Source organism: Diadema antillarum, unplaced genomic scaffold (genome assembly GCF_040938485.1).
Source record: "Diadema antillarum isolate AM-2024a unplaced genomic scaffold, OU_Dant_1.0 scf00000031, whole genome shotgun sequence".
NCBI classification, from domain to species: Eukaryota; Metazoa; Echinodermata; class Echinoidea; order Diadematoida; family Diadematidae; genus Diadema; species Diadema antillarum.
Window position 1 is genome coordinate 85,220 of NW_027270920.1, and position 144,179 is coordinate 229,398.

Sequence of the window (144,179 nt, forward strand, 5' to 3'; positions counted from 1 at the left end):
CACAGTTAACACCAAACTTGTGGTTTGGCTTAACCCCTGTGAGTGCTGAATTACAACAGGTAACTAAACACCTGCTTGCAAAACTCTTGACAGCATGAAATACAAGTCTGCATGAAGCACACTGCACTTCTGAATTTTACTGCAGCTTCTTGTTACCTAACTACGAGATCTGTCATCAATGATAAAACACCTTGTGAATGTCACACGTAGTCGAAGCTAATTTGCCTATCATTGATGACAGTGTGTACATGGCTACGTTTCATGGCACAGTTGAAATTTTCCACAACAAAAAAGAGTTTGAAAGTGACGTAAACCACAAAGCGAGCCACAAAACCACTACCTATATCAAGTTCACCCATGTATACAGATGCATGTAGTGTAACTATCCAAAGATTTGCCTGCCACCATAGTTGTACAGCATAGTACATTACCTCACCTTTGTCACAGCAAGTAGTAATGTTGTACCTATAGCTGTTTGTCATTTCCATCACTTCATCCATTGTGTGTGTGTGTGTGTGTGTAACCTGAATTTGAACACAACATAACTCTTTTTGCTTCAATACCTACATGAAACATATTGTCACATACTTTGCGATGCAGCACTGTAAGTGCATCTTCATCGGAGCTTGTGGTCATACAAACCCTAACAATGAGGGTGATGAGAGTAGAAAATGGCTAATACATGTATTCAAAATTTTCCTTTGACACTACTTAGCTTCAGACTTGTATCTTTGTCAAAAGATCAAGAACTAATGAGAACACTTGAATTCTAATAACACAACACATGACAATACCCATACAAACAGCAATGACACTATGTGTAATCATGACTATTAAATACATAAGATAAGGTAATGACAAATCTAACTGACATGGCATAGAATATGCACAGAACATTTTTTCTAGCAATTCTTCTGGGGCAATTTAATTCCCAACAAACATGTAGAACTAGAAAGCATAGCTGGATTCTTTGAAAGAATTAATTCAGCTCAGCTCAGCTCATTTACTTTGTTTACAAACTCACCCTGGCCATTGTTGTTGTTGTTTTTTTTTTAATCTTCATTACAGCACCTCTGAGCATCACATTTTACAGATATGGTAACATGTACAGTGCTGTTGCACTGCATCAAATCAAACCCAATTACAAATTCCGGTATTGCTACAACAACTGGTAACAAGCTCATTAACAAAGCTTTGGGAAAATATGGGGTAGGATGAAGATGCTTACACTCGTTTGACATCAGAATGTTGTTAAAACATAGCAAAAATGTTTGACACCATTAAGTGCAGTATGTTAAAAAAACATGGAGAGCTCTGGCTGACGGTGATATCAGTCTGGCGGATATACATATATATTTCAGTCCATTTTGTACATTTGAAACACTTGGGTCCAAATTCATGAAGGTAGTTTAAATTTTTCATGGGCAGCAAAAGGAGGTGGGGGAAAGGGCAAACCCCAACCTTTTAGGTTCTTTAAAAAAAGCAACGTAAAAAAAGTGATCAGAAAAAATCAACTTCTAACGCCTTTCTTGTCCAGAAGGACCCCTCTCCACAGTAAAAATGTTTCCAGATTCTGGTTTTGTCCATGAATTATGCAAATTTAGACCGTCAATGTGCATGACATACATTGTACATGTATGTACTGTGTTGCAGCAACAGACAACCAATAATAAGCACAGGCTGACACATGAATGTGCAAACTGTGCCTTATTTCACACTTATTTCAGTCCATGCACTAATCACAAATCACATATTTGATTTAAACTACCTTTCTGAGATTGGGCCGCAGCGTTTTTATCATGTATGATCTGATTACCACGTATACAAAAGGACAAACAGGTCACTTCCATTACCTACAGATGTTTACAAAGATTAACATATCATGCTAGTGATACAGATGAAAATTAAGACAAAAAATGCACCCTAATACTTTATAAATGTAAGAAAGGAGAAAAAAGGACCAGTTTCTTACTTGTTAACAAAATGCAGCATACATGTTTGCAATTATACAAATATGTCATAAAGTATGTAAGCATACATTGATAGGAGACATGTCAAACATGTATATTAATACTGATATAGTGTTGCCTGTATGGACTCCCATCATTCAGAACAAACAGAACTTTGGGATTAAGTGTGAGCAAGAAAACATACACCGTAAAACAACTGCAAACACAACTATGCTTCAAACGAGGTCTGGCAGAGACTTGCTAATACTGTTCCAATAACACCATGGATGCAGCATTAGAGTTAGGTTGTTGTAGTGTCGCAGCTCTACAGATTTATTCAGAGCAGGAATCTCGGTTCTCGACTGTTGCAAAGTTCTGCAGTGCCTCGCAGCGGCATCACAAAGAGCTCATGTTGCTTCGGACGCACATTAGCACCGTACTTCTGTTCTACAATCTGCGGGCAAGGCTTTCCGTCAAACGGTATAAACACAAACCGATTAAAAACTGACCCCAGATAATTAGTGAACCCAGCCGGATTTATAACATGCAGCAATTTGTATTCGTATTCACACACTTCATCCTATGGTGTCTGGATTTCAATGCTGGCAACCAGTCTGGACATTCACAAACTACAGTTATTAATGGTGAAATATTTATGGCTAGTAATGACATCAGCAAGCTATTAAAGACCATACAAAACAGAAAAACAGCCAGACAGTGTATCATGACAGCAAAGGACATTAATTACTCTGTCAGAGTCTGGCGTACAAGAATACATGTATCATCACATCTGTAGTTCACTTTCACACAAAATGAAAGTTTAGTGCTTGTTCTACAGAGCTTCTACCTTGGGTATTTTGAACAACTTTGAATGGTGTGCACGAGATCCAATGCTGTTTTTACGCTTGATGCTCATAACAATGCTGAGGTAAATGAACAGCTAAAACATGTCACATTCTTTAGTGGGATTTTGTGCTTGTTTCACAAAGCACAAACCACTGTATCCTATGGCTGGGGTTACCGCAGCTATAAACCGAACAACTCCCCGTTTTCGTGAAAACAGCAACTATTACAATCGTAAAAAATTCCAGATTAGTCACAGAAATTGGGACCATTACGATGTCATCATTTCACATTCATGGAATTAATGCTCTTCTAGTTTTGACTGGATATGCATGTAGGGCATATAAAACCAACTCTACAGATTGCAACTTTCAAGTGAAAGTAGTGAGCATTCCTTTCATAACAATATCATTAATTGCATTGATGCTTGCACAACAAAACAACAGCAAGAACACTAGCTCCTTTAGTAACTTTTCCAGATATTTTCAGATTTCTTTGCTGCATAAGACACAAACACAGTGTATTACATGACATTCGAATACAGGTCACATGCCCCTGCTCGCTTCAATTTTTCATCTTCATAGTATGACCTCACAAATGATCAATGGTTTTTAACTGCGTCAACAACGTGACATTAAAAAAAAAAAAAACTCGCATAAAACATTATAAAAGGTCACTTGTATTCCCCTCCCCCTTCCAGATACTTGTAGTATAGATATATGACAATGTTGATCTAAATATGTAAGGAACTTAATCATATAGACATAATAGAACTCTTGCTGGCATGGAAATAATGTGTAATAATGAGTTCCCCTATCCTTTTCTCCTTCAAAACACAGTATGACTTTTCAAAGCAATGTTCACATGAGCTAATCTTTGAACACCCACAAACTCTAGAAACTGTCTCTTATTCTGACATACAGAACAATACAGAATGCTTTCTATCCAGAAGTGTTCTGCAACCGTTCACAAATGTATTGCATTGTTTCGCAGTTTTGAAATCACATCAGTGTTGAACTTAGTACAGTGAAATGAAAGCCGGCAGTGCTAACCTCTCATAGACTTGTATGCATGTTCTTTGTATTGTACCACCTACGACACCCAGCACTGTGACAAAGCCTGATTAACCTGTTGAGGACAGACTAATTTTGCTCTAACACTCATTTACCACAGAGATCTGCCCAAGTATACTTCGGACGAGTTGTCAACAGGTTAACTAAGTAGGCAGGATCTAACTCATACACCTGCTGTATCCTACCCCACAGTGCAGCAAACTACATGTACTAGTATTCATTGCAGACAAATTACACACTTGAACAGTTTTGGGGGTGCAGCACAAATCTAATGCTCACTACAATACTATTCCAGTCCAATAGTCTTCATGGCATGTATGCATGGCTGTCACTGAAAGCATTTTGTAATACACTAAATATATCATACACATTGTGTGTTCCATAGCCTTGTCAAGTGGCAAGTCTTCTTTATGAGAACTGGTTCTTTGAGTCATCAACTGCTGATTGTATGTGAATCTCACATCATGCTGACTTGTCCTGCCATCGAAATCAAATAAAGTGCACAACAGCTAGAATTTTTTTTCAAAACGAGACTATGCATACAATGCTCTTTTCTTCTCGTCATAAATCAGGAATATTGTTACGAAAAAATATACCGGGTAACGTGAAATACATTTGGAAACGTATGCAACAGCTAATCACCCTAGCCTCAAAGGTTACAAAATCTGCATTTTCGATGAGGCAACAACAGAAGACACATGATTCCTAAAAAGTACTGTGCCTTGCAAAATTTGTGAAGAAACAAGACACTCGACAGGAAAAATGCATTGTAACTGCAGCAGTTCACTCCACGTGCATGAGATATTTGATGAGACATCGGTTCTCTTGCATAAAGGAACAATGTTTGCTGGTATGTCAAACTAAAGAACACTTTAAATCAAAATCAATATGAGCAATAGGGACATTTTGATATCTCTGCTCAAGGAGCCTTGGTGATTCACTCGCACTTACATTAACAATTTCAGTTTCTAAGCATAGTTTTACGTCAAAGCCACAATGTACAACACTATAGCCACTTCCTTATGGCATATTGCATTAAAGGGGAAGTCCAGGTGATTTTCATAATTTCACATCATGTAGTACATAAATCAACACCTCAATATTTAGATTTGTGGAATTAATTGTGGTCCTTAAGCAGAGAATCCAATACTCTGAAAACCAAAAGAAATTACACCAAATTGTAATTCCACATTCAGTATTTGGTAACTTATAGAATAAGAAGTCATCACTATTATGTCTTTCGAAATAGAATTGATAGCAGAAATTGAACCAGGACTATGATAGGGGTATAAGATGTACATGTTTAGCCACGGAAAAAAAAAAAATCTACAGGCAATGAATAAAAGGAACAAATTTTCATTTAGAATTCTGTTTTAACCTGTTGAGGATGAGCTGATTTTGCTAAAACACACATTTTCCGTAGACCCCTACCAGAGTGTATTCTAGACTAGGCTTCAGCAGGTTCAATGACCGTTTTTCCCCCCCACTGTGCATCAAACCGGTGGCAGGCAATCTAATAAAGCATACATTGTCATATGGATTAAAGACTACTAACAAAATATTCATCAATCGATCATCATATCATTCATATCCCAAAGGTATAACTAAGCCTGACAATCACATGGATAATTCTCCCTATAGCATATGTGTATTAATGTTAACATTTTGTCGCCACCGGTTGGGTATGTACACTGGCAGTACGCTACGTGCAAATGAATGAGGTGATCTTATGCACCCACGCGCAAAAGGCAAATGTCAAGCCGGGTCACACTTTCCGTGTCGACTTGCCCACTTCTGGTAATGGGGGTACTTGTTCAGCAGGCACGGGCAGAGCGTGTATGTGGTAATCGCATCTAATTTTTCCCTTTATATCACGACTTAAACATGGTAACTGCACAATAGAAATACCTTTTTCTGAGCTTATCACTTCATTTTTTTTCTCTATAACATGTAACAATTGCTGAGAAAATGTGCAAAACTATGGCAATTTGGAGATAGATATAGTGCTCCATGTTTATCGTGTACGATCATATAGAGCTGGCACCGGCAAAGCAGTGTCGACACATCGTTACAGAAACTAAGTAGCACCATCGCTGTTTTGTGTTTCTACAGCTACTGCATATGCGATAGGGAGAATTATACAGGATATTATGTTTCTCGGATACCTGGTCTTAAACTTCCAAATGATAACACAAATTACTGTTTCTTTCACTTCATTTAACAATCATACATGCACACACACAGAACAAATTATATGGAGAAAAACTCTGAGGAAAAATGAACATCAATATGCAGAAGAAATCAAAAGATAAAAGAATACTAATCATGGTGGTGGAAGACAAGTCACAGCAAGCAAATTACATCAAGGAAAAAAGAATCAATTATTCAAATAATTATATAAATTTGCAAACTTTGCATTGATCCAGAGCGATTCTGCTCCTGTTCAGTCTACCTCGTACAAAGCACCTTTCAGTGCATGCATTCTTGTACACGATGCTCTTCCAGCAGAGAACAAAGCCCTGCAAAGAGATGGACAAACTACTGACCTCTCCACACATGGCTTTCTTCTACTGAACAGATATCTCAATCAGAAAAAAAAAGAGAGCAAAACTAAACACAAAACTTACATTTTACCACTTAATACAGTATGGAAACTGACCTCCATGTCTTTTAAAGAGCTGTGCTTGTTTTAACATTGCCAGACTGGGCTAAATGTATTCACGGTAAACATGAATACAGGAGTGATTTTTTTATCATCATTATCATCATTATTTTTGAGTGGATAATCTTGTTCTAATATGATTCCTTGTGGATGAATGATCATGCATCACAATGCATGGAATTGAAGAATTAAAAAAAAAGGTTTTGTCTTCCCGATGTCACTCTACCCACAGCCTGATTGCTAACATTTGGGATTGCAAAGTCTGTCTGTGATGGGAAGAAAACTGCTCTGGTATGACACATCACATGAAAAAAAGAAACGTAACCACATAATAAGAACATTGGCACTGAAATCCAACTGGATGAGAAGTTTGTACAGTGCATGTTCTATGAGTATGGCGTAGCAAAACAGAGTATTGAATGCACTTTTCATCTTTTCAGGGGAATGCACTGCTCCCTCATGGCAAACATTTCACATGCACTGAAGGAATATCCGGAAAGACACTTTACGACAGCAAATCTGAGCAATTTTCAAGCTGATTTACTCTCGGTATGATGGTTTACTAACAGCTTTCTACACAAATTCAAGAGAAAATGTACCATGTAGCCCTTACAAGAACAGTTGACACATATGAACTTCTCTTGTTGCAGCCAATGAACAGGAGTCTATGATCAAATGTTGCACTGGCAAGTGCCATGATTGAAATATACAAAACCCTCACTGAGACGAAGGTCATTACAACCTGGATTAGGAGAATACAAATGTCAGAGAAATTGTTCAAGTAACTTGATGACATTTTCTGTACAAAAATGACTGTAGTCCCATATGTCACTAGTGCAACTTGGTCATTCAATATATTGTGTTGCAATATGCAGCAAATAGATTTGTGAGGAAGATTTCTGTACCACAGAATGAAGGTAACTCAAGATTGCGTCCACGTGTTCCAGGACAAGTTCAATGGCAGTGCCTAGCTTCAAGTATCTATGACAATATATACACATGGACTGGTCACCACAAAAACCAGGTCAAATAGACAGCACTGAAATCCAGGAAGAAGTCAAACTTATGCTTACTCTAACTAGGCAGCTGATTCTAAGTATGACTTTGGCCTCCGTAGTGTGAACCGTCATCCGATACATAGCAAAAATTCTAGAAAAGCCTCTGTAAGATATGACCTGAAACTTCCAAGTGGGCTACTTTTGCGGTAAGAAAGTCTTGGTAGGATACAGTTTGCCCCTCAATAAACTCTCTACTCTGTTGCTACACAAATACTACACTTCAGGATGACTACCCTCTACAATACGTGCACTCAGCCTCCCCCCGCTGGAGGAATGGATTATTCCAACTTGCCTAAATAAGGGTGTACATGTATAGATTGGTGGCAAGGTTGAAATTGCTGATGATATAGTACTGTTGATACCCTTCCACCTTCGCAGGGTGAGATCTGTAAATGGTGAACAGAAAAAAAAGAAGAAATATAGCATAATTGAGCAAGAAGTATGGCAGGCCGAAATCTGTACTTATCACAATAATTACTATTTTCTAGAGTTTAAACTTGATAAAGAAGCCCAAACAATACTGGTACAGTGCACTCCCATTATAACGAACACGGTTATAACAAAATTCCAATTATAATGAAGTAAAAATTCAGGCTGCAACATTACCTGCTCTTTGTTTTTTTATTGTTTCTTCGTTCGGCTATAACAAAATTTCGATATAACAAAGAAAACTGCCTGTTCTGAGAACTTTTTTATTACGGGTGTCCACTGTAGCACGAGACCCAAAATCTCTCAACAAAACAAACAAATTACAAGAAATAGTATGCATTCGATCCAGTTTTTAATTGCATCTTCTTTGCTATAAGTCAGTTCAGTTACAGGAAAGCACTCCTACAACATTGCCAAAGTTTTAACATATTTTGAATTTGCTCTTTTCTATGTCACAAGACCAATTTTGAGAATATCATTTGTTACAAGACCTGGTAGCATGGAGAAAGAAGGCTGGCCCGATTGAATCAATCTTTATTCACTGCCCACCAAGGTACATTAAATAAACCACAAGAAGCACAAGCCTGTTATAACACAATTGCTCGACGGGGAACACATATACAGTTCTGGTCGAGGTGAGGATTTAGCTTTTAACGTTTTGCGAAATATTCAGAAACCACTCTATGAGATGTCAAAGAGCATGCAATTCTAAGGGGTATCAAAAGTTTATTTGATGAAAATGGGTTTTGAAATGGCTGAGATATCCAAAAACAAGGTGAAACAAAGAGATCCTAATAAAAGGCGTGGCCTGTCGCCTTTTATTATCATCCCTTTTTTGGATATCTCAGCCATTTGAAAACCAATTTTCATCAAATAAACGTTGAATTCTTCTTAAAATTACATGCTCTTTCATATTTCATAAGAGGTTTCTCATTATCTCACTTAGGAATGTTTAAAACATGAATCCCCACCTCAACCAGTACTGTACAGTCCCTTCAAAAGCATACAACAATTAGTAACGTTCAGCTCCAGTCTTGATTCCTGCACAATACAAATGTTTTCCCAAATATTCGGGTCTTAAAGTTACACTCTGAGACTCACTCTTGGTTTATCTTGGTGTTCCATACTGCATGAGGTAGCTTGGTCCGTGCCCTGAGTGTGTCACAGGCATGTAGTTTCCAGCACCAGGGATGTATGTTGGCATGCCTAGATCACCCGATGCTTGGTTGACTCCATAGGGAGGCATGACACCATTGATTGCGTAGCCAGAGGGGTGTGAGACGGAGCTTTGGAGGGGTGACATGGTTGGGGGTAAGGAGCGCCCCGTGTGGGTAGGGGGCGTGGTCCTCAAGGATCCATGGCTCTCTGAATGGGCAGAGTCACTGGATGAGGGCGTTCCCCTGGAGCTGGGAGGAGGGGGTGGGGTAGAGAAGGGAGACCGGTAGCTGTCACCAGAGGCCTGCAGGGTTGCATGGGGCTGAGAGCTGCGACTCTGGGAGCGATCTAGGAGTTCCTGGTTTACTCCCTGAGAGTGAATACCAGAGGGAGCTAGGGTGTTGGTGTAGTAGCTGCTGCCGGTGTAACGCTGCGTACCGGCAGAGGTAGTCAGGAGAGGCTGGTGACTGCTGATGGATGCTGCCGTTGGGGGTGGGTTTGGAACCTGTTTCAGGCCAGATGAGCGCAGCTCTATAAATGGACCTAGGTTTGTATCATGCTTAGCATGAGTGTTAGCAGTGCCACCACCACTGAACTTGTTCGCTTGCTGACTATTTGAGGAAGTGTTCCCTTTAGATGTGTAATGGCTGGAATGTTGTTGCTTGATGGCTAGCTTGGGCAGGTCATGTGAGGGTGGTCTCTGCAAGATGACAGTTGGAACTGGAGATTGTCTCTTGGTCTTTTGACTCTCGGCTTCTTTCCTGTGAGGAGATGACCCAGCCTCCGTCTGCTTCTTGCTCTGAGCATCCTGGGTAGCAATGGAGTGCGTTGTTGGCTTGCAGTACTTCCGTCCTTCCTTGCGGGAAAATTTCTTGTGAAACTGGACATCTGCGTAGTTGGTATCTTGTGATGTTGGCACAGAGGGTTGACCGCTGTATTTTGTTGGAGTAGTCATCGACTCTGATAAGGAAGTAGTGCTCACACTAGTGTGCTTAGAATTGGCCAAGGAGCTGGAGGCAGTTTCTTCCAAGTCCTTCCCTGGCGTCTTTGGTGGGACAAGTTCCTCAGTAGATGGCTCCGAGTCTACATGCCTTGCAGGAGGCTTTGGAGAGAGTTTCAAAGGAATGGGCTTCTTGCCTTTTGGGGTGTAATGACCACTTATGAACAGCGGGGGCTCATTGTTCGGCCTCAGATCTGCAGTCTTCTCACTACCACTATTCTTTGAGTGAGCGCTGCCCGTGTCACCAGCATTCTGGGCCTTACTCAAGTGAGCCATTTGCCAGGAGTTGGGGTTGGGCAGTGGGTGGATGGATGTAGCACACGCAAGGCCTGCATTGCACAGTTGGGCTGACAAATCCTGGGAGTCGGTGACAACAGGATGACCTCCCCCCTGAGACTCCGGGACCGTTGGAAGGTAGCACCCTCCTGCAGGCAGGGTCCCCGTCTTGTGGGAGTCCCACGAGCCGTGAACGTCGGGACTTCCCCCCGTACTCTGGCGTCTGATCTGCTTGCTGCGGTCCAGCTGGGAGGAAGCGAAAGCTGCCAGGGCATCGATCTTGCTGCTAATGTTGGCCTGCAATTTCTTTGTGTTTGGGGATTCCCTCACATTAGAAGTTTCTGGTTCAGAAGTGGTGCTTGCCTTGTCACCTACATACAGGAGTAACAGAAAAACAAAAGAAAAGATAAAAAAAGGTATGAATGAAATATTCCTTGATGAAAGGAACAGTGTGCAATTACATTGATATCGAGAAGGTGAAGAGCCTTAATCTCTATCAAAGTGTACTCAAACACATTGACAATCTATGTAAAATCTCCCATATTTCTCACAAGATGCAAATTTTTAAATCCAGATTGCAGCACAAATGTAATGCATTTTACCACTCCAAACAAGGACCATTATTCAGTCTGATACATTCTGCAAGTACCTAACTGCATGTTCATACTCGGGAGGACTATCTCAGGGCAAAAAAAAAAAAAAAAAAATACATATCTCCCCTTTTCCTAAATGGGTAAAGTGCTGACTGCAAACTTTGTTGTGGCACCACCAACCAAATAGAGATTATCCTTGTTACACAAAAATAAAAATCATAATAAGCCTTTACTACACATATGTTGCATTGGTACATTCAAAGCAAATTCCCAAAATTAATCTTCCAATGAAAGAGAGAGAAAAAAAGGAGCAAAGAAGAATGCATTAAAAGGTTAGCTAAGCCAAACATGTGAATTACAATACAACTGAGACTACAAAATCTTTCTGCTGTTAAACAGTGCCACTAACTGTAGTATTACACACGGGTTGCTTATCTATGTCATGTCGTAAACACAGGAAGTTATGGGACACTGAGAGGAGGAGGATTCCTGTGGGAGCTTGCTGTATTAATTCTTACCTGAAATATCTGTCTGTGAGGTGGACAGCCCTTCTCTGCTGGCTAGAGCACCTTCCGGCGATGGTATTGCACTGATTCTTAGCGGTTGGTTGACATTAGTCACCATGGTGATAATATCCTGTGCTTCTGTCAAGGCTCCGCCTCCTTGGCTGGATTTGGCTAATGATGTTGAGACCTTTGGGGGTGTGCCAGTTTCTGGGGATGTTGTGGTTGCTGGTCGCTTGCGACTCCTCTTGGACTTGCTGGACTCTGTCTTCTTACAGCCCCCTGAGGAGCTTGAAGTGTTGGCTGGCATGGAGAGCTTTGTGAGTTCCTCTTTGGATGATGATGCATCTGAGCTGCGTCCACTGTCGCCATCGTGACCATTGCTGGCACTCATCGCCTGAGACAGGGGCACAGAGGATGCTACAGGAATCTCACTTTTGTTAGGATCTCTGATGCTGCTGTGAAGTTCTTGCTTGGAGTCTGATGTCTGAGTGGTTGAAGGGTAGAGGGTGACATTCTGGGGGCTGAGTGGCGGTTCATTGGTGTCCAGTGACGTCTTGAGGACCTTATTGACCTGGGATGCAGGCATGAAGCCGTACAACCCACGGTTAAGCTCCAGAGGACTGATCAAGGGCATACAGGATTGCACAAGGTGATGGACCCCTGAGCTAGAGGCTCGACTGGAGTGGAGACTGCCCTCTGGCAGTCCAAACTTTGTCATGGAAGCCAGCGTGACCGATGGCTCTGGGACACCCATCTCAGAACTTGTGACAACCACGTGGAGTGCTGAAGGAGATACGTGGTCCATCTTGCCAGGCGTGGGTTTCTGGACCTGGCTCACCTGCCTTTGAGCACAGCTCATGAGCTGCCCTACGTCATAGGGATAGTCCCTGGTTTTGTCTTCCTTGACTGTTGCAGCAGAGCTCTCCAGGGTGTTGGACAGTTTCCTCTGCAGAGCTGCCTTGCCTGGGGACAGATGGGGATTCTCTGCAGGTCCAGGTCCTGACATCAGGGGCTGTGGTGGTGTTTTAGTGTCTGTGTTACTCTCTCCATGCCAGGACTTGGACAGTCCAGGACTACTAGACTGGGTCCCTGATAATCTCTCTTGCTTGAGAACATCCTCTTTGACGTTTGGAGGGGACACTGGACCCACGATATCCTTGATCTTGCGGCTCTTCTCTGTGGTCTTGCTGCGGCGCTTTTTCTTTGGTGCTTTTTCAGGCTTTTTGGTTTTTTCTGACATTTTCTCGAGGGCTGTCACTTCGAATTCCAACTTTTGCACCTGAAAAGACAACGGAATACATGACAATTGTACAGATCATTCCTCATAGAGTTTGATGAATTATGACAAAATCAGATCTTTTGCATGAAATGCTAAGAAGGATTAATTAACAACAATATGACCTAACTGCCCATTAAACACCACAAGCCAATGAACAGACAGATAAACTATGATACCATCAATAAAAGCCCCATAGATCACTAATGAACTAAACCATTTTACTTGATGTCAATTAAGAATTAATGCCATTAAAAAGCATAAAGCTTGGTGGAGGCTTGCCTTACCTAGCACCAAATCTAATCAGAAGGAGGAGGTGAATGAAATGATTGATCACTAGGATGTGGGAAAAGAAGCATCCATGAATTGCAATTCATTACAGAAACAGTTCACAGGGTGGTTGTGCCAAAAGAGAGAGAGAGATGAATCTTCATACCTGTCTCTTTAGCTCCTGCTGGTTACTGAATTCCTGGATGATCTGCTCAGTGATGAGGGAGGCGGCCTTGGCATTGCTGGTCCCATCCCTGCCATCCCACTTGCCTTCGTGTCCCAACAGCTGATTGACAACCTCCTGGTTACGAGCAGCGACCTTAGAGAGGGAGTGGAGAACACCACAAAGCTGCCATCAAAGACCCAGTATCATGGGGATTCATGGGTGACCTGATACTATGTTTGTTTTATGCATTCATTGTTTTCAATTTGCAGATACACAAAATCCCAGCTTTAGTACTTTAAAATGTGAGTTAGGGATAGAAACAGCCAAAGCAAAAAACTGAATCAGTATAATCAATGCTAAGTATTGTAACATATACAATATGTGAACAATAGTTATAATGAGAATGTTTCTAGACTAAACCATCTACAGTTATGGTTTATTGAGAGAAAAATAGTGATATCGCCTTATATTTCATGCTTTGTTTCTAATTTTTTTTATATGGTAGGATGTTTTGTGATACAACTGACCTACACATATGTATCAAATGTAATATCTCAAACATTTTTAAAATCACTGCTCCCAATGGTAAACAATATCTTAAAAAAACCATGAATAGCAGCATCAGTGAACATGCTATACGCATTTCATTACAGGGCTTCTCAAATATGTGACCCGCTACAACAAAAGGATCCTAAAGTCGCTGACGGCTGAGCCGAGAAATTCGAGTTTGAAGTCACATCATCAAAATTGGTCAGATCAATCGGATTTCTGTTTTTGGCATAATTTTGTAGTCTCATGTTTTGTCTATCATCTGCCGAAATTTCGAAGCTAAATGATCAAAGGAAAGGCAAGAAATCGGCGTTTTTCTGGGCCATGATTTTCCGACTTTCAATGTAACAGAAACGTGTCCGAAGATTTGGATTTAGCGCCGCAGCTAGACTCCGCCCCTAGCAACGAGGGAGTAATCTTATTGGTCAATGCCTGGCATCCTGATTACTGATTGGTCATGCGTAGACCGGTGGCGCTAAGCTTTAATGAACATCGCAGAGGTCGCTAGAAGCATGCCTTCTATTGTCAAGCGATGAAAACTGTCTCGCCTCCCCTTGATCATGATAGCGTCAGGAGGAAAACTTTGAAGGCGTTTTTTCTCGAAACTCTGATTTCCTCAACCACTTGACATGCGCTAATAAAATCATTGATATCTCCGCAACCGAGTACTTTTATGAGTTGTGCTTTATATGAAATTAAAGTAGAAGAGTAAGGGAATAATGTCATGCCATTTTCAGAAAATTGTCCTCCCCCGACTTTCGGATCCTTTTGTTGTTGCGGGTCACATATATCCAAGCCCAGCCAGCCTCCCCACTCCACATATTTTGAACTGACAAGTGATCCACATACACTCTCTTGCTTATACTGTATAAAATCGCTACTTTCAGATGACTAAATTTTCATGCTGGGTGGCTAAAAATCACATTCTCAGGTTCTTAAAATTGCACTGTGCAATTGTTCACTCATATGTTCGTTAGCCATTCAGAAAAATGACAGAATTTGTTTTGGCATTTCCATGCATGGCAGTGTAAGTCCATGTGGAGACTGCCACAAAGGACGAAAGTAAGTCTGGCCTTACCAGTTTGCGGTTCTCGGCTTCCAGCGAATGCATACTGGAGGCCAGACTCTGGTAACGGTCCTGGAGCTCGCGATGCTTGCCGACGATCTCTCGGGACTTGGCCACCAGCTCGGAGGGAGACTTGGCCTGGATGCCCAGTTTGTCCAGCTGGAGGTTGAGAAGCCGGACACCCTCCTTGGACAGCATGGCGATTTGGTCCTCAAGGAGGCCTCGCTTCAGCTTCAGTTGCTCATTGTACACCTGACAATAGGAGGAACAATGGAGCATATTTTTTCTAATAAACCCACAATGTTCCTGGGGAAATTTTGCTGAGTGCAATGTTTTGGAAATGATAAGAGGATAAAACAAAGTCAAACTCTAGCTTTAGCAATGTTTTATCAACAGTGCCTACCTAATCCTCTCAAGGGCTACTTCTCACTTGCAAAATCTGGCCTTAGTCCAATCTAATCCAATCCCCCCTTCCCCATAACCGACTTTACAAGAGTCAATCCTAGCCTTATACATGTTCTGACCTTTCATATTTTGACTTGCCCATACAGAAAATCTACTTGCCCTGGACTAAATATGAACTAAAAGATAATAATCTCAACAACCAAGGTTTTCTTTTTCTTCGCATTTGAAAAGTCTGTTATCTCGAGTGTGGATGATTATTATGAATTACTATGAATCCAAATAGTTATAAACTTATTGCAATTCTGCACAAGCTATCATCAATGATAGTTGCAATGCAATGGCCTACTGCACACTTAGATATATTAATACATGTTTTAAACAAATCAGAAAGAGTATATTTTGCATAGCGCATGGATTAAAGACACTACATATATATGAAGGAATAACTTTTCCACAGACAAGGATTGGACCACCTGGAAGGCACCGTCTATTGATGAGTAGAAGGTTGGACAGGTGCTTTTTCATGATCAGGATATTGGACTATGTGTAGTGTTGAATTATGTCAGCATCTGTTTTGAAATGCCATTCATTCAGTTAGATTATATTCTATTTGTTTGATTTTTTTTTACCCAAAACCATTATTTTTCTCACCTTTTCTTCTTCCAACTGTCTCCGAACTAGCTCACTATATTCCGGCGTTTTCATGTAGCTTAAAAACTGAAGCAGTTGCATTTTGTAGTCATCTGTTGAAATGAAAGAAATACAAATACGCATTGATACAACTATACATTTTTGTAAATTCTCGACACTAAGCTAAATATATTGATATGTCTGCGAGCGGTGTTGCAAACCTCCAGAGATCACAATTTACACTGATCCTTTACAAAAATATGGGGAAAAAATCTTTGCATATACATTTTTCCTACATAGATTACACTCAGGCTAAAGAAAGGAGCAAATTTCAACTACACAGCGTGCTAAATCACATTTCATTTTTTAAAAAAAACAATTTCAATGGAGCAACATCAAACTAAATATTGTAAAAGCATACACATTGACAGCTCCGGATCTTATATCTTATTAAAAATTTTTCTTTGGTCCTCCTGATGCATGGTAACACTCAACCCACCTGCTAACCACTGAATGGATGCCTCCAGATCCTTCTTCTGCCGATGACTTGGCTTACGCTCCCTGGACTTTGGTCGACTTTTTTCCTTGTGCGGAGTGACCATGCTGGCCAGATTGAAGGACATACCAAGGTCATTCAGCAAGCCTGCAGGAGGGAAGAATAGATTGATGTGTTGCTTAGCAACATGATAGCATCAACTGTGAAAAAAAAGGGACACAGAGCCTGGCCACATGGGAGAAGTTCTCTGGTAAAATGAAGCACATAAATCCACCTGACAATTCACAGATTGTAACAACCTTGATTAAAATCATAAATGAGCATCATTACCAAAATAGATATTGATACTCATTTATGATTTGCAATGATGCGATATAATTCAACAAAATCTAAAACTTACTAATCATACATCCTAGCAAGAACTATAGCCAGTTGTGACAAAAATATGGTGGGTTGGGACACAACATGATACATACATGGTCTTACACCTAGACCATCCAAGGCAAGCCTTGTTCATGTTTGAAGCCTGATATCTACGAAGGAAACAGGCTCAGTGAAGGGATTATGTCAGTATGTCACAACCTAGCACTAGTCTACCACTATTTCAATTAAATTTTCTCCATCCCTACCACCGACACCCGGGTGGGCGTTTACACCCATTTCCTGCATTGACCCACCATTGTTCTTGTCTGGGGGAGACTGGCTGAGAGAGACAGTGTGTTGATGCAGCAGGTCCATCCCTAGAGCTGCAGACTCTTTCTTCTCTCTCGAGGCGCTGCTCACCGCCCCCTCTCTCTTCTTGGGACGGCCACGCCCTCTTAACTTACTCTCCTGAGAAAAGAAACAAAGTATGTATAGTGTTATATAAGCTCCTCTATTTTACTTTAAAGGGGATGGCTAGTAGCTGATCAGTGGTAATCAGTGGGAATGCTGAGGGATGATTGTTCCAATCCTTGTGGGATTCATTTAAGAGTACATTATATATCTACTGTTGTGTGAAAATAATTTGCTTCAGAACGGTCTCATATCCAAGTAATGTGCAGATTAATGCCCCGTCACTGACCAAGCACGCTAACCTGGACACATTAAACTGCACATTACTTGAAATGAGACCATTCTGAAGCAAATAATTTTCACACAACAACAGATATATAATGTACTCTTAAATGAATCCCACAAGGATTGGAAGAACCATCTTCCAGCATTCCCACTGATTCCCACTGATCAGTTACTAGCCATCCCCTTTAATAGCTTCCACAGTTTAAAAGTTTAAAACTGTTCTTAAGACATTTCTGTTCAAAAAGTATTGTGAATAAGTTTTGGTTTGCATCTACGGTACATACATTGTACAGTACATTCCCCCCCCCCCCCCCCCATTTTCATCCCTCTCCCTTAGAGCGCATAGAGGCAGTACGGTAGTGATATGTGCTATATAAGCACTGTATTATTATTATTATTATCACAGGCTTACACAGTAATATGACTGAAAAGATCACAGACATGTTCAAAAAAGGTAACTCTGTTAGCAGTATTGTAGTACTTCCTAATTTTGTAATAGTTATGCAGTAATTGATTTCTTTGTAATATGTTGACTCCATGAACTGTCCATTATATCCCCTGGCAGTTTATCACCTTGCATTTATGATTGAGACATTAACAGTGTAGTCTGTTTTCAGTGAAATTGCTTGAACATTACTGCATCACACCCCAGTAGCTGTCAATCCTGTCTAGCAGTAACAAAATCCTGTCTTTCTAATAATTTGTAAGGCTGTATCAAGTAAATCACTCTTCAAATCTACACGAGTCCTCACAACGGACATGTTTTGTCTGTGTGTGTGTGTGTGTGTGTGTGTGTGTGTGTGTGTGTGTGTGTGTGTGTTTCTTCTTTACTGTTTGACTCCTGATCATAGAGGGAGTCAGAAATGTATGCACTCTCCACAATGGAACATACATTTGTACAAACTTAAAGTGAATGCACTAAAAATCCAAAATGGATGTATTATCAGCTCTGCTTAAGTTTTGTGAAGTGACCTACAACAGTACTTTCATTGCACAGAAAACTCAATATCATCTAAACAGAAAATATTCCTTAAAATATCAGGTCAAAGGTAAATCTTATTTAAATCAAGTTTATCCCAATATTAAAGGTACTGTTTACCATTGGGAGCAGTGATTTCAGAAATGTGCAGGTTGTCACATTTGATGCATATGTGTAGGTCAGTTGTATCACAAAATATCCTACCATATAAAATTTTGCAATAAAGCCTAAAATATAAGGAGATTAGAGTGTGCCACATCCGGGGGGTGGGGTGCAGATATCACTATTTTTCTACAAAATAGAAAAAACCTTAACATAACTGTAGATGGTTTCTTCTAGAAACAACTTTATTATAACTTTTGTTCATATGTTGTGTAGTTAACAACACTTACCATCGACTATACTGATTAATATTTTTACATTGGTTGTTTCTATCCCTAACTCACATTATAGAACTATTTTGAAGAACTAAATATGGGTTTTTGTTTCATCTGCAAATGGTAAATTACGCCTTTAATGAGGTATCAAATAGCACAGATAAATGGTTTCCAAAAAGGTGAGCCTTATGGATGTAGAAAATGATATCACTAAAAACTATATTTTTTGGGTTAGGGTAACAATTTCATTAATATGAGAGATTATATGTAACAGCACAATAAACTGGAGATAACCAAAACATCAAACAACACAGAAACAACTTTAACCCATTGAGGACGGACTGATTTTGAAACAACATACATTTCCCATAGACACCTGCCTGAGTACACTCGGGACTCGTCCTCAATGGGTTAATAAATAATAACTTACATTTTGACAAAAATGAAATCTTGTTAATGTCTCAATGGCAAAGACTGCAAAATTTCAGTGGCTACTTTGGCCCACAGAGTTTTATCACACACACAAAGAAGAAAAACATGGAACTCTATGGCCCGCATTCACGAAGGTGGTACAAATTTAAACCATCATGATGGTTTACGCAAATTTCTTCTGCGTAAATCTGATTGACAGATTGCCTACGCCAAAAGACATCCAGTAATAAATGTGCATTGATATGAGCAAGTCAAAGGTACGCCTATTTCACACTTATTTTAGACCATGGTCTAAATTTGTACCATACGGTGTAGGTTTAAGCCAGGTTTAAACCACCTTCGTGAATTTGGGCCTATGAGTAAATTCACTTCAAACAGGGTAAGAGATGAAGATTAGTACCGGCATGTGTCAGACTTATTGAAGTTAACATGTCTCAAGAATGTTCGAGATATAGAAAGGAAATAATTAGTATGAAAAGTTAGACTGGATTTTTCACCGTCATTTACTGACAGATTAGATTCCACAAAACAACCACAAAGTCACAAACACATATCTCTGAAATTTTACCTGATGCGATTTTGCAATAATTCTATCACTTATATCATGGAACACAAGACCATGTTTATTGGAAAAAGAGATCTTATGTATAACAATAACTGTACGCATATGATCAAAACTGTAAAAGGAGAATTAATCCCTGGAGTTTTTCTAAGTGGCTGACCGAGACCCCAAGGCCCACTTTGAAGATGTTCGTGTACTCCTGTTTGTCAACTCTCTGACATTTGATGGTCATAATGCTCTCTATGCATGACTCTGCACGAGCATTTATCACAGTTACATGTATGCTATTTTCAATGCTTTCAGCAATTTTCCAAATGTTCCTTTTTTAATGCATATTCCTTCGGCTCGTTACTGACATAGACATGTTGAAGCTAATATCATTCCCCTTGCCTTTTGACAGAGGTAAGCAAAGTGCTCTTTGATTATCCTGGTAAAATGAAACAACAAATGTACGTTGAATTCTCTTCACAGTTTTTTTTTTTTTAAATATCCATCTCAAACTGTGACATCACATATTGCTGTACCAGCGATGGCAGCACCAAAACCTTTACTTCTGAAAGGATCATGCAATTTTCCTCCAAGTGCACTTATGTGATCTACTTGCCCAATCAACACAGACATTTGGGTTTCATTCCCCTTTAAATAAAACAACTCCTTGTAATCAACAGAAAAAGAGAATGGAGGAGAAATTACACTGTGAAAAAAAGGACACAAGAAATTCAAACTCACAACCAGGTGTTAGGTGAACTGAATGAGGGTAGTGTTTGGAACAATGGAAATTAAGTTTCTCATCTAGTGTGCAGAAAGAGCAGCTAACCTTCGTTGCTACAGCCCTAGTTTTCTTAATTGGCTTTTCTTTGGTGGATTTCACAGGTTTGACCCGTTTTTGTCTTTCCTAAGTGAGGGCAAAATGAAAGAGATAACAAACATGAACAAACTGTCTTCAAAAGGTGGTATAGTAGAGTGGGTCTTTTACTTCCACCCAGGTTCTCTACACTCCCTGTTAAACACAGCCTATCTAGCTGTCTTAGAGTACAATTCCAAAGATACAGCATCCCTGCAGAATAGGTTTGGCATAGACTGTGAGACACAAAGGGCACTTTTATTGTAAAGTAAAATAAACCGCCACAGATAGAATTCTCACAAGATATCAAAATGAAAACAATTATGACTGACTTTAATCCAGTTACAGCACTAGTTATAAATGATAAGGAGCTGTCATAAGCCACAATTCTTTTTCCCTTTCACTGATATGAATAACAGTGCTTGTGCTTAGGGACAGTAACCTGTTACTGAGAAATAAGCCTTCATGCTAAATAACGTACCAATGTTCCAATCTCAGTAAAGAACATCTCATGAATGATGTACATGGTAGAAACTTGTGGTGAAAACCCAAAAGCCAAGGTCACTGTCCTCAATGATTTCAGATGATCTCACATAAAGCATCTAACTCTAGCTAAATACGAGAGAACTGGTCATAGGATGGCTTTCTTCCATCAATCATGCGTAACTTTTTTTTTCAATATTTTGACACCACTGATAAAAGATAATCAAACCAGATTGATTGTGTTTGCAAGCATGCATGCATTCTATTAATATGCAATGACACTTTTAATGACAGTATATGGGAACTTTGAAGGTATAGCACATCAGGGCTTCTTCATTCAAAGAAATAAGCCATGATAAAAGGAGGCACAGTCCATATGAATATCTAGCACATAACCTTTCATCAGAACATCAATGTTTTCTGTACTTTTTCATAGAGATTTCATTTATAAAATGAAAACATTACATGAAAACTAACAACTTGGTGACTAGTACTAACTTTTCTTGTTGAGTCCTTGTTCCGATGTCGTCTACGTCTGGATGGCTGGGAGGAGACATCCGAGTCCTACACCAAAGCAAACAAAAAATATTAATCAATCTCATACACTGCCTGTAAGGAATCACTACAGGGTTTTACACTAACATTGACAATTTGTACAATGTCCTATTAGGATATCCATATTCCTTACACCAATATACACACTTTTAACACCCTCCAGTAGATTAATACCCATGCTTTACACAAATATCTACCTCTGCCAAAGAGGTTATGTTTCTGCCAGTGTTGACTTGCCTGTCTGCTTATAAAATAACTTTAAAATTTGTTCACAGATTTGAATGTCACTTACAGGATAAGTTGATAATGACATAGGAACAGATGCTTAAAGTTTGGTCAAGATCTGGAAAATTTTATGAATTTTTGATTGAGGGATTTTTAAAAATCTTTTGGCAAAAAGGGTCATGGAACTTGGGAGATCAAGCTGTGCATATTTGAGGTTTGCATACCTGCACTAAAGCACATACATGCTCTGCTCAAGGTGTCTTGCAGCAGGAAGCTAAACACGTACACAAGGCTTCTCTATCATTGAGAAATAGGGCGATTTTCAGCAAGCATGTACAAGTAGAAATGAACTGCTTGGAGGAGGTCTGCGCTCTCAGAGCGCTTTTCTACTCATACCCTTACACCTTCTAACTAAGGGATCCTAATGTTTGTTCTTTGTTTGTTGTAAATCAAAATTCATAACCCACCTCCCAGCAGAAGAATCTCTTTTTCCTGCAATAACTGGGATCATCCAAAACCCACAAAAGTTGCAAACTTTGATGAAGAGACTTGAAGGATTTGAAATTGTGAATGATGATTACCTCCTTGTGTGGAACATTTACTTCCTGTCCATAGGTATGTTTGTGAAATCTAAGAACATTTAACTCATTGGCATAGACAGGGTTTCACATCAATATTTTACATCTAATTTATAGTTTAACCCTAACTAGGCTGGGGGGGGGGGGGGGGGGGGGGGGAGGGGCCTCCGAGGCCCCCCCTCGACGTTCCGCGCGATTTATCGTTTTCGCGAAAAGCTATCACCGCGATGTTACATGACTTTTTTCTTTCGAGTCTCCCACATCTTTTGACACCGAATTTGCGATACCCGGGCGCGCGTTTCCGGAGTTGCGCATAAATATGTACGTGCATGTCAGACCAAGAATTGCTCAAAAACGTGAATTCGTGTGCTATTTCAATGCAAACTGTGCTTACAGGCAAATTTCATAAAAGCACGATTATTTTGGGGTTTTATTGATTAAAATCAATCAATAACATATTTTCTTGTTCGGAACAATGTCGCGGACAAATTTTATCGAAAAAACAACGAAAAGCATAAAGTCGCAAAAGCAAAGAAATACATAAGAAATAAAAAAAACGATAAAATACTTAAGAAATTTTTCTGATGAGACAATTTTTTTCCTCTTACATTTGCTAAGGACATTAAAAAGAATATTTACACAAAAAATGTGCCTGTTTTGAGCTTTATTTAGTGATTTATACCAAATTGTCTGATTTCATGCATCATTATGCATAAATTAGCATTATTTAGCATAAATGATAATTTTTTGAAAAATTAACTTCAAGGTACTTTAGATTACGTCATAGGCAATGTGTGTGCCAATTTTTGTGGCGTTCGAGCGGTTGACGGCCGAGATCTGGGGGGGGGGGGGGAGCCTGGGAGGTCCCCCGGCTCTATCATCTACCTAAATAGCCCGGCCTAGGTTAGGGATAAGCTGCTATTCAACAAAACATGTACAGTTGAATACTGTGATAATTTTTGGCATAAGTTTGGTAAAAATTCCTGGTTGCCTGGTTTTAAAACAACTGTTGAACTTGTACTTGAAAATGTGCTTAACCCTAAAAAGACTGTCGACATTTCGCGCGATTACTCTGCAACACGCAACGCTCTCGCCGCGATGCTCTATGACTTTTTTCTTTTGAGTTTCCCGCACATTTTGACACCAAATTTGTGACGCCCAGGGGTACGGTTCTGAAGTTACGTAACTTTTTGTACATGCACGTGAGGCCGAAAATGGCTCAAAAATTTGATTTTGTGTACAAAGTCAATGCAAATTGAGTTTTTTCACATGGTTCATATAAATATGCTTATTTTTACTCTCAATGGCTAAAATTAATTTGTTTTAGGAGTTACACCAAAAATGAGCACTTTTGGAGCTTTATTTACTGACTTAGATCAAAGAGTCTGATGTCTCGCATAAATTAGCATAATTAATCAAAATAAAATTTAAAAAGGCTATTTTGGAAAATTTGAATATACCATCTTGTAGATTACATCGCACACTACCAATGTGCAAATTTCCGCGGCGATCGCGCGATCCACGGCCGAGATCTTACGGGGGGGCCCTTTAGGCCCCCCCGTCTTTCGAGCTACCAAGATAGCCCAGTCTTTTCAGGGTTAAGACTGCATGAAAACCATGAGTGTTTTAACATTTACAAAATAACTAATTCGTAATCATGTTTTGGCAAAGCATTTCTGACAATGCTGAGGATTACAGGGTAAAGTCACTGAATGAATCAGATCTCCTCACCAACCATACTGCATTCCATTCAAGAGCTGTCATAAACTCCATTGCCATGTTGTTCAAACACCAAATTTGCACTATGCTTACTGCAAGAGTGTGTAGTTTGTTTATAGACACACAGTTGGCAGATGTTCCTATGAGGTCAAGCTGAATTCTCTCTTTCTACGATTAAAAAGTAGAGCTCAAACTGTGCAAACTTGAAATGCATACCAGCCAAACTTGGTTGAAAAGGACCTCAACACTGATTGGGCATATGTGTTTTGACAAACGCATTTGGGGGGGGGGGGGGCGGGGAATGGCCCGTTTGCTTTCAGACCTACCGATATCATTTGATAAGAATGAAATCTGCTTCTAACCAGCCTTTAAAAAAAAAAAAAAAAAAAAAACTTCTTTTTAAAAGTCTAAGATCTGTCTACATCACACAGGGCTCCACACTAACTATTTTCTCCATCAGCCAGTTCAGGCCACTAAAATCTGTAAATCTCAAATTCTGGTGGCCCGAAAAAAGAAATGTAGAGGCCTGAAATACATGGCAACATAGCAAACCCTTTGGGACCTTAAGTGCCTGATCGGATCACCAAAAGGTAATGTGTTTTGAAATTTGGTGGCCCGACATCAATCTTTACTGGCCCTGGGCCATCACTAATGTTGAACCCAGTCACATGAGAGTTGTAGAGTCGACACCTGCCCTTACCAGATCCATCCTTTCACTATCATCCAGAGTGTCCTCTCCATTATCGTCCATGTTCTCCTTCATGCCATCACGGTTCGCAATCCACTCAGACCACTGGCGTCGGGTCGTGGGGCCGTACACCGTGGAGTCACTGTCGCTCGACGTCTTGCCGAAGTCAAGCGATCTGGTTGCGAGGTAGTCAACGTTGCTGCGCCGTGGGCGCTTGGTTCTGCAGCAGTTTTTGTAGTATTCTTCCTACACAGAAGAAAGAAGGAACAACCAACCCACGACTGTCATCGCATCACCATTACCAAACTTCTTCCATGACCCGCCTTTTCAAGATTACATTCCACATTTTTAACTTTTCTCTCAAAATCTACAGAAGACGGCGCATGCCCGACGTTACCTACTCAAAATTTTGACTGGAGTGGACTCCTTTAGGATATTTCATTGTATAGTTGCGAATAAATTTTTCTCTCCCTACTCTGGATATGCAAGCTACTCTACTTCATGATACAGAATTTTGCTCTTTGTTATTCACAAGCAATATGAAGAATAACTAAATAATTATAGAAAGCTTGCATCGTAATGCTTGGAAGAGACATATCAAGCATAATTAATTTCCTCTCTCATGACCAAACTGTTGAACTGCCCGGCAAGGAGGTAGAAAGAATGAGCATTTCTCTCTAAGGACAAAGCACAAACAGGGTCTTTCTCTGAGTGTATGTGTCAGCTGTGCACAGCATTTATGTGAACCACATCAATCTGTGCTGAGACTTGCCAGATAATCTTTAACATGACATTCTTCATCAATCCCTCATCTTAATCAAGCAGCCAGGAATATTTTCCTTGCACAGCAATGTCAAAGTAGCACGAAATACTACAGTTGAATTAAATGCAAATTGCATGTGAAATGGAATCAGATTCTCACATATATCAATATTCTAGAGAAAGTAACAAAAAGCAGAAAGGACAGATAACAGGACAGATAAGCTTCTTTTTTTTTCAGCCAAATTAACTTCAACTTTCAAATGAAATCAAAGCATTATCTACAATTAACTAAAAAATGATCCACAGCCCACTTAGACAAGCATTGTACATATACTGAAATACTTATTGATAATTTATTCATTCACCAATTTGAATACATGCTTCACTGAGCAACCTAAGCTCGAAAAGCTGAAATACAGTTGTACTGTGGACTTTTAAGGTACACATACAATGCATTATGCCAGAATGAAAAATGCTACTTACTTACTTGGTTCTTCTCCTTTCTGGTTTGGGCAAACCATCTCTCTACTAGGATTTTACAGTCTGTCTAGTTTTATATCTATATTTATGTTTACCTGTCTAGAATGGCACAACTGCTTCTTTTTTTTTTCTATTCCTGATTACAAAGCTCTCAACTAAAATTTAATTGGGTTGAGGGATGTTTAATGCAACTCATTAAATTAGTCATCTACATTACAAATTGAAGTCTGAAATGAAATATTTATTAGAGGAATAATTACCCTGAGTTTTGGATCCTTGAGAGACTGAAAGTATTTTTCCAGCTGTATAACACATGAAAAAAAGAAAAACAAAGAAATAAATAAAAGGCTTTTGGCTTCCTTCTTGGAGGGAGTACCGAAAGAAAAAAACAAATCATAAAATTAGCCAAACACAGAAAACACAGCATAACAGGTAATTGATTCACACTTTATTCAAGGCAGGTAACAGGACTTTTATAATATCTGTGTTATAATGTTAGTTTGAATCCATTGTTAGTGCAATATGATGAATTTGAAAACAGGACAGAACATGAAAATTCATCCATATTTAAGGTTCTGGGAATTTAAAATTTAAGCTGCTTGTCTTTTGTGACAATTATGAGAATTTGTGAAAATTAATTAAAATCTATCATTTACTTGAGCTTACTGCTTAATGGAGTAACTAGAATTGAACTGTGGTTAGTACACACATTATAGAACCACCTTCAAAATTGAAGGTTGTCTTATCCAAGCAAGAACAAGAGTCTATATGTTGGACATGATAATTGTCAAACACAACTTTGGTAATTCAAATTGTTAAGACGTTAGTTTTATTCCCGAGGTATATGTAATTTTCTCTATACAAAGATTTAAAATGGTTTTAACAGAGTTGTCCTAAGCCACAATATCCATGAAGTTTAGCTCCTTCATATTACATGTACAATAGTAAGCCAACAATACAGTAATGTGTAGGTTGTTATCACCACCAAGGTCAAAGGCAAATAACACAGGGTGCATACATCTATATCACTTGGCTTTGGTGTCCCTTCATAATCTCATAATGCAAGGTAGTAACAATGACTAATGTGTGTGAATACTCAATGACATACTTTAAAAAAAGATGGCAACCACCGTGGTAATGAGCTTGGGATTAGTAAATTGGAAGAGTCATGAACAATGCCGATATTTTCCTCTCTATAACAGAGTATGCCAATCCTACTTTTTGTAATGGAGTAGGTATTACATTGCCCAGCAAAATAAATAAAATAACAAAATTTCTAAGATGACCGAGTCAACAGAAGAAACATGTTACCACCACCACTACAGACATGTTAAACAATATATGATACATTCTTTTGTATTTATAAAAAAAAATAAAGAAGTTGATTGCCAACACTGTGATCTTCTCTTATTAAAATCTAACCTGTTACCCAACACTTTTTTATTTTAAACCAATGTGGATTATCAAAGCAAAGCTCCCTATCCCCCCCCCCCCCAAAAAAAAGGAAGAAATTATGGTACTTTCCAAATTGTACTGGTTGTATGAATGTCCACGCAGATATTCACATCGAACATTGCACACCAGTACTCTGGGCTCCAGCTGCACATTATTAACTTTTAGCAATCAGCTTCAATCATCTCATAGTACTTACATCCTGGTTTTGAGATCTGTATACTTTATATTGTTTTCTGATTATATGACTTGCAGTAAAATGTTTGATTTGACAGTTCACTGCTTTGACATTTAGTATTATCCACAAGCCATCCTATTAATAAACATGATAAATGCCAAACCCGTTACCTTTGCCCACAAAGTAAAACAAAGCAATACAAAACAAAACAACAAAACACGGGCATTTGCAAGAGTTAGAAAGAATCGTTCATAAAGAATGAATGGCATTGCTGATGCCTTACTTTGTTTTAATAAACAAAATAAAAAGGAAGAAAGAAAAGAGAAACCACTTTGTGAAGTGAATAAAAATTTTGGAATGTAAACACTGCATGACAACACAAAAGATACTGTGTGTTTGAGGGAAACAATCTAAATGATTTATAAAGAGTTGTTACACAATGGTAGTGTGCGATGTAATCTACAAGATCGTATATTTAAATTTTACAAAATTGTCTTCTTTTATTCTATTTTGATTAATTATGCTAATTTATGCAAGAAATCAGACTCTTTGATCTAAATCAGTAAATAAAGCTCGAAAAGTGCTCACTTTTGGTCTAATTATTCTTTGTGGCATTCTAAGCAAATGCACTTGAAAAAAAAATTGGTATCAAAATTAATTTCTTATTTATTTTATTGTTTTATGAATTTCTTATGTATTTCTTTGTTTTTTCGACCTTTTGTTTTTCTTGTTTTTTTAAACAAAATTTGTGGCAGACACTCTTTGAAGCATAATACTCCTAAAACAAATTAATTTTAGCCATTGAGAGTAAAAATAAGCATATTTATATGAACCATGTGAAAAAACTCAATTTCTATTGACTTTGTACACAAAATCACATTTTTTAGCCATTTTCGGCCTCGCGTGCATGTAGAAAAAGTTATGTAACTTCAGAATTAATTCAGAAATGAAGAAATCTGACAGCCATAGAGTAACCATGATAACAAAATACCATATTAAAAGTATCAAAGAAGTGAGATGAGATTTGTACTTTACTCTCTAACCTTGATGTACATTTATATGCAAACTACAATATAACCTTCTCAGTAGAAGTCTTAGCTTGTGATGTCAGTGCCAAGCCTTACCCAAACTAAAATCCTTTTGCATCACAAAATCTGAGATATTCTAAGTCCCATCTGGGCATTTCTGAGACAGAAGACCCACGAGGGCGGTAGACCACTTGCACCCATTATTGGCCACTGCAATGCTCCGAGCTGGCCACAGCTCAGGGGCACAGAAACACACACACACTCTCTTTACAAGACAGAAACCTTCACAAGCTTAGCTTGTCCTTGAGTACGACAAGCAGTTACTAGCCTGCTCTGGCCCAGGGAATTCTTTGAGGCTATTTATCAGAAGAATGCCCCAATATGAACTGTTCCACATCTCCTGATTATACACCAGTGGCATGCTTTGTTAGTCCAGAGGTTAGCACAACAGTGACAGTGACTGCAAATGCTGAGATGTGTACTGAAGACAGACAGACACACTGTCAAGCCTCAGGGTAGTATTTTGATGAAAGTATCACTCCAGAGGAACTAGCTAACCTTTGTTGCAAATAATTGTGAAAAATTCCCATATATTATCTTGGCCAAACTCCCTTAAACAAATAAAATATCAGTCAAACAAACCGAAAAACTCACCAAATGGCATAATAGAAATATTCATCATCAAGAAAATAACATGTTAGTGACATAGCTTAGTCCAGAGGCAATGATGTTGATATACCTCAAATGAACCCCTACTGTGAGATGACATCCTTTGAGTGGAATATTAGAGGAAAAACAAAATTTGACAAATATCTTTTTCTGGTAGTGCCAAATCTTTGTGTATACTTGAACTTTGTTTATGTACATTCATATATGACATGCAGCTCATGTACATACATGTAATGTTTTTCCTGAAGGGTAGTATCTCAATATGAAACTAAGAGATCATGCAGTTGTTCTTACATTCTTATCTCTTTCTCAAACTAATAAAAGGTGAAAGTCTGTCTTAGAATTTGATCAGAGTGACTTCATACAGTACATGATAATGTAAAGTATCTGTTTATCACAAATTGGGTGAATTCGATTTTCTTCAAGAAAGTAACAAAAAAATGACAGAGACAAAAAAATCCAAAAAATTTGCATGAGGTGCTTTAAGGTTAACTTTCTTGCCACCTAATTTTCAAGTCTACTCAGCTTGACTGCATATCACACAAGCTAACATCATGCCCTTAGCTTGTGGCCACACGTGGGGGCGCTAGAGGCACTCTGGTGAAGCGAATGGCATTGTGGGTAAAGGCGTTGTAGTGTGCTTACCAGTGTTCTGTCTATGGTGTGTAGGAAGTAGGAGACCGGCTTGCCCGTCCAGGACACTGACCCTCGTAGAGGCGATAGCTCCACCACGTCCATAATGCTTCCTATATCTGTTTGATCACACCATCATTTACAGTTACGTGCAAACATTCAACGATTTGATTTACAAATCAAATGCAACAATGAACTGCATGTTATTCTTTTACTGACTTCAAATATGTGTGTTAAATCAATCCTTTACACTATAGTGATCCTGTTCCTCTAAAACAGAGAAACATGCACAAGAAGTATTTATGATGAGGAATTCAGATGATGAACAAATACGAATATTATTCAATTTAGTAATACACAAGCAGGTATAACTTGTAATCTGTGGTAACTACAACAAAAAACACTACAAAGTCTATGTGGTCACCAAAAAACTGTTGGGCACAAAAATTCCGCAGATTAAAACAACTAAAAACAAGGAGAATGAAACCAAAATATGTGGGTGGAGTGAATGCAGCAGCATTGTTAGTACACATCAATGAAGTTTGAGGAAAGCTGGAAAATTCGTTCAAAGGTTATGAACTTTTAAAGTTTCAGCGCCGTAATCACTGGAGGACAAGAGAACAACAGTTTGAGACGTCACTGCGGGTCAAGAATCTAAAGAAAATTCAAAAGAGAATACAACATATTGTAATTTTTTCTAGCATAATAAAAAAAGCAATTGACTTGCCTTTTCCAGAAATACGGGGGGGGGGGGGGGGGGGGGGGGGAGGGGAGGCTAGTCAATTGAATGTTTGCATGTAACCATAATTATTATTTTCTTTGGGGGGAGGGGAGATGGGTTATTTCACTTTTATTTTATGTAAAGAAATATATCTATTGAGATGATTTTATTTTATTCTAATTGTTTGTATTATGATAAGTATTCATGTGTGTAGATTTTAATGTTTTACTGTTTAATAATGTATGAAGGTTAATTTTGTGTTACGATGAATGTTTATGTATTTTTATCATGGGCAGGGCTCTCTGGAAGAGCAGGACCTGCTGGTCTTGATGAGACTACCCTGTGGAAATAAAACTGAAATAAAATAATGAATAATAACCCTTAACATATGTTAATATTCAAAACTTTTTAATGGATCTTCCAGTTTCTCTTAAACTTCACTGATGTGTTCCACAATATTGCTGCATTTACTCAATCCACATAATTTGGGTATCAGTCCTTATGTCTATTGCTTCTTCATCATTTTCGTCGTTGGTTATTTTCACTGCTCGTCTTCACACAAAAAGGAAGAGACTTTACATCAAATGTGCCATTACATCCCTGAAGACACACATGATCATGCACATTGCAAAGGACATGGAAAAATAAGTTGAGGTATGATGACAGGAGAACTTGCCATCTACTCCACTACAATGTGTCCATCAAATTCCCGGCAACCAAGGTTGTTATATTCTTAGATTTTAAACTGAAAATTCGTACACTTTGCCCACTAATTGCCCTTTGTTCTCATAATGAATGTAACAATGACACAACATGAGTCGTTATTGCAACTGTTTAAGTGTGCTTTTTTTTACTATATCTTCAATACTCGATTGGCAGAACAGGAAAGCATACTTCAGTTCACGTAAACGTGAGTTATAACTCACCAACTGGTGGCACAATCTTTGCTTTTTGGCACACCACTTTGCTTTCTCTCTGCAATTCAATTCAATTTAAATTTTCTTTTCACTTTTTGACAAAACATATGGCAGCTTACAATTCACTTTTTTTTTCCAAACAAAGGAGTAATTCAGATCATGCATTATGAGATGAGTGTACAATAATAGGAAAATGGTATGAGAGGAAAATATCGTAGTAAATCATCAAAGAAAATAAAATGTAATGTAGGAAAAACTTACCACTAAGATTTCGGTCTGAGATTCGGAAGTTGAGAGGGCAGAAGGCTTTGGATGATACAATCTTTGCTCCCTCCTTCATGTTGGCAAATCTTTCTTTCAGCTGCAAACAAAACAGGACATGAAGATGAGCTATGCTAACATGACCACCTCAGAAATCTTTTGGAATCTGGTTCTATGGCAGCCAAATCCGTCAATGTATCTTCATAGTTTGTTTCACTTTTCTATCTGCCCTCGGTTTTTCAAGCCCTTTCAATAGTGCTGATTTTGAAGATGGGTATTGACAATTGAAAAAGGTACCATACATGACATCAAGTTGCACTTTTATTGGAATCTTCACTGAAGTCTACGAAAGTTAAGCGGTGTAATGGCTTTAAGCGCTTTGTGAATCAAACACAAATGAGAATTTTCCATATGAAGCTGCTATCAAAGATGGAAATCTGTATCATAAAAGCAGCCTATACCCAAAAAATGAGTGCAATATTTGACACCTTACAAAAGAAGTTACTGCTTTCATCTTGGAAAATGGAAAGATATCGATTTCTCACCTGATGATCTACACGAGGGCCAAATGCAAAGTTGTTCACAAATATGACGCTGGGGGGAAATAAGCAAAGGAAACAAATGTCATCATTAAAATAAAATCAGCACAGCTTATTATAAATTTCATGACTTAGATGAGCTTAACATCAATATATACTGTATACGCTGTTATTTTCACTAGGGCTTGATTTAAACGAATTTCATGAATCACTGTTAGACCGCAAATGTAACAACACACACACACACACAAAAAAAAAAAATCTCGAACTGACATGCATAAGTGTACTTATGATAGCCTCGGTGTCAAAATCATGAAAACGACATCTCATGAAAATGTTTGTGACCTCCTCATTTGTGAAAATATCTGTACACGAAAGTAACAGCTTATACAGTTGCAACTTTGAAGATACAATATTCAAAGCATATACTTCAAAATACAAATGTATGTATTATTTATGGAGTTTGTTAAAATTCAATTTAATTGATGCTTGATGCAAAAATGCCTTGTTGCTAGCTATAACTAGCCTACTCTGATATAAAATGCCAAGGATATGTCTCGTTCTCATTCACTTCAGGTCAGCAGAGAAGACATTTAGAGAACACTGGCATATACATGCATGATGTAGTTCAATGACATAATCACTTCTGGCAAGTGAAACACACTGTTGCAACTTTTTCATATAACTGATTCCCCCCCCCAAAAAAAAAAAAAAAAAAAAAAAAGAGAAGGAAACTTCAGTAAGTTTCTGTTCATGATTTCACTCTACTGATACTTAAATGAACTTGAACATGGTGTTGGATTGTATTCTTTTTTTTTATGGGGGGGGGGGGGGGGGGGGGGAGGGATAAAAATCAATGTATTAATTTGAACAGACATGACCTAAGAATGATTACCAATCATGCTAATTGTAACATGATCAGGGATCATTCTCAGCCAGGTAGCCAGACAGAAACTCCGACTCACTTCGACGACGCAATCTTCTCCTTCATGGGGTCGGACAGGAAGTCACCGTGCTCCAACAGGTAACTGCTGAACTCTTTGCCATACCACTTCATCCAGCGCTCATATTCCCGCTGCATGTCCTGTGGAAGTCATTACGGAAGCATTCAGTTAGCAATGGAGAATATGCCTGCTTACAAGGGAAATCGATAGATTTTTAAACCACAGTCACTCAAATCCGTTGGTTGTTTATTGTTAGGTTGATGTTGGATTGCTGGTATTGTGTTTAAGTTTATACTTTTCTTCTTCAGTTGCAATCCATTGACAGTCAATGAGCGACAGAGGAGGAGAGACAGCAGGAGATGTAATAATAAAAATAACGATAATTATACTAAGAACTACTACTACTTCTACTTCTACTATATAATACCACTACTACTAGTAGTGATAACAATAACAATAATAATAATAATAATAATAATAATAATAATAATAATAATAATAATAATAATAATAATAATAATAATAATAATGATTATAATAATAATAATAATAATAATAATAATAATAATAATAATGATTATAATAATAATAATAATAATAATAATAATAATAATAATAATAATAATAATAATAACAATAATGAATAAATAGTATTTTTACAGCACTTAAAACCTGTATTTCTAAGCATTTTTATATCTGATACTAGATCCAACTGAACTCTCACATTCCTAAGATGTGCAAATCGGAATTTGGGAAAGGGTGCCATAATTTCAACGAGGAATTTCCATTCATTTTTATATCAAATCTGACTACAAAGAATTTTAGTTGTCTTGGCCAAGCAGGTAATTATATTTGGAGCACCCTGCTCTATTCATCATATTCATCTGCCAGCAATCATTGGCATCACACAAGAATTATCGACAGGGGGTGCATTCGAGCGCTCTAAAGCGAACCAAAGCGAACTGAACTAAAGCGTACCGTACCTGACCATGCCAGTTTTTGAGTGTTCGAGTGCTCTGTTGAGAAAGCGTACCTCATGAGCTATTTTTAGAAGAGGTCAAGCATTTTGTAGCAAAAGGGTCATCACCTGGCACGCTTGAACTACTTGCAGCTGTCCTGAACAAAGAGAATGATGTCTTTGCATTGTGACGTATGCGCATGATACGCGCATGCTTTACAGCGAACTTGTGGTACGCTTTTGGAGCACATCGGGAAGTGGTCCACTTTTGGCTTGGTACAGTATGGTATGGTACACTTTAGGAGTGTTCGAGCACACCTCTGGCGCGGGTACGGTACTGTAGGGTTTGCTTTAGGAGAGCACTCGAACGCACCCAGGGAGACTTGCCGATACTGATGTTAACCCATTTAAATCAATCAAATTAAATCAATCAAAGCCAAAGACAAGACTATCATGCACAACAGTCATAGACTGTTCAGACAGTGGTCTTGAGCAGACCAGCTGAGGACATCTGGGGGTTACCTTTGAATACTCCGCAGGTACATCTGCTTTCTCAATCCCATAGGCAAGCTTGCACTTTGTTGCTGCAGCCACTTGTAGAACCACATTGCCCACACCTACCATGAAAGATGGAAAGAAATGTCAGAAATATTATTGTGAGCTGGAGGGAGGGAATACAAACACATACATGTACAACACACCAACAAGACAGCAAAGAAAACACAAAAAGGAAGAAATCAAACAGACATTTCCAAAACTAGAAATGTTACTATGGCGATCAGTATGTCTCCACCATATCGCATTATTCTCCCAATTGGTACAGTACATATTGCCAATGAGAGACCACAATATACAATGTAACACGATTGGCAAATCATAATTATCCTGTAAAGTCTGTACAATTTTCAAGACTGTAGTTAGAGCCGCTGTCTAAATAAATGGAAAATGGGCAAAATTTCATCATTTAACTTGACCTTTGACATTGTGTCCCAAAACTTTCCCTACATAATCAGTATGACATGCTTCAGTCATTTCCAAGATCTGGAGAAAATAGTGTAATTTCAGCATACATTTTGTAATATTGGATAATTCTAACATTTCAAGGTGACCTTTGACCCTTGACTTTATGACCCAAAACATCCAAAGAGATTCAATGTCAGGCAATAAAGTACATTGTATGTGTACATTTTATGAAGATGCCTTGAGCCATTTTCGAGATATGGAGTAAAAAAAATAAATGAAATTCTAAGTTTCACTTGACCTTTGATCTCAGACCTTTGATCCCGTGGCCTACAACTTTCCCTAAAGACTCTTTATTTGGTAAACAATATGTTTTTTTAAATAAATTTGGGTATTGCAGAGATATAGAAGGAAGAAATGAAATTTTAGCATTTGACCTTAATCCTTAATCTCGAGCATTTGTGATCAAAAGTTGATAGGTACAGCTTCATCCACTCATACATACAAGTTTCATTTGGATAGCCCAAAGGGTTCTATAGTTACATTGTCTCCAAGACTGACTACAGACGGATGGACAACCCAAAAACGTATCGCCTCCGCTCTGGCATTTTGAAGCAGAAGCATAAAAATGCATTCATACCATGTACACTGTTAAAAGGACACACATAAATAATATAAACATACAGCAGAAAACAAAAACAAACAGAAATGGGACATGACACTATGCTTAAGGGCAGTGTTTGAAAAACTACTACCCCCCCCCACCCCCACAAGAAAAAAAAATCAGGGGTAAATAAACATAAATGAGAAATTCCTTCACTGACTCATGAAGAGAATGCAAGACAGAACATGTTGCACAACAGTTTAGGGAAATATGAAAATGGAGATGCGTCATTACGGGATGGACACGTGTAGCAGTAATATGGAATTGAAACAAACATTAGTGAGTAGTCCCTTCCTGTTCTCGGGAAACAAAACTACTTGCATTGATCACAGGTAGAACATGTTGCTATTTCCATCTTTCCCTTCCCAACTTCCCACCCACAGCAATTACGTCACTGAAAGCACATGAGAAAAGCTACTACCAGCAAAAGAAATCCCCCTTTCACTCCCTTTTTATCTTCCCACGGAGAATTCAATCCATCAATGGTTACTGACTCTTTATGACATCACAAACACCACACACAGCCCGAGGATCATGTGACACTCACCACTTCCAAGATCAATAAAGGAATCTTCCTCATTAATCTGGACGTGTTCCAACATCTGCATGACCAAGTCAAATGATGTCTCTCCATACACCTGCCAATGAAAGAGAACTTCACCTTTGTACTTCCCCATGTATTTTAAAAAGGAACTATGCAATGCAAATGCTTGTTGACTTGTGTTGATTTATAATACCCTCAGCATCATTTATGTGGCCAAATGAATGTCAGAGTATGTGACATATAATTCATAACTACTTTTTGTCTATTTCTTTTTTCAGATTACTTTGATACACACACACACAAAAAAAAAAAAAACACCAACCAAACCTTCCAAAGCAAGATTCTATGACATTGTCTGTCCATCATGGCTAAAGTACTAATTTGATTAACGGAAGACATTGGAATGCACCTTTCCCTAGACTGAGCATAACTTGCACATTTCCTTGTAATACAAATATGACTAATAGTAGACATTGCCTGAAAAATGCAAATTACAGTAATTGTATGCCCAGTCTAACAGAAGGTGCATTTCTACTGTTGTGTGTCATTTGTTAATCACATTTAACACTTAACAGTGATTGACAAATGATGTCAATGACAGAATCTTGCTTTAGACAGTTTTTTTTTTTTTTTTTTTTTTTTTTTTTAGTGGGTGTAGTAAAGTAATCTGAAGAAAATTAGTAGAAAATTTACTATGAAATATATGGTCCATACTTTGGTATTCTCTTGGCCACCTACACAATACGTGATGATCAGGGTATTATGAATCAACATTATGCATTTGCACTGCAGAGCCCCTTTAAATGAGAAAGAATATTTTTTTGGTTCCTTTCCATACTTATGCCTTCATATACAAATTGATGTACACACATATTATACAGATGATAATCATAATACACATGTCTGATCCTAAATTTGTCTATCAATACCCATTCTTGTTTTGTTTTTATTTTTGTTTTTTGCCTTATAGGCTTTCATTCTTTTTCTGTTGACTCTCCATGAATTAGCTTGTATGCTTGATCAGCATTATCATGGACATATTACACATGGACATTCATCGCTTGTTAATGAATTTATGCACTGCATGTTTCTGTGAAAAGCATGAAATAACATTTTTTAAAGGGATGGTACATAGTATTGGTGGAGATGAGAATTAGGCTTTTAACTTTTTGTGAGATACCACGAAAACACTTATAATATGTAGTACAGAGCATAACATTTTGAGAGGAATTCAAAGTTTATTTGATGAAAATCGGGTTTGGAATGACTGAAACATCCAAAAACAAAGAATAACAAAGCGATCGTAATTGGTCCGGGTCCGGGGTAATTGCCCAGGGGGGTAATTGCCCTAGACCCGTTTTTATCATCAGTACCAAGGTAAAAAGAAGTGACTACACCTTCTCATTAAAACATGATTCCCTTCATTCCAATTTTGTGGTTGTTGTAATGGACTTCTCTTTACTAGCAATTTCTGAACGATATCTTTGCTGATAACTCAAACAATATTGACTTTGGCTAAGGAATTTTTTAAATGTTAAAGTTAACAATGAGCTTGATGATTTTATAGCTATGGGATGCGACCAACCTCTGGGGAGAAAGGCTCGTAGCAGTTGAGCTTGTCGGGGTCATCGATGGCATGGGCGTATACCTGCTGCATGATGTGTTTGAGAAGGCCTGGTGAGGCCCTCTTGGTGATGGTTGAGGTGCACGTTGTTCCCTTCCACTGGTGGACATCAAAAGGGGGCGGAATGTGCAGGTTTTCATTACTCTGGTCTATTACATAACATGTATACACTACTGGGAATTTGATGTTTTGCCTTTTGAATATGATGTGAAAGAAGGACTTTAAAGCCAGGCAAAAAAAAAAAAAAAGGACCATTACTCATCATGGATGATGAGCGTAGAAGGAAGCGCTTTGTGACATTTCACTTATCACCAACTCAATACAGTTGTACAAATATTCAAGATCTGTCTTGATGGGCGGCACTAGCTGGGGATTTCCCCTTCAATACATGACACATAAGCAATCAAATAGTCATAATGCATGGTTCAATTTTGTTATTACATTAGGATCTGCCATCATGGAGAAGAGTACACATGGACTTGAGTCACATATTGGCTTAAAACTCTATGATTTGGAATAGCAGACACGTTTAACTCTTTATGTGCCACGTTCGCACAGCCGACTCAGTTGACGGCGTGCCAACATTGCATATTCTGCTCAAATGCACAAACCCACCCAAACTGATTGATAAATCGCCAAATGTCACAGTAAAATGAAAGCGTTTCTCGCGATTCCATTCCTGTCACATGTACATGTAGCTTGCACTTTATGTTCCGATTGATTATCAAGTGGTGTTCCCTTCTGGATTTGCGAGTAAATTCTTCAGTTTCTGTCACTGTTTTGTGTAAAAAAGTCACGCCTCTACAATGAAATCTAGCTACTGGTCATTTTGACAGAAAAACAATTATTGATTTGTCAGACAATTTAAAGCAAAGCAAAGCTTGGCATTTGTTTTTTTCTGCAACATTGGTCATTACAGCTACATGTCCAATGTAACAAAAATCTCTAACAGTTACATAGATTTTGGGGAAAAAAAAAGAATGCTTTCTCAAAGCATGAGTATGTTGATGCCTCAGAATAATGTGGCACACAGGGGGTTTTCACCACGGTACAAAAGAGTTGCAGTGACTGTAATAGGCTTTTAAAATAAGCATCATACCCCTTTTCAAACAGTAGAAAAATTTCTCTTGGAATCATGATTAGGATCTGTATTAGAAGAACCGTGACTGTGCTAATTATATTTCTTGGTTTTAAAGCAAATTATTGCAAACACGATTCTAGAATCTTGATTGCAAAGGGAGGTCTTGAGGTATTTCCAATCTTGATTTGCTTTATTCGAGTTGCGCACTTCTCGTCTGAAAGGCATCATCTCCAAAACATGACAGAGGAGGAGGCAGAGCTTAGCTCAACACTACATTTACTTTTTATGCTCCGCAGATATCGCCAAATGCATTCTGCCTGCACAGACTACACATACCTAGTGCATGCCATGAGAGTTTGATTGACAGATTAGGATGCTCCTCCTCACCAAAATTGAAATGAAGATAACAAGCACGATTCCTAAATATGATTGCGAAATAATTTTTTTTTTCAGCATCTGAGAGAGTTCTATGTTTTTGCATTTGAGTATCTAAGAAGTCTGTAACTTAAAGGACAAGTCCACCTTCATATAAGGACTGAGAGAATGCAGCAATATGAGTAGAACACAACAGTGAAAGTTTGAGGAAAATCGGACAATCCGTTCAAAAGTTATGAATTTTTTAAGTATCTGCGCAGTCACTGCAGGATGAGAAGACTACTACAGTGTATGATGTCACCAGGCGTACAACGATTATACTGGTATAAGGAAAATAAAAAGAGATTTTCACAAAACTTCGCTCTTTGAATAAAGTGCACATTTCTTTGACCTGTTTAATACTGATGCATGTTAAGGGTAATATTATTGCCCCTGTCTTCAGAAAGAGAGAAGTCAAGTGTTCATTTGTTATGCCAGAAAAATGGAAATATGCTGAATTTTCTATATTCTTTCTTAATTGTTGTACACATGTGACATCACAGGCAATAGTAGTCTTTTTATCCAGCTGAGACTGAGCAGAAACTTCAAAAATTCATAACTTTTGAACGGATTGTCCGATTTTCCTCAAACTCTCACTGATGTGTTCTACTTATATTGCTGCATTCACTCAACCCACACGTCTATGAAGGTGGACTTGTCCTTTAAAACATGATCACAATCACAATTCAGAATGATCATCACAAGAGAGATTTTTTTTTCCTACTGTCTGAAAGAGCTCATAGACTTTCATGAACATTTAAAAGTAGAACACAATGAGATTACGTACCAACTGTCTGATGGCATCGATGGCTCGATTGTACTTCTCACACAGGGTGTACATGCTTTCAAAGCTGAAAGGAACAATCAAAGCAAACTGTGGTGTCAAACGCGGCACAGTGTTTTAATAGTTCTAGAAAATTTTACACTTTGTGAACCAGGAGGAAGGTGAACCTGGCCAAATGATGAAGTGCCTGATGCAAACTAGATTAAAACTGAAATCATCTTATTGGTACTTTGTATTAAAGGCTATTACATCAATTCTTCATCAGTCTCACATGGTCTTTGGTACTGAAAAAAGAATCTGTCACCCCACATTCTAGCTTTAGGTAAACCAAAAATCCTTACTAGATTTGCTTTGCCCCCTAGATTTCCTTTTATCTTGTACAGGCAAACCCTGTTATGGAATATGGATACAATAATTTTTCTTTTCCAGTATGAGAGGATTTTACCAGTAAAACTGTCTTTATTTCTATCATTTACTTTGTCTGGTACAACAAAATTTTGTCATATTTAAAAAAAAAAAAATTGGCGGTCCAGACTATCTTGTTACAGTGTATATCCGATCAAGGTTCACTTGCTCATCTTTGGAATAATGTCTCCATTTCCCCCAGAACTCAAAACAGTCCCAACAAGAGTTCAACAAACATTCGTATGTGATAATACATATCTTATGATCATGTGATGCAGCCATACACTGTATCTCTTTCATTTTCATTTCAAAACACAGGGAAGACAATTGAATTTTGAAGAAAAAAAAAACAGAAATCAGAATTTCTGCCGATTTTGATAGAGAAATCCATGTAGCAAAAATGTGTACAGCCTTGAGAAAAAGAAAAGGAAATCAGATTTAATTCTACAGATTATCATGCCTGAAACACAGCAGGGAGATCCTGGATTTCTTCAAAGCAACACTTTCTAGAAGTGATGTCTTATTGATCAGATTATAAATACTGTGACATTCAATAAATACCCAGAATAAGATGCAGAAAGTGGATTCTTCTTTTTTTTTTCCCCCTCAAACTAGTCCCTGCAGCTGTATCAATTGAAAGAAAAAAAAAATGACCTCTACCAATCTGCTTGAGGGTTTATTTGTACCTCAATAAGCATAGACACACAAAATTTTCCCTCTGACAAGATGTGCTTGCTACGTACAGTGTACTTCCATGGAAGGGCAGATATCAATACAGTGCTGTGGGCAATGCAATACAGGCAAGCATTTCTCAATCTCAACGGATTATATTACCTCTACAACTCAAGATCTCAGGTTCGGAAATGTCATTCAAGTACTGTACATGTATCCATGATTCAGTGAGGCACACGTGAGTATGTATTTACTGCAAATATATATTAGAATCTCATTCATTGCCACCTTTCATTGTTACATCAGTTGTCTCATCTACTGTATGTTTCTAAGAACTAATGATGTCAATAACAACAAATGAACATTCACTATTACTATCCACACTTTCACCAGTGTAATTTTTTTCACTTCTCTGGCTTTTCAATCAGTCTACAGTGACCCTACAGATTATACTGTAAAACATGATATATTCGCGACATGAAATTTTCGCGAATTGGAGCTGACAGCCTTTTTCGTGGCATGATATTTTCGCGAATTGCTACTGGCATTCAATGCATTTAGTGTAGACAAAAGCTTTCGCGTGCATTTTAATTTCGCGAATTTTGACGTTCGCGAAATTCGCGAAATAAAAATGCACGCGAAAATTTCTCGTTTTACAGTACTCTATGGCCCACGTTCACGAAGGTGGTTATATTTAAACTATGATTTATGTAAATTTTTTCTGCATAAATAGGGGTGACAGACGGTGTACAAGTATGTCGACAGAAATCCAGTATGAACAAATGCAGGTAGATACAAGTATGTCAATGATACGCCTATTTCATGCTTATTTTAGTCCATGGACTAAAATTTAAATCCCTTCCTGAATTTTGGCCTACACACTGTATGTGGTTGCAGCTAGTGCTGTATGAATTACAAAATAGTGCGCACGGCTTGTATCGTACCAACAGTCAATCACACAGGCTTACCTTGCGGTATCATAGTCATTTAGCACGTTGTTCTCCATGGCCAACATGAGTTGTGGGATGTCCTGACACACCCACCTATTGATAAATGTGAAGCAAAACAAAAACAAGGAAAAGTAGAAATTACGCGGTGCGTAATATATGTCCCCGCCGGAAGTAGCATTTTGTAGCAAAATGTGCAATACAGGTCAACAATCAAGGTCAAAGGTCAAAGAAGTCAAAGGTCAAAATTCTGTGTAGAAGTTTTGAAGCCCTCACCTAGTGCCATCACATAAAGCAAACAGAATCAAAATCGGGTTAGAAATGGCAAAGGAGTAGCATTTTGTAGCCAATGTACAATATAGGTAAAAATCAAGGTCAAAGGTCAAAGAAGTCAAAGGTCAAAATTCTGTGTAGAAGTTTTGAAGCCCTCACCTAGTGCCATCACATAAAGCAAACAGAATCGAAATCGGGTTAGAAATGGCGAAGGAGTAGCATTTTGTAACCAAAGTACAATATAGGTCAAAAATATAGGTCAAAAATCAAGGTCAAAGGTCAAAGAAGTCAAAGGTCAAAATTCTGTGTAGAAGTTTTGAAGCCCTCACCTAGTGCCATCACATAAAACAAACAGAATCGAAATCGGGTTAGAAATGGCGAAGGAGTAGCATTTTGCAGCAAAATGTAGAATATAGGTCAAAGGTCAAGGTCAAAGGTCACAACTGAAATTCTGTGTAGAAGTTTCAAAGCTCCCATGTAGTGCTATCATATAAAGCAAACAGAATCAAAATTGGCTCATAAATGACAGAGAAGTAGCAAATTGAAGATTTTGATCACACACGGACGCACACACGGACGCACGGACGGACGGACGGACGGACGGACGGACGGACGGACGGACGGACACACGGACACACACACGTACGGAGCCCGTTTCATAGTCCCCTGCTCGAACTCGTTCGGCGGGGACAATAATCGTAAATGAAGCTCTAGAAAGTACTCTTGGTACATGATGATACAGAATTGAGAATGACAGTTTTGTGAAAATACTGGTAGTGTGAATAATGCTATGCTATTTTTTATCTGATTCATTAAAAAAAGAATATAGAATGGGATTAATTATGATCACATGGCTTGCATTTTTAGAGCTACAACGTGTATGGGCAGAGCTAAGGGAATTTCAGCACACACAAAACAACTAGTAATTTGCTCAGGGTTGGAATGAAAGAAATGTATGCAAATCTAATGTTTTAAAATTCATGAATCTTCATCTTTTGGTACAAGAAAACATTACTTCATTTGACCTCACATCATTGCTGCTTGTAGGCTTAGCTGACCCAGCAAATAGCTTGCTATACACATGGCTCCTGCTCATACATGTAGTCACAATACACGGTGACCTGCCTGTCTTTATCATCAACAGTAGTACAGCTGTACACAAATACTGTAGTTATCTACAAACTATACAGTACAATTGTACACTCTACAATGTATGTCCTATACTCACTGAGATAAGTAAAAGGTTGTGAGGAAATATTCCAGTAAAAGTGTTTTCCAGATTCATAGTTTATCACTAATTTGATAGTCTAATATTGTCATATCTGATGTATTTGTTCTTGTACATTGTACACATTGTGTGAGGGAAAACCATTATTCATCCATCCCCACAGATTTCCTCATAATAATGCATTAGAGTCCGTGTGCTTTATTAATAGCTCCCTCAGGGGGAATCCCCTGTATGGAATTAGGCTGAAACTACAAACACACCCCCCCCCCCCCATTCCAGTTGTCTGAATTTCACAGCTGGAATTTCCAGCTGAATACAATGTGTTGTATTAGGCAATGACACAGGAAGCCTACTTTGTATTGCAGGGGAAGCGATTTTGCAAGGGGTCGCGTGTCAGGGTGTACAACCTCATGCTGTTTCACCAATACCAGTTCCAGGGTTGGCAGAACGAAATCATTAGCTAAACATTAAGAAACCACGGAAACAATATTGGATGTTGCAGATGATGCTTTCAAAGACTTTACAACTACCCTGTACTCTACTATTGGCTGGACTGGTTTATGGTGGGTTCAGGGCCCCATTTCATAAAAGATGTTAGGATAGCAACTCTTCCTGGCATGGCAACTTCCAATCGCAACAGCCAATCAGGAAGCTGGATTCTTGTCGTTACCATGACAATTGCCATCCCAGCAAGAGTTGCTATCATATCAACTGTTTATGAAACGGGGCCGAGAATCGCCAGTTGTTTCTCATGAGTGCACACATGTACAATGTACACTGTAAATACCCAATGCCTGTATAACATGTACGTACATTGTAGACTGGGAATTGGCATGGTGGAGGTTCATAGTGTTGTATGTAAAACTTTTATACTCATGAACGTTAAGACCGACCGTTCCTATCTGGACAGGTCGGGGCCGGCGCTCATCCGGTTAAGAGATTTGGCCGAACAGGTGCAGCTGCCTACCCAATGGTAGGCTCTACACATGTAGGCCGTACACTGTACAGTACATACTACATGTACAGTACATGTACAATTAACGGTACAACTGTAGCATAAACTCTTTCTTTGCTATCATCGCATGATTATAAGCATTGTTTTTGTTTGTTTGTTTGGGGTTTTTTTTTACCAAAATGAAATCGATTTGTTTTTTTACCAAAATAAAATCGATTTGTTTTAAATAATATGTAATTCATGTGAGATTGTGTACAAAGTTTATTTGAGTTTGAAATCCCCCTTTTTATCAGTTTTGGGGGAAAAAATCATGCCGAGATATCATTCGGATAATAGAGAGATCCAGACAAAGGAAGGCCAGATAGGAGAGGTCAGACTGTACAAAGCCCCTGATAGAGCGTGCAACTCACCTTATGGTATCCACAATTTCCACCGCACCATCATTCTTATCCTAAATGAAACAAACAAACAAAACAATATGACCATTATTACGTGTACAAACTTCTGTGTACATATGTATGTGACTTGTATGTCATTTGATTGTAGAAGCATATTACTATACCAGATTTTATCATGCAGTAACATTGTACTGTGTACACCATACCTGTACCGATATGTACTTGTACACGTACAACATGTACACATACACATACAATGTACATGAACAGGAAGTACATGTAAAACTGTGTACAGTGTACTACATACACAGTACATTGTATATACACGTTTGTAAGAAATGTATACTTACAGTGTACACGTGTACTGTACTTCAACTATTTAAAATCCTTGAATTCATTCTACTGCAGTACAGTACTCGTACATTACGTTGTACGTACAAAGTATGTGCACAACTTAATGAGCTCAATACTTTTGACACAAAGATATATGTCTTTATATTGTCCCTCAATGAAGAAATTCCTGTCATAAACACAAGTACACATACATTACATACATATGCTTGTACAATGTACATGTTTAGTACTGTACAACTTGTAGGTATTCAAATATCGTAAATATTGATCATGAACAACTGCAAATGCTTGTAAACAGAAAGCATACAATACAGGTCTGTACATCAAAACCCTTTTACAATCATGCGTACGCAAACAGTGTAGCAAGATTGACTGCAAGTACAAGTATACAAACTTGTAAGCAATAATTTTTGTGTTTTGTGAAACATGAATTTTGCGAGTCAATAGCAACTCGCAAAATTAACAAAGAACACAGAAACCTTTTAATATCGAGGATGATTATTGGAACAGCGCAGGAACTGTTACATTACAAGTACAAAGTCTGTAAACTAAAAAAAGACCACTACATGTACATGTACATACCGTACATTTGTACATTCACATGGAATACCAGCTCATTGATTTATGCAGCAATGTGCATGGCATACACATGTACAGTACCCATTGCAATGAAAAAGGAAGATGGTGAGAAGAATTGCTGACCATGGTACAATTGTACTTGGGGATAGGCCAGTACAAGTGTATATGTACTTTACGAATTTGGCTCTCAACTGAATACAGGAAAATTCTTTCATGTACTACACTTGCACACTATGTGCCTGTACCTATGTACAATCGTACAATGTACAGGCAGCCCAAACAGGGTCAATGCGCTATTTCGATTAAGACATACAGTACCACACTCACATTTAAAGGGACCGTATACATATGTAGTTTTGGTTGAGACCTAATTTCACGTTTCTAACAATTTTTGGTGAGATAATGAGAAACCTTGTATGAAGTACAGTATGAAAGAGCATGTAATTCCATGAGGAATTCAACGTTTATTTGATGAAAATTGGTTTTGAAATGGCTGAGTTATCCAAAACAGAGCGAATCCAATAAAGTGTGGGACCCACACTTTATTACGATCGCTTTGTTTTACTTTGTTTTTGGATGTTTCAGTACTTCTAAACCTGATTTTCATCAAATAAACTTTGTATTCCTCTTAGAAATGATATGCTCTGTACTATTTGGTAAGTGTTTTCTCGGTATCTTGCAAAAAGTTAAAAGCTCAAACCTCATCTCCACCAATACTACACCATTCCTTTAAAAGGTGTATAAGATCAGTGTGGTCTGCAAAATTTGAATTAATGAATGGGTTCAACTGTACATCTACAGGCTGTACACGACAAAGGAAATGCAACGATTGCTATAGAAGCCCACACAATGAACCATTAAAGGGGATGGCTAGTAACTGATCAGTAGGAATCAGTGGGAATGCCGGGGGATGATTGTTCCAAGCCTTGTGGGATTCATTTAAGGGTACATAAACAAATCTGTATCTATTGTTGTGTGAAAACTATTTGCTGCAGAATGGTCTCATATTCAAGTTATGTGCAGTTCAATGTTTCCAGGTTAGCATACCTGTACAGTGACGGGGCATTAAACTGCACATTACTTGAATATGAGACCATTCTGAAGCAAATAATTTTCACACAACAATAGATATACATGTAATGTACTCTTACGTAAATCTCAAAAGAATTGGAACGATCATCCCCAAGCATCCCCACTGATCAGTTACTAGCCATCCCCTAATTAAGATAACATTCACCAGATCTGCATACAAGGTAGTAATAGCAACGTGTACACTGTACTTGTAAATTGTAGTGTGTACAATGTATACAGATTGTAGTGTATACAATCGATGTGTATTACATGTTCCTCTACCACCACAATACAGACAGTACACACATTGCACATTTTGTACAGATCACAGTACGGTGTACATTGTGCCTATGCACATGATGTACAATTTGTATGACCAATGTACAATTGCATGCACAATACACTACCCCACAATGCTCTGGAGCATAATTCACAGGCTACTGCTCATGGAATATTGTTCCAGGTGTCTCGTCTAGGTGCCAAATATGGTCATTGTCATTTAACCTTTTACAATTTGTACGAATACATGTACCTGTACCATACAACACTGTATGCCCAGGCACCTACATTGTAGCTGAACTTTCCAACCTTTAACATCAGTAGTCACAGACGCTAATCATTCCAAACTTGTACCGCTGGCATTCGTAAGTTAGAATAACAAGCTTACTCGGGTACTGGGTATACAAATTGTACGTTCTAGTAATTTACAGTATTAAAGGGATGGTATAGTTTTGGTTAATAATAATATGGGGATTACAATGTAAGATTTTAACTTTTTGCAAGAGAAAATTACAACTAGAAACCACTTACAATGTACATGAAATATTCCTATTAAAATGCATACAATTCTAGATGAATTCAAAGTTAATCTGATAAAAATCAGTTTTGAAATGGCTGAGATATCAAAAAGGAAAGTAGTCCAAATAAAAGGTGGGACCCACCTTTTATTTGGACCTTTATATACGAGTAATATACATGTACACATTTGTACATGTAATATCTACAATGTCTATAATGTACATGATACCCTGTGTAAATGCTATAGCAAGGAACAAAACATCTAGACCATCCTACTGTACTCTAATACTGTGTATTTCTGGCAAGACTTCCTTACCCAACACTTGCTAAATGTGTGTACCAGTATCTGTGCATACAGTACATTGTATTAGCTAACAAGGTAAGGTCGTGCAAATGCAGCGCTGGTGGTACTCTGTATGGCAAAATTAGTTGGGGGGGGGGGCAGGGTGGGACATATCACACTAAAGGAGTCTTTCCAAGGATAAGCACTATTTGAGCACCCATCCATCTTCACTATGAATATTCATCAGGTTGACATGGTACGGATATGATCGCCGTACTGCCGCAGCCTTCGTCCAGGCGCGCGCTTTCTGATTGATTTTATTCCATTCCATAGATGGTACTAGTAGCCTGCTTACTTGTTCCAGCAATCTGCGAATTTGTGGTGTACTCCTTCAAAAAAAAAATGACCCAGAATTCGTCTTTTGCATTTCTGCCATTAGTGTAACCTTGTCATCCTCTACATTGTATACGTACAATGTTGTTGTACAATGTATGTATTGTATCTTTACATGATATTGAAGGGTTGAAATTGAAAGATATGCAGGATTAGTGCCCAGAGCACTAGATACTAGTATGTGCCCCCAGTGGTGCCATGTGTATACGGTGTACGTACATGCCATCCTGTAATATTTCTACATACAATATGTATACAATCACTACGTACTGTATGGTACGATAACATGTTGCATGAATGGAGGTATGAATATGATGCGATGATGGCAAGAGTACTTTCGTTGGCAGAATTTTTTGTGTGTCGATGTCCAAAGCAGTTTCATATTGTCGTTTCCTTACAATAAATCATGATAAAAATGCAGATGACCGCGTTATTCTGGTCCATTCACTGTACAATTATGTGCTAGTATAGTGGCACGGTAAACTTGCAAAGGATGGAGAATTTGGCGGCTAACGCAACTTACGGCCCTAGGGTGGGCCGTGGCCCCCGGAGTTCAGCGCGGCGAAAGCAGTGGCGACACGAACTGGACACGACACATCCTGCGGCTCGCAATCTCGCGAGGCTGCGCTAGCTAGCAACCGAGCTGGTAGCAAAAGATTTGTATTTCAGAGCGTGTAACGAACGCGCAGTAGCCTTTGCTTAGCGATAGCAAGCGGTTATCGCGATATCGAATTCTCATGCGACGGAATTAGTATACATATTTTTAGACATATTCAAGGACAGTTTTCTCTCTTTTTATTCCGGATTCCAAACAAATATCCTAAAAAGCAAGCATCACGCATGACATTTGATATATATCTGAATTCAGTGACAGTCCTCTAGACAAGTTTAAGTGTAGATTTATTTTCCTATGAGTGTACCTACCTTAGGTTGGAGATCAGTAAGTACATTGTACACAGTGTATGCACATACTTTATCTGCATCCATGCAATAATGCATTTCTTATCGGCGTATATAATAGTAACAAATTTACTGTGCAAGATCTAACGACTAGTAATAACTATAAACGTTAGGTGTCAGTTCTTGGCACGAGCGGTCGAAAAATGGGCAAAGCACTTTCGCATCTCAAATCGCATTTTCAATACGCCCTTGTGCATTCAGAGTATATCAGGCAAACTGTGATATTTTAGGTTTCTATTGATAGAAAAACATTAAGTAGTCGCATGCTGCTGTTTGGGAATGTTACACAGTGTAGACACTCCACTCTCCACACTCCAGAGTCCAGCTCTGTCTGACTTTATATTTATGCCAGTTAACTTTCTTTATGCCTTCGGACTATTGCATGTTGGCTGCCTTGTCAAATAAACGTAAGGCTAAGGAGGACAAATATGAATGAACAAAGACAGAAAGATCCGTCTGTCCGGAGGAGTCTTTTATTATTTTTATTATTTTTATTTTTTTGACGTTTCGTTCTCCTCCGTAATGCACTTGTCAATTGTAGTCCCGGCCCCTGGGTACCCGGGGATGTCCGGGACTTGCATTCCACTTGCAATTTTGGGATGTTACACCACCCGGCCAAGTCCCGGCCAAGTCTCCGACAGGTCGGGCAAAATTTTCACGGAAATGCCCCTCTAAGTCCCCGGCAGGCCGGGCAAAATTGAAGTTGAAATCCCCAGCCAATTCCCCGACAGTCCGGGCAATGTTTGTGCAGAATTCCCCGGCCAAGTCCCCGACAACCCAGGCATATTTGCATAGAAATCCCTGGCCAAGTCCCGACCCTCAAGGCCCGGTCACACTGCCCAAAAGTCGCGTAAGTTTGCATGAATCACACAAGAAATTTGGTTGTGCGTGCTTGTCCGTTGAGAATTTTCGCTGATTTACGCGATGAAAATCAGCGATGAATTGCGCAAGAACTACGGAAATATCACTCAAAAATCACTAAACCACGCACTTTCAGCGCATAGGCACGCAAAGGCCCCAAATAGGGCGAATTCGTGGTTGTGTGCGACGACTGAGGTCCACGGAAAATCACGCATTTTATCTGCGCTTTATCACAATTAATTGCGTATGAATCGCGCATGATTCGCACATGAACGTGATAGCGGCAACATTTTTGCAAACGATCACTGATATTCCACGCATATTTCGCGCATTTTTCTCGTAAGAACAACGCAAACTACGCAAAAATTACGTAAAACAGCGCAACACTGCCTAAACTTTTACGCGAAGCCGAGTTTTGAGCTGCTCAAAAACCTGGCCTTTGAGGACCTGTCACACTGCCCAAAAGTCGCGTAAACGCATGAATCACGTAAGAAATTCGAGCCTTATTTACGCGATACATGCGTGATCCAGTGCGCATTTCATGAGTTTGTCTACAGCGTGGAGCCTTCGTAGTTGTCAGCCGATGTGCGCCAGATCGGCGCTTTACGCAATTCCGGGTTTTGAGGAGCTCAAAACTCGGCTTCGCGTAAAAGTTTACGCATTATTGCGCTGTTTTACGTAATTTTTGCGTAGTTGCGTGGTTCTTACGCGAACAATGCGCGAGATATGCGTGGAATATCAGCGACATGTTCGCAAAAATGTTGCCGCTATCGCGTTCACCAACGACTCTCCACTGACGATTAGCAGACATAAATAATGACGCATGTTTCGCGCTTGTAACACCTGAAGACGTATCACTGAAAATCACTGAAAAAAAATATTGGCGTAGGCCTATGTATCTCTAAGCTAACAGAACACGCAAATAAGCGCATGTAATACTTACGAAATACTGATCGATGAATCACTAATGCACTTGTCAATGTAATGACTCACCCCACTACCCGCGGACATGGGTGCGTCATTTCCTCGTTTGGTCCGTCAAATTTGTGACCCAGGTGTTCGTCATCTTACCACCTTTGTCCGTCAAATTTTTGACCGAGGGGTGCGTCAAAATCCCATCATTGTCGGTCAAAATTTTGACCGAGGGGTGTGTCATGGTACGTCACTTGGCTATGGAAAATAACACGCATTATTTTGAACCGAGGGGTGCGTCATGGTACGTTACTTGGCTATGGAAAACTGCACGCATTTTTGCACGCTACAGGTCCCGGATACACGTACCGCGAGTGAAATTACAGTGAGCGCTTTCCCGCGGCAAGTGAAAATCAAAGTCGGGAAGCGTTTTGGAATAAGAGGAAAAAATGCTTGCCAGAATCTGGCAAGCAAAGAATTTAAAAGCCACCCTTTCTCCTCACATTTTCCCTCCAACAAACCCATGAAATCATGCATTCTCAATCTCAAACCAGGGACTGTTCAGCGATGTAACAACTTAGTTCAACCTTTCCTGTCGAAACGGCAGCAGAAGAACTGCCTGCCGCCGAGTGCCGCATGCGTACATGCCATTTTCTGCTCGCGGGATATACAGTAGCCCGACCAGACGCGCGACGCTCGCTGTTAGCTGTGCGAATCTCTACGTACAGCGACTAGGCTGTATGTAGTTACGCAGTACTCGAGCGGGAATATGAATGCCGTGGCGTGGTGTGTACTGTACCTACCTGCGCTGCAGCAGTATGCATCCACTGCACTAGCAATGGCCGCGCACATACAGCGCATTCTGCACACATGTGATTGTCATGTATGGATTGCATGCACAGAATACATACTACTGTACGGAATATCGTAGCAGCAGCGTGATGTACGGTGAATGACGGTACGGTGCTTACATGGTAAGGGAAACTTGCCGAAACTTTTACAAATTATGTGTACGAACCAAAAGAAAATGAAATTGCTTGAATAAAACGTATGCAAAAATCGTTTCAGTATTTACGGGGGTGCGTCAAATGTACCGAGGATGTCCGTCAAAAAAGTGACCGAGGTGTGCGTCACTTTCAACGTGTTGTCCGTCAAAAAAGTGACTGTGGTGTTCGTCACTTGCAGCGTTATGCACTTGTCAATGTAATGACTCACCCCACTACCCCCGGACATGGGTGCGTCATTTCCTCGTTTGGTCCGTCAAATTTGTGACCCAGGTGTTCTTCATTTTACCAGCTTTGTCCGTCAAATTTTTTGACCGAGGGGTGCGTCAAAATCCCATCATTGTCAGTCAAAATTTTGACCGAGGGGTGCGTCATGGTACGTCACTTGGCTATGGAAAATAACACGCATTATTTTAAACCGAGGGGTGCGTCCTGGTACGTCACTTGGCTATGGAAAACTGCACGCATTTTTGCACGCTACCAGTACCGGATACACGTACCGCGAGTGAAATTACAGTGAGCGCTGTCCCGCGGCAAGTGAAAATCAAATTCGGGAAGTGTTTTGGAATAAGAGGGAAAAATGCTTGCCAGAATCTGGCAAGCACATAATTTAAAAGCCACCCTTTCTCCTTACATTTTCCCTCCAACAAACCCATGAAATCTGTGGTGACAAAGGCGAATTCTTGACAGTAAAAGAAGCGGCAGCAGAAGAAACTGCCTGCAGCATGCCATTTTCTGCTCGCGGGATAGCCCGACCAGACGCGCGACGCTGTTAGCTGTGCGAATCTCTACGTACAGCGACTAGGCTGTATGTAGTTACTAGTACTCGCGGGAATGCCGTGGCGTGGTGTGTACCTGCGCTGCAGCAGTATGCATCCACCGCACTAGCAATGGCCGCGCACACACAGCGCATCTGCACACATGTGATTGTCATGTATGGATTGCATACACAGAATACATACTACTGTACGGAAGAATATCGTAGCAGCAGCGTGATGTACGGTGAATGACGGTACGGTGCTTACAGGGCCAGGGTAAGGGAAACTTGCCGAAACTTTTACAAATTATGTTTACGAACCAAAAGAAAATGAAACTGCGTGAATAAAACATATGCAAAAATCGTTTCAGTATTTACGGGGGTGCGTCAAATGTACCGAGGATGTCCGTCAAAAAAGTGACCGAGGTGTGCGTCACTTTCAACATGTTGTCCGTCAAAAAAGTGACTGTGGTGTTCGTCACTTGCAGCGTTTTGTCCGTCAAAAAAGTGACTGTGGTGTCTGTCAAAAACCCCGTGTGGTCAGTCAAAAAATGACCATGACGCACCCATGTCCGGGGGTAGTGGGGTGCGTCATTACATTGACAAGTGCATTATGTCCGTCAAAAAAGTGACTGTGGTGTCCGTCAAAAACCCCGTGGTCAGTCAAAAAATGACCATGACGCACCCATGTCCGGGGGTAGTGGGGTGCGTCATTACATTGACAAGTGCATAATGTATCACTAACAACTCACGTACGATTGTGGCGCTATATTTTTGCGTGATCTTTGCGTAGTTCTTGCGCAATTCATCGGTGATTTTTCATTGCGTAAATCAGCGAAAATGATCAAATTCTCGACGGACAAGCACGCAAAACCAAATTTCTTACGTGATTTATGCGATTACGCAACTTTTGGGCAGTGTGACCGAGCCCGCATGGAAGCGTGTAAAGCGCCGATCCGGCGCACATCCGCGGACAATACGATCGAAGGTTCCACGTCCGAAGAATTCATGAAATGCGCAAATCGCGCATGTTTCGCGCGAGGCTCTATTTTCTTACGTGATTCATGCGTTTACGCGACTTTTGGGCAATGTATATACCGTGTCCTCAATAGCGGGAATTGCTAGTCAAGCGAAATAATTTATGGTCACATTACCGTAGCCCTACTGGAAATGGTACAAGTCATAGTCAACTCTCAAGCAATTCGGCTCAATCCCGGCCAAAATTCCCGCCCCAAATGCCTGCCATGTGGTTGGAGCGAATTTCCCCCGACAAGCCCCGGTTTATTCCCCACCCACCGGGGCAAAATAAGTGAATCTCCCCCGACAAAGCCCGGTCCATTCCCGACCCACCGGGGCAAAATAATTGAATTTCCCCCGACAACACCCCGGTACATCCCTGGCCCACCGGGGCAAATTAAGTGAATTTCCCCCTACAAAGCCCGGTCTATTCCCGACCCACCCGGGCGAAAAAAATGCTGAAATCCCCGCCCAACTTGGTTGCAAGTCCCGGCCATCCCCGGGTACCCATGGGCCGGGACTACAATTGACAAGTGCATAACGTTAGACATGATAAGGAGGGGATCCGATCCGGGCCGTGAAGCCAGACGTAGTCTCCGCGGAACATTTCCCCGACGACCAGATACAGACCGATCTTTCGGTCAAGTATGAACACTGTTGTGTAATTGAAAGACCGCTTATTGAAGTCTTGGGCTAGGTGGGGGAGGTTCCACATCAACCACTCACTCAGCTCACACAGCCATACCACACGAAAACGTCGAACGAACTCACGACCTCATTCTCCACCCGGCTACTCCCGACATGTCTAACGTACAGGTTAGGGTGAGCTCGTATGCACGAGAGATCGTAGTAGATTCTATAGATTCACTCACGCTGCTGTCGCTGGACAGAGCCTCATCAGAGTTGTGAGAACCAAAATACTCACGGTGTGTTGGAGTGGCCACGTATAAACAGCGGGTTCTGCTCCCGCCGGACTATGCAGTCGCAATTCTTTCGTCATTTTCGATGTCTAAAACTCTGCTGTCTGTGTCCAATTGTCTATAAATCCAGTTATGGTCAGATTTTCAACTCATTTTCGGCCGTCCAATCCCCCCATTACTTCCCGACGTCGACCTAGGTACTTCCGTACAAAGACGCCTCGCGGAGGTAAATGGTCACGTGACAGAAATGGCCGCTGTTGATTGGTCTGTGTAAAGATAGTTTACGTTTTTATTATGATAATTGTTATCATCCTCTTGTAGTAGTATGTGTGAACATACACGCACAAATTCTATTTTGACGCTGTTTGGCGGGGTATTGCGAATGAATTACGCACGAAAATGCAGCATAATTTGAGTACTTCGAGAGAGCGGCTTTCCTACGACATATATTGAATGATGATGTCAGCAATGACGTCAGACACAAAGTAAAAGCGAAATCCACTCCTTTTAGAGAGACGATAAATTGCTAAATTTCGAAAATAGCACATGGTTTACGTGATAGAAGCTCAGCTCATATTATTTGCGAGTCTGAGAGACACCTTTTCGCAGTGAGGTGCCGGTAGTAGATGTAGAGTTTATTTTCATGCAAGCTTTACACTCGATTTGACAAGTACAGTATTGTCATCACTCAATGTGTGATATTGCGCAGACTGTTAGATGTCATGTTCTCTAGAGGCAGCGGACTTTACACATGCAGAGTTCATATTGCAACGTCCCTTATAATTATCCGCGTGGCTAGAGATCTTTAATATCAAAGAAGTAAAAAATAATTCTAACAGATAAATTAATATACATAATCAAAAGTCTATCATGTTCAATTTTGTCTGGTAGAGCAGATAAAGCTTGCTTTGATTGTAGGAACAAAGAAGAAGAATCGTATTAGACCAATTCGGTTTGGGTAGGCCCTACTGTTTTTTGTTTTTGTTTTTAATTTCTAACTGGGGGCTTCAAGTACACGTCTAGACCTGCGCCTAACAATTCAAGATAATTTATGCGCTGACATGTATAGCAACGCACCTGGCTCATTGCATAACCCATTGAAAGTATAGTTCTTCTTTGGAAGCCCCAATAGACCCTAAATACGGCCGCCATACGTTACAATGCTCAAGTCACCTTACCGTTATAACGTGACACTGGGGTGGTACGTGCTATACGACATATTCCTACCGTTCTTACTGGCACTAAATTTCTATTTTCTCTTTGGCTTGAAGCCCGCAGATAAACCACGATTATATTTGTACAAGTTGTCTCCGTTGTTTTGCTGCAAAACTACCTTGCTATATAGACGCCTCTGGATTTTTCCCGAATCATTGTTGTGATGCTCAGAGCACTATGATAGAAACACTTGATTATATATATATATATATATATATATATATATATATATATATATATATATATACAAATATATATATATATATATATATATATATATATGTATATATATATTTCTTTTCTTCTTTCTCTCGAAATAATGATACAGCTATATAGTAATCTTATATATTCTGTAAATCATATCATTGTGTGCGTGGTTGGAGGTGTATGTGTGTATGTGTTTGAGTGTGTGCACGTGGATGAGATAGTGTGCGGGACACGCGCGCGTGTATTATTTGAGTTTGCTTGAAGAATATGAATTTTTCATCAATATCATACGAGCTCCCTCGTGGAGACGTGATGAGTTCCTTAGTGGAGACAATATGAGCTCCCCCGTGGAGACGATAATTTATTAGCTCCCTCGTGGAGACTTGGTATATTTAATATTCTTGTTTATATCTCTATAAAAATGTTTTATGTTAAGTGCTGTCTGGGGCAAATTATTTGTATAGGGCCCCATTTTCTCTCTCTCTCTCTTCTTTCTTTCTTTGAATCAACAACAACAACAACAACCGTTCTTACTCGTGGTGTCTGTATTTCCTATTATTCTTATTATCATTCTTATTATTCTTATTCTTATTATTATTATCATTATTATTATTATTATTATTGTTATTATTATTATTGTTTTTCCTATTATCATTTCAACAATCATGCACAGTATAGTAGGCCTACCTACATATATAGGCCTATACGTTCTACGCAGGATCTAGTACAGCGTGTATAGGGCCTATTGCATATAGGCCTATTTATGAAGAGTGTAATCGCAAAACGGGTTAGATAAGCGCCATTTACAAATATATTTTAAAGTAAGTCCATTGATCAGTTCGAGCAAAATAAACCAGTGATACGCCTGTTACATTATTGCAGTCGTAACTATAAAGATCATATTTTTAAAACTATACTCGCAGTTCTTCTTTAGCAGCAGCTGTAACCTCAAATATCCCAAATTAACATATAAAATGCAGTTTACTCGTTTTGTTATATGAAACTCTTCGTGTTTATGTGTACATGATTATATATAATAGTCCCCAATAGGGCCTATAATAGTATGTTTACATAATCATATATGCCCACACAAATATAAAAATATGTATATAAAGTAAAGGATTAAACTTTATGGAGGTAAAAATGGGAAGGGGAAATCATTTTATAGTTCAAGGTAGCAGGGGGAAAAATGAAGAAGATTTAATGAACACATTAGAAGTTTTAAATTTATGCTGAAGGAAGTCAATAACAACGGAGAACACATTTTCATTTCCTTGGACATTATAAAGGTCCAAAAGGGAAAATTTCATTAACCTGATATGTCTTGCGTCAGTAAAATGTAGTTTAATGTTTGAGGGAGTTTAGCCAAAGTATATTATGCTAAATGAAAATCGTTTATATATATAGGCCTATATAATCCTGTCCAAAGTTATGAAATCGTTAAGTTTTGGTTAATTTCCCGATCATTTCCCGATCATTTTTAGACATGTCAGGTGATATAATCTCTCTGTGGAGTTAAAGTAATAGTAGGCCTAAACAAAAAATAGAAATAAATAAACAAATTCATATCATGGACATGATTTTGCAGATTTCCGTTTTTAGGTCTGGAAGAACTAAACTAAAGCCGTGTCCTCCAAAATCCATAGACTACAATGTCTGCCTTGATATAACCTCTCTAGAGTAACAAGTCGAGGAAATGTTACCTCGGACATTGTGTTGTAGACTTTCCATGCTTAACAGAAATTATAGATTGCAAGAAAAGAAAAGGATAGCCATAGTATACTAGAATCAGCGTGAAGAGATGACACCACTATCTGACTATCCAACCAGACACTTTGACACTTTACGTTTTGAGATATACGCACAGAACTTTACTTTTTACATTGTTTTGTACCTCTGATGCTCTTGCATTTTGTGTCAAAATTTTGTTTAGGATGGAAGCGTCATTCTGTAGTTATATAAGATAGCCTATGTAAATGTAAAGGATTGTATGCGTGTTGATCTATAATAAGCACATGAATGAAATTGGCCGTGACGAGACGCGACTCTCATACACGAAGTATGTTTCTTTCACTTTCGCTACTTAGAGGGCGCCACATCAATAAGCATAGTAAATCAATACTGAGTACCGTAAGCGTCGTAGGCCTTGTCCGCGTCCTTGATTTGTATTATATGTTACTCTTTTTCTTTTTTTGCATACTCTGTACCAATTTGTATTGATTTGTCATCATACTTGGAGAAAGAAATTAACTATAAAACCACACCACACCAAACCAAGATGTTTGCAATACTATACTTTTATTTCAGTCAGAAGTAACACAACCTACCGTAGGCCTATCAAGCTATACCAGCAAGTACAGCGGCAAAGATCTGATGGTCTTACATTATGTAGGGGTGCTTGGTTGTTTAAGAAATATAATGAATTAATGTTAAAAAAATCAAGAAAGAATTAAGAAAGAATTAAAAAAATTCAGATGAACAATGTTAGAGAAAGAAAAGGTTTCAATCGTGAATCTGTAAGCTTATTCAACACATTAATGTTTATGAAAAAGATCCAGCATAAAAAACGCGGTTAATTGAAATGATCAACTATACATCAATGGAAGGGGAACTATTGGCCGACTGTTTGAGGGGTCATGGCAGTTAACGACTCACACCCGGCAACTCCGTTAAAGTTACTTTTTACTATTGGGGGCAGAGATTTAAAAAAAAAATGTCCTGAAATATGCACATTTTGATGCATATGTGTAGGTCAGTTGTATCACAAAACATCCTACCATGTAAAGATTTCGCAATAAAGCCTAAAATAATAAGGAGATACAGTGTATCGCTATTTTCTCAGTAAACCATAACTGTAGACGGTTTAGTCTATATAGAAACATTCTTTTTATAACTATTGTTCACATTTTGTATTAACAATACTCATATATAGGGCCCCATTTTTTTCTCTCTTTCTCTTCTTCCTTAAAAAAAAACAACAACAAAACTTAAGGCCGTGCTTTGTCACACACCTTTCCGAGCAACTTGCGAAGAACAATTTTTACTTCCCAGATGTCCCCGCAGATGACCCGCACATGACAGTACCTAGCACGTATCTCACCCCGTATATAGTCGCCCAGACGAGGTGCGCACGCAAATCCTTTTTACCCGCAACCATAGGCCCTGTCACACCTTTCCGGGTAAGCTACGCTGGCTTAAACCTTGTTGCGTGTGGGCATCCGCAATACCGGACATTCTGAGGGCGGACAAGGATTTGGGCGAGTTTTACGTGCGTGTTACTTGCTGGACGCGTTCTACTTTAAGTTCTACTTGAGGGTATTCTGTGTGATCTGCGTGCCAGGCGCGTGGGGGCTGACAGCTTAGTGAAGGAATTCCTCTGAAGGAATGGCGGAAGTCCCACAGAATGTCATTATCTTGGCCGCTTGGACTGCGAAGAACCTGCGTGGGAGTTGCCTGCGAGGTGCTGCCGCTAAGGGCCTCCTACATATACTGGCGTTCTGCATGGACCTCTTCGGGCAATCCCTGCGACTCACCCAGAAAGAGTTCGGTCATGCTCAAAACTTGGCTACGGGTAAATCGGACTTGCGTGCGCACCTCCGGGCAACTACGGGCGAGATACGCGCTAGGTATATCAGGTGCGGACCAACTGCGGAGAGCTCCGGGAAACAAATTCGTTTCCCCTCAAGTCAACTCGCAAAACTTCCCGAGAAACGGTATTTATTTATTTATTTATTTCACATATTTAAAAAGGGTAGCCCAAGTCAGCACTTGCTGGTTTTCATCGGGGCCCTTTAAAAACACAACACATAAACATTCCAGAATTACATTTACTAACAGACATAGAAAAAAATATTATATACATTTAATACAATCAAAATCAAACATATAGCGCTTATAGAACAATTTCAAAGACATGTAAATACTACAACGTTTCTAAATGAACAGAAATGAATTGGGAAAAACTACAACAATAACATTTATTGCACAATTCAAACAACCTATAAAACTGTGAAAGACCGTGTTAGTCATTGATTTAAAAAAAAAAATCTCGATAATAAAACACACATATCTTAGGCTCCTTTTGAACAATTCTAAGTTGGGGGAACATCGTGTCTTTAAGATTCACATATCACAATCTGCTTTTGAACAAACCTAAGTTGGGGGAACATCTTGTCTCTAATGGCAAATTATTCCAGTGAGATACCGCTGTGCACACAAATGATCTCCTGTAAAATTCGGTATTACATCTCGGGATCTCAAGTTTGCACTGCCCCGAGTTGCGTGTAACGCGTTGGGCTACTGCATCATGCATAACAAACTGACAAGGTCTTGAGCAGGCTAAAAACTTGTTCCGAGTGAGTCGCGGGGATTCGCCCGCACAGGTACACGCAAAACACCAGTAGGAGACCCATTACCGGCAGTACCTCGCAGGCAACTCCAACGCAGGTACTTCGCAGTACCCGTAAGTCGCTCGTAACAAAAAACGGATCGGTTTCAAAGCTTTCACGCAGGTCACACGGACTACACGCAAGTAGAAGGTAAGTAGCACGCGTCTAGCAGGTAAGACAAAAGTGCGAAACTCGCCAACATCCTTGTCCGCGCGCAGAAAATTTTCCCGCGTGCTGGAAAATCCCTACTCGCAACAAGCCAACGTAGCTTGCCCGGAAAAGTCAAGTTAGGCACCGCAAATTTCTACATTGGTTGTTTTTATCCCTAATTCATATTTTAGAACTATTTTAAAGCACTATAAAGCATGGGTTTTTGTTTCGTCTGCAAAACTGACGGGAAGAATCCTCGTAGATCTGACATGAGAGTTACAGTGTGTAGGCCTATATGGTTTGCTGTGATCCTTTTTTTTTTTTTTTTAATACTTCTGAAGAGCCGAAGCGTGTGTGTGTGTGTTTGGGGGGGGGGGGGGGGAGGGGGGGGGGGAGGGGGGGGGGAGGGGGGGGGGAAACCTAGTCCCATTATAACCCGGACCCCATACCATTTCGCGACCAGTGCTTTTGACTCAACAAAAGAAACATTCACAGGGAAACAGCTGACAGCCGAGTTTGAGAAGACGATCAACCTTATTCAATTCAATTTGATTGCAAGTAGCATTGATTTATCAACTTTAAAGGACAAGTTCACCTTCATAGACATTGTGGGTTGAGTGAATGCAGCAATATTAGTATAGAACACATCAGTGAGAGTTCGAGGAAAATCGGACAATCCGTTCGAAAGATATACATTTTTGAAATTTCTGCTCAGTCACGGCTGGATGTGAAGACTGCTACAGCTTGTGATGTCACATGTGTACAACCATATAAAGAAAGAATAAAGAAAATTCAACATATTTCCATTTTTCTCGCACAACAAAAGAACACTCGACTTTTCTCTTTCAGAAGGCAGGAGGAATAATATTACCATACCCTTAACATACGTCAGTAACAAGTCGAAGAAATTTGCACTTTATTCAAAAAGTAAAGTTTTGTGAAATTCTCTTTTTATTTTCCATATATCGTTGTACGCATGTGGCATCATACACTGTAGTAGTCTTCTCATCCTGCAGTGACTGCGCAGATACTTAAAAATGTCATAACTTTTGAACGGATTGTCCAATTTTCCTTAAACTTTCACTGATGTGTTTTACTATTGCTGCATTCTCTCAATCTTTATTTTGTATGAAGGTGGACTTGTCCTTTAATACCAAATCACTGCCATTATGCATAAGGCCTACAATGACATTCTAGGCCATTTACAATGAAGAAAGCGTGTCAAAAACAAACAAACAAACAAACAAACAAACAAACAAACAAACAAACAAACAAACCCAGCAACCAAACAAACAAGCAAGCAAACAAACAAACAACCGACCAACCAACCAAACAAACAAACAAGAACTGTATCCGCGGTATACGGCGAACATAGGCCTATACAGCAACGACAAAAATAGAATAAAAGAAAAACAGTGAAGGATTATGTATATGATACTGTATACGGAAAATAAATTGTAGGCAAGTAATACTGAATTCGTTTGTTTTAATCGTATATTTAATTGAATCATATCACAAACATAATCAAATTATTTACAAATGATTTGCAATAATTGTAGAACGAATAAATAAAACAGAAAAGGGAAAAAAAGGAACAACAAGTTGAAATTGTTAACCTCCAATATCGAATAAGCAATACCACGTCGCACCGAGTCCGAGATAATATAATAAATAAACTACATGAACTTGAACAGCTGACTATACTATCGCGGGAAGGATTCCTCGAACTGACATCGTAATGTCAGCCCTAAACTAAAGATTGTGGGAAAACCAAACCTCAATTTATCAAGGGTCAATGAAATCAGGGCACCACTCCCTGAACTAAAACGTAGGGCCACAATTCCATCCACAAATACCACACGTTAAAACCAACCCTAATTCTCAAACACTGAACTCATACTCAAACGCAATCAAACACTCACTTGTAGAGCGTGTCCCGACCCCAGTGACCCAAACTCAAAAGAAAAAAAAGAAATAATTTTATGGGCACATAATTGTTACTCCTACTGTAAAAATCACGGTGACATGGTACTGTACATGTATATGGTATGTATTTCATACAATGCATTGCACAAAATATATCAGTTGAATTGATAGCTTTAAGGCAATACAAAAGAAGATATTGAGGGAAAAACAGACCAAATGTTATCTTCTACATAATTTATCATAAACTAAATCTCCATTTTCTTAAATGCTTATAAGGAGTTTATTGCTCTTTTCAGCCAAGTAATACTGTATACTATTTACCTTTGTCTTTTAACAAATGATTTAAAGGCAGTCACATTAGGTAACTCATCTTCAAATTTGCAAACATAATTATATGTAATATTTCACCAATAGAATAAGATAAGTTACAAATTTGTCTTTAGGAAAGCCAAAAAGTGTTTTTTTTTTCAAATTTAGTAAAAATAAAACTGGGATCATAATGTTGTAGTAACAAATCTAACAAGGCTTTCCAAATAGAAGAGACCTTGCACACTCACAAAATAGATGGACCATAGTTTCTTCTCTATCACTCACACACACACACACACACACACACACACACACACACACACACAACACACACAAAAACAAACAAACAATTTGGTGAATCTTTCCTATTAATTCTATGCAGAAATCCAATTAAAGCAGATGGATTTTTTTTTTGAATAACACGAACGTAACCTAGTGTCAATTGTATACAAGTAAATCATTCTTGTGTACATTTTTCCATATGACATCCATGGGGACTGTTATTTTGTTTTTATCAGTAATCATATATATATTTGTTTAAAATCAGGATTATATTTAACATTCACTATAAGTGGAGACGGTACTTTTCTTGTAGCAACCAACTCTTGAACATCCAAATAATGTAAAAATGTATCATTTAACCATTCCCTTGGGATTTGATTCATAAAAAAAAAAAGAATTTTCTCCTATCTAATCGAGGGATATCAAAATCTGAAATCAATTCTTCTTACAATTTATGGCCAGTCATAACTTCGCTCATAATAGAGTTATTGAATAGCAGCTGAGCAGGGGCAGAAAAAAAAAAGGAAGAGCAAAACAATACAAAACAAAAGTCGGTCTTCACATTATGGCTGCAAATTCTCTGTAAATGTTTTCCTTATAATTCCCCTGACCCCTTGCAACCCAAGGGGGTGGTGGTGGTGGTGGTGGTGGGGAGGGGGGGGGGGTGTTAGGGGTTACCCCCCCCCCCCCCCCCCCCCCCCCCCCGTAAAGTCAGCTGGATGGGTCACACACAGCATACACAGCGTGCACTTAATTCTGCTGTGTGCAACAAACCCAACATGCAAGGTGACAGAATCTCCGGTGGATTCCATTGATATTGGATAGGAACGAACGAACGCTGTGCTTGGAACCCCGTAAGCAGCTGCCCCACCCTTATTTTTCCTTGACGGAAGGACAGCAAAGGGTAGTGTCGTGGTTCATCCATTAGTAAGTCTAAAATCTATCTAGATTCTCAGTGCCATACTTATTTAAACTTTAAAGTAGAAGTATCATAAAACTGAGCTTTTCACAGTCCTTGCTCGCTCTTGGCTTTAAAAAAAAAAAGGGGGGGGGGGGTTAGCGTAGTCCCGCGTATTGCGATACATGTTTGTAATGGGACAGACTATCAGTATCACTGCAAACAACAGCTGTTGTGTTGATGGACATGACGCGTGTGTGATTGTGTGGTTGTGCATGTGTACAATACTGAGTATTGTATTGATACTACATGTACTTGTATTGTTATGGTCTTGATGAGACTATACGCTGGACTATGGTATGGTACATAGGAAGTTAGACAGAAAGATGCGTCTGTCCGAAGGACTCTTTTTATATTTTGCCATTAACGCTGTCCTCCGTAGACAGACGGAAGGTATCAGTACCCGTTATTGCTGTGTGGATGTTCTTAACCACTGTCTCTATGGAAAATTGGGTGAGGTACCTCACCCGTCTCGATTGCGTCTAATTCACGGCCCTAGGTCGGCAAATTTAAGCTTGTATAATGAAATTAGCTTTTTAAGAATACATTACACTCACCAGATTAATGAATAATCCAACATTTTAGTAGAATTTTCAACGTAAAACACAGCCTGTCGCGTCGTCACGTTCAAACTGCAGAAACATACTCTACGAATATATTAGCCAATCACATGCGAGGTAGTTTCTACGTGTTTGTTTTACTAAAACACGTACCTCGCATGTGATTGGCTTACAGATTCAAAATGGCGACTTACTGCTTGCGAACGGCGATGTTGCGATATCGATAAAATTTCTGCGTTATAACCGAGTTTATGAGAGTATTTCGATTGCACAATATGAGAAATTTATCCCAAATATTGCTGCATAATGTATCATGTCATGTCAAACTTGTTTGAATATAAAAAAGCTGTCTGAAATTTGGTTCATTGGAACGTTTGATCTGTGCGCGACTGCTCCACACAGGAGCCGCAATCATTGACTTCGGTCTGTATATGGAGGGGATCCGTGAAGCCAGACGTAGTCTCCGCGGAACATTCCCCGACGGACAGATACAGACCGATCTTTCGGTCAGATAGGAAGTAGGCTTTGCATTTATTTAGTCGTGACATTTGCCAATGACACAATGTGTAAATTGTTAGATAAATTTTATTACAGGTTGGTTACGTTGTAAATTTAGCGTTAGCTGTAAACTTTAGAGTAAAAGACTAAAGTAAAGCAAGACATATCTACATTTTACTAACTTATAACTTACTTTTACAAGCATTTTTATTGCCCTAGACTATTTATTACAGCTGTATGTAACTTACATGAGCCAGTGAGCCAGTGACTGAGCTAGTGACAAGTGTTGACATCATGCATCATGACAGTGCAGTGAACACGGTGGAAGGATTAACTTAACTTACAAGTAACATGTAGACCATACAGCCTTATTGCTGTACATACTAAGTCGCAGCGTCTGGTTAGGCTATCCTATGGCAAGATTAGACTAGTCTACAGCTACACCTGTACATGTGTATACTGAGTATTCTTGAGTGATTGTTGACTTTGGAGTTTGGTTTACACTTGTATGTGAAAGATGCAGAATCTTTAGGCCTATCCTGATCTAGTCACAATCATTGATCATTTGTCAATGCAGTTTATACAGTGTATACATGTATACACTGTATTTCACATCAGTTTTCAGTATTACAGCTGTAAAATTTCTATGAATAAGAAACCAGATGTACAATGTACAGGTGTAGGGATGTGTATTTAAATTCTTGTCTACAAAGGACAGAAAGAAAAGGAAATGACTTGGATGACATCGCACCTTTCTTTTTTGCCAACTCTAAAAGCTTGATTGTACATTGTACAGTTATGCACATTGTACAATGTTGGTATGTTTTTGGCAAATTTTGACAACAAAGTTAGTGATATTTTCTCACACTCATTTTGACAATTCTTATTTATTGCTAGATTTGAATGCCATTGCCTTGTGATGTGAGTTGCAATTTTCATACATGATGTTGATAAAAACAACTACAAAAATTCATTTATGCAACTGATTGACAAATTGCCGTACATTAACGTTATTTACGTCGATGTAGGGCAATTTGTCAATCAGTTGCATAAAAACCTCTTGATGGAAGAATTTCGTGAATTTGAAAAATTCCTTTATTTGCATATTCTGTATACAGATGGACGTAATGGTGTTATGTCAGTACTGTCGAAGGAGAAACACAGTTTGCATCTGGCTTCATGGACAGAGATGACTCATTGAATGAAGATGGTGCTCTATGGGAAATGGATTGGTACTATTGTTGACCACAATGCACTGAAGTACATCTGCTTCAACCACATGATTACAACGTACATCCTCACCAGCACTGTCATGTTCTTGATGACTTTCATCAACCTCTCCTCACCACGCCTAGCAACTGTTGCCATGTCAGCACTGATGTCCCTTTTCATAGTTACTCTGTCCATCAAGTTTGCCTATCAGATGACACACAGCTTCAAGACCCACTTTGAGGTTCAATGACAGGCAGTGAAACAAAGTGGATGACATAAGAAGTGTCTTTCTGTGTAGTTTAGTCTGTGAGATTTAGCAAGAGGATTGGGAGCATTTGTAGTGAAACTGCTATCAAAAGTGTTGTAGTGTAGTGCATACCAACTCTTTCAAGAAATGAGGATTACACATTTTATGCAAAATAATGTATCAGTACTTTAAATTACAATAATACTGTAGGAACTGCATAACAGTGCATATGCAACCTTCAGTTTAGGGCATAGGTACTTGTGGACTTGTTGAATTTGAAATGTGTTCTGTCAGTCCTAGGTTAAAAAGCCTCGGCACACAGTAAAACAAAGACAGTTCTTCAGCCTAAAATCATATACTTTTGTTATATGGTTTATAGCTTTTGAGACACAGTCATTGTCCAAAGAAAATGTGGTGTTTTGCAATTGACTGTCGGAAATTTTTGAAGAGGACGTACCGACTTGTGTTTGCTTCAAGGTAGAGATAAACTTTTCTGTTAGTTGTTGCACTTGTCATTACCATGCAAGGCGAAGCATGATCTCCTTAGACTGGCAGATGACGGAAACAGTGCTAGACCACATTGGAGTGAAACGCATCTTCCTCAACTACGCTGTGACCACCTGCGTCATCTCAGTGCTGGCGCTACTGCTGGTGTCTGTAGTGAACTCCGGACCACGCCTCCCCATAGGAGCAAACCTGTCTCTCATCACGGTGCTGGTGTTGAGCATGTCCATAGAGTGTGCCCATCGCATCATTGTGTGGAGACAGATCAACAGTCAGCCACAGTTTTTGCTTGATGGGCTGCCATCACCACAAGAAGGCAACACCAGTCCACTCTTTTGACTGCCACATGACTCTTCAAGATTGACAACTTTTTCTTTCTCCACCTATAGTTGGATGATATGATACTGGTTTTGTATCTTTAACTACATGTATCACATGTATAATTACCACTGTTGTGATTCAGTGGTTGTCTTTCAGGAGTGTCGTGACTTGCCATCTGTGGGGAAAAAAAAAATCCTGTAGCCGCCTTCACTATAAGAAACTCTTTCATTAAAGCTCTGTAACTGTACAATTATTATTACGTGTACAACCTTTCTCTCACTTGAAATTCAGCTGAGTGGTAACACAGCCTGTATGTAAGTGACGCGCATACCCTTTTGACCATTGGACTCAGCATTGCATGAGATTCTATGTGGCAGGACATAGAGCCAACTTCTTGTGTTTCACGCTGAAAGGAAAACAAGCTAAAGATGGGAGACTACTACGATGAAAGTCATTCCCGCCACAACTACCTGGACTTTGAGAAAGTGCGGGATGAGACCAAGAGTGTCGTGATCGAGGGCACCAAGGAGTGCCCCGCCCATGCCATCATCCTGTGTGCCTGGAACAACATCCTTGGTCCCCATCTCCAGCATGTGTGGCAGACGGAGGGCAAACCTGAGATGAGCCAAGAGATGATTCATTACCTGACGACGCACACCCTGACATCCAGTGATCAACCTCAGGTAAGCAAGAGAAGCTGGTTTCACACACTGGGGTTATTTGTTTTTGCATCACGATGCAAAAATCGAAATTTGCCAAAAACTTAATTTTCAGTATTTGTGAAAGGGACTAATATCACAATCCTTTTTCTTCTGGAACCAATGTCTGATTTCTGTACCTTTAGTATTATCACATTTTTTGGGTTTTTTTTTTTTGTTTTTTTTAGTGCAAGTTTCATATTTGTACGAAGTACATGTATAAAGTCATCTACAAACAGTAACAATATTATACTGAACACTTGTAGAAATATTCCAGTTTCATTTTTTTTAAAGACTAAAAGCTGTAGAAATGCTTTAAATTAAGCAGAATAACCTGTTATTGAAATCATTTGGAAGGTGGTGGTACTTGTAACCGTACGATTTTGTTTTTATGCCTCTGCCACGAAGTGGTGCCGGAGGCATTATGTTTTCGGGTTGTCCGTCCGTCCTTCCGTCCGTCCGTAATGAATTTTGTGGACAGGGTAACTATCAAAACCTTTTGAGGTATCCTAATGAAACTTGGCATGTATGTGTATTAGGGGGTGAAGTTGTGCCTATCAATTTTGGGTGCACATGCTCAAGGTCAAAGGTCAAAAGGTCAAGGTCAAATACTTAAGATTTTACTATTTCCATCATATCTATGCGATGCCTGAAGATATTTTCTTGAAACTTAGTGTATACATGTATTACCCGATTAAGATTCTCTGGTGAAAGTTTGGGTCATGAGGTCATAGGTCAAAGGTCAAAAGGTCAAGAAAAATATTAAAACTTGACCTTTTTTCTCTGTACCTTGGAAATTGTTCAAGGTATCTTCATGGAACATATACATGTACTGACTGGCAGTGATTATATAGAGAATTTAGGGTTCACGGGGTCAAAAGTCAGGGGTCAAAGGTCAAGGGCAACACTTCAAAATTTTACTATTTCCCTCATGTTTATGCAATGCCAGCTGTTTTTTTTTTTAACACTTGGTGTATGCATGTATAACCTAGTAGAGATTCTCTGGAAAGTTTTTTTTTCTTTTGTTTTTGCCTCAAAGGTCAAAAGGTCAAAGATCAAGTGAAAGTGCTGAACTAAGTTTTTCCTCCATATCTCAGAAGTGGCTCAAGTTATCTTGAAATGTACTACATACAACTATGCATGTTCTGCCTGACAGTGATTATCTTATGAATTTTAGGGTCAAAGGCCAGATGAAAATGGTAACAATTTACTATTCAATACAAAAATTGCACTTTTTCTCCATACCTTGACAATTACTCAATGCATAAACGTATGAATGGGTCAAAGTCAAGTTAAAGTTCTTCAATCTCAAATACATGCTCTCCTATTCATCCAATTAAACCTAGGTCAAGGAAGGTGAACATTCAACACATTTGTGACAAACTTGTCATTTTAATATTTTGCCAATTTTGTGAAAATGTAATCACACATTGTCCACATGTACATAGTACTATCTACGCCTATTGGGAGAATCATGCATTATGGCGGAGGCATACCAGTCGCCATAGCGACATTTCTAGTTTCCTTTATAGTATTATCATGCTTCTGTTAGCTATACAGTGTGCAGCGAATAATTGGGAACTGCAATAAGCAATTGTTGAAACACATCTGAAATGGTACAGTTGGCAAAGGACTTTGCCTTTGATATATAACAGAAATACCAGTCATAAACATACAACTTTCTTTTTCCTCTGAAATTCCTTTCAACTTTTGAAATTTCACATTTCATCTCAGGTGAATTACAAATGTACATCAAATTTTTACCAAAGTCCACAGTCATTATTGCTAGGGAGATTGAAAATCACTATTTGTACAAATTGGTACCATAACCTGCTTGTCCAGCTTCCCAGAGTACTTCACACGTATTAAACATTGATTGCTCGTATTAATGTGTCCATAGACTGCCTTCTCTCACAATTTGATTTGATGGTGAGAAAGTTGCAATGATATTTTAGACTACATGTATTATCTTGTTTTGTTTTTTTTTAGTTTTGTCAAATCACCAGTCCTACTTGTAGTACTTTCAACTTTGTTTACTGTCCCCATACTTCTGGCAGAGAATAAATGCGAGCAAAGCTTTTAATCTCTTGATTTTATTTCAGTCTGCGATAGAGACTAAGACGCTATACTTGCGAGACAAGGACCTGGTCATCTCCACGTTCCTGTTCAGTGGGTGTGACCACCAGGAGAAGACGGTCTTTGCCCTCTCCCTCATCATCCCGTACGGTCTGAAATCCTGGTACCTTCCTCTGGAGGACTTCTGTGCTGCTCGTCTCACGGCAATGATCAGTAAACTGAGGGTGCTCCAGGATAAACAGAAAGCTGAGGTGAAGACTTGTGTCATACATTAGATCAATACTGTACTTTTAAGCTTTTCAACTACACTGTAGGATCACCAAATTTTCTTCAGTATGGCAGTAGATGATATCTGCATAGATCTGTAAGAGTAATGGACATGAATCTAGAGCTACAACATGGCAGTAAGATGTACAAGGGTATTATGATTACATTGTACCCTACAAAATGTACACGTGTATGTATACATTTACTTTCCTCTCAGACGCTGTTTTTGCATGTGGCACTTTTCAGTCGCACTGGGACAAGAACTTTGTTTTGGCTGTGTGACAGATACACAACACTTAAACATCTATACCACAACTATTCTCATCTCAAGAAAATTCTGGGAGTTTTAACCATGCCATAGATACATCATTGACATGTGTTTTTGAAGCACAAACTGATCTCTTCAATAAAGTCTTCCTTAGTCTAGAGTTTCCCTTTGATCATCATGAACAGAAAAACTTGTTTAAAATATGTATCAATGTCAGGAGGTGGTGAAAGTGTTACATGTCAAATAATTTCTAAGCCATATTTACTGCCAAATGGATAACAGTTGCATTCAGCATAGCTTTTGAAGAGAGTGGGTAATGTTGTAAAGTTGCAGGAGGGCCGGTCAAGCAAGATAACGCCATGTTTTTATTTTGACAATCTGTCCTGCTAGGCCGACCCCATCGTGATACTGGATGCTGAGATCCCGAGTCTGTACAGAGCCCTTGGACTACTCTTCATGGCGCCGATGCCCACTATGGTCAATGTGAGTCAGAGGTCACTTTCTCCTCACTCTGCTGGCACACAATCCTAATTGAGATTGCATTTTATGTAAGGAACATCTTTCACATTCATAGAACCTTTGTATTTTCTGTGAGCATGTGTATCTTTCACAGTTTTGGAACCTTTGCATTTTATGTAAGCACATCTTTCACAATCTTTTAGAATCTGTGTATTTTTATGTCAGGCCATCTTGCACTCTTGCACAGTCTTAGAACCTAATCATTTTATGACAGGATGTCTTTCACAATCATGAAACATATATGTTTGCAGTTTTAACTGTTTAGCAAGTACCAACATAAAAAATTTGCTTATTAAAAAGTAAAGATCATTTTTTGTTTTTTCCAAATTGCTCAGTTGGCCAAGTGATAAAACAGTACATTCATCCAAGTAAAAACTCCTTCATTCTGACATTTTTTTTTTTGCTTTAGTTCAGAATCTTAATTTTCTTCGACGTGTCTCATGATTTTATGATCTCTCTTTTTATACCCCCGCCAAACGAAGTTTGAAGGGGGTATATAGGAATCAGCGGACGGTCGGGCGGTCGGTCGGGCGGTCGGGCGGTCGGTCCGTTGCAAATCTTGCGTCGCGAACTACTTCCTCAGTTTTCAACCGATTCCCATAAAACTTGGCACAGATGTGTGCCTTGGGTTGTAGATGTGCAAGACGTATTTTTTGACAGTACCCAAAAGTACGTTGCCATGGTAACGGCATATTATGGGCAAAAATGGGTACAAATCTTACGTCGCGAACTCCTCCCTCAGTTTTTGATCAATTTTTATGAAATTAAGTACAGATGTTCATCTGAATATGTTAATGTGCAAGACACATATTTCCGCAGTGGCAAAAAATGCCATGGTAACGGCATGTTATTGGTAAAATATAGGGCAAAATGCTTCATGGCAAAACTGCTTCATCAGTGTTCTTCCAATTCTCATGGAATTCATATTGAATGTTTGTCTTAGGATATAGGTCAGCATGACACATTTCTTGACAGTGACAAAAAGTATGTTGCCATGGTAACAGCTCACATATTATGAGCCAAAATGATGGAAAATTTTGTGTTGCAAACTACTTCCTCAGTTTTTGCCCAATTTCCGTGAAACTTGGTACAGACGTGTGCCTTTGGTTGTAGATGTGCAAGACGCATTTTTTGACAGTACCCGAAAGTACGTTGCCATTGTAACGGCATATTAATGGCAGAAGATCAAGGAAAGATCTTGCGGATTTAACTACTTCCTCAGTTTTTTGACCAAAGCTTATGAAATGTGGCACACACCTTGATCTTGGTGGGAAGATGTGGAAGACATATTTTTTGGACGTGTCGGAAGCTGCGTTGCCATGGTAACGGCATATTAATGGTGGAAGATCAAGGAAAGATCTTGTGGATTGAACTACTTCCTCAGTTTTTGACAAAAGCTTATGAAATGTGGCACACACAATAGTCTTGGTGGGAAGATGTGCAAGACATATTTTTCGGACGTGTCGGAAGCTGCGTTGCCACGGTAACGGCATTTAAATGGCAGAAGATCAAGGAAAGATCATTCCTTGGGTAAGACTGTCGTCACGGGGCGGGGGTATTAATCACCTTCAGTGATATTTTTCCTTTTGGTTGTATTTGCTCTGTCTATCAAAGCTGTGTCACAATTTGTTTCTTTTGTCCAAAATAATTTTTTAGAGACTGTCTCACTCAGTCTTGCTTTACATAAGGTTTCTTTTTGTTTTGTTTTGTTTTGTTTTTATCTTTGTTTTGTTCTTTTTTTATTTTTTAAAAGCTGAACAACAAAGTCCCGGGTCCCATTTCATATTAAAAATATGTTAGGATAGCAGCTCTTCCTAGAATATCATCTTGTTATAGCAGCAACCAATCAGGAAGCTGGATTCTTGTCATTACCATGACACTTTCCATTCCGGCAAAAGTTGCAATCGTAGCAACTTCTTATGAAATTCTTATAAAACTCCTTTTTCTGTTGCTTCTATGACGGCAATATTATCTTAGCAGAAGTCTTCTCCAGTGCAGTTCAGTCAGCTGTATGGGTTTCTATTTCAATTCCTCTTTTTTTGTTGTTTTTTCTCTCTGCAGCTAAATGACACCATATTTGCAGCTGGCCAATCCAAACAACTTGATGTCCAGTTTACCAGGAAGTAAGACTCCATTAAGCTGCATTCAGTGCTTCCTTTCTGCTTTGAATTTTTTCTTTGGTACTTTGCATAATGTCATATGTATTTGAATACATTTGCCTACTATACATACTTACATACATAGATACATACATAGATACATACGTACATACATACATACATACATACAAACATAACGCATGTACGTACAGGTTTTACATGTACATACAGTTTGCCCATGTATATAAATTTCATATAGAAAATGCTGATGTGCAGCACATGCCGAGAAATCTTTCCAGTTAATTAGCTTTGAGAGAAGGGATATATAAGAAGATGGTATGTACAGTTGCCAATGCTTTGTAAACGAAATTACTCAGTAGCAAGGCTGTTGTAATTAACCCGTTGAGGATGGTTTGATTTTGCTACAGCACGCATTTCCCACAGACACTTGCCCGAGAATACTCGGGACTCATCCTCAACGGGTTAAGCAGAGCTGCCAAGTCTCCCTGATTCTGCAGGAGTCTCCCTGAAAGTGTCAAAATCTGTTCAAGTCTGAATAAGAGAATAAAATCTCCCTGATTTGGGAATTGTTTTCGCCCATTGAAATGCATGTAACGCACAGATATCTCCCTGATTGCTGTGTGGAATCTCCTTGATTTGGAAGTGAGAATGTTGGCAAACCTGGTTAAGTGTCTGTCAGGATTAGAAGAGGCCAGAAAGTGATTTATCATGGTATTATGTAAAGTTGAATTTATGGATCTTCATTTCACACCATGTCTTGCACATGCTTCATTATCACTCACAAGCGAGGACTGTACACGCGTACATGAATAAGTTGTACCTACATGCTTTTATCAGAGATACACTTGCCGATCAATGGTTACTGTAGAACGAGGAATGTTCGCGTGCATTTCAATTTTGTGAATTTTGCGAGCGCCAACATTCGCAAAATTAAAATGTACGCGAAAGTTCTTGCCTGCACAATATGCATTGGATGCCAGAGGCAATTTGCGAACATGATTTTTATGCTGCGAGAAAGCCTGTTGGCTAGAATTCACGAAATTTTTATGCCGCTAATATATCATGTTATGCAGTCTATCTCCTCCCTTACCCGTTGAGGACGAGTCCCAAGTATACTCGGGCAGCTGTCTATGGGAAATGCGTGTTGCAGCAAAATCAAACCGTCCTCAACGGGTTAATCTTTTTAGCTCACCTGAGACAAATTTGGGGAGAGGATTATAGTTTGTACAAATGGTGGTGGCTCACCAATAGAGGTGAGTGGGGCCCAAATGTCCCAAATTAGCTACTTATTGTTTCTTGTGAACAATTTTATTCTTTCTAAAAAAAATGGTGGCTAGATTTGACCAAGCTTGGCAGGAATCATCAGTGTGGGGATGGGGAGGGAGGGGATGGGAAAGGGGTAAAGTTTGTACAGTGTTGATGGTGGCCCTTGGGGGCTCGTAGGCAGGGTCGAAATACCCAACATTAGGAAAGTTATGGTCCTGCATCAATCCTCAAATCTCGTGATGTTTAGAATAGTTTGTTGTGGGGGAGTGCCATGAAAGCAAACTGCACTGCTCGGGTGAATGCTAGACCAGCAGGTTTTGATGCCTTGCATGTTCCTGATATGCAATTATCAAGAGGAATGATGGACACAGTGCAGTATTGACCCATTTCTTCCAGTGAAATCTCATCAGTTTGTCACCATGTTTTCTATTTACCTTCTGTTCCAGGGCCATAGCTTCCCATCTACAGACCTGTGGGTGTTCTGTTGTCGTTGGCAACACCAAGGAAGAAGTGAACATGGTATGTGTAAAGAATGGAATTCTCTCGATCAGTCATTGCTATCATGGTGTGGATGAAACTCTGATATGTTTTAATGTAGATCATACAGCAAATCTCAATGATAGTTTTGTTTTCAAGCTACAGCTGTATTTAACCATGATGTTGGCTTTCACACATTTAATGACATATATTCTTCAATTTAGATGAATGTTACATTAGAATGTATTTTGGTTAGATTTACCCAATACTTGGCTTAACCAAAAATAAACCTGCTGGAGTGGAACAATGTTATACTGTAGTTGTAATGTCAAAATCTGCTGATGCATTGAAAATTAGATGAACCATGTAATCCCATTCACTGACACCAGTACTTTCAGAGCATCTTGACAATTAATAGAAAGCAAGCAAGTAGATCTACCAGTGTATGAACAAAGCAAGCAAGTAGATGTACCAGTAAGAGCATAGTAAAACTTGATATAACGGGATCCCTTCACTTACTTTGTTCAGTTTGTTGCTCCACATTTCCTGGTTGCAGTAGATGGATGCATATGAAAGGATAGCTACAGTCCTCAAGCCCCTGAAGGAAGAAAAAAAGAAACCCACAAACCTGTACAAATGGGGAAAGTACTTACATGTATTTAAAAAAAAATGGAAATTTGTCGTAAGAATTCAACTTGTCGTTGACTCCATCAGATGCTGAGTACTCTGAGTCTCTTCATCACCCCAGAGGAGAGGATGTGTTCAGTGTACCTCAAGGATGAGAAGCAGTGTGTCTACCAGGGGGATCTCTTCCTTCAGGGATTCATCAAGGTCAGGTTGCCATCTATGTGTGTTTGTTTGTTTGTTTGTTTGTGTGTGTGTGTGTGTGTGTGTGTGTGTGTGTGTGTGTGTGTGTGTGTGTGTTTGTGTGTGTGTATTTGCAAATGCCTCCAAGTGTGAACTCTGTACTAAATAGGGACGTGCGCCAACCAAGGACAATGCTAGACTGGATAGGCAATGAGGCCGATGGACCAGGGGGGTGTTTCATAAAGCTGTTCTCAGGCTAAGAACAACTGTAAGAACGACTGGTGATCAGTTCTTGTGCTGAATTATTGAAATTCTGATAAGTGTAGCACATCAGAACATGTTTCAGTCATTCTTAAGTCGTTCTTAACTTTCTAAGAACAGCTTTATGAAACACCCCCCTGTAGTCATGTGAATATTAATGTGGTGTATGATATAGATATATACTGGTAGGAATGCATATGATTTAGGATCTGTGGACTGAAAGTAGACTATATCTTCAAAGATACAGTTGTACACTGTATGTGGCCCACATTGGTGTGGAAAATTTCTCTTACTTTGATCTGGCATATGTTTGGAGGATTTTAGTTACTTGTGGAACAGATATTTCTTGACAGCATGCAACTTACTTGGGGCGACACCTAAAAAAACACCTCAAACAAAACAGAAAATGTATGTTTGAAACAATTTGTCAAGCTAAAGTAATGCTCAAAGTATACATTTGTATCTCATGCCTGATCATGTGCTTCTCTTCATCATTCACTATTATTGTGTTTCATATAGTCTACTGGTATCATTGTTTCCATAATGGATCATTAAATTGTTTGCACACAACAATACAGAATACTATCAACTTGGTGGAGTATGGCCGTGACATCATGGCGAGTCGCTACCCAACCACTCTGGTTGACATGACAACACTGGATGTTAAGCAGACGTTGCCGTACAATGAGCACGACTATTGGTGAGTTACGCATGAGCAGGTTTACTGGCTTGCTACTTCTCAGAGTCCTGTATATGTCATATATTGTGTCAGGTTTGTATTCTTTTTTTTTTTTTGGATTTTGTTGGTTGGGTGCTATTTGTGAAGTAAGCAACATTCAAAAATGTTAACTCTTATCCCAAGATAGATGTGATGTGCAATGATACATTTTTTCATTTATTTCTTGTACTCCATGATCACAATTTAAACTGTTGGGAAGTCCCAATTTGTAAAAAATGGGATTTGCTAAATATATTGTATATTCGGTATGGTGTGTTGTTATGGTATGTACAGTATGTCCTCCAAAAATTACAATCGCATTTTTGCATTGATAACTTCCAATATGATTTAACTGTCTGAATGCTATTTCAGGGCATTAGAATATAACATCTAAGAGATATTTCCCAGAAAACCCCATTCAATTTGGTTGAGTGGTCACAGAGAAATGTAGATCGTTGCAAAGTATGTTGTTGGTCTGGTTCATAATATTAATGTGTGAACACAATGGACATAACTTGGAGGAAGGGATTCCTGACATGTTGTACAAAACTTCTCATTTCTCTTTGACCACTGAAGCAAATCAGATGGGGTTTTCTGTAAGATGTGGGTAATTAGTTATAGTTTCTTACCATGAAATTGTATTTGGATAGACTCCTTATTTTGAAAGCTATTGTTTGGGAGGGTCCTGTTGTAATTTTGTTTTAGGACATACGGTACAAAATGTAAGACATTGAGTGTTAGTCATCGCTCTGCTTTGTGCGCTACTTTGCATGCACACTGGAGTTTTTTTTCCACCAATTTGAGCACAAATCTGGAAACTAACTGTCAATGAATACATACATTATGTTGTACTTAATCCCACTAATTCTTGTTGTGTCATCATGGCTTTTCCTGTTTGACTGAGGAACCAGAATTAAATTAGAACCAGATTGTATGGACATATTGTGTCTATCCATGTACATGCATTATACAACGCATCTGTTTTGTATACCCATCTGCTTATTTGCCTACATGTAGAAGTACAATTTCCTTCTGTACTGTAAAAGTGGATATTTTTGCGTGAGTAATTTGCATGTTTTTAATTGCTGCAAAATCAAGATACAGTACATTGTACCACTGCTGTGCTGGAACACATAGCAAACAAAAATATCGATGTGCTTTTATTTTCGTGCTAGTTTGTGGTTGTACGAATTGCACAAATATCTTATGGGCAATTCCGCAGTTAGGTTGACATGACATGGATAAAAGAAATGTGCCTCTTTATCTTACTCTTTGATTAAGGTATCAACTAATGCCATGGATGTTCACCAATCATTAAATCTTTCAAATTCAGTAGATTTTATTTTTTGTATTTATTGGTTTTTCGAGATCTAAAACCATCATTTAAAATATACATGTGGGACTGGGGACGCTGAAATTCACTTAAATGCAAATTACAGTGGGTTCCTTTGAAAACTTTACCTGAAAGTTTTGCTAAAGGGTGAAAGATGAATACATTTATATACTCCAGAAGTCATTTGACATTTTGTCAATTACAAAAGGGTGAAATAACCTGCGGAATTACTCCGGACAAATGTAACGTTACTATTAAACCAAACCGTAACGTTACTAACCATGCTTTGGGGGGTCTAGCTAATAAATTATCCGTCGAACTGCTAAAAATATTTGTGTGAATATTTGTCATGATGCAATAATTGAAATTAATGCAACACTTTGTTTGAAGTAACTTGAATTTTTGCACACTTTTTTGTTACAAGACATTGATTTTTTTGTCATGTCCATTTTTCGTAATGTTACTAACCAGCCCTTTTAGTTGCCATAGCAATTCTAATATTTATTGGATTGTATTCATTCTTTTCCATATCATAAACCTGGGAAGGATGAACATGTTTTTAACAAGATTTTGACTTGAAATGAATAAATGGTGATTTAGTAGTAAAAATAAATATCTAAATTTGTTTAAATGTAACGTTTCTAACCGCGGAATTGCCCTTAAGCACTATGAAAATTTCCACTGTTACAATATGTGACCCTGCACCTCAAAACAAACAAAAAGTCGCCGGACATGAATTTTCAGTTAAGACCACATTCGGAAACAGCAGACTTTAAGCTTTAAAATGATGTATAACTCAAATCAAATGGACTCTCCTAACCTATCTAGATATTGGAAAGAAAGCACAAAGTCAGGAAAAGTGTGAACTGAGAAAAGAGGCTCTGAAGTACAGTGTCCATTCAAATGTTTAATCTTTACCAAACCGTGCTGGCTGTGCGATGAATGGGACAAAAAACAGGAAGTAAACCACCAGAGTAACAACAATGAAGGGATTATCAGATTAAACTGAAATTGAGCATGCATCATTATCACATTCTGTCCATAATTAATGCCAACTTTCAAAGCAGTAGCACTATCCTTTCAAAAGTTATTAGAGTTGAAAGTGAAGAGTGTGGACAAGGTTTTTCAGAAATGAAAAAGGTATTCTAAAGACACACCTAATACACTATTCTACCAAAAATGTTCGAGATGAACTGCTAAAAAACACACTTTCCTGCCCGTTTTATGATACCAAATTTTAGCATAATGTAAAAGAAGACCCGCTCTTTCAGAAAATATGAAAAAGTGAAGTTCGGCTAGGTTGACCCATTTCACTTATTTTCAGTCCTCACGCAAATTCAGTGTGTGCGACTTTATGTTCGTTTTGAGGTGCACGGTCACATATATAAATACATGTATAAGTATCTTTTATATCTAATTATTCTCATCCCTCCAGGAGACACGAGGCTCTCACAGGGGAGCTCCAATCCCTCTGGCTAGACAGCAATGAATCCCTGAGAGTGTGAGTTGGTTTCTAGATTTAACCCTTTAAGTGCCATTTGGCACAGAAAACCCCATAGCATTGTACTCACTGTCCACAGCACCCGGCAAAGAAAGGGTTAGCACACCTTGATCTGAGTGCAACCACAGTACTCTGTCAGTTTACACTTTGCCATTCATCTGCACATAGATGTTGTATTATCATAGTGATGATACAAATGATAGTTTAACTCTGAGGGCTCTACCAATATCATACATTATGTGAAGAAGTGTGCTAGGCCCAAAATTTCTTTGGAATGATAGAAAGCTTCTTGTTTTAACCATGTTTTGTGATGTCTTAGTTATTACACCAAATGATTTTGTTTGACTTTTTACTGCTTTTGAGTTTGTTTTTTGTTTTTTCAATAAAATATGGATACACACTCATTTCACCATTATTATAGCATAATATATGTACATTTTACTTAACTATTACAAATTGTATGCATGATTGAGTACACCTCCTTTTTACTGTAATTCCAGCCACAGTATTGAAAGAGTTACGTGAAGCTGACAGCTGAATGAAATTCGAATTAACGTTCACACCTGTATTTCTTTCCATCTCAGAATGAGGTTTTCGGGAGTGGAATCGGCACCCATCATCACCAATTTCTTGAAGGAGGTAAGTGAATAAGAGGGCTACACCTGTTATCTTTACTCTGTGAGCTGAATATAATGATAGGAACTTCTGTTTTGTGTCATTCTTTGTAATACCAAACTTGGGCACCTGTCCTCAATCAAAGGGTGCGTTTATAGAGAAATGAAATAAAGAAAGAAATAAAGAATTATCAACTCTTTTTTTTTTCGGCAGAAACAGGTTTTCCAAATGGCTTTCGGATTTTTTTTTTTTTTTTTTTTTTTTAGAGATGATAAACGCAAAGCTGCTTTGATTATGGGGTTCAGAAAGCCTTTTTGAAAACCTCAAATTTGTGCTTTCCGAAACAGGTTTCAGCAAGAAATGTGTTTCTAGAAGCGAGATAAATGCAAAGCTGTTTTAAAACAGCTTTGTACTGCGCATGCTGTATAAGACCCCTTCTTTGGTCAAACTGCGCAATGCAGCTGCACAGTGATAAGGCCAGTTTTCATGTTGGCAGTGAGTTGATAAATGCCACTTGCTTTGAAAGGCATTTGCAAAGGACTTTATGAGGTGGGTGTGGAAAGCCGTTTCAAACTGGGGAAAGATGATAAACGCAGCCAAAGTCATTGCACCTTTGCAAAGACGCAGAACTTCCTCTGAGAAGCTGTGTGATGACATTGTATTAGTTATGCTTGAGATGTATATATATGAGGCTTTATGCTGTAGGGTGAGACTCTTAACATTTCAGGCTCATTTGCGAGAATCTGTTTCATATTGACAATATTTGACTGGGGGGGGGGGGATTGTTGGAACTTTTTGTGTGTTTTACTCGCATTGCACTCTGGCAGATATTTGAGTGAAGTTTCTTCCTGAAAATGAGAATTATTAGGTGTACACATTTTAACCAATGAATTTTATAACCTTTGGTTTGCAGCATTTGCTTTGTGGATAGCACATGAGACAAGTTACAAAGTTAAAGGGAAAAATTAGAAGTTAGTGTTTTAGTATCTGCATTGTAGTAGTGATATTGTGTTTTATAGACTGGATTGGATGCATTCATGAACCATTGTGAAGCAAAAATTGTTACTAAATATTGTTCATGTTTTGCTGTTTCACATAACATACATTAAGTCAAATGAGTTTTTGGTGCATCTTTGGGGTTAGCAATTCAAATTTTGTGTTTAGTATTTCTGAAAATTTTCTCTGTTTGAAGCCAAAGATTGAAAACATTCTTCTTTTCTTTCAACAGTTTTTATGGACATGTGTTTTGATCAGTTTGACTGTAAATTTCCTGTTATCTTTCCATGAACTTCTTCAAGATGTTTTTGATATATATGTAGAAGCATGATTCCTAGAAAAACGTTTTTATTACTGAATAATGATACATTAAATACAAAGCTTTCAAGTTTTTGTGTGGATTTTTATTTATTTATTTATTTTTTGTTCTACCCCAGAAGGTTCTCTTATATTCCTTAGCATATGTTCTTTTGCAGATCCAGTTTTCTGACTGTTAACTTTTATCTCTTTGTAGATTTTCCTGCTGTATCCACAATGTGGGATCCGTGAGGCATACATTGAGCAGTTTCAGAGAATTCTGGATAGGAAAGCCATTGCACTGATTCAATATGCTGAGTGTGAAACGTGAGTAGACCCTCTTGAGATGTTGGTAATAAGTAGAAAAACACTCGGAGAGCACAGACCTCAGCCAAGCAGCTCATTTCCACCCATACAACATGTATACATGTATGCTGAAAATTGCATAATTTCCCAATGATTTAGAAGCCTATCTAGTGTTTCTACCTTAGCTTTCTGCTCTGTCTCGAGCACACGCTCAGTGCATGTATGTCCTCCTCAAATATGTGTATCTTGAATTCTCCCTATCGCATGTAGCTCTCTGAATCTGAACGTGTGGCACCTAATTTTTTACCTTAAATTCTTTTAATGTATGCTTTAATACACATTGAACGCCGAAGTACTCGTATTCACAGATTGTAAGACATTTTGTCTTATAATCTGTCGAGTAATAGATTTATTTTCTAATCTGTAACTTTATATTTTAAGAATGGGATTTTTCTGCGAAGCAACTCAGTGCTGGGCTGATGATGCAAAACAATGAAATTATGGAAAATATCCATAGATGAAGGACATGACGTGGGTAAACTGCAAAACCGGAAGTGTACGTCCCAAGAGCGATCAATGAGATATTGGTATAGTGAGGTGATGTCACTTGATGTCGGCTATATGCGATAGGGAGAATCCCCTCATTTGTTGATGATGATGATGATGAAGCAGCATTTGTATGGCGCCATTTATCTGTTAGAAACATTCAAAGGCGCCCAGCTCCCACAAAGTGTCACACATCATTCACAAAGTTGCCGGAAAAGATGAGTCTTCAGTGCAGACTTGAATGTATTGAGGCTGCAGCAATTCCAAAGCTGAACTGGTAGCGAGTTCCACAGACGTGGTGCAACAGAAGAGAAGGCTCTATCCCCATACATCTTTAGGCAAGTATTGGGAACATGGAGTGTCAGTCCAGTACAACGTAGCCCTGGTCATCGCTGACGTACACTGATAAGCTCAGACACGTAGCCAGGAGACAAGTTATGGAGAGCCTTATAAGTAAGCAGTAAGATCTTATACTGTACTCTGCATTGCGCTGGCAGCCAGTGAAGCTCACGAAGTATTGGAGAGATATGGTCAGACTTCTTGGTGCCGGTAAGAAGGCGCGCAGCCGCATTCTGTACAGCCTGGAGGCGTACGATTGATGTTAGTGGCAGGCCAGCATAGAGACAGTTGCAGAAATCCAGTCTAGATGATATCAGGGCATGGATGATACTTTCTGCAGCACCTCGTGTCAGACAGTGCCTGATCTCAGCAATCCGGCGGAGTTGGTAGTATGCTGACTGACAGACATGTGATATGTGCTTCTCCATACTCATTGCTCTGTCAAAGACTACACCGAGGTTTCTAGCCTTGTTGTTGGGAGATATAGCTTCTTCACCGACTAGAACTGGAGCACCAGTGATACTGCTCCTCATATGTGGAGATGAGAGCAGCAGATACTCTGTTTTCTTGTCATTGAGCTTCAGAAAGTTGATGTTCATCCAACTGCGAATCTCCTAAATGGCGGCCCCAGCAGCAGCAGTTGCACATTCTTCAGCACCTCCAACTTTGGGATCAAAAGTGAGGTAAAGCTGGGTGTCGTCGGCATAGAAATGTGCACCAAGGCCATGTTGCTCTATGATAGAGCCAAGAGGGGTAATGTAGAGTGTGAAGAGCAATGGACCAAGGACTGAGCCCTGTGGTACTCCATAGCGAAGGGAGGTCTCAGGGGACAGCTTCCCATTGATGACTACAGCTTGTCTTCTGTTGCTGAGGTAGGACCTGAGCCACTGGAGAGCAGTTGCATCGATTCTAAAATCTTTCCTCAGTCTCTCCAGAAGGATAGTATGGTCAACAGTATCAAAGGCAGCTGTCAAGTCAAGTTAAACAAGGGCAACTGCCTTCCTGTTATCGATTGATGTGAGGATGTCATCAGAGACCTTCAAAGTGCTGTCTCAACGCTGTGATTCTTCCTGTATGCTGATTGAAGGCGTTCATAGAGATCGTTACCTTGCAGATAAGCTGTCAGGCGACTAGCTACCATTTTCTCCATCACTTTGGCAAGGAATGGTAGGTTTGACACTGGGCGATAGCTGGCTAGGTCATTGTTGTCAAGTGTAGATTTCTTCAAAACTGGCGTAACTATGGGACTATTCCATCGCGCAATGATGCATTGATCAAACCAGTGATAGGTATGGCTAGGAGATCACAATGTTGCTTAACAAGAGCTGTAGGCACTGGGTCAAGTGGACATGTCTTTGCAGGGGTCTTGCGAATTATTTGCTTGACTTCCTCATGACAAGTAGGAGGCATCACGGACATATCAGCATCAATAATACCTGATGATGATGTCAGGATAAGTGACAGCTTCTGTGCATGCTGTTCATGGTCTAGTGGTCGAGATACCAGCATGATATGCTCCCGGATTTTCTCAACCTTTCCAGTGAAAAACTGAGAGAAATCAATGGCGAGGTCAGCATCAGGTATATCTTGTGGCAGTTTCTTTGTTGCTGGAGTTTTCTGATGGAGAAGTTGGCTGATAATGCCATACAGGGCCCTCTGATCATAGCCACATTCCAATATGAGGTCGTTCCAAAACTTAGACTTCGCCGCTTTGAACAAATCTTGAGTGATGTTCCTCTTGTTGGCCCTGTTTGCCAATGATAAAGAATCCTGCATAAAAGTAAAAAAAAAAAATTATTAGAAATTCCTGGATCCAGAGTTTTTGGGATCACTACCAAAATTGAATCGCTTGTTCCTTATGTTATTATCAGTTTTTCCTGTAAATTTCATCCAGTTATGTTCACAATTTTTTGCCGAATTGTTTTTCAAATAGATGAACAAAACAATGCTGGCAAAAACTTAATCTCCTTGGTGGAGTGGTAATAGCAGTGATAATTGCTGCAATTCATATTGTGCCAAATCCATTAATTGAAATGCCCAAAACACAAATATGAAAGGATAGAGATATAATAATGAGATTGTGATGATGCAGTTATGCCTCTGGTCTGATGACCGAATGCCAAGTGTACATCAGAGTTTCAAACATTCGCACATCAAAATCAGGAAGATTCTTTGAATGAACAATCACCAAGATACCTGTGTCTTACATGTACTTCAATTGCAAATATAATTCCCAATTTAGGCTTTCAGGTAACTTTCAAGAAATTGAAGCAGGCTTGGCAACTATGTATACATACAGCTAAATTTGAATCATTTCTTTCCTAGTCTACAACAAATAGGCCCGTTGTTTGCTCAAGTGATTGAATTGCTGTAAGAAGACATCTTATGAGAAATTTAAGAATATAAGTGAAAATGAAATATCAGACATCTTGTGAGAAAGTAAGAGAAAAAAAGCTTTGAAAGCCTTTTAGTCTGGGTTGAATGATGCTGCCTAATCATTTATTTATGGGAGAAGATTATTTGTGACAAAGATGTAATATTGAATGACATATAGGATCGGTTTGCGTAACTATGAGCTTTGCTTTACAAGCACTAGTGCACTGTCAATGACTGCTTTAATGTGTATATTTATGGCACAGTGCCATTATATAGAATGCCATGTAAGATTAGCAAAGTTGGCAGTGGATACATAGCTGCCAAGTAGCATGTCTGTATCATGTTTTATTTTTTTTCATAGCAAGGTAAAAAAAAAAGATGTCTTAAAATGTAAAATATCTTTTTTTTGGTATATATAATGGAATATGTACAATTTTTGTGAGCAAAATATGTAATTGGCCTTCAGATTATGTTTTTGTTAGTTTGGTTTTGAGTGGTGGTTCTAATCAGCACTATCTATAATAATCTATAATGTATGAACAGTAATCCTTCGAATGAAATCGTTTCATTTTCTGTATATCAGTTCGTCAAAATTTTTACATATTACACCTGTTTTGAAGAAGTTACATTGGTTGCCAGTAAGACAGAGAATTATATTTAAAATTTTGATACTTGTTTATAAAGTATTGCATGGTCAAGCACCTGGTTATTTATCAGAATTGATATCAATGAAATCACACTCATATTCTCATAATTTATGAAGTACACAGGATAAGTTGCTTCTAAAGCAACCTCACTAAAAAACGAAAGTAACTTTAGGGGATTGTACCTTCAGCTGTGTTGCTCCAAAACTTTGGAATAAATTACCTGAGAAACTGAGGAAGGCATCATCACTTGTTGTCTTCAAATCTTTATTGAAGACTTATCTTTTTTCAGAAGCCTTTGATTTATTTTTTTTTTATTTTTCGTGTGTCTAATCAGTGACAGGAGCTCTGTTACATCACAACGCAGTAGAGTATATTTACATAGTAGCTGCGCTATACAAATTTGTCTAATTATTATTATTATTGTTATTATCAGGCAAAGAGGTACACGCCCTCGGGTCACCATCAAAAAGCTGAAGCATGACCTCGACTTGAATCCTGAAGGAAACTTTCGTATCGTCTTGTCGCGAGCGGAGAAGCTTCGGCCGGGGATGAGCGCCCTCGTCTGTGGACATCCGGGAGCCTCGGCAAAGGACATTGAGGGCCTGCAGATCGATTGATGCTTGGCTGACATGAAGAGAGAATAGCGAGAGTATATTACGGTTTCTCTCTCAGATATCTTTCCCCACGATCCAGCAAGTGTTTGGTGGAGGTTTTGCAGTCATTGCGCAAAGGCATATCACAGCGTCCCAGTGAAGTCTGATTACATTTTGCTGGTAATACCATTTATGATGATTTCATGGTAGCTCTTCTCTCTTCATCTACAATATTTGTTTATATAGAATTTCTGTACACCAGCAAATGAAAACTTTAAAGTGGTGTTACCTGACAGACTGTCCAAGTAATTTGTTGCTTCAATCTTGGTGACTTCTCAAATCACATGATTATAATGATTAGAACCATTCCCAAAGTACTTATTCTATGAAAGATATATGATAGTTGCTGTGTTGGAGCATGACAAACAAAATTACATCATCCCTTTATCTCCGCTCCTGAAATATCATTGTGTGTACACCTGTGAAATTGAATGTGTGAAAGGCATTATTTACCATTTGCAGATGAAATAAAAACCCAGCTGTAGTGCTTTGAAATACAAAATGTAAGACTTTCTAAAGTGTGAGTTAGGGATAGATACAACCAATGTAAAAATGTTAATCATTATAATCAATGTTGAGTATTTACAAAATGTGAATAGTATTTATAAGAAAGTTGTTTATAGAATAAACCATATACAGGTAAGTTCATTGGTAAAATAGTGATATCTTCTTATATGTTAGGCTTTACTGCAAAATCTTTCCATGGTAAGATGTTTTGTGATACAACTGACCTACACATATGCATCAAATTTGATAACTCTTAAATTTTTAGATCACTGCTCCCAATGGTAAACAATGCCTTTAAAGGTGATCTTGTCATGTGGTTGCATTTGTGACCAAGACAAGAGATAGGACATTATAGAGGTGACTACAGCTGGACAGGTGGATGAAAGGACATCCCGGGTCTGCTCATTTTTTTTTTAAAGAGTTTGCAAAATGATGTATTGAAAAGCAGACAATATTATGATACAGGTTATGATATTACCAGTTATACATGCCTGTGCACCCAAACATTTTGTAACAGCGCTCATATGTGTGTGATTCTATATGTTTTTGAAATATATCTGAAAGTTATTGTACCTAGCAGTCCATGACATAATTTCTATCTTTAATTGTCTATTACTTTGACAGATCAACACAGAATGCTAAGCTTTTAAGAATGCTATAATAGGTTAGGTATTGTTGCTGGTACTATGTTTGTGGAAGTTTAAAATGAGACTCGATTCCCAAGTAAGAAGCATTTGTAGCCAGAGCATGGAGTGCACAGCAAGCAATGAGCTTTGCATTACAGACATGACAAGAGTGTGGAGAGAGTTACAGTAATTATGACATGTCATAATGATAGATACTGTAATGCAAGATATATTAGCAGCATGAAATTTCAATAATATGATGTTGATAAAACTTCCATAAAACTGTGCTAGGGATTATGTTTGAAGCCAATGTGAATGCAGAGTAAAATGGCGCTCAGACCCTGCATTTACACTTGTCTCGTGTCGTAGGGAAAGTCCCTTCCTGCAGAACTTTCCCCTCCAAAAACACAGTGTGGATGCTCACTGGGACTTGTCCCCCCCCGTCCTCTCGAAGGAAGTTCGATGACCTTGGACCATAATTAATAGCGCCCAGCTGTATTCATGAAATATGTGCATACGTGAAGTCTTGTTTCAAGTGGCAGTGTTCACCCAAGCCCCAATTGCCCGTACAGCTTGGGGGGCAATCCAGATAACAGAGTGGATGGTCAGACGTAAAGAGATGAGATCTCTAATGACTGACCCAAAGAGCTTTTCCCCAGTGACTGCTAGAGTGCGGACTCTTCATACGCCCTGTACTATTGGTTTGTGAGCGCACGGTTAGCACTGGATGACAAGGAGGCGGTAGGCTCACCCCTCGTGCTAACACGCTAGTAAATGAGCAGCCGAGGAGTAGCCAATTCTATAAGTGCGTTCTCGCGTAAAAGTTCAAAGGTTCGTGTAATACGCGCTATATAAATGTTACTCAGTACGCAAAGTCTGCCATTACTAACTGGGTCAATGGGAGCCCCTACGAAATCACTTACACCATTGTAGAGTCCGCCCTCTAGTGGTGGGGAGGAGGAAAATCTCTTTGTGAGTGACCCCACAACACTGGGTCCAGTCTGAATGTGGGGAGAATAGTACACATACCTTGACTGTTAGCATAGTGTAGCCTTGGTATAAATATAGATGGGAGGATGAGTTCAGATTTTATTTGATGTGAAGGTTTCAGGTGAAGGATACTTACCTTCAAGATGTTGTGCCAAAATATCTGCTGACTACAGAACTTCAGTCAAGAAGAAGAAATATTCAGCATCATAAAACCATTATATGTCAGTACCTTCAAATGATATGCCTCCTCTTTGCACCAAAGCCCATTCGCAGATTTCTCCACCTCAGATTGCATGAATTTTGTGTGGAGAGGTCAGACCGTTTGTGTAGGATATTTCATTCTTTCAATGTTCATTCTAGTTTGGATGTATTCTCTTAATAAATCATCAATGCACATTTGTAGGCATGGCCATGATGTTATTTTAAAGGGATTGTATAGTTTTGGTTGAGACCAAACTTTATGTATCTTACACTTTTTTTTTTTTGGTAAGATATTGAAAAACCTCTAAGGAGCATGTAAATTTAAAGGGAATTCAGCATTTACGTACTTGATGAAAATTAGTTTCGAAATGTCCGAGTTATCCATAACAGAGTGATCCTAGTAAGAGGTGGAACCCACCTTATATTACAATCACTGTGGATTACTTTGTTTTTCCATGTCTCAGCAATTCGAAAAACCGATTTTCATCAAATAAACTTTGAATTCCTGTCAGAAAGGTATCCTCTGTACTATTTCATAGGTGGTTTCTTGGTATCTCACAAAAAGTTAGAAGCCCAATCCTCAGTTCCACCAAAACTGTACCCTCCCTTTAAAGCAAGCTTATGTGGGATTATGCCTCTGGGATCATTCAGACCCATGGTTTACAGAGACTCCAACTCTCCAGCCGAAAGCCCATTTCCACAAAATCTCCTGTTCTCCCTCTTGAGAGTTAATTTCACCCACCCTGGCTCTGTGTTTCCCGCTTAAGATGTATTTTTTCTCACTTGAAATGATCTCTTACTTAGTGCCATTGTATGTTGAAAAGTAAGCATGAGATAGCATGAGAAAGCATCTAGAACCCTAGAGCTGGACCCTGGCTGCAAGGGACTATATGCTTCACGGTCGTGATGTGTGCACATTAAGTTAGAATCTCCAGTTTGCTAGGGGTTTCAGGTGGAAGAATCTTCAGATCAGAAGGTGCTTAGGGTTGGAGTCTCTGGGTTTATTATTTCATGTTTATGCAATATGTACATGTTAGAGCAACTCAGAGTATCTTTGTTTCCTCGTAAAGAAAATACAGCTGTATGGTGTACCGTTATGTGTTTAATTGTAATACCTTTGTAAAGATGACCCACTGAGGTCCTAGATAGTGAGGTCAAAGGCAAAATGTCACCATGAAATCTTTGGAGATTGACAACTTGGTGCTGTAGAGTGCCACAAAACCTGCAAACTTGGGTTTGTGTAGTTCCCAAGTGTAGTTATTTGCAAATAGTGGAGTTCAAGTAACAGATGTACATGTCTTTGTCAGCATGGATCATGAACTTTTTTTTTTATTCCAAGATCTAAACTGTTTTTGCTAGCTGATGCTAAATGACACGTTATGTAATGAATGTATGTGATGAACTAGCAAAAATTTTATTGACTCATTGGTACACTGTATGTGTATGTTGTGATTTTGATTTTGAAAGATATTTTGTCTTCTTGTCATAAAAACAATTTGAATATACTGGAGGCAGCAGAGCTTTTTTTTTTTTTTTGGGGGGGGGGGGTGGGGGGCGACGTACACATGCACACCCACACACCCACACACAAACACACACACACACACACACACACTAAGAAAGATTTTCTTGAATTTAAAGAAACACGGAAACATTAAGAAATACACAAGAAAATCCAGGACTTACCGAGAGTTCTGCCTGAGATGCTTTCCATCATAGGAAGGCGTGGGGGAACTCTTGACTCAATCAACTACATGTACTAGCACACACCCCCCCCTCCCCCATCCTATATCACACACACTAGAAGCGTGCCGCAGCCCCCACTTATCATGTTTTACAATGCACCTTTTGGTCTTTGAAAGTGCTCCGAAACATATTGTATTTCAAAGGTATTATGTGCTATTGTTGTGATCATTATGAAATGTTATTCGATTCACTCTTATGCAATATTAAAGACTCAAAAGAACAATCATCATCAATGGCATGTTGTGCAGTCATTATGTATGGAGGTAAAGAATGTTTATACTGCCTTCCCCTCCCCCTTTTTTTATTACCCAGATTTGTGCCAGGAGATGCCTCATCACTTCCACTTCCCTTTTGTTCTTTCCTATAGTCCTCTTCATTCACCTCCCCCTCCCTTTCCCCCTTATACTCCTCCACCTCCTCATCCTTCCACCTTCTCTTTTCCTTTTCCTATTCTTCCTTCTGTGCTATGAACAGTACATACATGTATATAGATCAACTGCAACTGCTGCTGTTGCTACTACACTGTACATCTCATCTAAATTATTACTGCTGCTGCTACTACTACTACTACTACTACTACTACTACTTCTACAGCTACTACTACTTCTACTACTACTACTACTGCTGCTGTAGCTGTTACTAGTATTCCTACTTGTTTTTCTTCTACTTCTATTATACTGCTACTGTTATTACTGCTGCTGCTGCTGCCGATACTACTACTACTAATTCTACTACCACTACTTCTATTACTACTACTACTACTACTACTACTACTACTACTACTACTACTACTACTACTACTACTACTACGACTACTACTACTACTATATCTGTACATGTGATATTTCATCTGGAAAATGCCCAGAAAACTTCACTAAAAGTTATGCATAAAGTATACAAAGTATCAGTTATGAAACATTTGGATGTTAAAATCTAAGAGTGTGTTTTTATAACGAGGGAAGCATTCTATGATCAGTTTTGTTGCTAGACAGGGCGACATTTTTTACTACATGGTCTATTTTCGTCACTTCAAGCACATAGATTTAGTCCTAGCCTCTTTTTTTTTCCTTTTTTTTTTTTGGAGTTCGACGGAGTTCTTGGATTTTTATGATCATCATTCAACGGCCTGGTTCACCCTTGGTGTTATATATTGAGAAAATTATCAATCATCAAAGAATAGACAATTCATAGTTTCTGTATCCCCCAACCTCTCCAACAAGAGGGAGCTTTTGCTCTTTTAGAATCGAAATGAAAATAATAGTATATCGTTTCCACATACTTGATTGAATCTTTGAGAAATTGCTAATCAAAGGGTTACTAAATCTACTAGTACATAGGAAAACCAACCAGAGGAATGATTAGGAAGGGCATATCACCCTCCAATATGCAGGAACGTTTGCATTTTTTAAGTGGAAGATCTGGTGCACACTTTTTAATGAGATATTCGGAAATTTGTCTATCTCAAATGTGTAGAAAGTCTATGGAAAGGAGCCGAGCGAGGAAGGTTGTGCATTTTTTTTTTTCAGCGATAAGGTGCAGATACTTCATGATGAATACTTAGACAATGATTTTTCATAAATTAAAAAAAAAAAATGCAACGTAGGGATTTTTCTGCAGCTCGGAATTTATTAGAGGGAGGGGAGGGGAACATGTTGATATGTTTGCCCTCAACATTTTCAGAGGGAGGTATGGAGATATTCCAGACTGAGTCATCATCATTTGCTCAATGATTCAGATAATGTAGTGGAAGGGGGAGGGAGAGGGGGGGGGGGATATGAGATATATTTCTGGCGGTTTTGTTTTGTTCTTCGTTTTGTGTTCTAGGATGGTATTGAAGTACATTTAGCTGGTTGCCACTTATGGCAATTTTGGACAACTTTTTTTTTTTCAGTAGCAACACATTAGCACGATTACGTACAGCTGTAGTTAGCATATGTAATATATTGCTAATTTCAATGCAGGAAGCCTGAAAACATAGGAAATACAACTTTTAGACGGTTTTTTAAAACATGAAATCGAGTTACAAGACCAATTTCCAATTTCGAATGGTACAAGTGTCTCAGATATCGTAATTATCATAATGAGCTAATTTGCGTATGTACAATAGTGACATAATATATACCATGAATACGACCTGAAAATGTTTTTAAGCACATGTCAAGTTGTTGTTGTGGATTCATAAAATTATTTTAGAGGGGTACTGAAGTAAACTGAGCTTGGTTGGTACCTTGGCAATCTTACTGAAAATTGTTGTGAATGGATTCCTCTTTATATGAAACCCTTAAAAAGTTGCATTTTCATCGTTTTCAGGTTTCCTGTACTGTATTAAAATTAGCAATTAATATAAGGTTGCCAAGGTAGCAACCAAGCTGGCAGCCAAGCTAAATTTACTTCAATACCCTTCTTGGACACGAATCAACAAAACACCTTGTACCTATAAGAAAACTTTTCCAAGTCTGAAAAAAAAATTTCTACTCGACTTCTTCGTCATGATCCCACAATACAGTGTAGTTAGAAGAGCAGTGCGACATACGGCGTCTTTCACAGCTAATTTGTGTCGACAGGGGAGGTGAACACGTCGAAGGTGTTGGTTCATAAAAGGTAAGGGCTAAATGATGTGCTCACCAAAATTGTATATTACGGTCACTCTCAAAATGTTAACAGAAAGGATAGCATTTTATCAAAACTTGGTGTGAAAAACAAAGGATTAAACCAAAAACTCACAGAAAAGTTGGTTTTGTACCTTACAAACACACACACACACACACACACGCCCACACACACAAAAAAAAAACACCTTACAAACACAAAAAGTAGGTTTTGTGCCCTTCATCTTTGAAGGACTCTAACTCTGTGATCCGTGACAATGGTGACCCAAGTAAGGCGTCGAGTTAAAGCTGATGAGCCACTTTGTATCTTAGTAAATATTTTGCAAGAATAAACCATGTATTCTTGGCTTTGCATTCATAGCTGACCTTTGAACTTTGGTTAATCTTTTTTTTTAAGGAACACACTCTGTAGTTCCTATCAAGAAAGGACTGCACATGAAATTAACCAATATAAAACAAAAAAGCAAACATACATAAGTATTGGGATTGATCGTCCATTTTCTTTTAGACTCTCAGCTAATGTTTTATTTTTCTTCATTCAGTGAATCGAAATAATATTATGTCGGCGTATGTATACATCTTTTAGCCTTTCTCTTTTAGCAACAAACGAATATCCATTTTTCCTTAAAAAAAAAAAATCTGTTAAGTGCCCTTGATTACGTTAAAGACTCCATTAATATCTCCTACACATTTACCCTGACATTCACCTCTGATATCTTGGCTTTTTTTTTCATTCTCACTTTTGACACGTTTTACCTTAGGTATTTAATGTTTTGCAGGTCATCTGGGCTGTTTTAGATATCCCTGCTTTTACCTTGAGTCAACTACAGTGTATATCAGTGCTCGGAGGCAGAGTATCTGATATGAAAAGGGGAACTTGTATAGTATAATACGGGTGAGTGCGTTGATTGGGTCTGCAGAGGAGAACCCATTATCTTTGTTTCCTTTTTTAAAGAGTAGTAAATCTGCGTATAAGTAAAATCAAGCAAGTATATTCTGAAAGCAAGGCAGTAGAAATATTAGAAGACGTTTTCAGCTCTACAAGCGAACAATCGTTTGTGTCCATATGACCTTGGCGCTGGAAAAAAAAGTTCTTCAGTATACAGCGAAAAAACCACGTGTTATAGTTACACAGGGATTGTGATTATACCTCGTTGATTTGTTTATCTTACGTCTTATTATGACTGAAAACTAAGCTATTAAACTTGATAAGAATTATTAATGTCAACACAGCAGATAAGCAGATTACGTAGGCCTTCACCCATGTAAACCCACGTGGTAGAATTGTATAAAGTCATAGCAAACTGATAAGAATAAACGACATTGTGGAAAAAAAATCACCAAATGCGATGTCAAATTAATTACAACTGCCAAAAAACAGTTTACACTGTATTCGTGTCTCTTATTTCGATTTGTATCTTGACTCTGTCTGAATTAAAAAAAAAGAAATCTATCGAATTTCAACTACAAAAATATGGAAATGAAAGAAGAACTACCATCTACACATGCTCATACACACAGTATACTCAAACACTCAAACACAATCTATAATAAAATTACGTATAGTGATAGCTATATGAGGACAGATAGGTTGATGCGTAATATTCTATGATGTTCTATTGTAAAGATATTTTAAAACATTAAATCAATCATGATTAGCTTAACCGCACATACACAAATTATGTAGTTTATACTATCTTCTTAATTACTGCAAGAGCATTACTTTCAACATGTGTAAGTGATATTCTCCTATGGCCGTAAGGGCAGGTGAAGGCCGATAGTTCTCTTGCTTCCTTTTTGATCCAATTGATATTTCCACAAAAAAAAAAAGGTGCAAACTTTCCTGCCATTTGTCATGCCCTCTTGAAGAGTCGGGTCTAGTGCGCCTTGAATGTCGTAGAAAAGCCTCTCTTTTTTGCGAAATTCTGTTTATATATCCCTCCCATCATTCTTAATATTGATGATGCAAAACATTTATACTTTCCATGTGAAAATAATGACAAAAATAAACAACCAAATTGAACCCCCCCCCCAAAAAAAAAAACAAAAACGAGAAATACATGGATTTCAAAAGATTGCTTCGATTTTCTTCAAACTGTCATTTAATGTACAAGTTCTACTTCTCTATTCCAGTAAAGGGGATATTCCCCACCAATTAAAAGTTAGTCGTATAACAAGGAGAAAGATTTGTACGCCCAACAGCGAAAATGAATATGACTGAAATCAAATAAAAAATACTTAAGTTATGAAATGGTTAAGTTCAACTATAGCTTTCGCGAAATGGTTCTTGAACAGTAAGTATGAATGTGCTAGAGAGTGGTTTAATGGTATCAAAGAAATACACCTTAGTTAGAAGTAGTTTGTTCATAAGATATTGCAATTTACATGGTTTTTGAATTAAAAAGAAATGAAAATAAAACATAAGCTGAGAGTCTGAAGGAAAGTGGACGATCAATCCAAAGCTGATGGATGTTTGCTTTTTGTTTTATATTGGTTAATTTCATATGTAGTCATTTCTTGATGGAAACTACACAGTTTGTTCCTTAAAAAAAGTAATCAAAGTTCAAAGATCAGATATGAATGCAAAGCTAAGAATACATGGTTTATTCTTGCAAAATATTTACTAAAATACAAAGTGGCTCATTAGCTTTAATGACCTATTTTCTTTGTGCTTTTTAAGAGGGGTAAATCTGCGTTTAAGTAAAATCAAGCAAGCATATTCTGAAAGCAAGGCCGTAGAAAATATTAAAAGACGTTTTCAACTCTACAGGCGAACGATCGTTTGTGTCCATATGACAGTCAGGCACAGGCGCAGAAAACTGCGCCTGTCGAAAAGCGCCGATTTCTGCTATCATGAATATTATAATGACAATACCCATCATGCCACGCGATGCTCGTAGTGTAAAAGGCATGGAGAAAATTTAGGTGATGAAGACACCTAATCGATATTAATTTCGTACGAAAATTCTAACCTTGACACTTTTCTGATATTTCCTCTGTAGTAAGCCAAATACCTAATCTTGCATAATAATCATTTCTAGGGGAATAAAACCTTGACATCTGGCGTAATTCTGGTCGGAATACATAATTAGGTAAATGTTTTTTTGAATGACCACCGGTTTGCCCTCTTTTTAGCCTTGTGCAACAGGTGTTGGCTAGTGTAACAGAAATGTACTCCTTCCTATCAGACCTTCCTCTCTCCCTTCTCCTCTCTCATCCCCTCTCGTGGCTTCTTTCCCTTTCTCTCCCCCAGCACAGCCACCTTCCATCTCTCAACGCATCATCTCTTTCCCCCTCTCTCTTCTCTGTGGTACTCTCCCCGGCAGGTTGGGTTCTTATCTCTGTTGAGTAAACATAAGGCAGCAGTTTAAAACAAGGAAAGTGTTGTGAAAGTGCGGCCAGGCTCTCTGTGGGGCCTACCTCGTACCTCCCTGGTCTTGAACTGACCATGGGCAAAGCACAGAGGCAGGGGCTATGCGATAGGTATTGCAGTTTTAGATTAGATTCCAGAGAGACAGAGTTATACAAGAGAGCACATAATAAACATGAGTTATCAGAGTTAATTGCAGATGATTCTGCAAAGGAAGCAGAACAGCGTAACATCGTAACAGCAAGGTAATCCCAATGACTCCTACTTCATTCTCAATCTCACTAGCCTATTTCTTGATTTATAAATGAGCTATGGTCAGTGTGGAGAGACCTATATAGCGCATGGTGTTTGTTGGTGAGAGCGCATGGCTCTGGATGTGCCTGATGCATGCTGTATTTCGATATAATTATGGTGATACAGTGCAGTATACACATACATACTATCGTGTTTTGGCAATTTGTCTTGCATACAGTACTTAGTGCACTGCAAATCAGTAAAAAGCAGTAACGGGCGCCTGGTACACAGACGATATCAATGGAACCGACTGTTCGCGAAAACTACGAGAATCGATTGTAGCGGGCACACTTGCTCGGCGCTCGGGCGGATAACCCCAAAGTAGCAGTTTTCTGCGCCTGGCGGGAGGCGCAGTTTTCTGCGCCTGTGCCTGACTGTATGACCTTGGCGTTGGAAAAAAAGTTATTCAGTATACAGCGAAAAAACCACGTGTAGTTACACGGGGTTTCTCATTATACATCGTTGATTTATTTATTTTACGCGTTATCATGATTGAAAACTAAGCTATTAAACTTGATAAGAATTATTAATATCAACACAGCAGAAAAGCAGATTACGTAGGCCTACACCCGTGTAAACCCACGTGGTAGAATAATAATTGTCGAGGACGGATGTTTGATTCACGGCACTCTGTGTAAAGTCCGTGCAAAATGAAAAGAATAAGCGACATTGTGAAAAAATATATCACTAAATGCGATGTCAAATTAATTAAAACTGCCAATAACAGTTTACACTGCATTCGTGTCCGTCATTTCGATTTGTATCTTGACTCTGTCAGAATTAAAAAATACACAAAAAACTTGCAAATCTATCAAAAGTCAACTACAAAAACATGGAAATTAAAAAAGAACTACCACCCACACATGCTCACACACGCAGTCTACACATACAACCACAAATACTCACACACAATCTACATGTATAGTGATAATTATACTAGGGTATGTCGGTTGATGGGTAATATTCTATTGTAAAAATATTTTCACACATTAAATAAATCATGATTAGCTTACCCGCACATACACAAAGTATGTGGTAATCTGCTCTCTCTCTCTGCTGCACGAGCATAACTTTTAACATGTTTAAGTGATATTTCCCAATGGCCGTAACAACAGATGAAGGCAGATAGTTCTCTTCCTGCCTTTTTGATCCATTTGATTAAAAAAAAAAGACAAAAAAAAAATGCAAATTTTCCTACCATTCTCCCATTCTTCTTGGTGCCCTCTGGAGAGTCATGTATAGTGCGCTTAGGATGTCCAGGCGTAAAATGGTCTCTTTTTTTTCGAAATTCTGTTTATAGGCCAATATTTCTCCCTCATTCTTACTATTGATGATTCAAAAATCTTATGCTTTCCATTTGAAAATAATTCCAAAAATAAAAAACCAAATTGAAAAAAACCAAACATAGATTTCTAAAGATTGGTCCAATTTTCTTTAAACTGCCATTTAATGCACAAGTTCTATTTCTGTATTCTATTAAAGGGGAATTCCCGACCAATTACAAGTCAGTCATATAACAAAGAGAAGGATTTGTACCCACAACAACGAAAATCAAATGATTGCAATCAAATAAAAAATACTAAAATTATGAAATTGTTAAGTTCAACTACAGCTTTCGCGAAATGGTCCTTGAACAGTCAGTATGAATATGCTAGTGAGTGGTTTAATGATATCATGATCATCCATTTTTTGTACATGAAATATTGAAATTTAAATGTTTTTTTTTGTTCCAACACAAATATGTCCCTTTCTCATATGCTGATACAAGTGACTGATTTTAAAATTATTCAGCCATGAATACCATGTTCTACATTTTTAGAGCAGAAAATCTACCCTTTTCGTCCACGATCAATTAAAAAATTGAGGTTATGACATCATGAGCTCGGTCATTTTCATAATCACATCAACCGTTCGAGAACTGTTTTGCAAAAAAAAAAACAAAACAAAACTGCACATTTTCATCCTTCCCTACTTTTTTATGTAAATTAGATTAGATTTGATATTCACTGCTGTTCTTATAGAAGTTTACTCTTTATTTTCAGTTCAACCTTAAACTAATCTGCATGGACCCCCCCCCCCCGATCGTTTAGTATTTTTAGGTTTTTAGGTTTCCATTATCATCTCAATCATAATTATTTACCTTGACATTCACCTCTGTATCTTTACCATTTACACTCGTATACATCTGACATTTTTTTTTTTTTACCTCTGGCATCAACCCAAGTATTCCCATAATTTAACTGAGACACCATTCCACCATCTATATAACTCGTTGCCAGTATATCGGAGGCATGGTATTCATCGCATGTAAAATGGAACTATGTAAATGCATTTGGATGAAAGCGTTTATCAATCCGGGTATACCAAATTTTTATTGCCATGAACAGTATATGAAATCTGCATTTTTGAGCGAAATTTAAGAGGTATTCCAGATCCAGAAAGTCCGTAAAGGGGGGGGGGGGGGGCGATTTTGCAAAATTAAAGGGGGCGCATTCACTCCCATTGTTTTCTTTTTATTTCTTTTGTTTTAACAAAAAAGTAAAGAGGCGCGCTCTCCCGGTGCGCCCCCTTCTGGATCCGCCACTGAATCCCGGTATCAAATTTTTATTGCCATGAATAGATGAAATCCGCATTTGAGCAAAATTCAAGCAGTATTCTGAAACCAAAGCAGTATAGGAGAATTATTGAAAGACGCTTTCAGGTCTTTTCACGCGAATGACCATGTGTGTCCATTTGATGACCTCTAGGCGTTGTTCTTTCAGATAAGCGGAAAATCACGTGTAGGTACACACGGTTTTGTGATCAGACGACGATCGGTCACTCAAACTAGGTCTCATTTCGATGACCAAATAAGCCATTAGATTTGATAAGAATCAATGATACCAACACGGCAGATAAGACAGCTCATGCACACCAACGTGGAAGATGTTTCGAGGGTGGTTTTTGTTACAACGTTTGCTTTACAAGTCCCAGCAAAACGATGGAAATAAGTTAGTCATAATAATATAGGGGACAAAAAAAAATCAAGAAAGAATCACCAAAACCAATGCAGTGTCAAACATCGCTCTCCAAAACAGCTTATACTCGTATTCATGATTCCCATTTGAATATATGATGTATATATATCATCTTTATTTTGTCACAAATTAATTAAAAAAAATCTTTGCAAAGACATGAAAACAAATCAATTCAAAAAAGGAAATAATTGAAGAACAATCGTCAACAAACACGCGAGTGGGCACACACACACATACACACACACACAAAAAGAATATACACACACAAATACGCACACATTTTTTTTTAATCACGCGCGACCCGCAAGATGAGCTTTAATGTATCATCTGAATATTTTTCAGACATTATATCAATCACGATTAACTTATTTGCACACAACCTACCAGCTTTCCTTTCCATTATAGCACAACTAATATCATTTCAAAAGAGATATAAATTTAGTAATGCTAGACGAAAGCCAAAAGTTCTTTGTGTTATAACTTCCTTTTGATCAAATTAATGATTTTTTGTTTGTTTTGTTTGTTTTGAGTGGTTCTTTATTGCAATATATTGACAGTTTGCCCTACATCGACGTGAATAAACGTGGATTATTCATTGTGAAATTGCAGATAACATGATAACCTGTATAACTATTGGCATTATCATCCATAAATAATGCATATTTACACCAAACCGCCTACCAGTATTCCACTTCCAGTCCCGGACACTGGATATCTAATGAATATGCCTACCAAGGATGGCGTTATCCCAGTACTTCAGCTTTTCCTTAAATAGCCAATCGAAAGAAAAGACCTTACCCTCTCTCTACAATCTTAATCCTCTCAGATTGTGTTGGTAGGTTAGCTTAGAGCAGATTAGATATATAATCATGAGCTGCTGCGCTATGTTGTCCCCTGCTGACCCTTATTTGGTTATGATAGCATGATATTGTGTAGACTAACGCGCAAGTCCTTAGGACCTATACAAAGCCCTAGGTATTTGTTAGCAGCAATATATCAAGAGTTGATCTAAGTAATCTTAAAAAATAATGATCATGACAATCCAAACAGAAATGATGGAAATGAAATAATAACAATGAAATGAGGATGATAATGATCATGAATATTATCAATAATAATAACAATAATAATAATAATAATAATAGTAATAATAATAAAAATAATAATAATTATGATAGCATTATGATCTTCCTTATTAACGGTTACTTCTGAAGTGTTGCCACTGCTTTTCTAGAGGGCCCTTCCATTAGTATCTATGCTAGCGTTGCTAGGCATACCCATTTATACACTTGGCTCGAGAGTGAGAGAGACATATAGTGGATAAAACACTTTGTCCAAGCATGTAGGTATACATGTATAATAATTCTGTACTTGAAGGGATTCGCATTCGGAACCCTTGGATCATCTGTCTTTAACCACTATGCCACTTGCAGTGCCCCGCACAAGAAGATGCTGAAAATCATGCGCATAGCATTTTCTAATGTACACTTTTCCATTTTGGATCTCTGGATTTGCATTAGGCCTACCTCAGAGTCATAGCATGCCACAAAAACGTGAGTGTTATTCGCCATTGTCAGCAAAACACATGCCACTTTTAATCCGATGGGAGATTTCACCGTAGTTTTCGTCAATATACGTATTTATTTAGTCGGTCAATACGAACTGCATTGAAAATACGACAGCATGGATTAACGCGTGACCTGCTTAACTTTACATTTCCTTATCTCCTTGGTTGGTAAACAGCAAAGATAAAAACAAATATAAGTCGTTTAAGGTCTGTATCATGCTCAATTGTTTCCTTGTTTTTTTTTTGTTTTTTTTTTGTTATTTGAGAACCTTGAAGGATGGGTAAATGCTCTTCATGGACAGATATAGCCTTTAGATTACAATACAGTACAGGAATGAGAACACCACCGTGCTCCTTTGAACGTTGAATGTGACACAGATTTGACTTCAAAAGAATAAAATTCAATATCATTATCAGTGACAAACTCAAGATATTCAGCGTACATCCTGCTAACTCCTGTACACTGTAGTATAGTGGCAAACAGATATCTAGATGTGTCTAACTATACTGAACAGAAACGTCCCGTTCAAATGTCATGAGCTTGTAATGTGAATTTCATATATTAAATTATTAAAAAAAAATGACGCACTGAACTTATTCGTAGCAACCGGATATGAAATGTTTGAGCATTTTTTAAAGCTACCTCAGATTTATATGAAACACATTATCCCAATTGAAACCACCTTTACTGATAAGAGCTAGCATTGAAGTGAACTGCATTTTATCCATAGATATGTGCATCGCGTGTAAATTATATGCATTTCAACACATGTGTATGTAAGATATATTGGAGTATACCAGAGATTACTACGAAGAGTTTTCTGTACAATGTTGAAAAATAAAAATCTAACATTATAGTTCCAATATCGACGGAATTAGTTCATTGCATCCCTTACAACAAACAAACAAACAAACAAACAAACAAACAAAAAGAGGATTGAAAACCGTTTGGCAATTTTTATCGCAAGCTATAATCGGTGAGGTACGGTGGTATAATAGGCCCCTTGGATAAAGCTTCGGACAGTAAAATTCGAGGATCTTTCTATCAAGTCCAGACCTGTGCCTACGATAGTCTACAAGAGGTTTTATTTACAATATCCCTCTTGACTAAGGTAAGATATGTCTATTTGGGTGCACGTCATGAGACCGACACCCACGAGTCATACAGCCCACGATACAGCCCGTAATTCATGCAGCCCACAATACAGCCCACAAGTCATGCAGCCCACTAGTTATACAGTCCATGAGTTCGACACTAAGTAAATAAAGCCCGGGAGACTGTGGGAAAACGTTCGAATTCAACAGAGTGACGATGATTTACTCTCTAAAAAAAATCGAGTGAAAATTTTCACTCTAAAAAGAGTGAATACAAACAAGAGTGAATTTCGAGTGAAATTGGAGTGAATTTTGAGTGAAAATGCTCATTTTCACTCATTTTGGAGTGACGTCAGGGATCACTCGAAGATTTTGGGGTGATCCCTGAGGTCACTCCAAAAAGAGTGAAAATGGGCATTTTCACTCAAAATTCACTCCAATTTCACTCGAAATTCACTCTTTTTTGTATTCACTCTTTTTAGAGTGAAAATTTTCACTCGATTTTTTTTTTAGAGAGTATACTGCGATGTGGTTTTTCACAGAGCGTTTAAGTACAATGTACATAGTAATGTTCTGTTTCACAATGTGAATCAATGATTCATAATGTGTCATAATTTAACGCTCGAATTCAACAGCGTGAAGAGATTTCACACTGTCTTGCTCGTTGTGTTTCATTGGCTGTGGGACAGTGTGTTCTTCCAACAGGGCAGGCCTACAACAGAAATCAAGCAATATCTATTTAATTTTTCTTGGTTCAATGACTTTCCATCGATAGATCTTCAATATTCTCAGTCTAAATAGTGTCAGTAAAATGAAACCTACAATCTCCATTTTAAAAAGAGATCTGTAAAACGCTTCGAACATTAATGTCTCATTTAATGCCCTTGTCACAATTATGACATAACGTCATCCAAACATTGATCTTGAGTTTGGTGTTGGAACAAGAGTTACAGGTGTTCCTGATGACTTAAAAGCCGCATTAGACCAAACCACTTGATTGTCTGTGTTATAAAGCGAAATCATTTTGCTCGTAGGCCTACATGATTTATTGTACTGCTGTAAAGTCTTCGTGGACGTTTACTAGCTAATACACACTACTAATCGTCCTTTTTTGCTCGAATTTCGTCTCTTGCCATTATGTTTGTGTTTGCTACGGATACTTCTCTGTAAAACTTCTTTGTTTGAGTAAAGAGGTCAACATCTTTAAAATTCCATAATCATGCGAGTCCCCTCGATCAAGAGCTAAATAAAAGAAGAATCGACTTCTGAAAATCATTCCGTCGTTGTTATTACGTAAGTTGGAAAAATTATTCCTTATCGTTAACTCCCCACCGCCCACCAAACTGCTGAAAACAATAGAAGGTCAGGTATTTCTTCCCTCTTTGGCGCTATATAATTCTCCCATCAACCCTTCATATCTCGTCATCTCGCAGAAAAAAAAAAACATTGGATATTTCTTTGTACACGTAGATTATCCTTTCTCTTGACACGAACACCCAGAACTCTCTACATTATATTCCTAACTATACACAAGTGTATTCGTTTAAAACCAAACTGACAGACCCGAGTATTGATAGGTATAGTCACCTTTCGTCGTCAACTCTTATAACTAACCCTCTGTGTGCCACACGATTACTAGTCTTGTCCATATAGATTTGTGTGTGAGAGTTGTGTGTATTTGATTCATGGGCACAGAAAAGGTTAAGTGGATGAACATTCATGTCATGTTTGCTCCGTCATATCTGTCTGTTGTACTGAGAGAACACAAATATTGTCCACAGTTTGTTTTAGGTTTAAAGCCAGATATCTTACATCTAAATGAAGCCTTGAACGATATATATATATATATATATATATATATATATATATATATATATATATATATATATAATATATCTATACAATATATATCTATATATATATACATATATATGTATATATAGTATACATATAGGCTTATGTGTGTGTGTGTGTGTGTGTGTTTTACCAGTGTCTACTGGAGAAATTTGTTCAAAAAGATTCATTGTCTGTGCTTGTAATTTTTTTTTTGAAAAGATAATGTGAATTAAAAGCTAGCAATGAGCTTTTATAGATGACGTTAGCGATTCATATCTACCAAAGATAACGTTAAAGTGCCCCGATAAATTGCCACATGCAGAGCAAGTGGGAAGTTAGGGTATACAAACATTAAATTTTCTAAAGCTTTGCTCGAACATACAAAAGTTAAACGAAAAGAATAGTGTCTGTGGTATACAGAACGTTTTATTCACAATCTCAAACATCGTACATTTCTTATAGCTACAATATACAACTGTACATTTCATAGACAGTGCATTGAAACATGCATTAAAACAGTATTCTGGTGGTTGCTGGTATCAGTTAAAAAAAGACAAAACGACGACGACAACAACAACAAAACAGTTATAAGGGATGCCAGTTAGAACCTCAAATACAGCTACGTGAAAGAGCCTGAACTTTGATACCAAATCCTGAATTAAGGCTTTTGGGTTATTATTGTCTTTCCTGCTTAAAGTATAGTTTGACTTGTTTGCCGGAATCTTGGAAGCTTATATCTATTAAGTCAATTAATCTGGTTTATAAAGTATTGGGTCAAAAACATACCTGTCACTCTCAGGAAAGTTGAGACATTATATAGATGATGACTGGCGGGGGAGGGAATATACCGATATTCCACCCGCAGGTTTGAAATGCTATTGAGTTAGGTTATAAGTCCCAAGACGAAGTCGAGGGACTTATAGCCTTCCGAAATAGCATTTCAAACCCTGAGGGTGGAACGTTTGGTACATGTTCCCGACAACAAAAGTCATCATCATTCTGTCATATTATATGGGTTAGTCAAATACGTCAACGTCAACCACCAGCACAACGCACTAGATCGCTCGCGCAGAGCCAAATTCACTGTTCTCGGGTCCCTGTCATCACTTAGGCCTACGTGCAAATGTTTTACCATTGGCATTAACTGGAGAACATCACGAAAATATTTTGCCCATGGGCGAACATAACGAATGTGCCTCCATCACGTGACTGTGTGACACCACGTGACACTAACCGGTATTTGACTAATTCATTAGGTGATACGCTATCAGCGTATCACCTATTGTGATTGTCAAAATCTCTCTTTATTTCTTTTTATTAGGTGATACGCTTTTAGCGTATCACCTATTGTGTTTGTCAAAATCTTCCTTTCTTTCTTTTTATTCTTCTTTCTTTCTGGCACATTTTGTGTCGTGAATATCTCAACATTGACATGACGGAATAACATGACATTTTCAGTCAACGTCTCTCATGACAATATCTAGCCACAATAAGGTTTTCATGACAGTAACATATCCATGACGTCATCTAGGCGCCATTTTGTGATTTTCGGACCATGTTACATGATCGATAATAACTTCATAACTAAAGGTCATTTCTGTATCATTTTCGTTGGACATAAAGTTCAGGTCACTCTCTATCTTACTTTTTAATGCTAATTACCTAGGACATCATTACGCGCGCATTAGCGCGCGTCAAAGTTTTTAAATGCTTAAAACGACTTCCCAATGGGAAATCTCGAAGTTTCAGACAATTTTAAGCGTTCCGCGCGTTCGCGTCCGTCCGCGCATTTCCGCGCGCAGTGCGCGTAAGCAACATGAAAATGCACATTTTTTGACAGATTTGGATTCCTGATACATTAAGTAACAATATCCATTGATTTCCGATCAATTTCAACCTATAACAAAGGAATGCGCTGGCGTCAAAGTTGAAATTTCGTGTGCGCGTCTATGTGGAAATATAGCGAAAAACATGTCTTTGTTTATTTCGCCATAGCTCTTTAAAACGTCAGGTGACCCTATGTTTTTATTGCATATTACAAAAGCATATGAATTGAAAATAACGTTTCAAGTATCAATATTTCCCTAAATACATTATGACGTCATCATATCATCATCTGAAATCAAAAAAGTGGAATTAATTTTTTTGAGGTACTGTTTCTGACATTCATTTGCTCGTATCTCTGTTGTTTAAGCTCAATATTATCCCAAATTCAGATATGTTGTACTTTGAACATTTGCCTTTTAAGTGCAAGCCATGGTTTTGAAATTTGATGACGTCATTATACCTTAAATTGTGATTAAAGGTAAAGATGCAAAATCGGACAAGTTTACGTGTTATGTCTATGGGAGGTGATTTTTTTTTAAACCATGCATTGACTTGACAACGTTTAAGCACCTTTATCTCAGCTGATTTTGCTTCATTTCCTCTGAAACTTTAGTATGTTGTAGCTGAGACAATAAGCTGCAGTAATCATGCATTTTATTCTTTGAAATCTCATCGTCAGGTTGACAATTTTGCAGTTTAAAACTGAAAATGAAAATGGAATGTGGACAAAACGATTCCTCATGTATCTTTCACATACATAAGTTTACTTTCCCCATATTTTCTCGTCGAGACGTATGGCCGAGTGGATAAAGGCGACGTCTCAGAGACTTGAGGTTGCGGGTTCGAACCCCACAAGATCACGAAACAAAATACTTAGCTATTTTACTTTTTTTTCTTCAATTTTGTATTACATATTCGTCCATGTAGAAATCACGTTCGTATATAAACGCACCTATACACACACAGACACACACACACGCCATATCCCTCTTTTTTGTGTGTTGGAGACCACATTGCTTCGACTGCAGCAAAATTTTGCAGGTTGACTTTGTCAAACCGATCATAGTATGTAATGACGACGACTGAGGTGTTGTACTTTGAACAATTGTCTTTCAAGACGATGTCATTGTTTTGTAATTTGATGACGTCATTACACTGAAAATTGTGATTAAAGGCAAGGTATCAAAACCAGCCGATTATAGGTTTGATGTCTGCGGGACGTATTTTTCCCAAGTTGCCAGAAATGGCATAGCGACCTCAGTCGTTATAAGGCCGCTTTTCCGTCTAGCAATGCAATAGATGTTCACACGGCCACGTTAGTTGAGTGGGCATTGACTTTCCCCCTGTTACATCTATACATTGTTGTTGTTTTTTTTTTGTCTTACCATTTCCGTGGATGACCCGTGGCCGAGTGGTTACAGAAACGGTTTCGCATGCACGCTCAATATAACTTCAAGGTGCCTATATCACATTCTTTCCTTGTCCATCACAGATGACCGTCATCTGATGACCACAAGCGTATCACCTAACTCGTCCTCAATGTGACGAGTTTTCATGTCTCGTTTTCAAGTTTTTATTGTAACAAACAACATTCCACTGGTCTACCTCAAAAAATTTGTTGCGAAAACCTCCAAATCCAAGATGGCGTCCAAGATGGCCGCCATATTTAGGTGATACGCTATCAGCGTATCACCTATTGTGATTGTCAAAATCTCTCTTTATTTTTAGGTGATACGCTTTTAGCGTATCACCTATTGTGTTTGTCAAAATCTTCCTTTCTTTCTTTTTATTCTTCTTTCTTTCTGGCACATTTTGTGTCGTGAATATCTCAACATTGACATGACGGAATAACATGACATTTTCAGTCAACATGTCTCATGACAATATCTAGCCACAATAAGGTTTTCATGACAGTAACATATCTATGACGTCATCTAGGCGCCATTTTGTGATTTTCGGACCATGTTACATGATCGATCATAACTTCATAACTAAAGGTCATTTCTGTATCATTTTCGTTGGACGTAAAGTTCAGGTCACGTTCTATCTTACATTTTAATGCTAATTACCTAGGACATCATTACGCGCGCATTAGCGCGCGTCAAAGTTTTTAAATGCTTAAAACGACTTCCCAATGGGAAATCTCGAAGTTTCAGACAATTTTAAGCGTTCCGCGCGTTCGCGTCCGTCCGCGCATTTCCGCGCGCAGTGCGCGTAAGCAACATGAAAATGCACATTTTTTGACAGATTTGGATTCCTGATACATTAAGTAACAATATCCATTGATTTCCGATCAATTTCGACCTATAACAAAGGAATGCGCTGGCGTCAAAGTTGAAATTTCGTGTGCGCGTCTATTTGGAAATATAGCGAAAAATATGTCTTTCTTTATTTCGCCATAGCTCTTTAAAACGTCAGGTGACCCTATGTTTTTATTGCATATTACAAAAGCATATGAATTGAAAATAACGTTTCAAGTATCAATATTTTCCTAAATACATTACGACGTCATCATATCATCATCTGAAATCAAAAAAGTGGAATTAATTTTTTGAGGTACTGTTTCTGACATTCATTTGCTCGTATCTCTGTTGTTTAAGCTCAATATTATCCCAAATTCAGATATGTTGTACTTTGAACATTTGCCTTTTAAGTCAAAGTCATGGTTTTGAAATTTGATGACGTCATAATACCTTAAATTGTGATTAAAGGTAAAGATGCAAAATCGGACAAGTTTACGTGTTATGTCTATGGGAGGTGATTTTTTTTAAAACCATGCATTGACTTGACAACGTTTAAGCACCTTTATCTCAGCTGATTTTGCTTCATTTCCTCTGAAACTTAAGTATGTTGTAGCTGAGACAATAAGCTTCAGTAATCATGCATTTTATTTTTTGAAATCTCATCATCAGGTTGACAATTTTGCAGTTTAAAACTGAAAATGAGAATGGAATGTGGACATAACGATTCCCGATTCATCTTTCACATACATAAGTTTACGTTCCTCATATTTTCTCGCCGAGACGTATGGCCGAGTGGTTAAAGGCGACGTCTCAGAGACGTGAGGTTGCGGGTTCGAACCCCACAAGATCACGAAACAAAATACTTAGCTATTTTACTTTTTTTCTTCAATTTTGTATTACATATTCGTCCATGTAGAAATCACGTTCGTATATAAACGCACCTATACACACACACAGACACACAGACACACACCATATCCCTCTTTTTTGTGTTGGAGACCACATTGCTTCGACTGCTGCAAAATTTTGCAGGCTGACTTTGTCAAACCGATCATAGTATGTAATGACGACGACGGAGTTGTTGTACTTTGAACAATTGTCTTTCAAGACCATGTCATTGTTTTGTACTTTGATGACGTCATCACACTGAAAATTGTGATTAAAGGCAAGGTATCAAAACCAGCCGATTATAGGCTTTATGTCTACGGCGCGTATCTTTCCCAAGTTGCAAGAAATGGCATAGCGACATCAGTCGTTACAAGGCCGCATTTCCGTCTAGCAATGCAATACATGTTCACGCGGCCACGATTGTTGAGTGGGCATTGACTTTTTCCCCCTGTAATATCTATACATTTCTTTTTTGCCTTACCATTTCCGGGGATGTCCCGTGGCCGAGTGGTTAGAGAAACGGTTTTGCATGCACGCTCAATATAACTTCAAGGTGCCTATATCACATTCTTTTCTTTGTCGATCACAGATGACCGACACCTGATGACCCCAAGCGTATCACCTAACTCGTCAGCGTGACGAGTTTCATATCTCGTTCTTCTTTCTTTCTGGACAATTTTGTGTCATCAATATCTCAAGAATGACATTACGGAATAACATGACATTTTCAGGGAACATGTCTCATGACAAAATCTAGCCACAATAAGGTTTTCATGACAGTAACATATCTATGACGTCATCTAGGCGCCATTTTGTGATTTTCGGACCATGTTACATGATCGATCATAACTTCATATCTAAAGGTCATGTCTGTATCATTTTCGGCGGACATTAAGTTCAGGTCACGCTCTATCATACATTTTAATGCTAATTACCTAAGACATTATTACGCGCGCGTACGCGCGCGTCAAACTTTTAAAAGGCTCAAAACAACTTACCAATGGGAAATCTCGAAGTTTCAGACAATTTTAAGCGTTTCGCGCGTTCGCGTCCGTCCGCACATTTTCGCGCGTAGTGCGCGTAAGCAAACTGAAAATGCACATTTTTTGACAGATTTGGATTCCTGATACATTAAGTAACAATATCCATTGATTTCCGATCAATTTTGACCTATAACAAAGGAATGCGTTGGCGTCAAAGTTGAAATTTCGTGTGCGCGTCTTTGTGCAAATATAGCGAAAAACATGTCTTTGTTTATTTCGCCATAGCTCTTTAAAACGTCTGGTTACCCTATGTTTTTATTGCATATTACAAAAGCATATGAATTGAAAATAACGTTTCAAGTATCAATATCTCCCTAAATACATTATGACGTCATCATATCATCATCTGAAATCAAAAAAGTGGAATTAATTTTTTTGAGGTACTGTTTCTGACATTCATTTGCTCGTATCTCTGTTGTTTAAGCTCAATATTATCCCAAATTCAGATATGTTGTACTTTGAACATTTGCCTTTTAAGTCCAAGTCATGGTTTTGAAATTTGATGACGTCATCATACCTTAAATTGTGATTAAAGGTAAAGATGCAAAATCGGACAAGTTTACGTGTTATGTCTATGGGAGGTGATTTTTTTTAAAACCATGCATTGACTTGACAACGTTTAAGCACCTTTATCTCAGCTGATTTTGCTTCATTTCCTCTGAAACTTAAGTATGTTGTAGCTGAGACAATAAGCTTCAGTAATCATGCATTTTATTTTTTGAAATCTCATCATCAGGTTGACAATTTTGCAGTTTAAAACTGAAAATGAGAATGGAATGTGGACAAAACGATTCCCGATTCAGCTTTCACATACATAAGTTTACGTTCCTCATATTTTCTCGCCGAGACGTATGGCCGAGTGGTTAAAGGCGACGTCTCAGAGACGTGAGGTTGCGGGTTCGAACCCCACAAGATCACGAAACAAAATACTTACCTATTTTACTTTTTTTCTTCAATTTTGTATTACATATTCGTCCATGTGGAAATCACGTTCGTATATAAACGCACCTATACACACACACAGACACACAGACACACGCCATATCCCTCTTTTTTGTGTGTTGGAGACCACATTGCTTCGACTGCAGCAACATTTTGAAGGTTGACTTTGTCAAAGCGATCATAGTATGTAATGACGACGACTGAGGTGTTGTACTTTGAACATTTGTCTTTCAAGACCATGTCATTGTTTTGTACTTTGATGACGTCATCACACTGAAAATTGTGATTAAAGGCAAGGTATCAAAACCAGCCGATTATAGGCTTTATGTCTACGGCGCGTATTTTTCCCAAGTTGCCAGAAATGGCATAGCGACATCAGTCGTTACAAGGCCGCATTTCCGTCTAGCAATGCAATACATGTTCACGCGGCCACGATTGTTGAGTGGGCATTGACTTTTTCCCCCTGTAATATCCATACATTTCTTTTTTGCCTTACCATTTCCGGGGATGTCCCGTGGCCGATTGGTTAGAAAAACGGTTTTGCATGCACGCTCAATATAACTTCAAGGTGCCTATATCACATTCTTTTCTTTGTCGATCACAGATGACCGACACCTGATGACCCCAAGCGTATCACCTAACTCGTCAGCGTGACGAGTTTCATATCTCGTTTAATATAAGATTTTGTTTGTGCCTAATGACAAGTTAACAAGTGCAGAGAGGGCACCTTCTCTGTCTGTGCTCGATACGACTTCATCGCCATATCAATCTTGTGCTGACAGGAAAGCCGGGTGGAGGGCATAGGGTCCACCGTCTAAAACAATGACGCCATCATGAAAAGCGTCATGTGTTTTGTAAAACAATGTCATACACTGTAACATTCTTACTTGAATAACTACCGGTAAACCCGCAGCTGATAAGTGATCGAAAATGATAGACACGCTGTCGCTCATTCATGCTTTGCATATAAACAGGTTTACTCATTAATCAGATCTGTTCCTGTGTCTCATTATTATTTTGTCACACTTCGTTCGGGTGTCGTCAAATTCAAACTGCGCATAGTCTTTCGTAGATAATCTTTTGAATGCAGCGACATGTTATATGTATAAGCACGCTTCCAGCGTACAGCTAAAAAACTACGTCAGTCCGTTTATTGGCCGTCCCTCTTTCTTCTTCCTATCGGTTTGTAGGCAAGGTAAACTCCGTCAGAATTGGTGTATCTAGTGATGGTGCTATCAATGAAACCAGCTTCCGTGATAGCGTCGGGAAGAACAAGTCCCTCCTGGTATTCTTCCATGTAAGGCTCTGGGCCATGCAAGCCGGTCTCGTTCCAGTGGTAGCCCCACGTATTGCGTTCGACGTTGTACTCTCTCCAAGTCGGATTGGTCCAGTACCAAACTAAAAGAAGGGAGAGACTTTGTGTAATTAATCACCGACAGGAACTATTGAAGAGGAACGTTATTTCAAAATCCTTGTATTGTTATATTTGTGTCCCCAACGAACTCTTCTTCAAAAGGAATATTCTTGGCAACTGCGTTACTGATTCAGTATTTGAATCATTTTAAGATCTCAATGAAGCGGCTTTGATTTGTAGATGTTTCAGGTGGGAGAATCAGTCTTCATTACATGGAAGGCGTTTGGCTGGGACCCTTTATGCACTCCTCTGTAACCGGAGTGTACAGATGGTTGTATTTAACTAGTCCAGGGATCAATGTCTCTTTTCATCTCCCCTTGAACGGCGGTAAGACGAACATTATCGGTAGTTAGTGTGGTTGGGTTAAAGGGGCATTCCAGATGATTTTCACAATTTCGCATCATGTAGTACGTAAATTACACTGAACAGTATTGATTACATCAGAGACTCACATATTTTAGAAATGGAGCAGTGTAATTCCATTACAATACCGCCTGCTTTACAAGTTCACCTGTGAAAAACCTATGTATGCCTTATTATTAATGTTCTGCTTCCTTGAGCTCCGACTCATGCATTCACATGGTGAGGCTGCCATGTCATCATCCTTCGTCATTGGAATTTGTTACAAATTTTGATAACATTCTCATTCCTCATCTCAATCACTATAAATTCTGAAACTCCGTACTCATTTTAACTAATATATAGTTATTCAAATGTAAAAGTCTGAAAAATCATCCGGAGGTCCCCTTTAAATTCATCAGCTGCCTTGTGCAATGGCCGGGTGAAAACATATATTTTTCGAAATCTGATCCTGATTAAGATATCTTCTCATAACTGTGTTTGTCAATGTACAGAATGTTATGAAATATTTGAGGAATCGTGCTCAACAGACTTCGACATCATGCGATTAAGATCACCCGTAACGGTCTCACTGTGACGTCACGTTGGAAGCAAATAGAAATTTTAACAATGCACCTCCGATCGGACTCAGATTTTGCATAGATCTGACAGTGTTTTTTTTTTTTTTAAATTGGTATTGCAGTGAACATTGGCAACCCCAGCAATACTATAGGTGCTATACTGGGACACACCATTCCTAGTCGTTGAGACTGGATCTTGAGTCCAAACTATTTAAACTATAAATAGGTTGGTGAAGATTTCTTTCCTCTTGAAGGAGGAGGGAAAAGCCCCAATAATGAACGCTGTGAAAGAGACATCAGGGAAGTAAGATAAGATGGAAGAGAACTTGTCTTTTCCATACTCTGCTCACCATCAAAACCGCTAAGAGCGCCACCGGGGCGAAGTACCCTGAAAGCCTCGTTCAGTACTCGGCGTGCATTTTCTGCCGGCATCTCATGCAGCACGTATGTGAACTGCACAATGTCGAACGTCTCGTTTGCGAAAGGAATGTACTCTCCGTTACCGTGGTAGAAGTTGACGTTGTGCATTCCTCGTTCTTCGTTCCACACCCGGCAAAACCTGACGGCAACAATATTATTGACAAATTAAAAAATATATAAATATTCATCGATATCTATACATGAACGTTAACGGCACAAACACGAGTATGCTTTGCTCCGATCTGCAAACAATGAAATAATCGGTGACTATACAAGTCCCATGTAACTTTGCGCTTATATAAAAACGATTTCAGAAGTGTCAAGTTTACCTTCCCTTCTTTCTTTTTCTCTCTCTGTCATCTTTCTCTTCAAGCCTGTGTTTTCTTCTTTCCCGTTCATGATATACATTGTCTTTTCTTCCATTGATATATTTTCTTCCTTTTCTTGGCTTTTCCAGCATCTATGAGCATGATTTACGTATTAGAATGTTACAATTAAATGTATTATGCTCAGACGGAAGAGGATGTACACACTGTACGCTCGGTAAACATGATTTAAAACAAGGTACACTCGACGTAATTACTAGAGTAAATACAATGTTCTTGGAGTGCATCGGTTTCGTTCCAGCATACAAAATGCTCAATGTGACACCTTCAAAATGTCGCCATGTCTGCTAAGGTCGCTTTACAGATGAAAAGTCATTTGCTCACCTGACGTACGGAGCGGCGAGATCAATACCGATTACCTCTGCGTTAGGGTAGAGTTCACCGTACGAGAACGTCGAGTAGCAGTTCCCGGAACCGATGTCCAGGACGCGGTTGACCGGCTTGAGCTCGGAATGAAGATCTCTGACCCAAGTCTTAATAAGCTCTTCGTCCAAAAAGTTGTATTTATTGTTGGTCATGTAGGAGAGACGAACACTGTGTGGGTCCTGGTAACCACTGCGAGACAATAAAAATAAACAAGACAAATACAGAATTTGTAACCAATTAAAATGACGGAAAATATTTCAAGGAGTTTTGGTCATTACTATTGTGACTGCACAAAAATTAAGCTTGAGCTGTACCATAAGCACACAATGATGATACCTTTCCCACTAAAGGAGGTATGGGGGAATAATGTGAATTTACTGATCATACCAGGTTCAGGGATGTAGATAGATATAAAAGAGATACAAACGTATCATAGGCCTAATTCACGCTTGGCAACAGTTCTGTTCTACGTAAGCAATCTGTGACAAATTGTGCAGTGTACTAGTTATTTCTGCCCTATAAAGTATCACCTGCCCGGTAACACGCACTGTTTTAACTTCCATCTAATGACAAATGCTATACGTACTCTGGCATGAAGTGGACGGATGTCTTGGTGTAGTGGTAAGGCAGGGCGAGGGACTCTGTAACGCCGGGAGCCCAGACATCCGAATCGCCTTCTTCGCCGGTGTAGGACGGGGTGGTGAACATCCAGGCTTGTAAATATGCAAGGTATTCGTCGAGTGCGAATTCGTCCCGTCTAAAGGCCTGTTTGGAAAGAGAAACGAAGGGTACATAGAGATAGGTTATGGATAAAGAATTTAATCTGCTTGTGGCACGGGTATGGAATAAATCCTAATATTCCTCTATTTTATCCTTCTTCCTCTCCCAGTCAGGATAAGCTTTGTCTTTATGACATTAAAAGTATTCAATGAAATGTCCAAGACCATTAATACCATTTCCATTTGCCTTTATCATCATCCCTTTTATTTTCATGAATTTCATCCTGATATAGGGAGTTTCATTTTGATTAAAGATTTGCATCGACCATAATCATTAACATCAGCCTCATTTCATTGCCAAATACCATAACAATTCAGCAGAAGTCAGACGATTTTTGTTACCAGCCCTTTTCCTTCATAAACTCGATGACCCCCACAGCAATAATTGAAAATGTCATTTTTTTTTTTTGGGGGGGGGGGGGGGGGCATCATACATTTCCTGGCGTTTTTGCGAATCCCGGCGAGACGTTGTTACAACTCCTGCGTTTTGAATCCCGGCTCCACAGCCCCTTCTTTCATTGTTGCCGCATTGATCTTGTGATAATAACAGGAAAAAAAAAAACCGCTTTTCATAATTGCAATAGGCCCTATCCCAGCATTTCTCCACAATATTGTGTCGCTTTCAGGGGTTTTACATTATAATTTGTGATTTTATTGCTTGCATAATAGTCTTATATCAGACCCACACCTCTTGGCTATTATAGTGTCGGCCAGTAGTGCCAGAAGATCGACAATGAGGTCAATGACCCACCAGTGAATCACAGCCAGCTACTTTAGCTATAGGGTTAGGGTTAGGGTTAGGGTTAGGGTTAGGGTTAGGGTTAGGGTTAGGGTTAGGGTTAGGGTTAGGGTTAGAGTTAAGGTTACATTTAGGGTTAGGGTTAGGGTTGGGGTTGAGGTCAGGGTTAGGGTTAGAGGCCTCAATTTCGGTGCAGTCCATTAGATAACTTATTGTATGACATGTATCAATTTGAATATCAATGAGCATTTTATGTATACAGCTGCTATTAACGAATTAGTACTTCATTGTACTTCAGCCTATTTCTATGCCAGGGAAAAACAAGTCAGGCGTTATAAAACACTTCCATGTTTACTTGTATGAATTGCCAGTGTTACGTGCTCACCTGCACAAAAAGGTAATTTTCGAAGGCAGTGATAGGACCAGTGCCGTCTACCAGCGTCTCAAAGACAGGTGGTTCCGGCTGAAAGGCGGGCAGGCGATCCACCAGGATCATCTTCATGAATGTAACGAAATTTTTAAAGTAGTCGATGTCGTTACCGTCCCAATTGATGCCAAGGAAATCGTGAAAGAGCTGGCTCTCGACAAGGGAAGCTCTCCGAAGCAAACGCTGCATGTACTCGTTGAGTGCAGACAATGTCGCGGTGTTCTTTGACGGTAAATTCAGCTCATGATACCTGAAAAGTCACATTCACAATGCATAAAATCGGATTCGTTACCATGTCATCAAATTGGTATATATATCAATGAGAAACGACGTCTTTACAACAAAAGCTTGCGTTATGTTAAGAGACTGGAAAAAGGGGCTTTTATAGCGGATTAATAATGCTCTGTGCGTTGAATTGTCATACCTTCCCAGCTTTCAATGACTGATTGTACGTGGTAGCCAGTAGGCATTAAATGATTTTATTGATATTTGAATAGGAAGTTTGTAAACAATTGGGAGATTTCAAAAGCATTTCAAAATAACTTCTTTTAAGTTCACGATGCTTTTTCACTTCAGATCGTTAACAATCTGAATAAACAGCAATCAGTTAAAACCTCAGCGTTAAGTCTAGGTTGGGGAGTTTTGTAAGAATATGCATTTTTCTTATATAACAAGTTTCCCATCATTTAATAATAATAATAATAATAATAATAATAATAATAATAATAATAATAATAATAATCATGATAATAATAATAATAATAATAATTTAGTAGGTGCATTGCAATAGAGCAATGTACCTGTAACTGATTTAGCCAAAGTGCCCGATTACATACCATGGAATCATAGCGTCAAACTTCTGGAATTCTGTGTACTGTCGGTGGATGAAGCTCACTTGCGTCTGCCCGTCATCGGTGATGATTTGGTAGTCGATTCGGTACACCGGTTCGCCACGAAAGTCAGGCGGATCCAGACTCACGACTTTGGCGTTGATCGGATTGCCGAAGAGAGCGGGAGGGAAGTATCCCGCGTGGGCGACTGCCAGCAGCGCCACGAAGATGCAAATTTTGCCATTGTTCCTCAATAAATGCATTATTGCAGCAGCGGATGTCACGGTAAATAGATTTAATGTTTCAGTATGCAAGATTCTTTATATGACAGAAGACAAAATGTAACGATTGAGGTGAACACGAGAAAATAAAAACACCTCTACTCTGCAACTAGTATAATGGTAGGAGTCAAGATTGGAGTAGGCATACAGCAGATGTGTGATGTCAAATTTCTCCTCTGCCACTTTTATGGAGAGCAACCAATCCTCTTCTTATTTAAAGGTCCCGAGGATGAAAGGCAAATATTGCTTTGCTGAAGCTATCAGTTTTGGAGAATTATCATGATAGCGAGGAACAAACATGGTATCAGTGACTGATCACGAGATCAACTAGTATCTGTCATGCTGCTTAGTTTCAACAAATGTTTTCTTTCAGATAAAGCCCCCCTCGCTGGTCCTGCCAATAGGCCAACGTCAAACGGTTAATGACTGCATGGGGGGGGGGGGGGGGGGGAGCGCGTACAGGTCAGTATTCTTAACGCCCTATCCCCTCGGCCTTTCTTTAAACACAAAATATTGTAAAGGGTATGGAATCTGGTATCCAAGTTTGGAAAGCTACGTGCTACTTGTGCGTTATTTCCTTTGCACTCCATTGTTTCATCGGAGGTGAAATTGGGGATCCACTTTGGTAAGTGATGCAGATAAGAAACACGATGTACAGCCATGCTCATCTTGTGTGTGAGATTTTTTTCTTTTTTTCAGTGTCACCTGCAGCTAACCGCCGTCAAATTCAGACAAATTCAAGTATGGGCACGATTAGATTAGGAATGCATGGGTACGAGTAATGGTAGTGGTAGATAATTTGAAGTAGCAGCAAAATGTATTCTACACGTGGTACCTGCTATTTTCGTTTCCGTGCACACTCCTAATTGTCAATGGCAAATGAAATGTGATAAGACAATTATGTTAGGTGTAACTTTCAAGTGCCCGTGTATAATAATAATAATAATAATAATAATAATAATAATAATAATAATAATAACAATAATAATAATTCAGTTCTTACAAACGCATAATGCCATAACATTTTTCTCTACTCAGACATGTAATCAACAATTGTCAAAAATGTGAGTTTTTAACACAGATTTGAATTTATCAAAATCTGTAATGCATCTAACACTGAGAGGGAGATTATTCCATAATGAGGGTGCCATTTTTCCAAAAGCCCTAACACCATAGATTTGACATCCATTTCAGAGAGGAGATTTTTATTTTTTATTTTGAGCGCAGATTACGACCAGGATGATATGGCTTGATGAGTTCACTGAGACATGCAGGGGCATTTCCATGAAAACATTTGAATACAAGGGTCAAATCTTAAACCTGATACGAGCTCTTATGGGCAACCAGTGAAGACTGCGAAGAATGGGTATGATCAAATTTCCTTTTGCGTGTCACAAGCCTTGCGGCTGAATTTTGTTTCCGTTGGATTCTTTTTAGCTGAGAGTCTGGAACTCCAATGAGCAAACCATTATTATTATCCAAATGACTAAAAATAAACGCATGAACCAGTTTTCTGTAGTTGCTTTATCGAGAACGTGTCTCAAATTTTCAATCCTGTGTAGACCTACGGCTGCAGATTTGCAAATGATATTGATGTGAGTTTTCATACCAAGATCATCTCGGATAATGACACCAAGGTCACGTGCCTTAGAAATTGGCAGCACAGGAGTATCGCAAACATTGACGGACAAAGTTGTTGAGGACTTGTTACGAGATCTTACATGCACAACTTCAGTTTTCTCAAGATTCAATTTCAAACCATTTTGCAGAGACCAATCTTGAATTTTACCTAAACATGATTCAATCTGACCAACTGCTACATCAGAATTAGCGCTTTTTGGCAATGAAAGATAAATCTGAGTATCATCAGCATATGTAATTTTATTTATGCCACACTTGTCAATTACATCCTCTAAGGGAGCTGTGTACATTATGAAACACAGTGGTCCTAAGACAGAACCCTGAGGAACCCCTTGTTTGAAAACATAAGGGGCAGATGCAATACCATTGATGGAGACAATCTGCGTTCGGTTGCTAAAATAAGACTGAAACCAATCAAATGCAGTACCAACAATTCCATAAGTCGATGACAGACAGCGGAGCATGATGTTATGGTCAATAGTATCAAATGCAGACGAGTAATCTAGCGTCACCAACAGTGTCTCCTGCGTAGAGAGTGTTTGGATTTTGTTTTATTTGCGATGAACAGAATTCTTTGCAATGTACATGAGGTCTGCTAAAACTTGTCCATAAATCTAACAAGAACGTATACTATACTATACAATCAATAACTTTTTTCAGTCATACATCACAAAATATCCTGCTCTACTGTGCATGCAAGATTCAAAGGAAAATCTGACCTAAATCAGATTTTTTTAAACACAATTAGAATAGTTTCATTCGCAATACTGTTAGGTTGATTGTGCACTTATGGGAAAGAGCAGATCAGGAATATAACAATGTTTAAAGTACAAAGAAACAAAGCCCTAAAATAGTAACAATGAGGGCGCTGTTCATTTTCTGATAAGAGTGTCGGTGACATGGTTCTGTAAACCATGAACGTCCAGCTCAAACGTCGTCGCAAGCGTCCGCGCAGCAAATCTAAAGCTCCCTATTCTCTCACATCTCATTTTGCATGACAAAAGCAACTGTTAACAGGAATTGCCTGAGTGGTTTCCATTAAGATCATCTCATCTATCGACGATTAAATTGACTCAAGACTTTTTTCCCATTTCATCCCTTCACGTCTCCTGCTCATGTGGTTCACAATTTCTTCGTTCAACTGTCAACTTGTAAAATGACTCGTCACTTCTATGAAATAACAAAGACAAAAAAAAGACAAATACACACATATACCTCATAACAAACACACACACATACACACGTACACACACAATGCGCTCACAATTGCCCCCTAACCACTTTTCTACTAGAGAGTTAACACAAAAAGGACTTGCGCACAAGCATTAAAATATGCGATATTTGAGGTAAACGTGGTGAATTAAACAACAACTATTTCGTTTCATTTCTGATCAAGAATGTCCAGGGCACTCCTTGAATAGGATGGATGGTGTTTGTTATTCCGAAGGTTCGTTTTTCCGAAGGTTCGTTAATCCGAAACACACAAATTCCCTATACCTAGAGGTTCGGTAATCCGAAAATGAAAAAGGGATCGTTCCGAACATTTTGTGGCGTTATTCCGAAGGTTTCGTTTTTCCGAATCCGAAAATGAAATAGGGTTTGCTATTCCAAAGGCTCGTTTATCCGAAAATGAAATAGGGTTCATTATTCCGAAGGTTCGTTAATCAGAAAAAGAAATGGGGTTTGTACGTTAATTATTCCGAAGGTTCGTTGATCCGAAAATGAAACAAGGTCCTTAACGAACCTTCGGAATAACGAGCTTTGTTAAATTTTCGGATTAACAAACCTTCGGATTAACGAACCTTATTTCACTTTCGGATTAATGAACCTTTGGAATAACAAACTTTATCACATTTTCGGATTAACGAACCTTCGGAATAACGGATCTTGCGAATAACGTACCTTCGTAATAACGAACCTTCGGAATAACGAACTAAAACCGAATAGGATATGTGTGAAATAACTGTCCTTGCCATGCCTATTGGGAGTGTGGTGTCGCCCTATCTGGTCAATAATTTTACTATCACTATTGCGAGGCATAATCTATCACTGTTTGAAACCATTCAATGTCCATTATTTCTTTGTTACTTACCATGGGCCGTTTTACCCAGGTTCTCATTTGAGTCACGTCAGTATTATAAACAATTCAATATTTCTTTTGTTTTAGGATGCAATTACTTCTGTCGCAAAGGATATGACACAACAAGACAAGCGATGTGCGTATACTGTAAAAATAATTTACCCCTGTCCTTTGCAGTAGAATTGCATGTCGTTTAGGGGTCTAAATAAGCAGATCCCAAAGGAAAAACTTAGGCATATAAAAATAAGAAGTGAAAAACAGAGATATTCAACTTTTGTGTTTCAAGCACAAATGTTTTTATTCAAACCATTATTTCTGATATTTCAAAAATTGACTCCAAGTTAAAACTGCCTTTTATCAAATACATTCATTCTACAAATGCCACACCAGTCACTGAAAGCAATTTTACCTGATGACAAGACATACAAACGTATCAAGTTACACATTCACATTAATTTTTTGCTCACGAAATGACACCTGACCTTGAGTAGATCATCTGTTTTAGTATTCAAATTCTGTCATTCATATGGCGTGTGAAGGTTTAGAAATATAGATAACAAAAGGTACAAAACCAATAGCTCAAAACTAGACACAACATTCAGTCATCAATAGTAAGATCGCACTTATGTAAATTAACATGTGTCAACAAATGCTTTCATTACTGTGCATAAACAATTGATGCAGCGCATTCTCAGAAACTTGAACACGTTGAAAGAAAATTGCCATAATTCATCTGCATGGTATGATGTACGAATTTCATTGAAATATATACATGAGATTAGACTGAAACAAAGTAAAGAAACAAAGTAATTAATTGAAAAAAAAGGAATAAATTTTTATTCAAGAGTGGCATAATTTGAATGGAATCAGACTAACCAAAACAGATTCAGTAGCATTCTTTTATTGGAGTAAGAAATATACTCGGTATCCAAGGTTAATGAGGCCTTATTGTCAGAAACAAATCATTGTCTGAAAGAAGTAGCTCAACCGCTATTTTTTCATGCTAGAAATTAACAATATATTCAATTCTTTACCATAATTATAATCTTTTTGCAGTCATCCTTACCGACATCACAAATCACTGTACAGTCTCCTTATAGTATGTAGCAATTGTACGGCGGTAGCAAAATTCTGAAGATTCAAACCTCTTCTTATTTGATTTGATTTGATTTGATTTGAATTTATTGGTTCCTGCATTGCTCCATCATTGCTCATGCAGATACATACACATATAACATAATCAGTGATGCAATGAGAAACGCAGAAGGGCTACAGCTTAAGCATTGCTTGATTTGCATGCAGCCCTCGTACATAATACATAACATATAGGAAAGTAAGGGGAGGGATGACTTGCATAGAGATAGGATAGGAGAAAGGAGAGAGGAGAGGTCTGTCTGCTTTCGCTTAATACACAAAGTTAGATCACCTGAATCACTGAATAGTTAAGCATGGCAAAGTATTTTCTCACCGAGGCACAGGTGAACAGTTACAGGTTATCACTTCGCGAATGTAATTTACTGATTTCTACATCCACTCAATACTTATATAGATTTGGCCTACATTCTCCTTTAAATTTGCCTAAACCGACAACGTTAATAAGTATAAGAACTAAATACCCATTGTTCCAATATTATAAACATAGCGAGTAATCTCAGCTGACATGTATCGCAGAGTACTGTGCAACACAACAAATCATAAAGTTAACACAATTACTTCTGCATCAATATCATTTCTCCTCCCAACACCGTCTCGTCACGAAAGAAGTCACTCAGTCAGTTCACAAATATTTTGTTTCTAAAACAATTAGATATTTTACACGTGAAGAAATAGATAGTCACATCTAAACAGTAAAAGCGCTGAAAGTTGACGCTTCACTAAAAACGACACATCGGAAGCAGCTCTGACATAGGAAACATAAATGAGTTACTCCCTACTGTACCTGCGTATTTAAACAGTTTCGGACGAATACAAGTTAAAAAAAAAATAAAACCGATTCCCTTGATAGTATCGCAAATTAGTAAGCGAAATGCATAATTATATATTTTGGAAAACAATTCCTCATGCACATTCATATCGGGTTCAAATATAATCGCACTCGTGCTGACAGTGAATTTTTAATGGAAGTAATATTTAATGCATGAGTATCGAGGTAGAACGCTCTATACTTATCAAGAGTGAAATTAGGGAGATGCTTGTTGTATTGAACGATCGAGCTAAGGAGTATTATTTTCTGTAGTCAATGTAATATGATCAAACATGGATGTTCGTATACTGTGAGTATAACCTGTATAGGCATAATAAACACTTAAGGTAGAAATGCGTGGTATGGGAGGATTCTGAAGTGAAAAGCAATCAAATTACAGCATTGTGCAATACAAACTGAGGGACATTGGAAGGATCTGGTAGCGTATTCCAAGCAATGAAAATACTCAAACAGTATATGAGGTATTTGAGACAATGACTCCCCGTAAAAAACCTCTCAATCAAAATATGCTCTTTCTAGAAATGTAACATCAATTACTGAAAGCACGACTGTATGATTTCAAGACATTTAAATCCATAAAGTTATTTATAAGAAGAACATTTCAAATTGCTCACCAAATGCCATCTGACTTACATCACAAGATTTTCTACAAGACTCCCTCATTCATGAGGAAAATGGCGTTTGAGAATAGATTCAATTTCAAAGTTTAAAGGGTGTGTACAGTTCTGGTCGAGGTGAAGATTTAGCTTTTAAAGTTTTGTGAGATATTCAGAAACCACTCTATGAGATGTCAAAGAGCATGCAATTCTAAGGGGTAACAAAAGTTTATTCGATGAAAATCGGTTTTGAAATGGCTGAGATATCCAAAAACAAGGTGAAACAAAGAGATACTAATATAGTTGGGGCATGTCGCCTTTTATTATTAGCACTTTTTTGGATATCTCAGCCACTTGAAAACCAATTTTCATCAAATAAATGTTAAACCCTTCTTAAAATTACATGCTCTTTAATATTTTATAAGATGCTTTTCATCATCTCACTTAGGAATGTTCAAAACATGAATCCCCAGCTCAACCAGTACTGTACAGTCCCTTTAAACAGTACAAAACCAACTGCTCGAGGCAAGACAATATTTCATTAATGAATAGTATAAGATTACACAAGAAGTGAAAATATCAGCCTTTACAATGTCATTGACACATTGGATATTACAATCTTTCATGTGGAGCAATTTCATAAATGTTTCGATAATGTGATTTGCACGCTGATTCTAAAGCAATAAAAAAAAATCAGAAGTAAAATTAAACAATTTAACTGAATTAGCTCTCTTGCTTTGATTCTGCACACACACACACACACACGCACACACACACATATATATATATATATATATATATATATATATATATATATATATTCTTGCTGTAATACCCCTAAAAGGGTATAGGGGCTAGAATGATGAAAGAATGAGGAGAAACAAGTCGTTGGTTGTGGTAGCAGCATATATGCATGGAATGGCACATTTATTGCTCTCGTAAAAAGTCACAATCAGACAATTAAGTATTGATAAACACTTCAGAGCAATCGATGTGTAACAAAACAATAATAATCAGTCCTCAGTTTAACACATTAATAAATTCACACGAGCTCGAAGTAACCGTATCCAAATCTGTCATAAACAGCGTTTCCACGTAGTACATGAGCTTACTGACACTCGTAATCACTAATGAGTATAATATCTGAATGTCAGTGACTGTAATTCTCACAAACTATTATCTGATTTCATTCTCCTTCTCTTTTCATCAATGATATATTCATAATATATTCTAATATCTTCTTTATACAAATAACTAGTGATTCCCGCCTGTGCTGAATTCTCATTACAATACAAGTCTCACATCTGTTCAAATCTTTCTTCCGAACAATATCAATTCTTATCAATTTGAAGTGTATGAACACATCTGGCCTTTTCTTTACATGAGTGAGATAATTCTAAATATTAATTGTAGAGTTTGCCTAATCAAACAGTCTTCTCATTTAATAATTCCCAATATTACCCCTTTAGTATGAGTCTTCATACTAAAGTATAAAACTAAACTATGATTCAAACAACTATATTTATTTCACAACCATTAACAAATGATTCTCCTAATTCATCCAAAGTTTTCCCATAAAGGGAATATTTGAAATAAACAACTTCTCATCTTGCTACTCTTTATTCAGATAAATTACTACAACAACTCACTCACTAGTACAGAGCCAGCGAGCATAAACTGAGGGAGGAAGTCTATAAACTCTTTTCTTAACCAAGAGCACACTGGCTCTTGCTTCTGTGCATACATTAAACTTCCCTTATCCTCCTACCTGTAAGTTTGCTCTTCTCTGCGAGCTGGAGGGACATCTCGCTGGATACTGTACTAACATACAGCACTTCCTGTCCCCTTGATAGTCTATAACGCAGACCACACAGCTATATATACACTCTAGTCTTTCTTTCTATCAATGTATCCCTACTAACAAAACCTAATCTTAAATCCTATCTGTGAATTAACATCAATAACATATCTATATAACGTGCCTGAAGATCCTTACAGATAAAGACACAAATGGCATACAAATTATATACATACATAGCAGTTAAATATTTCCTCACTTGTAGTAGGTCTGAATAACTCAGACTAGCTACAAAAAATTGGAGTTCCATCCACTGACCTAGTCAGTGACTGCATCTATTCAGCCTCTCACACAGAACAAAAGCCTAGACCCCATCCATGGGCAGAGTGATAAATGTACTGGTACTCTAAATGCTGCATCTAGGCATGAAACAAAGGACCTGTTCTCAAGCCAGTGCCCTATGGTATAAACCATGTGTGTACACCTGTATTGCAGGGAGCAATGTACATTCACATCCAAAACTTGCTTCTAGGTCTCTATATACATTAACTACAAACTAGACATCCTAAAAAAATCATGTACAAATTATATACAAATTACACACTCAGAATGTATATCTCATCATGTGCAACAAACCACCACCAGATACATATTCATTCATCACTGGTAAATCAGAATTAGCATAGTAGCAACACTCAAACTCAATAACATATACCCACATACAATGCTTTCTGACTGAAGTGTTCTCTCAAAATAAATCTTATCCTTGAAATGAACATATATATATATATATATATATATATATATATATTTACCCATTAAAGTTCTCTTTCCGTGTGTGAATACACTAGCATAAACGAGTTACACACCCAGAGATATGAGAGTAATATCAGTCTTATTGTATTTCTTTGTTCATTCATGAAACATTTCAAAACAAGTCAATATATCACAAGGTAATACAGTGGTTTCGCTTTTTAAACATCTGGTAAGATATAAGGGAGATGCTTCATTTGTAAAACGGATCGTTTCATTGTTCGTTGTACTGGCGTGCACAAAAACTCGATAAAATAAAGAAATAAAACAAAAAAGCATATATTTGCTGGAATCATTTCATTTCATTTGAATTTTGAATTTTTATTCTCATCATTCGACAAAGATAAAAAGCATATTACGTAACATGTAAATCAAAACAATGAATCACACAATAGACCTGACATTAAATGATGAAAAATGGAATGTAACAACGCCTTTATATTAGGCTTGTAAAACTGTACATACCTAATAGTTTAAAAACAAATTTAGGCTGCCGCAATGCTCCAGTGTTATTCTCTCCTCACACCACATTACTCTTCTTCATGATGATAAATATGTACTTAGAGTATTTCTCACAAAATCGCTTTTGATACCATTGCATAAAAAAAAAAAACAACAACAACAAACTGAGATATCTTCCAGTGTTCGCATCCTAAAGATCACGTTCATTCGCAGAAAGAAATTTTTTGTTTTTCTTTTCGGCCATTCAAGTCTCCGACTCTTATGGATCTTAACTTCGTGGTTGAATTTGAACCTGTTGCTGAATTTTTGTGCATGGGTTGAAATAGAGACAGTGCATACAAACACACACACACACACACACACACACACACACACAGTGAGTTGGCTCAGTCGGTGAGTTGGCTCAGTCGGCTCAGTCGGTAGCGCGTCTGCCTCACGATCACGCGGCTCGGGTTCGAACCTGAGTCTGGACTGAGCAATGTTGTGTGTAAGCATACCGTCCCCTCTAAGAAGAGGGAAAACACTCTTTCCCTCGGATAGGACATAAATTGGAGGTCCCGTGTATGAGAGAGTCACAACTCATGCACGTAAAAGATCCCGCATCATTCATCCATCGCAAAGAGCAGGGTGTTTAACCCGGTGAAGTGGTCCCACCTCACATCCAACTGGACCCCATGGAAGACCAAATTAACGTAGCTGAATATGGGCTATCCAGCCATCTTCTTAGATGGAAATGAACAAACAAACAAACACAGGAATACATAATTGTGCTTAGTCCCAAGCCACTCTCTTGTACAGAACCATGCTCTCTCTCTCTCTCTCTCTCTCTCTCTCTCTCTCAGAAACAAATAGGCCTTTAAACTTTGAAGCAAACGCGGTGAATTAAAGAATTAAACCGAGAAAGAACAGCAACTTGTCCATGATCATGGACAACACTAGGTTCATGATTCTTTCAACAACAAAAAAAACCACAAACAAACAAAACAAAATAATGTGAGAACACACATTCGCATATGTTTCGTTTCATTTATAAAAGTTCCTAAAAATATCACAATCATATATCTATACAGCTGCTAAGAGCTCAGACCTACGGGGTCTGAGAACACCAACACATTATACATGTACCAACTAAAATTGCATGAACGTGAAAATTATTCTTAACGTCGAAGACGCAATCTAAATCACAATCACTGAGATTTAGTGCAGCCCCAGGTGAAAATATACAGTTAAAACAAACGAAGATTTTGTGAAACATGTCCTTACAAATATGAGCAACTGGAGCTGCAAGCTTTAGTGTTGGGTAATTGAAGGGAAACAGCTCCAACTTCGGCATTTTCGGTATAGTACAAAATCAAATGAGTAACAGAGAAATATCTGGTTCTCTGTTTCTAACACGGATGCCTTTACGAAAATCATTGCAGATTTTCATGAACAACTCTTCACATAATGCTTACAATCAAAATACGTTATTTTCAGTGCTAGACAAACAAGTGTAAATGTTCACAAAAGCGTTTTCGATTATTCAAAAAGTGGAACTGGGTAATATCTTGCATTTATATCTTAATTTAGAAGGCATTGTTTGTTTAGAAATAAAAACATAAGCATGATAAACAGTGTAAACAGTCGCAGAAGATTGAAGGCAAGACAAAATCCCATTCATGAATGGTAAGATCGTAGAAATAGATATATGAAGTAATAACTCAGTCATAACTGTGTCACAAATGTTTGATAGAGGATCTTTTCAGAAGCTTGTAGAAAATGAGCCAGAGGTTCATTGGCATTCAAAATACTTTTTTTCAGTATTCTGAAAAAAAAAATGCACTGCCGTATCAACGTTTGACAGTGGTCTATAATATTCTCAAAAGCAAACAAAATGAGGTTGCTCATCTAACACGAAAAGAATGTAACTTTGGCTCAACGTGATACGTAATATACTCAATGTCAAATTATGTTTATAATCTCTGATTATCTTTAGCAATGCTTCCATAATTCATGTTACTACTCTATCAAATGAATTCACTAAAGAATGTCAATTTCATAATATCAGCGTAACCATATCATATGTTTTTTCTCAGTGAAAACTGGCGACCAGTAAAGTTACTGTAACAAGAGCAAAGTGATCAAAATCATACGGACAGCTGACGGAAATGGGTGTCATGGTAAAAGGGAACTCTCCCGAAACAGGTTACCAATATGATTTATTTGACAATATTCACTTCATGCAGAAATCTCGAGAGAAAAAAAAAAAGATTTTCTCCACGCTTTTTTGCGCACTAGCATCTCTGCCAAGCCGAAATGAGTGTCGTCATTCTACAGATCCAACCATATCATTGCACAAGTACATGGTCATTTTGCTTCAGTATACAAATGACTACTATGAGGGGCACAGTTGAAATTATGGGCCCGAGGTGATGTGAAAACCATAACTATGCCCGAAGCGAAGCTGAGGGCATAGTTATGGTTTTCACATCACCGAGGGCCTACATAATTTTAACTGTGCCCCGAATGTCAAGCTGTCATTATTTGTTTTATACCGAAAATATAGATTCTTCTTATCTGATTGGTTAAAAGGTTACCTGAATTAAACAAGGACTAAAAACTGGCGATCGCGAAGGTCGATCGTCTGCGAACGTGAATGAAAGGTCAAATTCATCGCGACCTGTGACCGCTAGTCTCTTTTACAGCACGCTAATCGAATGCGCGGCGGTCGTCATATATATATATATATATATATATATATATATATATAGTGCGAGAGATAGTTCCCGCGGTGCCTCATTGTGGGTAGCATATACTGAAAGAAATTAGACTGAGGCGGACGTTGCTCTCGAACTTGAGTCTCCCTTTTAATCAGTCGAGCTTTCGGCCAGTCGTCAGGCCTTCCTCAGGATCTACCAACAGAATAGTTATCTGAGTAACCTGATGTGTCATAATACAATATCATATAATGCCAATCTTCTGAAATATTACATTTTATATACACAAATCAATCATTCAATTCAATACAAAAATCCAATCTAACCTCATCTCATCATCAAAATAACATCAGATTCTTGTATCAGACTGCTGAAATATAAGAACTATATTTTTTCATATTATATCATTCGAAGCATAATAATTACAAACAAAATAACATTATAAATATAAAATATATATATATATATATATATATAGATATATATATATTATGTTCATATGTCTATTTGCATTGCATATAGGTATACATACACGCATACACACACACACACACACACACACAGCTACGGTTAATATGATACTATCTAAATCCACATATCATATATATTTTTTATGTATTACCTAAATGTAATAACCTTAACCACTGCCAAAATATATCAACTCTTCAATTAGAATATAAACAGCAACATTCTATGAATTACCTGCATGACACGTGGACGTGATGTCTTGCATCACAGCACAGTGCTGTATTATATTATGTAGGCTATATGTTTATATTTATCCTGTTATTTTGTTTGGAATTATTATGCGTAGAATTATGAGAAAATATGGTTACTATATTTCAGCAGTCTGATACAAGAATCCATTCATATGTATTTTTTGATATTTTATGTTATTTTGATGATGAGATGAGGTTAGATTTGATTTTTTATGCAGATAATACTTATACTGTTGGTAGATCCTGAGGAAGGCCTGATGACTGGCCGAAAGCTCGACTGATTAAAAGGAAGACTCAAGATCGAGAGCAACGTCCGCCTCAATCTAATTTCTTTCAGTATGTATAATCCTGATATATATATATATATATATATATATATATATATATATATATCAAGGCCTGAATCTTCTTTTTTTTATATCAAAATGATTTCTGAAAACAAAAATCACCGCAGTTAACTTTTTTTTTCATGTTAACTTTCATGACGAGGCTGGAAGCAGGGAGAGATGTAGTTTTAATTTCTATTTTGGTCTTTTATACAAGGATGGAGGGGGAGGGGTAATCCAATTACTTTTTCTTGTTTGGCTATATTTGTCAGAGGCTCAGCAGAAGACCGACTGCTTGTAACATTGAGTCTGGACATAATTTAGCCCCCCCCCCCCCCCACTCCCCACCCTTGCGTTGCCTAGTGGAAATATGATGTACATAGCAAAACGCCATCATATTATGATGGCGTTTTGCTATGTAAAACGCCATGCAAAACGCCATCATATTATGATGGCGTTTTGCTATGTACATCATATTTTCACTAGGCAACGCAAGGGTAGGGAGTGGGGGGCTAAATCCCCACAAAACCGAAGCCCTCTCAGTAGATCCGCCGCTGGAGGCAAAGCATTTCAACATAAAATGTTTACTATTGTATACGGTATGCGTGATGTGGGTATATAACGTCGATACGAGTTAACGACTCCAGTCGAGTCAAGTCACAATGCTGAAGTAGAAGTCGCAGAGTCGCAATATAATCGATCAAAAATAAACATACATTTATAAAGATAAAGGAACACTGTTCGTGTACCTGAGTCTCTGAAAAAAAAATATTTTGTCAAATCCCCAGATCTCTGTTAGTACTTATACGAGTTCAATCATCTCACAGCACTTAAGACTTTGGTATAAATAAGAAATGCAACCGCATTTGGTGAAACCCCTTAGCAGCGCAGCGCAGCGGAGTTAGGATGAACGATCTCTTAATTGTTCTTTTCTCACAAACTTCGCTGAGAGATCCGGTTCTGGTGTTCTATTGGCAGGTGGGTACAAAGAGGCGTCAAAATATCATCTCTCAATTATTTATAGGAAGTTTCCAGGAAATTTTGTAAGAAGTTTTCTTGCTCTGAAACATAATTGTTCGCATATCTCCATTGTTTAAGCTGATTTTTTAGATTTAAAGACAATTTTCTCTTCATCGTATGTAAAAGTTACTACTACGAATAAAAAATGCAAAGACAGTTTGTACGTATGTATCACTGTTTGTCAGTAATAACCTAACACTTCATCGGCCAGTCCTTTAAGCTCTGCTTCCTCCATGGCCTTTCTCAGATTGTCAATCTGGTCTGCAGCCGGTGTCTTCTGTCTCCAAATGTGTAGCACTTCCAAGGATGCCTTCTGATAGTCATGGAAGTGCTTTGCAAGAATACTGTCAGCCTCGGCATACTTTGATCCGAGGTGATAGCTAAGACGTTCGAAATTCTGATGTAGCAATCTTCTTGACAACGTCTCCAGCGTTTCTTCATTTAACTGCTTCCTTCTTTTCCCACTAGAGATAAACAAGTGAATATTGTTTTGACGAGATTGCATCATTCCGTGCATTTTGACAAAGTTCATGTAGGCAAAGTTTCTTCACAGCTCAAACCTTTAAGTACTTAATGCTTATTCATGTCGCCTTTTCATCCCATGAAATGCAAATCAAAACAAAAATGGGTATGGCAAAGTAATATTCTGTGTAATCGTACTTAGAAAAGAATAAAAAAATTAATGTGCTGATGTAACGTACATGAAGACTATCGCTGTTTGTCTTTCACCAGTTCACCTGCATCTAATTTTTGAGAGAAAGTGTCATTTGTAATCGCAAGAGACTAATAATAATAATAATAATAATAATAATAATAATAATAATAATAATAAACAGTATTTGTATTGCGCATATCACAGGACTAGATTAATGTCTCTATGCACATTGAGGGAAGGAGCTAATAGAAATTAGGAAAATAGACATGAGAGACAGTTAATACTGAATAGTTCTTATGGCAATAAGTACACTTACGGGAACACAGAGGCCCCGACATCTCCAGATGGGAATAATGGGGTTGTATCAGTGTGACCGGCTGTACCGAGCGTTGCTTCATTTACAAGTTTCGTAGCATCATGTAAAAGAATAGGAGATAGATATATCAACACTCCAAAACATCCTGGAGTAGTGTTCATGGTATAGAGTCTAACAAATCTCATATCTCACTGCAATTAACTTACGACTCCACTAGGTGCTACACCTTCCTTATGTCGGCATTTTCACTAACGGCTCACGTCAGCGGCGGCTAATGAGGTTCATATCACATTTGTGGAGCACATAATGATGTATTGAAAGACATCGTCTCATTCCTTACCGGACTATGGCCTGATTATTTACAAGGTTTTCATCAGCTGGATTAACTACGTAGTAACTGAAATACGGAGAGGTATTTTGTCTGATAAACAAAGTATAAATTGTTACCAATTTCAGTTTATTCAACGTCATGTGAATAGGTGTTGCACGGTCTCAAACGAATTACTGTATACAGTAATGTGGAAACGGGGAAAAAGTCCCCCCCCCCCCTTTCTGTATTGTAATGATTCGAAAGTCGAATGAAGGATCGTAGTGACACGTGAATACAGCATTGTACCATTGACCCTCCCTACTTACCCCTGAAGCGCGCACAAAACATGATGTCTGGTTCGTCGTCAATGTTTATAGTGATCTGGCTGTCGTGCGGATTGTTTTTGAAGTCGAGTGAAAAGAAGATTTCTCTGATCATCACGTTCGTTAAATCTTTTCGTTTCACCACCTGCGAAATTGACAGAAGTTTTGTGAGTATTGTCTTTGTGTGTCTCTATCTGTGTACAGTCTATATCATATCAAAGGCAGCACATGATATAAAGCTTCCTAAGAGCGGAGATGTCTACCCATAGGGATAGTACAGTCTTTGTTGGGATGGGGATTCAGATTCCCTTTTTTGAGAGGTAATAAAAAGAACATTTATATGAATATTAAAGAAAATACAGTTCTAAGAGGTATTACAATTTCATTTGGTGAAAAATTAGTTTCGAAACGGCTGAAGTATCCAAAAACAATTAACAGTAAGTGGTCCTAATAAAAGGTGGTCCCACCTTTGAAGATCTTATATCTCAGCCATTTTATGTCGATTTTCGTAAAATAAACTTTTAATTCCTCTTAGAATTGTATTTTTTGTATCCTTTATAAGTGGTTTCTGATTGTCTCACAACAAAGTAAAATTATGAATCATAATCTCAACCAATATTATACACTACTATCTGAAAACACCGAGTAGCAAGTTAATTGCCATTCAAGCAATAAGCAAACTATCAAACACTGGTATACCTAACACAGTTCTCTAAACTCATGAAGATGACATGATATCAAAATCTCACAAGATTATTTGTTGTTATACAACTTCATGTGCATCCTGTACCGTCATCTAGAAATTATCCTGTGAAAATGATTTATGCAACGCACTAAACACTGTTTTCGTAAAGGGATATTCTATCAAAACCGACGATCAAAATTATTTTAGTTCATTGTTTCTTCATAAATACAGGTTAAGTCAGGGAAAAGTCCACCTTTGTAACACTACTGCAAACAATGAAATATATTCAAGGAGGCTTTGTTATGATATAAAACTACGAGGTATGTTCATGGTTACCTTCTTCTCCCCTTTTCTGCCTTTAATGGTACACATGACTGTCATGGCGTCTGTGAACTTGGACAGCAGGAACCCGAAGCCTTTCGAAAGTTGTCTGACCTTCATATTTTCTCCATACTGCCTTTGGGACTGGATTAAAGCGAAAACATAAAATGTGACTATCTGATCAAAGATTAATGAGCACTATCATTTCCAGGGTCATGTTATAGGTCTAGAATGTTTGTGACCAGTTCCGTAAAAAAACTACAGTATCCACTGCCAGATTCGAGAAGTGCAGCTACGATGACAACATTAAAATAACTGAAATCCAAGCTGCTATTGCTTCTGATCCTGTGAAAGTTGTAATTTGTTGGGAGAGTGAAACGAAATAGGACCCAAATTTAGTATTCCAGGAATGTGACATTTTTACAAAAACAGAAAGTCTAAAAGGTGTAATACTTTATTTTTCCTCATCAGTAATGACGTTCTGAACAGGAAAAAGTCCACCTAGACGTTCACTTCCCTGCGATGATATGGAAAACCTCTCTGTACAAAATTTGGGATAAATTTTTCTCTCAAATGTGTCTCCGTTCATGCTTTAGGACATGCAAGCACTAATTTCGTGCGATTATTCAACCTTGTCGTCATCATACGCCATGCTGTAAAAGAAAATGTCCTATTATTTTTCAGGGACGATGCATTACGCCTTTAACCAAGCACAGTTTTCTAAATACCTCAGTCGTGGGTTAGAAAACTGAAACAGTGTTGTCCACATGCGCGCGGTGAATGTCAAATGGTTCTGACCGCCTGGCTCAGTCCAGGGCTATAATTGATTAATACATGTATACGTAATTGCCAAGGCAATGCTTGAATACTTAAAGGGAATGGCTGACATTATTTGGAAAGCATGTGAGTCAATTAAGAGTTCAGCAGTGAAAAATCGATTGTATCTCCCTATAGAGGTCCAATCTGATAATCAGATCACACGCATACACCCACACACACACACACACACACACACACACACACACACAAATAATAAATGGACCAGAGAGTAACTGGTAGCCCACGAAAAAGATGCAACGTGTCTGTACAAATAGTCTGGTAGGAACGGGGAGTCCCCAGAACACTTAGAAAATCATTCTTGTTTTATTCTAACCCTTAAAATGTCTGTCTTGAGATTCCCCCCCCCCCCCGATCAAGAACATGTTCCATTGAAGGGGGAGGGGGTCATTGGCAGTCATCTTGGCAGCTGTCTTGGATTTTAAACGAAAATCATTAACTTCCATAACTTTTGAACTACACAACATAGAGGGACACATAAACCATATTTTCAGAGAAAATGTTGCACGGGTTATCGATTGAAGGGGTTATTTACATAATTTAAGCAAGTGTGATACAAGAAAAGTGTAAAAAATATGAAAAATTCAGTGTCGTGTACACTGAAAATTTTTCAATTTTTTTCCATATACATACATGACAAACTTCCTCACAGAATTAACTTCTTTAATTTTAGATCATAGCTCAATTATGGAATGTTGTATCGAAAAAGATTCAACAGAATTTGAAGAAATCTCTTATTTTTCCTCAAATCGAGTGAATAATGTAAACACAATGGCAATATATATGCAATTACCCCTAAAATAAAACGTCAAGGAAAGGTCAAACATGATACTAATCTTGATCACTGAATTTTTCATCTTTTTTATCATGTAAATAGTCATCTCAATCAATTCTTCATGTCATATTTACTCGGGGAGAAATCGTTTAATCTCCCTGTACATTGTGTTGTGCAAAAGTTATGGCTAATAATGATTTTCGTTGAAAATCCAATATGGTGGCCAAGTCAAGATGACCGCCAATGACCTGATGGGGCACGATTTTTTATTTGGGAACAAAGAAATTCATTAACTATCCATGGACTGTCTAATGATTACAAAAATTAAGTTAAAAAAATGATCTGAGCATGCATGAGGACCCCCTCCCCCCATTCCTTGCAGACGAAAATCAGGCTTTGGCGAATATTGGACCCGCCATGTTTACGTCTTATGGTGAGACTCCATGCGAGGATGTGACGTATTATTGGACATAAACACATTCTTCGTTCGGGTTTCCCATGCGTCTATCATAATACTCTACCAAGCATTGAATATGTCAAATCACTAGGATAAACCTATACACACTAAGTAGTTTAATGCCCTCTGATTGGTAATCAACTTAGTGCATTTATTTCTTGTTTGGGTGTGGGGTGTTTTTTTTTTTTTTTTTGCGCTTAGACACGTTTACGACTGGTCTCTGAGCCAGTTAGCTGCCATTTTTGTTTTCGGTGAATCCAATATAATTTTTTTTTTCTCAATGCCATACCTCCTCTACGCCAGTGACATGTTTGAAGAAGCACACGTCCATAACTGGATAGCCATGCGATGGCATTTCATTCGGAAGATAGGGAAGACACGACAGCATCATGTCCTTCACGAATAGCCAGTTGTAGAACATTGTGATATATCCATCGGTGAAATGCATCAGTGACACTTCGAAAGACTTCTGACGTGTAACACACGAATGAGATGTCTCCTGGAGAACCATCATTCCTTAGAACACAAGAATAAAAAGAATATGTCTTTATAATCGTGCTCTTCTACAGTTACTTCTTCGATTGTGATGATAACAGTGATATTGAGAATATGTATAATCGTATTGATTCAGGAAGTGTAAAAAAAAAACATAAGACGAAGAAACCCACTCTCAATATGTTGTGAATAGCTTAAACTAAATGAACATTGCTTTGTAATGAAAATTACATCTTTATTGTACAAACGTTCAAATCAATTTATTTTCATATTCTCAATGAAGGAATATACATCAAATATAACAAAATAAAGTGAATCACAATATCCGGTTAGGATGCGCAGTAAATAACTGTAAACATATAAAACATAGTGGTCATCTTCGTAAGTTTGGCTCGAAGTATAAATGTGACCGTGCACCACAAAACAAACAAAAAGTCACACCCCTTGATTTTACGTGAGGACTCAAGAAGGGTAAAATGGGTGAACCGAGTCAATTTTGAGTTTTCCATATTTTCTGAAAGAGCTATTCTTCTTCTACATTATTCTTGCGTTTGGGATCATAAATTGAATTAGAATGTGGGTATTCTGCAGTTTTTCTACAACCCATTTTTTGCTAGAGTATTGTGATCAGGTTTTTCTAAGAGGCCCCTTTCATTTCTTGAAAATCCTTTGCACCCTCTTCAGTTTCAACTCTAATAACTTTTGACAGGATAATGCTACTGCTGTGAAAGTTGATATTGATCATTGTCAGAATGTCGTAATAGACCACGCTCAATTTCAGCTTAATCTGATAATCCCTTAATTGTTGGTGCTACAGTGGTTTACATCATGTTTTTGTCCCTTTCATGGCACAGGTAGCACGGCTTAGTAAAGATTAAACACTTGAATAGACCCTGTACTTCAGAGCCTCTTTTCTCAGTTCACGCTTTTCAGAATGTGTGCTTTCTTCCCAGTATTTATACAGGTTAGGAGAATCCATTTGAATTTAGTTATACATCATTTAAAAGCTTAGAGTCTACTCTTTTAGATCTGCCCTTAACTAAAAATCCATATCTTGCGACTTTTCGTTTGTATTGTGGTGCAGGGTCACAAATACTCAAGAAATATGACGGAACCAAGTTAAAAGCAAGCTTGTTAAGCGTAGGTAAATTGTAACCAAGTTAAAAGCAAGCTTGTTAAGCGTAGGTAAATTGTGAGCAGAGTTTAAAAAAAAAACAATAAAAAAACAAAACAAATGAGGAGCACGAGTGCAACATAGGACCAAAATATAGAAAACAAAATGAAATGCAAACGAAAGGACACCCGGAGAAATAACAAATTCTTCTCAATGCATTCTCCAGACGTATGAACAGTTGTTTTAGCGATGTTAACAATATGGTGTAATAATTCGATTTGAAAAATGGCGGAAAAAGCTCGACATGTGGGTCCTCGCAAGTGACATGTGAAGCCTTAACCCTTTGAGATAAAGTTGATATAGAATAGATCTATATCACCAATGCGTTATTCTCTAGTTGTACGAAAATCACTGAAAAATTCCAGAGAGTATCGTGAGGATTTCGTTTACACAGTACATTAATATCAATCTTGCAATTTCTTATTATCCGACTATGCAGCTCGTTGTGTTTCAAATCCGAATCTATTCTAAATCTCATTTTATTGGAAGACGGCATAAAATTTATTGCCCAATGCACAAGCTCATCATTCATGTCATGATGAGCTCCATTATTCTTCACCATTGATCCGTAAATTCTTTTTTGGACTACACTGTACTGAGCTTATTAAAGCAAACTAAACATTATTCTAGTACAAGCGTTTTAAAGGTAACAATGGAAAATAACATTCGAAATCAAAATTCAATGGCATTGACCCTTATTCTTTTACATTTCACTAAGATTAATTCATCTGACTAATTGTCTATTTCCTTCGAACATTTTTTTTCTTTAACCACAGGATATGACGAAATAAGGAATTTATGGAAATGAGAATGTGCATTAGTCGTGATGAGCCAGGGCAAAAGAGAATTTGCGACAAAATAATACATGACATAGGGATGGAATGTCAATGACTTCCATCGATTTCTTCATGTCCGGTAGGGCATTTACATTCCACTATTCCCCCTGACAACGTTATGTATGGTTTGTTTCTTACTGTAAATATTTGAGACTCAAACATGAGACTTTGATTTCGCGATTGACTAAAGTCCTGACGTGTTATGTTTTGTTTAATGCAATAATTTCTTTTTTGTAGAGTTAGAGGTCCATAGAAATGTCTTCACATATAATTCGACCCAGTTTACTTATCGATAGGAATTGGTTGAAGATTCTTGCAAACTTTCGACTGTATGCAGTGTCATGCATCACACCTGACAAAAAATTTCGTCATTATGAAGTTATTCAAGTGAAATATTAAGATGATAATTTTCCCATCTCTGATTATGATATGAAAACCCTCATATCTACTCTGATACGTAACTTTTGCTGCAGAATTTTTGTACCAAACACTGCGATTTTAGATTTTCAGCCATATGTTCACGGTACATTTGAGTAAAATGAGCTGCGGGACTCCTCCACAATACACACTGTCCCGTAGGCCCTTTAGGACTTTATGTGGTTTGATGTGCAGTGAACAAATTCCATATTTCGTTGGTGTGCTTCGTCACGTGTTTCTGTGTTTTTGTGTAACTGTGATGTACCCAACACACTTCTTCATTGACAACCATCTCAGATTAACACAATGATTAATATTTTTCACAAATGTTACAAGTATGTGTCCATATTTTCATGACTTCAGTTGAAATTGCTTCTATGATAAAACAGAAATATAACACCAACCATTAAGGGGATTATTTCAACAAAGTATACAAGACAATGACAAAACATGTATGGCATAGTGAATGGCTACATTATTACCATGTTCATCACTCAGATAAAGGGCCGTCTCGACTTTGGCGGGGTCAGTCAGAATTGCACAGTGAGGTATCGTGATATGCACTGACTTCAGAAATTTTACCCCGGATGGAGAGCACCGGAAGCCATAGCTAACAATCATCTCATTGTCTTGTAGTTTGAGGCTCTCTGGTTTCTCTGTGAGGATTGTGAGTGTTATGACCTTACTAGTGCCCTCTGCAAGAGCTCCTGGAGGGATGAAGAGTGAGATGTCAAACGTTTCGTTCCGAAGTTCGCCTCCATGGTGATCGATTCTCTTCTCAACGGATAGAAGATTTTCATCTGCTGAAAAAAAAAGATTTGCATTGATTCTCGAAGTTCATCGATACAAACATAATAAAGAAATTATACAAATGAAAACACGTAAGTATACGGCATATTATGAATATCATAACCACATCACGAAAACACAAAGCCAGTGCGTTACAAATTGTTCTTTCAGGAAGAGAACGAAAAATGCAATTTTTTTTTTCGAAACATCACTCCAACGATGAAATAGATGCTCATACAATGTTTCAGGAGTGGGTGTGACAAAAAAGATTAGAGTTTGCAGAAATTACATTGTAACCACGCCGGGCTTTTTGGCCTGTTCTGTGGCCAGGGGAGGGTTGATTCAACCCCCACAGATCTCGGCCGTCCATCGCGCAATCGCCCTGAAAATTGGCACATACAGTACCTGCCGTGTAATCTAGCAAAATATAAAAGAAAAAAAATTAATAATTTCCATTTTTTAATGTTTCATATAATTATAAGTGAAATCTTAATTTTTGCTCTAAATCAGAAAATAAAGCTGATTGCATACTAATTTAGGTGACATTATTCCTTGTACGTAGCATTCTTAACAACGTACTTGAAAAAAAAACTACTATCAAAATTAGTTTCTTATTTATTCTTATGTTTTATGAATTTCTTATGCATGTCTCTGTTTTCGACCTTTAGTTTTTTCGTTTTTTTTCAAAAAATGTATTACAGAACCTATTTTAACCATAATTATGCTGAAATTGATTGATTTCAACCATTGAAAGTGGAAGTAATCATTTCTTTTTGAATAAGGTGAGAAAACACTATTTGCATAGACTATGTACACAAAATCACGTTTTTGAGCCATTTTCGGCCTGACAAGCATGTATAAAAGGTTGTGCAGGGTCGTAACGGTATGTCCGATTTTCGCGATAATGGTGTCATAAGAGGTGCACGACTTGAAAGTAAAAAAATCATCGAGCGGCGCGGTCAAAAAATTCGCGCGACAGAATCGACGCAGAAAATGTCGGGGGGGGGGGGGTGGGGGATGGTTGATTCACTCACCGGCCCTTTTGGGGTTAAAAGACTAATGGTCATCAAACGGATTAACTAATTACACGAACTCGATGAGTGGACAGACACAGATGGGAAAAAAAAGAAAAAGAAAAAACAGAAAGATTAAAACATTGATACATAAACACCTCAGTAGACGTGATCATGTGTGTACAAGAGTAATTCAGAAGGATGTCAGCATTTTGATGAGACGCTGCGGTAGTATAGATAAACCCCGTTTTGATTGATGTAAATATATGTATAATTATATACATTTATTACATATACTTGAATACTTTATATATTTATATATATATATAAATATATAAATATATATATATATATAATATGCACACATATATATAGACACACACACACACACACACATATATATATAAATGTTGTGCATATCTTATAATTTGAGTTGTTTTCTATACGTTACTGCATATTTCGTACATAATGGGTTTTTCTTATGTTCGAAGATTAATTTTGTCATGTACATTAAAGCATTTCGTTTTTGTTTGTATTTCATTTGCTCTGATAAGTTATCGTATTTGAATATTGTATGGATGTATATTATGTACTGTTCATGCTGGTTATGTAAGAGCGCCATGAGCATCATTCTTGATGGACTTCACCCCATTATAGGAGGCCACTATCATTATTGTCATTATTATTATATTATAAAATGGGTTCAAGAATGTAGCCAATAGGAAGCGCTGAAATGAGACACACCTCCTTCCTTTACTTCAGTACAACTGCACTGCCTGTAATCCTATGGTAGATTGCCGATCGTCTGTGCGCGCGGCGGCTCCTTTGATGAATTGCATGCATACGCGTACGCGCTGTCAATCCTGTAAACAACTTCTAGTTCGGGCTGCCGGCCGGCCGGCCTGTCTTCCCTTGTGCATAACATATGTGGCGTACGTACGTATACTGTACTATACGTACACTTTGTACAGTACAGTAGACCAAGCGTTATGGGACCGGACGCGTACATGGAGTCACTTTGAAGAGCAAATCCTACGATTTAGCAGGTTAATTCTCACGCCGTTTTCAGAGTATGTTGTCTAGTAGGCCTATATGAGGAGTCTATATCAAGTCTTTAAGGTAAAGGGTGCATATTCTATGTAAAATAAGTAAGTTTTCATGCGGGTGTCCGGAAACCCAACCCCCCATTATACTTATACTGTATGTGCGGGACTTCCGCGAGTGCGACGTGCGTAAAAGTTTGGGACGAACATCTTCGGACGTCTTGAACCACAAAGGTACGTGAAAAACGCTGAAAAATGATGTTAGTTTTCGAATTTTCGACCCATTTTATAAAACAAATGATGCACAGGATTATTTCGTGGCGTTAGTGTAGGCGTAGCTCACTCTCGGGTATTTACAATGTACACTAACGCACTCTATCCTGTGCATCATTTGTATAATAATAATTATCATTATTATCATTATTACATACTATATATACCATCTTAACCGAGAATATACCTTAATTCAAATCCAACAGTAATTGATTCAAAGAGCGCCATTCGGATGACCGGATGACTCTTAATGTCACAAAATGATTTTCAGGTATTTACTGGACATTTCAATAAATTCCTTGTCTTTGAATAATTTACAATTGAATCCTTTGGGGTGCTCTTACCGCTCTTCTGCTCAGGTCCTTGCAATTTTTGTCCGTCATCCTCTGGGATCTCCTGATGAAGAGACAGCTTTCCAGTCCTGTCACCTACTTTTGTTCCTTACCACTTTGAGAGAGGGTAGTTTTGAGCTGTACTAGAAGACGGCCCTTGTGCGACAAACTTGAGGCAAAATTATATCGAATGAAGAATAAGACAAGGCATTAATCATCATCTCGCGCAATTTAAACAGTGCAATCTTGAGCGATATGCATTCGATTATCATGTCTTAAGAAGCTTCCGTGTTTTTTGAACGAAATCTATGAAGGATGGTATTTCATGACAACGTGTCAATTCAAAACTCAGAATACTGAAACAGATGTTAGCTGCTAGAATAGGAACATTGGCATTAAAAGTGGGTGGAAGATTTGCAAATCAGTGATCCACCAAAACATTTTGCAACATCGAACGAAATGTT

The 144,179-nt window shown here is 38.3% G+C and overlaps 2 protein-coding genes across 2 annotated transcripts; one reads left to right on the forward strand and one right to left on the reverse strand.

Annotated features, from left to right (window-relative positions):
- Positions 1-6,723: 6,723 nt before the first annotated feature.
- Positions 6,724-55,594, reverse strand: LOC139741397 (uncharacterized). The gene is made up of 23 exons (XM_071651981.1): positions 55,309-55,594; positions 45,407-45,447; positions 42,562-42,636; positions 40,520-40,583; positions 38,199-38,336; positions 36,617-36,707; positions 34,968-35,062; positions 33,509-33,627; positions 32,550-32,598; positions 32,005-32,104; positions 30,118-30,224; positions 26,406-26,447; positions 24,916-25,149; positions 21,637-21,702; positions 20,629-20,706; positions 17,080-17,233; positions 16,406-16,549; positions 15,928-16,019; positions 14,884-15,123; positions 13,257-13,409; positions 11,557-12,823; positions 9,116-10,816; positions 6,724-7,971 (listed from the first exon to the last, which is right to left on the reverse strand). The coding sequence occupies exons 1-22, from the start codon at positions 55,381-55,383 to the stop codon at positions 9,123-9,125; spliced, it is 5,118 nt and encodes a 1,705-aa protein (XP_071508082.1). The 5' UTR covers positions 55,384-55,594; the 3' UTR covers positions 6,724-7,971; positions 9,116-9,122.
- Positions 55,595-66,973: 11,379 nt separating this feature from the next.
- LOC139741405 (guanine nucleotide exchange factor C9orf72 homolog) lies at positions 66,974-90,163 on the forward strand. The gene is made up of 11 exons (XM_071651993.1): positions 66,974-68,763; positions 70,881-71,105; positions 71,780-71,872; positions 73,970-74,031; positions 75,741-75,813; positions 76,486-76,602; positions 77,418-77,539; positions 80,326-80,391; positions 80,976-81,030; positions 82,517-82,626; positions 86,947-90,163. The coding sequence occupies exons 1-11, from the start codon at positions 68,509-68,511 to the stop codon at positions 87,128-87,130; spliced, it is 1,362 nt and encodes a 453-aa protein (XP_071508094.1). The 5' UTR covers positions 66,974-68,508; the 3' UTR covers positions 87,131-90,163.
- The last annotated feature ends 54,016 nt before the right edge of the window (positions 90,164-144,179 follow it).

Bases quoted from the DNA above. Each gene is read 5' to 3' on its own strand.
- LOC139741397 (XM_071651981.1), bottom strand. From the start codon at position 55,383: ATGACGAAAGAATTGCGACTGCATAGTCCGGCGGGAGCAGAACCCGCT. The intron at 17,234-20,628 runs GTTAGCTGCTCT...TTCTTTTCTCAG, and splicing joins CTAGGGCTGTAGCAACGAAG to GAGAGTAAGTTAAGAGGGCG. The intron at 16,020-16,405 runs GTGGGTTGAGTG...TCATTTCAACAG, and splicing joins ATCCATTCAGTGGTTAGCAG to ATGACTACAAAATGCAACTG.
- LOC139741405 (XM_071651993.1), top strand. From the start codon at position 68,509: ATGGGAGACTACTACGATGAAAGTCATTCCCGCCACAACTACCTGGAC. The intron at 75,814-76,485 runs GTATGTGTAAAG...TGACTCCATCAG, and splicing joins CCAAGGAAGAAGTGAACATG to ATGCTGAGTACTCTGAGTCT. The intron at 82,627-86,946 runs GTGAGTAGACCC...TGTTATTATCAG, and splicing joins CAATATGCTGAGTGTGAAAC to GCAAAGAGGTACACGCCCTC.